Raw genomic sequence first — 144,179 nt, forward strand, 5'->3', positions numbered from 1 at the left:
GGCCTCCGGCTGCCCCCGGGCCGCCCCCGCCCCCGCCCCCGCCCCCGCCCCCACCCCGGAGCGGCGCGAAGACGGAAGGTGCTGGCCGAGGGCGGCGACGGGCGGCTTCCCGGGGGCCGCGCCGCGGGGACCCCGGCGGCCCTGGGGCAGGGGGGAGGGGTGGAGGCGGGCATCCCCTCGGGGTGCGCTGCCGGAGCGCTCTCCCGGCGAAGCCCGCAGGCGGCGGGGAAACCTGCTCCCGCAGAGACGCGGATAAAATCCGCTCTGGTTTCTAAATTAATTATACTGAAGCCGCCGCGCTCGGCCGCAGGGGCTGCGGCGGGTTGGATGGTCTGCACCGAGGGGTGCCTCGGTCCCCGGCGGGGGGGCGGGGGCATCACGTGTCGTTGGCTCAGAGGAAACCCCCTCTCCTAGCCCGAATGTGCCGGGAGTGACGGACACCAGCTGGGCTTTGGGCAGCGGGGACATGAGCTCAGGAACAGGGGACTTTGGGGGAAGCTTTCTCTACCCCCCAGAAAGCAGCCCTGCTGCTAACACCTGATCCAGCCCCCCCCCCCCCAGCCGCCGGCCGCTTCCTGTGGTCCGGTCCTCTACCGTCAGGAATGGGATTTCCAACAAACTGGCCCTGTGGGGCACGCACCGAACGAATGCTTGTCTCCCCGGATCCACTCTGCGTCTCCGCTCTGCCCCGGGGCCACCTTTGTGGGCTCTTGCAGTCACTTGACGCTTCAGGTTAACAGGACGCTTCATGGCTGCCTTTCAGATGTGGCTTCTCAGACTTGGAGACCCAGGCGTTGCCTAAGAAAGGAAGGGCCCAGGCCTTGGAAACTTGGGAATTCGCGGGGAACCCCACAGTGGCTGCATTTGTAGTTGAAGAAACTACACGTGGCTCAGGACAGTCCCCGGGGAAAGTTCCCCCAGTGGCCTCCAAAGTCACTTGGCTTAAAGGGACTGCCACCTCCCAAGGGAAGAGAACACATTGTTTTCCAAAGACTCCTCACCTACAAACCCCACCCCTTTGTGCCAAGCTCCCGGAGAGTGGCCACTTGGGAGCAACCACCCACCCCTTTGTATTTACATTTTCATGGAGATATACAGTGAAGAACACACATCTGACATGCACACCTTGATTACTTTAGCATATGTATATGCCTGCATAATCACCACCCAGGTCAACATAGAGAACATTTCCAGCAGCCCAGAAGGCTCTCCCGTGCGCTCTCTGAGTCAACATTTCCCAACTATTCTGACCCCCATCACCACCCATGAGCTTTGCCTGTTTTCAAGAAGGAATCGTGCAGCCCCTCTGTGTAGGGCTCCTTCTGCCCATTGTCTGCCACATTCATCCACTCTTGCATGAAACAGTGGTCCATCCTTCGTAACTACTGAGTGGTATTCCATCGAATGAACGCACCACAATTTACCTGTTTGTTAACTGGACGCTTGGAATGTCTCCAGCTTGGGGCTGTTGCTGTGAACATTCCTGGGTATGACTTTGGGTGGACAGCAGGACCCGTTTCTGTTGGTCGTGTGTGTACACCCAGAAGTGGAATTGCTGGGTCATTGGGTAGGCACGTGTTTAATTTTATTGCCAATTTTCCAAAGTAGTTGTACCCGGTTAGCTTTTTGAAGCTGCCATCCGGGGCACAGATGCTCTTCAGAGAATTAAATTCCTGGCCCAGCGTAATAATGACCGCAGACATAAATCTAGTGGGCGCTTAGGATGTGCTAGGTACTACTCTGAGGGATTTGCATGTAATTAACATGTACTTAACATGCATTTATATGCAAACGTTCTCCTGGTGCCTGATTTCATCTTTGAATGAGCACTAGATCTCAAGGGCTATGGTATGTTGATCTTTGTGTTGCCAACCCCAATTGCGATCCAGATACAATGTTCTGTTTGTGGAATGAAATCATCTCCATTTTACGGATGAGGAAACCGAGCCCTAGCAAGGCGTTAAGTTGCCAAAGAGGCTAGTGAATGGCAGGGCCAATCCCGCAACTTGGTTTCCAGGCTCCTGGCCCTGCCGGCATTCTTACGAATCTAAGTTGTCCTCCACTCGAAGACTCCTTTGATTTTCTCCTTCTGATCCCCTAGGTTGACACTGGCCTCCCACCAGGGCTCCAGTCCTTTTGGACTCGTGTCTTTTTCTCTTTCTGTTCCATTCTTGTGTTAACAGACAACCCCAAGACTCAGTGACTTAAAACAATATTTATTATTGTCTCTGGGTTCTGGGAGCTGGCTAGACTCAGCTAAATAAAAGGCTCCCACTCGGCTATCTCACGTGGTTGCATCTGCCGTCATCCTGGACATAGACTGAGCTGGTGCACACCCATGGCCGGGGCTTGATGCCGGCAGTCAGCCAGCAGCTCAGCTGGGGCTGACGACTGGAGCATCTCCATGTGGCTTGGGCTTCCCGTAATGTGGCGGCTGGGCTCTGAGAGGAGTGTCCCCAGAGCAAGCGTCTCAAGAAGTGGCAAGAGGAAGCCACCAGGCCAGTTCAGGGCTACAGCCGGAATAGATACAGATTCACTTCGAGCATATTGAATTGATCCAAGAAAGGTATCACAGGGTCTCTCCAGAGTCAAAGGAATGGAGACAAATTTGATGGATGAGTGGCAGGTCACGTTGACAGCTCCAGTTGTAACCATCTCTGTAAAGGATACACCTACCTTGTCTACTTGCCTTGCTTGCCAGCTGTATGTAGGTCCAGGAAGGCCAGAAACATCCCTCCACCTCTTTGGTTCTTGAAGCTTCAAGGTTCCCCGGACTCCTTCCATTTCAGGTCAAAACTACCAGACCTGGGGCACCTAGGTGGCTCAGTGGTTGAGCACTTGCCTTTGGCTCAGGTCATGATCCCGAGGTCCTGGGATAGAGTCCTACATCAGGCTCCCCACAGGGAGCCTGCTTCTCCCTCTGCCTGTGTCTCTGCCTCTCTCTGTGTCTCTCATGAATAAATAAAATCTTAAAAAAAATCACTGGACCCATGGCATGCCCCAATTGTGCCCACACTGCCTAACATCCAGGGGCACCATTCCCTAGAGTGCACAGCGACTCTGGGTCCCCACTCACACTCAATCAGTTCCTCTCCAAGTTCTGAGAACGGTCATCACTCTGGAATGTCCCAACCTGAACCTTGCCACCTTAGCTCCTCAGTCCCAGCTTCCACCTGCCCAGACCTTCCCATTCTGACAGTCCTCTCTTCTCAGGCAAACACAGAGGCTGCTGGGAAACCTGACCAAACCAGGATTTTCCCATACCATCTAAGGTGTTGGCTGCACAGGAGAGGCCCTCTACTCCCCTGCATTACCCATATGAAAGAGCAAATGATCTTTCCAGCTAGAAGACTTGGGTTGGAATCCCTGCTCTGCTGCTCAGTGGCTGTGTCGTCTTGGGCAAGTGGTCAAACCTCTCTGTGTCTTGGTGTTCACATCTACAGAGTGGACATCATTATTGGACCCAGCTCAGAGGGTAGATATGGGGATCAAACCTGGCAACAAGATACAAACGTGGTACAGGGCAAGGGAAAGAGTAGATACTCCCAGAACCAAGACTTCTTTTCCCAGACTACGGAGCTAATTTTTTAAAGTAACCTTTTTCCAGGCAATTCGGTTTTCTATGTGAATTTTCACCACGCACACACCCATGTAATCAGCACCCAGATCAAGATATTTATCAGCACCCCAGAAGTCCCTGTCCCCTTACATAGTTCCTACCCACCCTCCAAGACCATCCAGACTTGTAACACCCTAGATTAATATCTGGCCTCATCTGGGGCAGCCAACTCTCCTGCACAATTGGCAAGTGAGATAGTCATCTATCTGGTGTGATTTGAAAAGAGCCAGCAAATCCAGCTCCCACTGTGCCTAAATATCCCCCATTATGGAGGCATTCTTTTGTGTTAAGCATTGCTCCCACCCACGGTTCTCTTTTAAAATGTAAATCCATCTGTGTTGGGGTAACAGCAATTCCCTAGTCCATAGAAAAAAATATCTGGTCAACCTTTTCACGTTGACTCTCCAGACACTAGAATCTCCTTAACCAGCAAAGAAAGAAATGCAGGAAAAAGAGAAACAAGGATGAAAGAAGACAGACTTTACCTGCTTCATCATTTTGTCCAAGGCTGGTTCACACTTTTAGCATGGGAGGTTTTTTTAAGCATATTTTAAAATCTGGTGTTTGAGGGAGTTATGAACCCATCCCCCCCTCTCCCCGGGCTGCCATCAACCACAGCAATGCCATCAAGCCACCCAACACATAGAAAAAGAGCAGGTGGTGACAAAAAGAAATTCTGTGAGTCGGCCGGGGTACGACCTCACCCTCCCAATATACCTTCTCTAAGCCAGGCCCACGAGAGCTTCTGGTGCTATGACGTCATCAGATGTCAGGCCTTTGACAAATGAGTCCGGCCCGCAGCTGGAGCCTTTGATAAGCCATTTGCAGGCGTCTGGGAGACATCCATGCTGGTCTTGGGAATGCATCCTAGCCCCATCTCAAATTCACATCTTTTCATGTTTTTTTTTTTTTTAAAAAAAGCATGCCATGCATCTGTGAAGATTCATGGCCTAAAATATTTTTTTGCTTTTTTTCTGACATTTCACCTTTTCTCTTTATTTTATTTTATTTTTTTAAGGAAAAGAAAATATTCACTCCAAGGTTCATTTAGTTTCTGGGTAATAACTGTCAGATATTAACGGATAGCCCCATACATCCAGCATAAAATAATAGAATTTGTTGAGTGCATTAGACATCCAATAATGGGCACGGCGGATGGTGTTGTAGAGCTGAAGAAAGGCTTCTCTTAGTAAAAGAGAATGCATGCTATGAAAAGCAAAATATAAAGGACATTTGTCAAAATGCCCTCTTGTGCCTTCATCCATTTGCACACGCAAGTCCCCCTTCCTGGAACATTTTTTTCTTGACTTCTCTCCCATACTCTTTCTCCTCATCCAGCGAGCCTCAAATCAGCCTCATCCCTTCCAGGAAGCTTCCCCCCCACCCCAGCCCCTCTTCTGTACTCCCCACCCTGACACTCTGTCCTGGTAGCATCCTGGGCTTCCTCCCGCCCAGGCACTTGTCATACTACATTATAACCATAAACCACACTTTTGTCCTCTGCAGATCCTGAGCTCCTTGACCGCAGAGCCATGTCTTCTCCCTGTGCACTGCCAGCACCTAAGTCTAGTAGATGGTGCCCATGCCCAGCTGTGCCCCTGACCCTGATCACTTTAGGACAGATTTCTCTGCCCCCAAAGAGCAGCATCCGCATCTCTGCCCCAGCGTTTCCTCTGGCCTCTGGAGCCCAATTTGCTGCCCCTGTGGCAGGTTGGAAGAGCCAAGGAATTAATGCCCTGCCCAACAGTCCTCAAACAAGGCCTGAAAGGAGTTGGCACACTCTTGCCTCTCCCTGGATGGGAAAACTGAGACTTGTGTTTAATATTGGCCTCCAAAGATCCCCGGTGATATTAAATCCCACTTGCCCACAGTGGTAATAGGCTTGAAAACATGCTCTTCACGCCCCACCTGCCTTTCCTCTTCCCTGCCTCACTGGCCCGCTCCTCTACTGATGCTTCCTAGAATCACCTCCCAAATGAATTACTTGCATTCAAACTCTTGTTCCGAGGTCAGCTTCTGAACCACGTACTAGATGTGCAATAAGTCATCTTTGAATGAACAAAGAAATAAATGAAGGAATTTTTATAGCACAAATATCAAAAGGCTCTCTAGGGCTGGATTTTCTGTAGGGTCTGTATTATCCATTTTAAGTGACCATGTTGCGTCAAAGTCAAAGTCCCCTTGAAAAGTTCTTCACTTTGGGCCAGGCAGGTAAGGCCAAGTGCCAAGGAACTGGGAAAATCCATAGTGTAGGGTAAAAGCCATGCATATTTGGTTTTGATTTGGGGCCCCTGGCCACCGTGGTTCCCCCTTCTCCTTCTGTGATCTATCACACTGCAGCTGCAAGGGGGCTGTAGGGTTCTATTTAAGTGAGAAGCTGCCAGCCTGTGTGCGCTACCCCTTTCCCAGGGGCAGATGTCAGCAGCTGAAAGTCTGTCCTCACTGTTGTCCCCAGGTCCCTTTGGCTAACACGAACGACTAGGAAATAAGGAAGTAAGTGAAGGTGGTGTTGAGAGCCCATGGTCTGATTTCACTGATTGCCTTTTTCCTCAATGATTATCTGTCCATTAGACTTGAGCCTGGTTCTAAAAGACGATTTCCTGCCCAGGCTGATGTTTCTGCCACTTACATGGTTCAAAGGCTTTTTCTGGAGGTACTCAAGCTTATTGGAGACAAAGCTGAGCACTGACGTTCTTTTCTACTTCGAAAATTCTTTGAAAATTTTAGAACACTGGGTTTTTATAAAGTAAACTTTTATTTTCTCATCTCCCTGTGTTTCCCTGACAGGATTTGGAAATTGGGGTTTTCTTTGTTAGGTCTTTTTGTAGGCAAAAGACGCTGGATACTCAGGAACCCAGAAAATTAGCTGGTGTGTATTGAGAATTGGAGTGTGCGAAGAGCTCTGTGTATATTACCTCTTTAACCCTCACCCCACCCATAGGACGCTGGGCCCTGGATCGGGTTGCAGGGGGATGGCTGGGTACCCCCGGAATGGGAAGACAGAGGCAGTAGACAACTCTAACATGAGAAATAGAAATCGCAAAATTGAACAGAGAAATGTGATGCGCTATGATAGGGCAGAAACTAACAGAGAAGAAAACAGCAAGAGGGCAATGTTTTAAAATCTTGTGGATTACTCAAAAGCAGCAACAGCAGCAAATGCTCCATGCTCAAAGAACCGTCTCCGGGTTTGAGAAAGAAAAAGGCATTTAGTAAAGGACTTTCCATCGGGGAATTCCCTGCTCTCACACCATATGTGCTCAGGCGCCTTGGCCTAAGCACAGGAAAGGGGAATTGCCTTGCAGGAGAAACCCTCCCTGGAACTGGTGTGACTCCCAAAGCAACGGGGTGCTCAGCAGAATGTTCTAGGGAAACTCCTGGATCCCAAGGAAGAAAGGCCAGTTTGGTTGAGAGAATGGCTCTTGAACTCATCAAAGTTCGAGTCACTTCTTGTATGACTATTCTCCGTGCCATACTGCCAAGTGTGGTAAGCAGAAAATGCCCCCCAAAGATGTCCTTGTCCTGATTCCCAGAACCTGTGGATGGTTCCTCATGCAGCAGGTGGGATTAAGTAAAGCACCTTGAGATGGGGAGATTATCCTGGATTATGTGCTGGGCTTCATGTAGTCACAGAAGTCCTTATAAGTAGAAGAGGGAAGCAAGCTGGGAGGTCAGGAGCTGCCCGTTGCTGGCTTTGAAGATGGAGAAAAGGGGCCAAGAGCCAAGGAATGTGGGAAGCTTCTGGAAAGTAGAAAAAGCAAGTAAGTGGATTCTTCCCTAGGCCTCCAGATGGGAACAGAGCTCTGCCAACACCTTGATATTAGCCCAGTGAGGCCCCTTTCAGACTTCTAACCTTCAGAATCAGATTGTTGTTTCTGTGTTGTTTTAAGTCACTACATTTATGGTAGCTTGTTCCTGCGGCAACACAATGCCAACCCACCGAGGCCCCAGGGGGCTCCCGAACCGCAGGCTGCTCGGGTAGCCCATGAGTGCCATGGGGACAGGGTAACTTTACAATTCCCCCTTTGAGAAGTTCCAGGAAACATTGCAGGGGTTGCCTGAAGGGTCCTCACTTCTTGGGAGACAGACAACAGTGGGTCCCCCCAAAATGTCAGGGTCTAGGAAGATTCCCAGTCCCTGCATCCACCTGGGAACCAAATGCCACAGGATTTAACAAACAGTGTCCTTGCAGGAATTTTCTGAGTTAACTAAAAACTCTACCCCAGCTGTTTCTTATCATTTTCAGATGGCTTTAATCGCATCTAGAATCATAAAGCCGTGGTTCCCCAACCTGGCTGGGCCTCAGAATTACTTACGAGCACTTGCTAAAGAAGCCTGAGGCTGCCCTGTCTCTGCCCTTAGCTGCTTCATCCCAGGTCTCTGACATCAGAATCTCTGAGGGTGGGGGCTGGGTGTCTGTGGGGGGTTTTGTTTGTTGGTTTAAATAGGCTCCATACCCTATATGGGGCTCCAACTCATGACTATAAGATCAACAGTCACACCCTCTACCAACCAAGCCAGCCAGGCCCGCTCCCTCAAGATTCTGAGTTTAACAAGCATCTCCAGGAGATTCTGGAACCTGTCTGTGAACCTGGATATAGGAAACGTGTCCTACATCACTTAGCTTTCAGAGCCTGATGAGATGGCTCAACCAGCCAAAATACTTGGATTCCAAACCCCTCATGAGAGCTGTGTTAATGAAGGAGTTTTGCCAGGAGAATGGAAACTCACAACCTAAGTGGCTTTCACCTAGATGGTCTCTACTTGGAGGTTGTACCCAGAGTTGAAAGTCCAGCATGTCAGCAAACGCCCCAGCATCCAGGCTCTGGCTTCACATTTTCTGAAGCCCTGGCCTCAGCCCTGATGCTCCACTGCTCCAAGACCTCCATTCGCAGAACAATACCCAACACAATGGACACTATAGGTTGACTACTCAATAGCCTCCCCTCCTGGAGTCCCTGCTACCAGAAGCCGGTACTGGCTAGCAGGCAGCAAGTGAACAGGAAAGGTGGATCTTTGCCTCAGCCTCAAAGGACAGTTATTCTACTCCATACATGAGAATCCCAATCCTGTTGGCTCATGACTGGGGAAGAAATGATCCCATGACCCAATTCTGAATAAGAGGTTCTAATTGGAACTCTGCTGGACACTTCCTCGTATTAGAGAAAAAATGTTTCAGGAAAACTTCTTTTCTACTCATTCTGTTCCTTCCTGCTCGGGACTATTATGTGGGGACATAAAGCTTGGTGCTGTAACTGCCATCTTGTGACCATGAGGTGACAGATTTAAGGGTTGAAAGAAACATGCTAAAGATTGCAGAGCAGAAAAACGAAGAAGTGGAGCCCTTGATAAAATTATTGGACAACTTGACCAACCTTGTAAACATCTAGCTCCAGACTTCTTGGTATGGGGGATTAAATAAAAGTCTGTGTTGCTTAGGCCACCATTGGACAGCTATTCTGTATGGCAGTTTTTAAACATGTCCCCCACCCCCATTCTTTGACATCCCCTCCATCAAGAGGTAGGTCTATGTCTCCACTTCTTGAATCTGGTCTCTGTGACTACTTGGTCAATAGGATATGGTGGAAGTCTGCATCTGTTTCTAGGCCCATGTTTGAAGAAATAAGTCATATTCTCCTTCCTGTCTCCTGGGATGTTTGCCCTTAGAAGCCAGACTGGAAGCTATGAGGAACTCTGAGCAACATGTAGAGAGGTCAACATGGACAGGAAATGAGGGCTCTGGTCCCCAGCCTGGCTGTGCTCTCCACTGGCAGCCAGAACCAACTTGCCAGCCATTTGAGTGAGCCATCTTGAAAGTGGCCTATCATTCCCAAGCTGAGCAGTGCCAGCTGATGCCACATGGAGCAGAGATGAGCCTTTCCCACCAAGCTCGGCTCGAATTACAGATTTCCGAGATAAATAAATGATTATTACTATTTTAAGCCACCAAAGTTTGGGGAGTTTTATTAAACATCAATAGATTTGGGGAACATTCTGTCACTTGCAACTGAACTACATTTATTTGGTGCAGAGCCATCCCGTAGACCAGAGGTCTGCAAACTTTTATCTGTAAAGGGCCAGATAGTAATTGTTTGGGGCTTTGCAGGCCATATGCCTTTTGTTCTAACTGATTAACTCCCCCACCTTAGCATGTAGACAGTAAGTAAAGGAATGGGTGTGGCCAGGTTCCAATAACACTTCATCGATAAAAACAGGTGGTGAACAGGATTTGGCCATCAGGCCATAGTTTGCTGACTTCTGCTGTAGATCAAAGCTACACATTGTGCCTGCTCCCCAAGCCTGACTCCTTCTGTCAGTCTTTGTCCTGGTCCTCACATCACCCAAGAAGAGATCACTACACCTATTGTCATCATCCATCATGATGTTTTTACCAGCCAGCGGGGAAGTTGGAAAACTCTACTGTGCATTGAACCTGGGGCCTGACCAAAAAGCCTTCCAAAAGCCTGTGGTTTCTCCCTGGGAGCCCAGACATCAAAACCATAAAGAGTCTTCCCCAGGCAAATCGTTACCCCCACTTGACACTCTATTTAATGGAAAGCCTTTCCCAGAAATAAGTATATTAAAATAAGCTTTGCATTTTTTACATTAACTGAAATTTGATGCAAATTGATAATAAATTACCTTCCCCCTACTCATTCATTTGGGAATCACATAAACTAGTTTACAGTTATGTATTATTACATTTCACATTAATATAGCCATAGGAAGCTAGGCTTTGGAGAAATTTGCTTCCCAGCAAACCAACAGAAATCGAGGTAAAAGTGGAATTTGGTGGGATATCTGACTCTCTTAATGCGTTAGCCACTCAGAGTTGTGAAAAGTAAGGCATCAGTGCACTGCTCGAGGCCCAAATAATTCATCAAGTGATCACCGTTTCTTGTATTTATTTGGCATAATTTTTCCCACTTTGGGATCTTACAGCCTTCCTTTCTTTCTTCCTTCCTCTCTTCCTCCTTCCTTCCTTCCATTAACTTCTACATGAGTACTTTGGGGATCACTAACAATGTACTACTCCTAGATGGCAGTAACTATACCTAGATGGCATAACTATATTATGGAATGAAACAGGTTTACTACCTAATGGAAGTAAGACAGCTAAACAAAGGAAGAAACTAACCAAAGGCATTTACAGTTGAATTTCTTACAGACCTTTGCATCTAAAATCTAAGCTCAATGAAGACTTCTGTTTAAAGATGGTGGACTGAACACACATATTTGCCTTCTTCCTCTGAAACATCACTAAACAATAGGAAATGAATTTTTGAAAGACAAACCCATGGAGGCAGAGGAAATGGGAGAGGCATCAAAGCAACATATTTTAGAAGCAGATGAATTTTTAGTCACTAACTTAACAAACGTGAAAAAGTAAAAGCCTAGCAAGCAGTGGGGTGAGGGGGAGCCTGGAAACTCCAATGCACCATAAAATTGCCCAAATACCCAGAAATGGGTGACAGCAGATGCCTCTAGAATTAGAGGTAAAAGTAGAGCTGAAGATAGATTGGGTTGGAAAGTCTGTTTAGAAGACGACTCCAGGGACCCCCATCAACTTTCTACAGACAGGATCCTGATGTTCCCATGGGATGGGAGCATAAAAATGAAGATCTCTAGGCAAGGGATTACCAGGTAGAGTTGAGATGAAGATTTCATACCATCTAGGAAAGTGGTTAAGTGAAGTCAATGTTCTGAATATTAGGGATAACTGTTCTTTTCCTCACTAACTTTCAGAAAGATGCTAGGCAGACTTATCTTCCCTGCCAGATGAGGAAACTGGAGTTTCCTCAGTCTTAATCTGAGGATTGTGGCCAACCCAAGAAGAAAGATCTGAGACCTACTCTTTTTTTTAAAAATATTTTTTTCTTTATTTATTTATGATAGTCAGAGAGAGAGAGAGAGAGAGAGAGAGAGGCAGAGACACAGGCAGAGGGAGAAGCAGGCTCCATGCACCGGGAGCCCGACGTGGGATTCGATCCCGGGTCTCCAGGATTGCGCCTTGGGCCAAAGGCAGGCGCCAAACCACTGCGCCACCCAGAGATCCCCTGAGACCTACTCTTAAACATAAGCCAATAACCAAGAGTCAGCAGACACTTGTAGAAAGTTTCTAACTTGAAAGAGCCAATCAGTAAAAATCTAGTCAGAACAAAGACAATGTGGGGGGACAGAGGTGGGGGGTAGAGTTGGGGAGGACTTGGAAAAAAAACCATTGCTAATATTGTCAGAGAAATGATACGGTGATAATAGCTAAAATGTATGGAGTCTTGCTGTGTACAGATATTACTCTAACTTCTTCACATTAATGAACCCATTTAATCTTTGCAATAGCCCTCCCTGTAAGGTAGGTATAATAATTATTCCCATTTTAAAGATGAAAACAATAAGTCCCAAAGAGATTAAGGAAATTGCCTAAGTTTATACAATGAGTAGGTTGGATCTAAACCCAAGCGATCTGGTTCAGTCTGTACCCTAACTACCCTATAATTTTGTATTCCTGAAGCAAAACCAGAATGATATTAAACAGGAATCTTTGGAAAACCCCAAAACAAAACAAAAAAAAGTCTTGAGAATTAAAAATCCTATTGAAGAAATTAAAAGTCAATAGGTCTGTTGGAAGATGAATGAGAAAAGTTTCCCAAAGACCTGCTGAAAACACAAAGAGATGGAAATTAGAAGAGAAGGGATAAGAAAACTAAAGGACCCACCCAGGAGGTCCAGCATCTGAATAATAGCCTTTCTAGAAATAGAGGAGAGAAAATGAAGGGGATGATATCTTCAAAGAAAATAATTCAGGAAAATTTCTTAGAACCGAGAAATATAAATTTCCAGATGGAAAGGGGCACCTAAGCGTCCAACCCAATGGAAATGGATCTACACAAAGGCACACACCATTGTTAAACTTTAGAACTTAGAACAAAGAGAAGACCCTAAAGGCTTCCAAAAGAGAAAAAACCTGGATTGCATTAAAAATTGAGGAATCAGAATTGTATAGGAATTCTCAACAGTGACTAGAAGCTAAAAGATGATAAAGAAATGCCTTCAAAATGGTAAGATGATTGGTAAATGATTTCCGACTCAGATTCTATACTCAGAAAAAAATATGAAAACTAAGCATGAGAAAAGTACAAAGACATTCATAACTATGAAGATCCTTAAAAACGTGTATTCTGTGCACCCTTTCTCAAGAAGTTAATGGAGGATGTGCTCCACCAAAAAAAGGGAGTTAACCAAGAAAAAGACATGGGATCTAGGAAATAGGAAATCTACTACAGAGGAGGAAAAGAAAGGATCTCCAGAAGATGGTAAAGAGAAATTCAGGAAGACAGTTGTAAAACAAGAGTAGAGGGGGAAAAAAAACAGTCCAGGCTAGAGGAAGACAGAAGATTCCAAAAGTGATATCTCTAAGAAGATAGAGTTGATGGAAGATTTTATGTGCATGATTATGCTAAAAGGAGATTTAGACAGTGAGTAGAGATTTGGGGGTTGAGTGAGCAATAGGTTAATAGAAAAATGTCATAGTTTTCTATTGCCGTTTAACAAACCATTCAAAAAATTTTGTGGCTTAAAACAACCACCATGTACTTAAGTCACAACTTTGTGGATCAACAACTTGAGCTGGGCTCCTCTGGATGGTTCTATGGGTCTTGCCTATGGTTACTTTCATCTGGTAGCTTAGTTGAGGCTGGATGGCCCAAGATGGCCCCACTCATGAGTCTGTTGGTTGCCAGGCTATTGACTGGGAAGTCTTTGTTTCCCTCCATGTGGCCTCACCAGCAAGATAGCTCACACTCACTCATATCTTGGTCTCACGTTTCAAACTGCATCACATTTGCTAATGTCTGTGGTAGGCTGAATAACAGCCCCCCACCCACCTCCACCAAATGTCGGGGTGTATCCCACAAACCCATGAATGTTACCTCATCTGGCAGAAAGAACTTTGCAGCTGTGATGAAATTAAGGGTCTTGAGAAGCAGGGGCCTTATACAGGCATTTCACCACTTAAAATATATGCATGTATAGTGTGACAAAAAGAGAAACCAGTCTTTGAAAGGAAGGTGCACTACTTCTATCTAACAACACGATCGCTCATTGACGATCCAAAGCCGATGCTAAAAGCTGTGTTTTCCCTTCACTAATAAACAAGTAAAAATGAACTTCAAAGGCAATGTTTTATACAAAACATGTAGATAAAACCAAAAGGCCTCAAATAGAAGTGAAGACTCCAAGCTACATAGCCTGCAGGCTGATGAAAGGCCACTGTAATGTTAACAGGCATTTGCCGCCTGATAGTTATAAAGGTAATTTATATCCAGAACATTCCCACCCATGTGAGAGAATGACCCTCCATTTTACTACATGTTGTATTAATGTCAATCAATATATGTTTGAGGGCTTTATACATTATGGATAATAATGTTGGAGCTTTGCAAACCATTCCTCTTGGGGGAGCTACACAAAATTCTACAGGAGAGAATAAAGCAAAGCAACCAAGCCCTGAACGGCCAAGCTCTCTTTGGGTTCGGCAGATGTTAATCAGTTCAAGTGTGCAAATGAGAGCAGAAGCCGGTCCACTCCCAGGCTGAAAATTGGAAATGCCCATGGGGGTGAATCCATTCTTGAAATGGGAAAACGGGGTCTGGATCTGTTCACGAACAAGGCTCCATGGATAAGGGTCTTACTGCTGGATCATAATGCCATGCTGAGGACAGACAGCCACCCAGATGTGCTGGGGGACTTTGGCCAAGGCACTTAGTTACTTTACACTTCAGTGGTTGCCTTCAAAGTTGCACATACTAGTTAATTAACTCGATGGGGAGAACCCTCTCACAATGTTTCCATCTATCAAATCATCACATTGTGTACTTGAAATATCTTATAATCTTGTTTGCACATTATACCCAAGAACGGTGAAAAATAAAAAATAATAATAGTAAAGTAAAATAGGCCCCACTGAATCACCTGTCCTTGGAGCTGTTGTGAGGATTAGAAAAATCTATACTATAGGGGCGCCTGAGTGGCTCAGCAGGTTAAGCGTGTACCTTCGGCTCAAGTCATGATCTCCGGGTCTTGAGATTGAGCCTTATATCCAGCTCCCTGCTCGTTGGGGAGTCTGCTTCTCTCTCTTCCTCCCTCCTTCTGTCCCTCCCCACGGCTCATTCTCTCTCTCTCTCTCTCCCCTTCTCTCTCTCTCTCTCTCTCAAATAAGTAAATAAAATATAGATTTTTTAAAAAATCTATACTGTATATCCACTTTGGAAATTTTCTTTTTTTTAATTTAAATTCAAGTTAGTTAACATATAGCACTTTAGGGCAGCCCGGGTGGCTCAGTGGTTTAACGCTGCCTTCAGCCCAGAGCCTGATCCTGGAGACCCAGGATCGAGTCCCACGTCAGGCTCCCTGCATGGAGCCTGCTTCTCCCTCTGCATGTGTCTCTGCCTCTCTCTCTCTGTCTCTCATGAATAAATAAATAAAATCTTTAAAAATATATATCTATAGCACTTTATTAGTTTCAGGGGACACTTTGGAAGTTTTCTATTTCCTTTTGTGGGAGACTAAATTACTGGAACCAGTTCTTTCCCTTTCCCTGAATCCACAGCCTTTGTCATGTAACTTCACTGTCCATTCTACTTCCCCTAACCTGACCTTGAGCCACATGACTTGCTTTGATCAAAGGACTCTAGCTGGAAGTAACTGTGTCAGTTCTGAGCCTAAACCTTAAGATGCCTCTCTTGTTTCTGCTTGCTTTCTTGCCTCCACTCTTGCCTTTGGAAGAACATGCCCCCAGATCTTCCAAGGTCCAAGAAACATGTAGAGTAAATATGGACTCAATTTGTAACTTAGAGATCAGCCCAGCTGATCCAGTCTAGATGAAGAGCCACCCCGGCCAACTCACATATGGAAGAGAAAGAAATTCTTATGATTGTGCCACTGAGATTGTGTGGCTGCTTCTTACACAGCAAGAGCTTACTGATACAGGTGACAAAGCCAAGAAACTATAAGGACAAGAAGACCAGGAGTGGTTAAAAAAAAAAAAACAAAAAACAGGAGCTAGATGGGAGGGAAGGCAGGCAGCTCTCCTGTAGGCAGTGACCATCAAGAAAGCACCTAGAGTGATATGACCTTAGAATAAAGAGATACTATATGCTGAGAAGCTCAGAGGTATCCTACTAGAAATCCTGAGATACGAAATTCTTACTCCAGAAGTAGATAGTTTTATGCCTTTTAAAACATTTACATTGTAGGATATCTTTTTTCTTCCTTAGCTTTTGTGGCAGTCTGCCCACTTGACCAATGGGGAAAGAGAAAGATGTGTCCATAGTAGGGCTGGAGAAAAAGAGGAATGGTGAACTCTTGGAGTCCAGGCACTGTCACGGAAATACACATAAACATCTCTGGCAGAAATCCAGGGAGAGGAAATCAGGCACCACGGGTGGCATGTCTTGCCTAGAGTAGCTTCTCCTCTGAGGTCTTCTTTCATGCAATGGAGCACTCAGCAGTGTGTTAAATTTAAGCACGTAATTCCTGTATGCAACCACAATTTACTTGGGTTTGAATTGAAGGCGTAATTCAATGTTGTTCCACTAGACCCTGAACCCTTTGAGTGCAAGAATGTCTTACTCTGCTGTGCATCTCCTGTGGTTTGCTCAGAGTCTGGCCCATGTTACATGGATAAATTGATGGATAGATGGAAAGTTGGTTAAATGGATGGATGGGTGGATGGATGGATGGATGGATGGATGGACAGATGGACAGATGGATGGATGTACAGACAGCTAAATCTTCACTTGTTGGAATACGTGCAAATACAAACCTATCCAGAATAGAGGCATTTTTGCTTGGAAGATAATCCCATTGAATAAGGACTTTGTGTAAAGTTCTTCAAATCACTTCGTATACTGTAAGTGCTCTAATATCGTTGTCATCACTGCTATCACTTAATAATATTTCTGAGCTTCCTTCACTGTTTGGAAACTAACAGAAGTCATTTAAAACAAGTTCTCTGACTTCTAGGAACTGGCTGTATTCATGCAGTCTATAAACTACAATGGTATTCAAAACTCTGGTTGTGTATTTCTCAGACTGCTCCATTTTTATTTTTTGTAGCCTAAATGCTAAGACATCTACTGGTGCAGGTGTATTACAACTGAGGGCCAGGCAAGGGGCGCCTGAGGGGCACAGTCGGTTAAGTGTCCAACTCTTGGTTTCAGCTCGGGTTATGATCTCAGATTCCTGGGATCAAGCCCTGAGTTGGGCTCCCAACTCAACACAGAGTTGGCTTGAGATTCTCTCTCTCTCTCTCTCTCTCTCTCTCTCTCTCTCTGCCCCTCCTGCCCATTCTATCTATCTATCTATCTATCTATCTATCTATCTATCATCATCATCTATCTAAAATAAATAAATAAGGGCAGCCCGGGTGGCTCAGCAGTTTAGTGCCGCCTTCAGCCCGCGGCATGATCCTGGAAACCTGGGATCGAGTCCTGCATCGGGCTCCCTGCATGGAGCCTGCTTCTCCCTCTGCCTGTGTCTCTGCCTCTCTCTCTCTCTCTCTCTCTCTCTGTGTGTGTGTGTGTGTGTGTGTGTGTGTGTCTTGTGGATAAAGAAATAAAATCTTAAAAATAAATAAATAAATAAATAAATAAATAAATAAAATCTTAAGGAAAAAAAAACGAGGGCCAGGTGAGCCACATAATTTTAGAAAACAGTATCTTGGGGCTCCTGGGTGGCTCAATCAGTTAAGTGTCTGCCTTTGGCTCAGGTCATGATCCTGAGGTCCTGGGATTGAGCCCCACTGCTCATGAGGGAGTCTGCTTCTCCCTCTCCCTCTGACTCTCCCCCAACTCATGGTCATGTTCTCTCTCAAGTAAATAAATAAAATCTTAAAAAGAAAACAGCATCCCTACCCCATGATGATAGAGTACACTCGAGCCCAACTCATCTCACATTCACTCAGATTGGAGCCACCAGTCACCTGGAGGATGTAGCTGCTAGAAAACTCACACACTGAGCACATCCGGATGAAGGTGACTGCCCACGGCCAGGAAGACCAGGACAGAATGTTTTCCCAAACATCATTTTCCTCTGAATATCACCTCTTTCTGGCCCTCTTGTCATCACCCTGATCCCCACAACCTGCCTCACCACCTACATCCTGCTTCTGGGCTCTGGACCATCACCTGCCCAGTGAGCCACCTGTCTGCCACCTGTCCTCCTCCTCCCTCTTCTCCCACCTCAGTCCTTAGTCCCAGCACCTGCCCCATCCCGAGGCAGTCTCCTCCTCCCTGGCCCAGGACTCCACCAGCAAATGGAATTTTCAGGAACCACTGATGACAGCATCTTTAACGTGGCTGTGAAGAGTACCTGCAACTGTCCAGGCATTTATTTCTGTTCATTGATTTCAATTTGCTATGCAGTCATTTCCTGGGCTCCCATTGGCCCACACACTCCAAGCTCTCTGCGAGGTGCAGCTGGGAGGAACAGCGGGTTCTGGGGGGGCGGGCTGGTCCTTCCTTGCAGGGCACAACCCAGAGTCGCACGGAAGCAGCTTCGATATGTAGGCCGGGGCCAAACGAACGGGAAAACATTTTCAAGCCGTAGGCTTCTCCTGAATTAAATATTTACTCATTTCGTGCCTCTCCCTCTGTCCACGGAGAATCCGGCTCAAACTAAATAACAAAGGAGGTCAGGCTTGTGATCCCCACAAAAATACTTACCCTGCAATTATAGGAATATTGGGCCTTACAGTTAATGCCAGCTCTGTGGAATTTGGAGAAGGTCCAAAGAAAAGCGGCAGAAGAGATACAGCTGGTGGGGGAAGCTGGAGAGGCAGGACCTGTTTGGAATGGAAGGACCTTGAGGATGCCTTCATTACTGTCCTCTCTCTATTCCCGCGCTGGGACCTGGCAGCGCAGGGGTTCCAGTGCCACCAGGTTGGCCACTTCGGGTGTTTGAACTCTTTGATCTCAGTTCCCTGTTAATAGAAACATGTTGAGCACTCACTCCACAAGTGGGCCAAACATGGTTGACTTTTCATTTCTATCATTGTCCTCACATCATCTTTGCAACAAGACGGGTGTGGAAAGAGAATGTATTAAACAGAGAGACGAACGCCACTTTCAACAGGCACACAGAGCACCTGTTCATACATCAGTGGGTCACCTTGCCATCATGCCCACTTTGGAGTCCACTGTCTGGACTGACAACACACCCAGGCACAAAGTTGGTGTGAAGGCAGGGGCCTTGCCACATCCTTCTTGTCCAGAAGGGAGACCTTTTTTTAAAGATTTTATTTATTTATTTATTTATTTATTTATTTATTTATTTATTTATTTATCAGAGAGAGAGAGCAAGTAGGGGAGCGGCAGGCAGGGGGAGAGGGAGAGGCAGACTCCCCGCTGAGCAGGGAGCCCGATGCGGGACCGATCCTAGGACCCTAGGATCATGACCTGAGCCAAAGGCAGACGCTCCACCGACTGGGCCACCCAGGCATCCTGGGAGACTGTTTTAGACCAAGATCCCCAGAAGCATTTTCTGAGATGAGGCTTCCTGTGCAAGTGACTGGTTAAGGACCCACTCCCAGGGGAGGTCAGAGAGGGGTCGGGGTCAGACAGGAAAGGGAGTTGCCAGTAAGATGTGACTTCTGGCAGAGGATGAGCCAGCCTGCTCCTGCAGGGGTCTGTGGAGCTTGAGGCCCCTCTCAAGGGCACCAGTGGGCAAGGGAGCCGGACTCTCACACTCCCTCACTGCCAGCCATGGGTTAATATAGCCCTTGGGTCTGGGGCAACAGGGGCAATGGGCAGGCAGGGTGGCTCCAGCAAGAGATCCCCCAGTGCTAGCTGACAAAAGCATGCTGTAGGGGTGGTGACATGCCAAAAAAAAAAAAAAAAGGTTGAAATCTACGTACTGACATTGTGCATTATGGTAACTAATTGATGGCACATGCTCAATTAACGTCCGCTGACTGACGGGCTTAAGGGTACCACGTGCACCCCCATGTCAGACTCGAGCCCTCTAGATGAGGCTGAGAAGGGCCAGGCAGCTGGACTCCCCGCCACACCTGGGTTGCACTGCAGGGGGGGAAATTACCTGCCTGTGCAGCTGCCAGAGAAAGAGAGAGAGAGAGAGAGAGAGAGAGAGAGAGAGAGAGAAACACGGAGACCAAGCGGCAGCCTTTGTAAAACCCCGACAAAGACGGAGCAGCGCCCCAGAGGTGGTGACCCGACAGGCTGGAGCAGAGCCTGCTCTCTCCGAAAGCGTGGCCCTGGGCTTGGCAGAGCAGCGGGGGACCTGCTGCCCCCAGAAATTTCGGCCAGCGACCCAACGCCCCTTTGGAGGAGGGCCGCCTTTGCTTCCTCCGGAATTCACCTATAAATATCCTGCTTCTGGAAAAGTCGGAAGCCCTTGGAAGAAGGGGAAATCCAAGTACCCGAAGCTGGGGCTTGATCATCTGAGGCTCGGCTGGACGGGCAGCCACCCACACGGCAGAGTGACTCGAGATGGCTTTGCGGCTGTGTTCCGATGGCCCAGAGCGCATCACGGGGCCGCGTTCACAGAAACGAACCCCCGAGGCTCCGGGCTCCGATGTTACTGCCCTCTGTTCCCTGGCTGCCCCAGCCCAGATATCTGACCATTAACATTTTGCGGCTCCTACAAGCATTCTTTAATGAAGAACTCTGTTTCATCATCTGCAGTGCTGTGGAGTTCAAAGCGTGTGGATGTGGATTCGAAGGCCACTGGATTTCTGACTCACCAGACAATGATCAAATTTATATTTTTCCGCACCATCCGCCTTTGAGATGGTGTTTATGTTTCATGTTAAATATAATTCTCTTTGGCTTCCCCGGCTGCCTGGGGCCTAGTTCTGCTCTGTCCTAGAGCGGCTCACCCGGGAGCTGCCTCTCCATGTGGCCTCTGGGGTCGATTCATTTTTCTCCCAATGCCTTCATGAGTGATGATTTCTAGAGACAATCGGATCGGCTGTGCGGGAGATTCAGCTCCATCATTACGACAGCCGGATACATCACAGGCACCATTTTTCAAACCCATGTTTTTCATCACACAGATATGACTTGATTAAACCTTTGTGATATTACATTGGGATATTTGAAAATAGCCTTTAGTGGCCGGCGTGCAGGTCTTGTTTCTGAGAAATCTGTTACTGCCGCGCGAGGTACTTGGGGTTTGGGGTTTGCAAACAAAGACTGAAGCCCGACTGCCTGGGTCCAGATCCCAACTCTACTATTTACTGCTGTATAACTTTGGTCAAGTTATTCAGCCTCTCTGTGCCTCTGTTCTCTCCTTGATTAACCAGAAATTATGTTAATAACAAGATTCTTACCTCATAGGGCAGTTGTCTGAGTTAGAAGAGATAATACGTGTAAGGCACTTGGCACATAGTAAGAGCTACAGATGTTGGTTATTACTCTTATTATTTGTTATTGTTGATTGTTATTTATCCCTCACTATAGTCCTATGAGGTAGAGCTAACTTATAGATAAGGAAACTGATATTCAAGAAGGATTAAGTAACTTGCGCAAGCAGTTAAAACATGGCACCAAATTTTAGCAGAATTGAGTATCAGTGCTCACTGTTGTTTTGCTTCTCCCTCCAGGGTTGACCTTTATGTGGAGGTAAATAAAGATGCTACGGGGTGGGGGGAGCTCCTGGGTGGCTCAGTCGATTGAGTGTCTGCCTTCAGCTCAGGTCATGATCCCCGGGTTCTGGGATCGAGTCCCATATCAGGCTCCCTGCTCAGCAGGGAGTCTGCTTCTCCCTCTCCCTCTGCCTCCTGCTCCACCTACTTGTGCACATGTGCACTCTCTCTCTCTCTGTCAAATAAATAAATACAGTCTTTTAAAAAAAGATGTTGCAGAGAAGGGGGATCCCACCCCCAGATCTAAGCAACAAGCAAAAGGAGCAACTGAGACACACATTCGGTTTGTCAGTCAGTGGTTGATGAAGCCCAGATAAGCATCTGCAACATGCCAGGCACTGTGCCAGGCTCTTAAGGATCTCTCAGGCTCTCTGGGGAGCTGGACAGAGACACAGCCGACTCCATACACCATGATGAGACACCTGTACCAAGTGTTATGGGAAAACAGTGGACTGAGGCAAGGGAGGGGAAGGAAGGAATCTAGTTAATATCATTGACTCCTGGGCTCATGCCTTGTACTGGTCAGGTTTCCGCCAATACTCCTGCATAACAAACAATCCCTGAGTCTGGCTAGTTTCCAGGAACAATCACTCACTTTTCTTCAGCTGAGCTTGGCTTCAGGAAGCAAGCTGGTTTCAGCACTGCTCCACCAAACTCCGCCTTTTGAGACCAGCAGCTACCCGTGCATGTTCTTATCGCAACAACTAGCAGGAGAGCAAGAAACCAACACAAACCACACACGCATATTTAAAGCCTCTGTTCACATCACTTCTGCTGAGTTCCTATTGGCCAAAAGAAGTCACATAGCAAAGCAACATTAATGGCACAGGACAACATGCTCTGCCTATTGTAACAGGAGGGCCCCGCCAAGTCACACCGGTATGGTTGTATAATCCTATTAACAAGATGCAGTAAAGAATTGGGAGCCAGAATGCAATCTGCCATGAGTGCCATGGGCAAGGCCAAGAGAAGAGAATAATGGAGGCAATACAAGCACTAATAGCTCCCCTGGGGAAGCAGGGTGTGGCTACTATATTTATTTATTTTTTTTTATTATAAATTAATTTTTATTGGTGTTCAATTTACCAACATACAGAATAACACCCAGTGCTCATCCCGTCAAGTGTCCCCCTCCGTGCCCGTCACCCATTCACCCCCACCCCCCGCCCTCCTCCCCTTCCACCACCCCTAGTTCATATATTTATTAAGTGAGAGACCAAAACCCAACTCAAATTCCCTTTTGCTACATAACTAGGAAGTCTGGGATTTCATCGAATTCCAGTTTGACTGTCTCCAAAGGCTCGATGATGTTGTCAGGGCTCTGTCAGTCTCTCTCTCCATCTTTCTTTCCTTGTTTTGTGTGTAGTGGCAAGTTGGACTTGTTGGCCTGGGGGGATTTTGTGGTCTTTACAGCTTGAGATCCCAGCGGGCGAGAAAGTCTCCTATAGCATTCACATAACAAATCTCAGGGAAGCTGCCAATTGGCCCAGTTTACTCCATCTGGGCATCCCTGAACCAATTACTATGACTCTAGAATAGAATGCTCTGGGTGACTGGTTAGGAGGATGGCAGCCTGGGGACATGATGACTGTCAGCCCCACAGAGACCACTTAGAATAGAGGAGGGATTGTTCTCCGAAAGCAATCAGCATGTTATTTCAGGACAAAGAGGGAATGGATGCCAGACACTCCTAAAGAGTCTGACTCAGTAAGTGTTGCTGTTAGATCTGCTGTGTAACAAACCACCCCAGAACTTAGTGGCCTAAAACAATTTAGTATCTCCCATGGCTCATCTGCTGGTTTCACAGGGACTCATTCATGCTGCTGCTGCCACATGATGGGGCCACTGCAACTGAATGATACAAAATGACCTCATCCACATGTCCAGAACTTGGTGCTGGCTGTTGGCTGGAGTGCCCCAGTTCCCCTCCACATGGCCCCTCACCCTCCAGTCGGCTAGACTGGGCTTCTTCACATTGTGGTGGTCTCAGGGGTCCCAGAGAGGGGGAAAGTTCAAGCTGCCTGGTCTAGTGTCAGAAGTCCCCCAGTTCCACATCTACCATATTCCATTAGCCAAAGCAAATCACAAGGGGAAATATACTCTATGTCTCGATGGAAGGAGAGGCAAAGTCACTTTGCAAGGGAGAGCCTGGGAGCCGGAAGGCTTTGATATAGCCATCTTTGCAAATAATCTACTGCAATAGGTTTGGGGAGTGGGGGTACCCGAGACTCTTGGTAGTCAAGTGATATGGACATGGGTGGTCAGCACACTTTGGAACTACATCAGGTTCCTCCCTACTGCGATGCTTCTCTGTCAGGCAGCTCCACTCTCCCCCAACTGTTTCTACCTTTCAAGGCAAACCCCTCCTGCACACCTGACACCTCCTGCAGAGGCCTTGCTTATCCCTCTACCCTCAAGTCTTGCCTTCTTTTCCATCATGGCTCTCTGAGACGAAGGATTCCCCTCCTAGACTACCAGATCTTAAAGCACAGAAGGCACGTCTTGGATGATACCAACAACCCCTACCCGTAGTACTGGGGATAAGGCAAGACCCTTTGACACTTAGAGACTGGTAGATGAATGGAGTTGCCACTCCCAGGAGGACCCTGCCCTTTCTTCATGCCCCTCCTAAGACAAAAATCCTCTGTCTGTAATTTCAACTCTTTGCAGGAAAAAAAAATCCAGAATGAGAGTGAGGGAAGTAAAGGGGAAAAGAATTGAATTATTAAACTCTCCTGATCCAAGGCACTTGGGTGGCTCAGTCGGTTAAGCGTCTGCCTTCAGCTCAGGTCATGATCTCGGGGCCCTGGATTGAGACCCACATCAGGCTCTCTGCTCAGCAAAGAGTCTGTTTCTCCCTCTGCCTCTCCCCCTGCTTGTGTGCACACTCTCTCTCACTTTCTCTCTCAAATAAGTAAAAACAAAAACCAAATAACTTTTCTGATCCAAAATGAGGGAGTAGATCCTAGTACAGTTTAAAAAGAAAAGAATATTGCACCCATCACTACAAACCACAGGCTCACTGAGCTCTGGCTGCCTCACTACCCTGGCTTTGCTCCACAGGGCAATGAGAAGCAAACCCCAGCTACCTTTTTACATTTTTTGTTCGCTCCTTTCTTAAGGAGCTGGAAAAAGTATCATATTAGGACCTGCCAGAAGTAATGTTGCCTACCGTTAAATGTCTCAGCTACCATGTAATGCTCATTAAAGAGGCCAGCCTGATAGTTACATTACATTGTTGGGCTCAGGTGAAAAAGGAACTTGATTTAGGAAGTGTCAGGGGCCACCGCAGTGAGCTCTATGGAGTTCCCCCACTTCTCCCCCTTCCCTCATCCCCCCCAGTTTCTAGAATGTGCAATTGTGAGGTGTGATCCCACAGTTTGGGAGAAACACCAACACTCCCCACCCATGTCATCCAACAAACAACAGGGAGGCGTCCTGTGCTTTTCCAGGGCTTCCATCTTTGGCCAAGGTTCCACAAAGCCTCGAGACCCTCCCGGCAGGCATCCTGTGCACATCTTATCAAAAGCATAAAACTGCCTTATTTCCCTTGGCAGAGGTACCTGTGACATAACTCCAGAACAAATGCCCTGCTGGAATGTGGACTGCCTTCCAAACGCATGCTACGCTTGCTCGCAGGGACCACACTCTCCCTTGCTCGGATCATTTGCGAGGTTTGAAACGCATCCATATGAAACACGGATTGTACCATTTGACTTCCCATCAACATTCCACAGACTCGGTGTGGATATGGCGAGACAACTGGGCCCTTCATACTTAGCTGAAAGGTTGGTGCTCTGACAAGCCATCGCAGGAGAGACATCCCGGGGATGTGGAGAGGTTGGCTGCTGGCAGGTCAGTGCGGTGTGATGTGCGTTGAGAAGGTTGATCGCAGGACGCCTTGGTTCATCCACTCTGCGAGTGTTAATGGACATGGATGGTGTGCCCCAGGGAGAGGTAGGGCGCCCAGCCAAGGGGTGGACTCTGCCCCGGGGGGAGTTCGCAGTCTGGTTAGGGAGCAAGTTCCTTCCCCACACCCTCTGAAGAATAACACACAGGCCAGAAGTGGTAAAGCACTAGACAGGAAACAGAAGGAACTGGAAGCAGTGACGTCAGAGCCCTGAACATCGTGTCAACAAAGTCAGATCCAGCACGTAGCAGCTACTGGGTGAGAAATGGGTTCCTCTGGGTTGATCACATCAGAGTACGTTGGAGATATCTAGAAGGAGTCCAAGGCCAAGGAGATGGTGAGATAAGCTGGCAAGGCAGAGGGATTCAGAACAGCCTCAAAACTCATTCAAAGTTTTCTCTCTCTGGACATCTGTCTTCATGCATCTATTTTATTTTGTCTTTTTCTACATTTTTCTCTCTCTCTTCCCTCTCTTTCCCCACCTCTTCATTTCTACTCCTCCCTCTCACTGTCTCTGGTTCCTTCCCTAATCGTCATCTCTTTCCCTTTCTGAATTTCTCTTTTAGACTTTTCTGGTTTTTCCTTTCCATCCTTTTAATCTATCTCTCCATCCTTCAACTTCTCTTTCCTCTCCTCCTGTCTCTGACAGAAGTAGACAAGGAACTGAAAGTACACTGTTTTTTTGGCTCATTTGCTTCAAAACCATTCTGCTTGATTTTTTTTTTTTTACTGTAAAAGTAAGAAGTGAACCAGACTTTTAAGGAGAGAACATAAACAATATTCAAGTTACAGATTGTCATAAGTGGCCTTCGTGTGTGGTCTCCTTTAAGGTATTTGTCTGTGTTTGCTGTTACCAAAACACATAAGAAACTCTTAGATGATATCTTCAAAAAATAAAACAAGGAAAAGCAGTGGAGGGAAAAAAGGTCAAATGTAAGCAATTCATAGATAGGGAGCCCCTAATGAAGATGAAGAGATAACCAAACCCCATGATTTATTAGAGAAATACAAAGTCCTACAGCATCTCTTCACACCTAAGACGTTGGCAAAACTTACAAATGTGGATAAAATCCAGTGCTGTAGAAGATGTGGGGAAATGAGGACTCTCGTGCACTGCTGGTAGGACTGCCAAGTGATACTGCCATTCTGGAGGAGTATCTGGTGAGGCTTAGAGGAGTGAAATCTCTGCAAACTTTATGACCTAGAAACCCCCCGGGATCTTCACCCCAAAGAAACTCTTGTATAGCTCATGAGTGGGCATTTACTGAGGCTGTCCATCATAGCTGCTTTTGCAGTGCCAGAGAATAGAGGACAACCTGGGCATCACTCATGAGGGCAAAGGAGAAGTAAGATGGTGGTAGGTGCAGACGGCATGGATACATATGTGGGTGGTGCCCACACCTGGCTTCTTCCTCTGGCTCCACTTAGCAAACTTCCAGCCGGACCACACAAATCAGAAACCTGAAATGGCCAATCAAGAGAAATGACAGAGATGCTCAGGCAACGCCCAATGTTCATTCACCTGTTGATGCCGGAACCCAAGGCAGGGTTTCCAAAAGGAGGGGGCCAGGTCCTTCTCTTCCTCCCTCTGACCTCAGTGGGAGCTACGCACTTCTAATGGCCAATGGCGTGGAGAGGCATAGAGCGGCGCAGAGCAGCGCGGGTCACAGCGGTTAAGTGTTGTCATAATTCTCTCCCCTGGAGCACTGAACTCCATCTCCCTCCAGTTTGTGTGGGAGGAATGTAATCCAGTTCTCCTTGGAACTCAGAGCACATAGTGATTCCTTTCTCCTTTTGTGGTCAGGAAATGAGTTTTGCTGTTTTTCACTTGGGGGCTTATTATGCAATTGCTTAAAATATGCAATGGGATGCAGATATTTATATGAGGATGTTGAAATGATGACTTTTTAATGGAAGCAATCTAATTATGCCATATCTGCGCCCTTTTCATTTTTAAAAAAATTATTTTTATGGTGTTTGAAAGAAGCAGCGATTTTTGTGTGTGTGTCTGGGTTGTGTTTTTGTTTTTGTTTAGGGTATGTGGTTCTATTTCATCTCCCAGACTGTTTAAATGGATTGCAAAGGAAAAAAAAAATCCAAAAAGTATATGGCTGTGATTTAACAAGATAATTAGCAGCTGCACTTTATAACAAAATCTAAGGCAATTATCACTTCAGGAGGACCCAGAGGAATCCCAGCTGCCAACATCCTGCTTCTCTGCCAGAGGGAATGACATCATAACTGCTCCAGACAAAGGGGAGGTGGTTTCTGGTCACTGTGATGTCACTTGCTCCAGCAGACAGTCCCAGACAGCTGGAAGACAGGTGGCTGCTTCCTAGGACATGAGGGAGGAGGATGGGCACCAGAAGGATATCAGTTATTTACAGGCCCAAACTCCGCCCCCAGCCCCCCCAATCCCTCTGGGCCACGGAGAGAGAAACATGTTTACTTAGGCTTCTCCTCCTCCCTAAGACCTTGTAGTCTTTTCGAGAAGTCGAATTGTTCCTCTCTGGAGTCTCATTTCTGAATTTTTATCCCAACTAATCAAACTTCACTGGCTTATTGGGTTCTTGCTCATGGTCAAGTTTACGACTTAGCCAAGATGTGTCCCTTCGAAGATGAGAACTGCCAAGTTACGATGGACAGCAAGCCAAAACAAGCTTAAGAAGAAGATTTGTGTTTTCGTGTCTGGGTTGTGATCTTTCACCCTGTGGCAAACGGTCCATCACTACAGGCTCCTGAGCACTTTGGGGATCAAAAAACAGAGCATGCTATGGTCAGGTACCAGGTCCAAATGGGAATTTGTCATCGACTGAGCTTTATATGTAAAATTGAGCCAGACTATCCCTTTGCATGATGATAAAATCCAACAACTGTTTAGATGCATCCGAGGTGGGTGCCTGGGTGGCCCAGTCAGTTGAACATCTGCCTTCAGCTCCAGTTATGATCCCAGGGTCCTGGGATCGAGCCCCCCAGTTGGGCTTTCTGCTCCGCCTCTCCACCGACTTGTGTTCTCTCTCTCTCTCTCTCTCTCAAATAAATAAATAAAATCTTAAAAAGTAATAATAATAAATAAATGCATCATGGCATAGCCCATGATGCACTTAAATATTGAATGCATGTCAGTCTTCTGAGAGTCCCAAAGGATGGAGAGAATAGGTCTGATTGCCTTGTAAATTGCAGGAGGCGATGCGCCGCAGGTTGATTCTGGCTATGGGCAGCCAAGTGCCACCACCCCCACCCCTTCATGAAACTATGGAGTGGCAGCCAGGGATTGTCCATCACAGTGCCAGATGACATTCTTGGTGCCCGGGCGGGAATTTGTCCTCTGTCCTCTGATAGATAAACCACAAAAAAGATGTGTGTTTGCTCTCACTCTCGTGTGTTCACATTCTCTTGTTTCCTCTTCTGCCCGAGAGCCATCCTCCTTAGGCCCAAGTTACAAAGCCAGGGAGAATAAGAGGGCCAGGACAACTTCCATACTTCCTTCCAACGTCTGCCAGAAGGCTGCTGGACCACATAGGGAATAATATGAGACTTGAAGAGCCCCCAGGAAAGTCACAGACTCTCGGGTCTCACTCAAACATGGATGCTAACCTGGAGGTAACAATGCCAGGCCTGCCTCTGGAACTGGGCATAATTCTGCAGCCGGGGGTGCAGCCCACACAACAGATTCTTTGGCCCAGTGCCATTCCCAGGCTTCTAGAAAACCTCCTGCTTCCTTTATGGAAAACAGGTGTCCATGTCTTCATGCATTAGGCTGAACGTCAGGCAGGACCCTGGGCTGAGGGCTGTTCCTGTTATCTCTTTCTGTTTAACAAACCACCCAACCTTTGAGGTATAAACAACAAACGTTTTGGTATGCCCCTGGATTAAGTGGGTCAGAAATCCAGACAGGGCCAGCCTGGGTGCCTTAACTGTGCTCCATAAAGTCTAGGATCTCATTCAGGGAGAACTGAATGGCCAAGAGGTAACCCAATAGCTGAGGGCTAGAATCATCCAGAAGCTCCTTCACTTATGTGCCTGATGCTTGGACTAAAATGACTTGAAGGCCGGGCTCTGCCAGGACCGTGGATTATTCCATCAGTGTGTAGCTGCTCTGTGTGGACAGGGTTTCCTCCCAACATGGCAGCCACCAGTCAGGCTTCTCACATAGCTTGGAGTGCCAAGAGCAGGTATTCCAGCAAAGAAGACAGAACTTGTGTGGTCTTTTTGGATCTAGTCTTAGATGTCACATGGTATCACTCTTGTGGTATGCTTTGGGCTGAAACAGTCACAAACCCGCCCAGATTCAAGGGGAGGGGCCTCAGAACCCACCCCTGGATTGGAAAAGTATCAAAGAATTTGCTGCCAAGTTTCAAAACCACTACAGGGCTGACGTTCAGATGGCCCCCACCTCGACCCTCAGGGTTCAGTGCTACTTGAACACTGGGGCAACCTTTTTCCGTCAGGATCAGCGGCCTTAGAGTGATGCTTGGGATTGTGGGCAGGTGTGGGGGGTGGGAGAGGAGGCACCTGATTGTGGTTTGTTTTCGGTGCCTAACTCCTTTCTCTCATTTCTGGGAGTCTGTGAGGATCTCTCAGACCCTCTCCCTGACATTTTCTTCCAAAGCAGATGTAAAAGGATGAGCCACACGACAGCCGCATCCTGGGTGCAGATAACATGGCTGTCGTTGTACAGAGTGTGGGGAGAGAGAGAGGTGGGGGGCCCACCTCGAGAAAGCAGATTTCTCCATGGGCCAGGGGTTGGGGGGTGCAGGCCTGGTCACTGGGAGGCACAAAGCCATTTCACTTCCTTCTTCTCTTCCCACCCTCAAAGCCTGAATGCAGGTTGGGTTAGGCCATGACTCCATACCCGGGCTTCTGTCCTGAGAAAGGAGATGTTGAAATAGGAAGCCATAGCAGAGCTGAGATGATGGCTCGAGTTCTTGGCCAGAGATGGGTCTGAGGTGCCTGTTTTCCATTGCAGCCCCTGGGATGCACCTGGGAGCTTGCCCGGTCCTCTGAAAAAGCACTGGACGTTTACATGGTGTTGACATGGGTAGCAGGAGAGGGATCCCCATTCTGGGCTAGCAGGGAGATTCTGACCCAGGGAATCTATCCCTCACCCAGCCCTGTCCTTTCTGGGGCTGAGGGAATCAAGGCCAGAAGGGCCATGACTGGCCCAGGGTCACCAATGTATGACCAGGGGGGCTTTCTTCCCAGCCCGCTGACCGCCAGGGCTTGCGCTCAGTGGAGGGCTGCTCATCACCAGCATCCAGCCGGCTCTGCCAGGCGCCCTGGGCCTCTGGGCAGCTCTGGGCCACTGGGAGGGTCATGCCCACCTGAAGACCTCCAATCAGGCCCCCCACCGGGCTTCCAGGGCCTCCTCTCAACATCTCCACAGCCTGCGGCCTGCCGAGCTAAGGCTCACAGTGACAGCTGCAAGGGGAGCAAAGCACGGGAACAGCGGCCTCAACGACTCACAAATGGATCTGCAGGGATGACATTGGGAGCACTCGACCTGGCACAGCTGCCTCCGGAGAGGTCACGGGGAGGAGGCCAGGACGGAGGCCAGGGGCCAGGAGACAGACCGGCTCTGTCTCACTGCATCCCCTGCCACCCCCCTGGCTCCCAGCCGGGGCCAGGATGACAATGCCAGGATTCACGGGGCCCCGCGCCCCGGCCGCATGGGCCACCCGGCCCATGTGTGTCAGCGAAGATAACAGATGTCTTTCACGGGGAAGTAATTGCTCAGAAATACAACTGGACAGCATCCCCCCACCACCCGGGGGATGCAGGGGGTGGGGAGACGGGGAAGGCACCCCCTTCCTCGATTCCCATGATCCCCTGACACCCTAATGAGCTGTGCTAGGCTGCGTGGGGGATCACCATGACGTCAGCGATGCCCACCTGCCCCCCTGGCAAGCCTGCCTGGGGACAGGGACCCGGGGGCGGGGCCTTCTGAGGGGCCTTGTGGCCGGAGGACTTCCCCCAGGGACCTGGGTGGGGGTGCTGAGGAGACAGAAATGCTAAGAAGGGCCAGGCCTGGGTCAGGGATCGTCTCCCGAAGCCTGAGAAATCGGTTCAAAGCGGAAAGACTGCTTTCGGCCGGACTGGCACCGGTAGGTGTCACTGTAAGGAAAGGAGGGGCCCCGGGGGCTGTCTGCGGCCTGTGCCGGTAAAAATAGAGCTGGCCTGTGTTCCCACTGCCAAGTCGCCAAGCCTGGTGATTTATAAGGCTGGGAGCAGACGTGTGTATAAATGTTTTTGCGTGCGAGATGTGTAGCCAACCGCGGGCTGGCTTTTTCAAACTTACAAGGAGAGAGGGAGGGAGGGAGGGGAGGGGGGAGAGCCAAGGCAGCCAGGGTGGGAAGCACATGGGCCACTTTTATGTAACACTCCTCTGATACACGCCGCAGTGGGGATTTATGCTCTCTTTGAAGTAAATTGCATCCCGGTGCACCATAGCATGAAAGTTAAGATTTACCATGGCTGGGACCTCCGAGACCCTGCTGGAAGCTAGAATAATTAGCACAGCATTTGGCTGCCTCTCCTCCCGCTCTGCGGGCGGTGACAGGAGTGCCACTAATAGATCTTCCAGGCCTGGGCCCCGTGTGTTTGTTATGGGGTCCACAGTGACTGTGAGCAAAGAGGACTCTGGTCAACCGGAGACGTGGAGGCAGGGGAAGGGCCCGGGACCAACCTCTTCGCTGGGAACAGTGGGCCCTGCTCCTCCTGGAGGTGGCCTTCTGTCAAAGGGGGGAGGGGGCTCGGCCTCAACGAGCATTTTGGGGACCCAGGGAGCTCATTTATAAGCAGAGTCCAGGGCGAGACTCGTGGCTGGTCACAGGTGGGCAGGCCGGGGCCCTTGCCAGTTTGGGGAGCCCCCAGATTCTATCAGCTCCAATATCCAGTGGTTTCTGGAAGAGAGTGCCCGGACCTCCCCTCCTCCCCAAGCCCTCCTGACCTTTCTGCCTCCCCTACCCCAGGTCCTTCCCAGGTCCTGTGCCAGGGCCTTGAGCTGCCGTGCTGGAGAAGCTGAGAAGTGAACTCGATCGACAGATCTTGAGCCCCAAGGCGAGAGTCCTAAGAGCTCCCTGGACACCCCAGCTCTGTCACCAATCAGCTGTGTGATCTTGAGCCAGTTCCTGTCCCTCTCTGGGCCTCAGTTTCCACTTGGGTATCACAATGGGGTTGGATTTTCACTGGATCGTCCTGAAGGGCCTCCTTGAACGTTCCGTGATCCATCTGAGTCTCCTCCTCCGCAGGAGACCAGTATGAAGCTCTAAGGAATCAAAGCCCAGAAGTGACGGCCAGTTGTAGGGTCCCAGGCTCATGGGAGGATGCCGGAGTGGGGAGGAGCCCGGCCGGCACGGCTTGCTGCAAAGATTACAAGGGCCTCCTCCGGCTTTCCTGAGGTTACAGTAAGGTCATATGATCACTTCTCAGTCCGCAGAGCAGAGTAGTTTCCTGGGACCCCTAGAGACTTCCCACTTCATAATCACAACCATAAAAAACAACACCGGGAAGCATTTTCCAAAGCCCTCACCTAATTCTCACAACATGTATCTAAGATAGCCAAAAAATCGTTCCTGTTTCACATCTGGAGAAGCTGAGGCTCTGAGAAATCGGCTGGCCCAAGCGAGTCTGCAGAATGTCGTAGAAATACGGATGTTGAAATCCAGCCCCCGTGGGTGCACATCTCAACTCTGCCAGGCTGGCTGCGTGAACTAGGATAAACGGGAAAGTCTTACGGCCTCGATTTTGTCATCTGTAAAATGGGTGCTAACTCAACCTAAACGAGGCCTTGGTAAGGGCTGCCTGAGTGAGCCCACGGGAAAGGGATGCACCAAGGGCAGCACCCCATAGGTGAGGTCAATGAGCAGAAGTTCCCTGGGCCACAGCTGCTCAGCCAGTAATGAGAGACTCAGGCTTCAGACCCAGGCCGCTGGCTGCAAGCCACTTTTGCCTCCCAGATCTCAAGTGGTGCCTGGCACGGTCGGGCCCAGTAAATATTTGCTGAACCGAATTATACCGGCTGCCACCACAGAGGCCTCACTATCGAGCAGTGTTGGAGAAGTAGCAGATGAAGCCATGAGGACTGAAGATTCTCCAAGGGAATTGGGGGCCGACAGCAAAGAGAGTTTAGGAAAGGGGCAGATCCAAATTCAAAAGGCTCACACTGCAGGGTCCAGAGCATCGTGCAGGGTGGGACTACAATCAGAAGTGGGCAGAGGTTTGTGGGCAGATTCTGCAAGGATGAATCCCCAAAATGCGCTGAGCGGTCTTTCAGATCGATCATCTGAGGCCGGTGATTTGGGGAAATACTAATCAATGAAGTGGAACCAGCAACCACAAAAGCCAAGTGTGATTCTCAAATGAACTGTCTTCCCGTTCCTCCTCCTCCTCACCCCCGCCACCCCTAAATTCCCCCCTGCCACACAGACATGAGTGTGGGAGGGAGAGATGAAGTGGGGGCTCCTACCCGTGTGAATCTAGGTCCAAGAGGGTGAGGGATCTCAGAGTCACCCCAACAAATTCCCAGCCCTTCCCCCCAATCCAGGTTCTCTGGCCTCACATCTCTTCTTGAGCTGAAAGTGTCCCGACAATCCAGGCCCTAGAGTGTTCGGTGAGACCTGCCTCCTGCCCTGTGGAGGAGAGGAAACAGTGATGAGAACCTCCCGTACTGATGGAGACAAGTTCCCCTGTGGAACTACACCTTGCTCTCAGAGGCACCACCCTTTCCCCGAGGTCACACCCAGGACAGGTGACACAGACTTACCGAGCAGAGAGGCCAGAAGAACACCCCAAAGCTCTTGATCTTTTCTCAAAGAACAGGGATGAATGGATGGTTGGATGGATGGATGGATGGATGGATGGATGATGGATGGATGGACAAACGAACCAAGTTCCTTAGCCCCTCCTGGCGTCTTGCTCTCGAGCCTTAGAGCTACTATAATTGAGAGATGATGCCAAGTGTCTTGCTTGCTTTCTCTCAACCATGGCTTTAAAACATTCCCTTTTCTCTGCTTGTCAGGAGACAACAAACAGCCAGGGACCTCCTCTAGAAAAGTGTTGCGCTGAGTCAACTACTCCACATGTCTGACATCGAGGAAAGAGGGAGGGCTTGGAGGTACACAGACCCAGGTTGGAGAACCAGACCCAACCAACACCACTAAGCTATGGGACCTTGAACAACCTACAAAAGCTTTCTGAACCTATTTTATCATCTGTAAAATTGGGATCAGGGCCATGACATCTCAGGGGTGTTTCAGGAAGAGATGATTCCCAAGAAGCATCTGGCATGCATAGATAGTTCTCTTCAAGAAAGTGAGCTAGAGACGAAAAATAGCCCCAGCTTTGGCGTCTAAACGGGTCTGGTTGGAACCTGCTCAACCGCTGGCTATGTGGCCTTTCGCCAAGGTAGTGGATTCGGAGCCTCAGACTCCTCATCTTTAAAAGGAACTAATAAGACATACCTTTCTGGGTTGCCAGGAAGAGTAGACGTATTTTCTGGAGAGCGCCCAGCACATAGCAGGTGCCTACCGAATGGTAGCCCATATTATCGCTAGTAAAAGGATAGGGGGACACTGAGGCACAAAGTGATCTGCTAGAGCAGGGGAAGAGTGATGGGGTCTGGGCTTCTCTGTGGCCCATGAGCCATGCCACACCACCCGGGGTGCCATTAACCATGTCTGGTCCCCATGCAGCAAGCCCCAAGGAAACAGAAACCTTCAGGCTCCCTGGTGATTAGAATTTGGCCTGACCTGACTGGTGGCTGCTTGCAGGGTGGGTGGGGTGCCCAGAACTAATTTTGTTGGGTTTCTTGGGCTTCTGGCCCTGGGCTTTCCTCACACCTTCATGAAGGGGCTCAGCCAAGTGATTGAGAACACTGGAGCCCCGCCACCTCCGTTTCTAATCCTGGTGCCACCACCTCGGGCTGGGTGACCAGCGGCCACGGCCTGGTCCCTCTGTGCCTCCATAATGGCAATGATGACAGTGCCTAACTCCAAGAGGTGTTGTGATGGTGAGACAGTGCCTGGCACATGCAAAGCCCCCAATCAATGTTAGCGACAATTATTATTCGCTCTTTGCCACATAGAGCTTTGATCTCTCAAAGACCCATTAATCGCTCAGCCCCTTCTTCAAGGGATTAAAAAAAAAAACAGCAAATGAAATTCTACATGAAATCATCGCTGTAATATTTCTGCTGCCAGGACAAATCATTAGGGGCGGTTGGGGGGGGGGGAACCTGGCAGTGATACCACTGGCCTGCTCAGAATGAAGAAGGGACATTAATATAGCAGCCTCCCGTCTAACAGCCCGGGAAGACAGAGGAGGAGCAGAGGGCTGCCCAAGGAGCAGGCTCTGGAAGGAAGGGGTCCTGTCAGTCCAGAGCCCCCAGGAAGTGGAGGGGGTCTCTATGGCTGGTGGGGAGAGGCACAGAGAGTGGTCCCCGGGGACCACTGCCCAGCATCCCCCCGGCCATGCAGCCAGCCCACCTCCAACTCCACTTCTTCAGGACCACGGGCCTCCTTGGGCTCAAGAAACCCAACCTGCCTTTATTCTGCACAGGGCACTGGGCGGAGAGCTTTGCCCTCCCCAAGGCTGGCTCCAAGAGGCAGTTGTGTCGGATTCCTGCTACTTCTGCCTCTCTGTGGTCTCCTCCAGCCCTGGACGGGCATCAGCTTTCTCAACTGAAGAGTTAGGGGTTTGGCTGAGGCTGTGGTTTTGAAAGGTGGGTTGGGGGTACCCGAGGGAGCCCGGTGGAGGCCAAGGCTGGGTGTGGGCCTTCACCTGGCTTCTCCCAGAGTTGGCACCCCATTCGCCAATTTGAGGACTGCAGTTGCAGATAAATACGACTCGATTTAGCAAAAAGCTTCTGCTACTTCAAACGAGACTGTATGAATGCCCTAAGCAGAGGGTCTCTAGCCAGCCCTCCCCCTGCCATGTGTCCCCTGCCCTGGGAGGCTCCAAGGACGGGCAGGGGAGCTGGCCTGGCCCTGGCTCAGAGTCCAGAGGATTTGCTGGTCCTCCTTCCTGAGTGGTCACTGGGCTTTGCATGTCACCGTTTAACCTCCGGCAAGGGCTGGCTGGACACAATGCCTTGGCCCAAAGCCCACCTGCGGGAGCCAAACCCAACAGTCTCCTCGGCTTCCTGGCTTGTGCCAGCACACTCCTTGGCAGAAGTGACCAAGTGGGCACAAGGAGCGCGGGTCTGCCTGGGCTCAGAAGTACCTCCGACAAGGGTGTCTTGCTGGTTCCTGTGGGGCAACTGAGAGTCACATTCTGGGCTCAGGCCTAGAGTGTGTCAATGGGCAACTCGTCCTGCTGGGGTGGGTGGGCAGGAAATGGTGGTAAAGGTGTGGGGCGTGCCCGAGCCCACCCGGGAGTTTTCAGGAAGTGGTATAAGCAACTAGGCACCCCCAGGCTGAGGCACCCCCCACACTGCTTCTAAATCCCATCTTGCCTTCCGGTCAGGGACCCCTGGCTGAGTCACAGGGTACATCTCAGATAGTTTCCTAGGAGCACGCCTTGTCGAGGGCGAGGAAGAGTTGTCAGCACGTGAGGCACACTAAAGCTAGTAGGGGTGGGGTTACCTTGAAGGAGGAAGAAAAAAAAAAAAAGAAGGAGGAAGAAAGGCCCAGAAAAGATGGCCTGGGGACCCACTGCCTCTTTTATAGTTTTGCTGGGGCATGAAACAGCCCCTTGGTGTGGTGGTCAAGACTCTCTGGGTCAGTTCCCTACCCACTCTCCCAACCCAGCAGCAGTACGTGTACAGTCAGGACACCTTTGTGCCTTTGTGCATGCGATTCCCCCACAAGAGAATGGCCATACCTTTCCTGCGGCCTACTCCTAGCCTTATCTGCCTGGCGGGCTCCTGCTCGGCCTTCAAAGCCCATTTTTCCTTCCTCTGTAAGGCCTTCTCTGGTTCCCTCTGGAGAGATTCTTGCCCCGTCCTCCATTTCCCCGAAATATCTTATACACATGGGCAGCCCCAGTGGCGCAGCGGTTTGGTACTGCCTGCAGCCAGGGGTGTGATCCTGGAGATCTGGGATCGAGTCCTATGTCGGGTTCCCTGCGTGGAGCCTGATTCTCCCTCTGCCTGTGTCTCTGCCCCCCCCCTCTCTCAATAAATAAGTAAAATCTTTTTTAAAAAATTTAAAAAATATATCTTACACACACACACACACACACACATCACTTGTGACAATATTGTATTTATTGGAAGAACACCTCTTTGGCCTGTATTACTGGACTGTGAGCTCCTTGATATAAACTGTAACTTTTTGTGCACACAGACACTTGCACAGCTGTATGTATTTTTGCCTCCCACACCAAAAGCATTATTTGAAATCACATCAGGAATAATGACAACCCACATTTATCAGCGGCCTGGTGAGTGCCTGATTCCCAACAGGTACTCCCCACAGCACAGTGGGCACAATTACTCCATGTCACAAGTGGGGAAACTGAGGCTCAGGGGGCTGAGGTATCCTGCTCAAGGTCACACAACTAGTAACGCTAAGCCAGGGCGAGATCACTGTTCTTTTTGATTCCAGGGCCCAGTGTTTGCCCTGTTTTCTCGTCACCATTATCAGGCTGCTGGAAAGTCTTCCTCCATTTCTCTATCCCTCTGTGCCTGCCAGCAGATGTGCAGACATTCTGACCACAAGCAGCCTGACAGCGATCCCTGGGATGGTGGCCCTTGCTACTCAAAGTGGGGTCCTGGGACTAGCAGCATCCACATCACTTGGGAACTTGCACAGAATCACAGATTCCACCATGACCTCTGGAACCAGTAGCTGAAATTGAACAAGATCCCCAGGGGGTTCATGCGCATGGTCAAATCTGTGCCTTAGGCACCTGTTTCCACCAGGAAGAGCCGGCGAAGTTTTTGACAGAGGGAGTTTGCAGGTTACTCAAAATTTCCCCTTCTCAGTGCCACTTTGCTAATTTCCTCCACAACAGTTTCTTTGATTATGTTCAGCCTTAGGTTTCTTTTTTTTTCCTTTTTGAAAGAGAGAGAGAGCAGGCAGGGGTGAGGAGAGAGAGAGAGAGAGAGAATCTGAAGCAGGCTGCATGCAACAGTGCTGACCCGGTGCGGGTCTCGATCTCACAACCCCAAGATCATGACCTGAGCCAAAACCAAGAGTCGGACATTCAACCAACTGAGCTGCCCAGACGCCGAGATATGTTCAACTTTAGGAATGATGTCATGAAAAACCTCATTTGGTCCCATCAACTCCCCACAGTAGATGTTACAAGAATCCACCAGGAGCCATGCTCCAGAATGTCTACAGCAAGGCAGACCTACCCGGAGCTCATCCACCGTGGGATGGATCAGTAAACGGTGCAAGGCCACACAATGGAACGCTAACAGCAATGAGGACCAAAAGCCACAAGCACTTGCTGCGAGTGGATACATCTCAACATCTTACTGCTGAGCAAGAGGCCAGACCCAAAAGTATGTTTGATTCCATTTATGTAAGCTTCACGGATAAGCAAAGATGCTGGTGTAGTCAGGGGAGCTCCCCGGAGGAAGCAGTGCCTGGGAGAGGGCATGAGCAGGGGGCTCCCTTGGGGGCTGGCGACGTTCCGTGTCCTGACCCAGGTGCTCCTCCGCGGGTGCTTTCTTCTTGTAAGAATTTATCAAGCATACACCTAGGATATGTGCGCTTCTCTGAATGTAGGTTATACTTCAATAAAAAGTTAAAAAAAAAACTCATGTCGCCTAATGGCCTAAATTCTATGAATATGCAATAAACTTGCAGCATAAGAATTTTGTCCTGCAATTTGCTGCTGACTCGAAGTTCGGGAGGGGTCAGGGTAACAAAGCACCCCAGGGTGAGCATTTGACAGGAAGCATTAGCTGCCCCCCAGGAGCCTCAAATACCTGATGGGTTTTCTCCTGCTTAAAATTAAAAACCTGCCCGCAAAGATGCCGAGGAAGGGAGAATGTATCCACAGCCCTCATCCTGCAGCGTTATTAACTGTGGGAGTTGAACACAGTGGGTAGTGAGATTCGTTCTCCAACTGCTGGCTGAACACCAGGTGCCCTGGAGGGCGGGGCTGGAGCCTTCTTTCTTTGCCTATACGTGCCATGCACACATGCTCACCTGCACACGTGCCCACCACACCCTTACACACAAAGGCCCAAAGGTGCCTCTTACCTACTAATGTTTGTCTATGAACCATAGCACTGTGGCCCTAGCAAGAGCACTAATAAGAACAGCTCCCTTTCATTTTGCACATGCTTGTGTGCCCGTCACTAAAGTGCTTTGTATGCATGATCTCACTTAACCCTCGTGGCCAGCCTGTGAGGGCATGGCCGTTATTATTCCCATTTTACAGATGAGCCTTGGAGCTTACCCAAGCAGAGCTGGGCTCACACCCAGGGTGGGCGTGCATCCAGAGCCTGCTTGGCCTCGAGGCGTGGCTGCCTGGGAGGCCCGGCTAAGCCCTCAGTTCTACAAATGTGGCCACTGGGTAAGGTTGTTGGATTTAGCAGATAAAAATACAGGCTGCCAAGCTAAAGTTGAATTGCAGATATATAATGCATACTTTTGCAGTGTAAGTATGTCCCATGGGATATTTGGGACATACTTAAAATAAAAATTACTCATTTGTTGATCTGAAATTTAACTTTAACTGGGATGCTTGTATTTTATCCAGCACCCCTACCATGGGGGCCCAAGGAAGCATAGCAATATATGAAGTCACACTGATGATTTGTCAGAGTCGGGGGTCTGGACCCAGGGAACCCCCCTCCCTGCCACAACCTCCTCATGCCATACTATTGGCACTGGCTGTTGCCCTTCTGTGAACCTCCTCACACTCTGTGTACTTACCACCAAACCCATCACTTTCCCTGGGAACTGCTTCTCCTATTCCTTGTATACTTTTAAGCCGGGCTTTCTGTGCTGAGCACCACCCTCCCCGCCTCACCGCAGTGTTCACAGCTGGGGTTCACTGCAACTCCACCCTCAGGCTCGGTCCAGCCCCAGATTGTGGGGTCACAGGCCCCTCCTCAAGGGAAACCCAGGGCCCTCTAAAGTCTTGCAAGGGGACTCAACCCTGCCACAGCTTCCTTTTCCCCCTGGAACTCAGTTCCAGTAAAGTAGAGGTTCTAGGCATCTCTTGCTGCATGACAAGCCACGCCAAAACCCAGAGGCTTAAAAAACAGGACATTCATTCCTTCAACTCCTGAACCTACTTTGAACTGGTCTCATTAGGAAGACTTGTCTTTGTACCATGAGTTTGCTTGGGGACTGGCACAATTACCTGCCACATGGCTGGTTAATACCACTCTCAAGGCTGGCAAGTTGGGGCTGGTGGTTGGCCTGGAGCTTAGCCAAAGCTGGGGACCAGGGGCCATGGTTCATCTGCACACAAGCCTCTGACCGTAACCTGGGCTTCCTCACAGCATGATGCCAAGGTACCAAGAGTGGGTGTCCCAAGACAGAGCCAGGTGGGAGCTGAGTAGCCCCTTCATGGTGCCAGTTCTCTTTTAGTCAAGGCAGTCACAAAGACTACCCCTGGGTTCAAGGGGAGGGGACATAGACTTTATCTCTTGATCAGAGAGTGCCAAAGTTCTGGAAAAGCATGCAGGACTGGAAATATTATTGAGGGAATACAGGGTTTATTATCTGGGACCATGCTCACACTTTTTAACCAATGCCAAAGGGTTTAGAGACCCCTAACATTGAAAATATTATGGCATGACCTTCCCAGCATTGGCTGGGAGCTCAAGATATTCTTTGCTAAAGAAATAAAATTCAGGGATCCCTGGGTGGCGCAGCGGTTTGGCGCCTGCCTTTGGCCCAGGGCGCGATCCTGGAGACCCGGGATCGAATCCCATATCAGGCTCCCAGTGCATGGAGCCTGCTTCTCCCTCTGCCTATGTCTCTGCCTCTCTCTCTCTCTCTCTGACTATCATAAATAAATAAATTTTTTTAAAAAAAGAAAGAAATAAAATTCAGGGGGGCACCTGGGTAGCTCAATCAGTTAAGCCTCTGACTCTTGATTTCCTCTCAGGTCATGATTTCAGTGTTGGGGGATAAAGCCCCACATTGGGCTTCATGCTCAGCTGGGAATCTGCTTGAAATTCTCTCCCTCTCCCTCTGCCCCTTCCTACTTCCTCTAAAATAAATAAATAAATCTTAAAAAAAAAAAAAGAAAATTCAAGGGAGCCACCGAACAGTATATGCAACATGGTATCACTCACATTAAAACACATACACAAAAATTCTAGGTTTTTTTAAAGTCTTAGAGAAAAAGCATCCAAGAAGGATGAAAGAAAGGCACAAAGGTTTTCAGTTGTCATTAGACTGGGTTATCATACCACCAACTTTTCTCTCTGAGATAGAATCCTACACCCACGCCCTCTGCCATCTGACTATACACCTCCTAGTGGACCAGTCCCCTAACTTAGGCCGTACCACTGGCTTTGATCAGCAGAGTGAACAGAAGCAACAGTGTGCCAGTTCCAAACCTTGGCCTTAAGAGGCATTGCTTCCAATTGCCCTCTCAAGTTTATCCTCAGCTGTGACAAAAGCCTGCCCCAGGTACTTGTTCCTCCTTCTGTCTTGGTCCCAGGATGAGAGAAATGTGAGCCCTGAGCACAACCCAGAGCCAGGAGCCCAGCCTTGGCCTGTAGAGCTGCAGCCAATTGAAAGACCATAAATGATTGATGTCACAAGCCAGAAATAAGTAGGAGCTGTTTGTTAAGCAGCATTATCATGGCAGAAACCTGACTGGTATAGTCTCTGAGACTCTAAGTAACCTGGCCCTTGACAACTATTCCAGCCCCATCTCGCTTTTCACTGCTTCTTTGTTCACAAAGTCTAGCCCCCTGGCCTTTTTTAGCGCCTCCTAAGTTAATCACCTTCTCATGAGAGACTCATTCTATTTAGACTATTTTCTACCCTTATTCTAGCAAATTCCTACTCATACCTCATGTCTCAGAAGGTCTCATCTGAACACCCACCACCTCCCATCTAAATTAGCTTCCACTTTGTTGGGCTTTCTGATAACTTGTCCACTCATTGCCCTTAGGTGATTTATAATTTCCGTATTTCTGTAATTATTTGATTTTTGTCTTCTCCCCCACTGTCCTGTGAGCTCCAAGAGAGCAAGGCCATGCTTATTTTATTCATCAGTATTTACTCAGTGGTATCAAGCATGGTGCCTGGGACATGGTGCTTTACTGAACAAATGAGTCTGGCTGACTATTTCCAATCATGCTTCAAGAACCAGAGGGGGGCCTCCTTCCCAATGGGTCCAGGCTACAGCGAACGAAGTGGGATGTAACTTAAACCCTAAGGTATGGGTAGAATTTAATATGAGCAAAGACATAGCCAGGGTAAGCTGCAGTGACTCTAGGGAGCAGCAAAGGATGGAGAAGTTGGGTCATTAATACTGAGATGAGGAGGTTCAGGTCTTTCCTTACCCAGCTATGTTGCTCCAACTTTATTCTGCAGCCAGCGGGAAGTGGTAGATGGGTTTTGAGCAAAGACAGGGAGAGATGAAGAGTCATTAGAAGTCCCTTCTGGAAGATATCAGCGGGGAAGTGGGTAGCCTGGTGTGAGGTGAGAAGGGCATGAGGAATGAGAGAAGAAATACCACTAAAGTAAAGACACTTCTGGCCAGGATGTCCACACAGAGTAGCTCTCCCACTAACGGAGCTCAATAAATATTTGTTAGTGACGATGACTGGATATGGTGAAATAGCGTTCGCATTTCTGCCTTGAATGGGGGAAATGGTGCAACTACTGAGACATATGGGGGAGACAGGAAATGGGCTCATTTGACGGAGAGGAGAGTAGATATAATTTTATATGTGTCGGCGTCAATGTGAGCACAGATTGTCCAGAAGGCAATTTGGAGATGAGTATCAGAATTGGGGAGAACAGCTAGAGAAAATGCCCTTACTTGGGTTTTTCCAGAAGCAGACTCTAAGACAAGGATTTGGGTGCTGGTGGTATATGGGATGGACTCCAGAAACACTGAGAGATAGAAGTGAGATAGGGAAAAGAAAAAACAAAGAAAGGTTGAGTTTTCAAGCAAGTTAGTACAGCGGGCAACTGGAGCTTAATCCTACTGGGACTTCTGGGGGGGAGGACAGCACCAAGCACCCACCTCAGAGTCCTCCCACCTGAGAGCAGGGAACAGGGTCCTTACACAGCGAGTCCTATCAGTCCTTGTTTGTGGGCTGTCCCAGGAACCTCTTATTCCTTGGCACTTCCAGGTCCTTCACACAACCAGAGGAAACTCTGGTGACAGAAGAAAGCTCTCAGAGTGGGAGCTGCAGATTTTGGCAGTTGAAAGTGGGTCGCCACGCATGGAAATGGTATGTTTTGAGTTCCTGTGATACACCAGTCACTCCCCTAGATACTTACAAGTATTATCAGCTCCATCTGCACAAGAATATCTTTAAAGATGAGGAAACAGAGCCCCTGAGTAACTAGCACCTCTAAGTGGCAGATCACTGAGACCCACCTTGCCAGATGGACCAGCCAACACATGGGACTGTGGTGTGTGCAGGGCATTGGTGGGACTCAAACATTCAGCCCCAAGAGCGCACTTCCAGCCCACTGTAGCAAGGGGAAATGAAGACAGCCAGAGAGGACTCTTAGGAGAGCCATAGTAATGGCAGCCATGTTGAACAACCCAATTAACAACTGTCTCAAAAGACAAAGTTAGTAAAGAACGTGGAAACCCCACTGTTGTAGGTGGACAGGACTGAGTGATAGTCATTCTAAGATTCTGAAGGAAAAGAAGCATTTAAATGGCACCGATGTAGACAGAGATGCAAAGCCTTTTCAACAGTGCCTGCTCCTGAAGATGAGAACGTCATCCGAGTCAGCTCACTTTGTGGGGGTTCATCTAGGGCTGTCCCACTGAGTGCCAGCCCACACAATTTATCTCCCTCCTGGGAAGGCAAGAGAAATACCAAAGGGCCAAGTATTGCAAACGAAACACAGGGCCTCCTCAGCCACGTCAAGGACAAAAATAAAGGAAATTAATTTATTGACGTTGTGTGAAGGCGAAGAATTGGTCTTGAAGAATCGTAGTGAATGGCTGGGAAAATATGGAGCAAAACAATTGGAAAGCTCAGTTAATGCTAAACAAATTATTAATCATTAACGATAGTTGGAAAACAGGCCTGTGCAGGCAGATGAAAGGAAATAGGAGCGAGAAGCCTATAGGAAGCGGAGACATTCAACTGTCTCTAAGTCTGTCAGAGGTTATTAGTTATTTTCCTGCCATTTGGCAATTGTTATTGAGGCAGTGTGGGAGGTGGGGCTGGGTAAAGAGGAAGGGATGATTATATCAGAATTAACCCCGGGGAGCTTTTTCAAAATGCAAGTGACCCGTACTACCGCTAACGTCAGCACATTTCTCAGGACGTCCATCTCGTGCTCACTTGGGTATCTGACGTCTGTTGTCCTATAGTCTTATCAAAACCTCTATTTGCATAACTTGAGAGTGGGCCTCACCCTATCTTCCCATCTGTGGGCTTCCACAAAAAACAAAGGGCTGGCAGAAATTTCTTCTTCTCCTATGGTTCCTCTGACCAGCACCCAGGCAAGATCATCGAGCCCCCAAGAACAAGACCTGGACAGCTTCACACACTGGGGTCCTTCCTGCCCCCTCCACAGTGGCCAGCACGTAGTCAGACACATGGTCTTTCAGTGAAGGACACGGGCACTTCACCAACCCAACCAGAATGACCACTTCTGGGCATTTCTTCAAAAACAGGTAGATTATTGATGGCACCATGGGTAGAAATGGTAGGAGGAGAAATACCCACCCAGGGGTGACAAAAGACCAGGGCAATGACCTCTTCAGGAAAGTGTTAGTCCTCTCAGCCACAAGCAGCAGCAGCAGCAGCAACAGCAGCAGCAGCAGCAGGGAGCCTGAGCTGGGGCCAGTCTCTGCTGCCACAGGTGTCCTGCGGGTTCCATGGCTGCCCTAGCTCCTGTGGCTCTCCTGGCTACTTGTGGCTCTCGGTGGCTGTGGCTATCTCAGCCCCCTCCAGAAGGGCTGCTTAGGAAGATCCCAGCCAGACTGCCCTTGTCCTGGGCCCTGGGTGATTTATGGCCACATACACACACGCACACTCACTCATCCTGTCCACAGACTGAATCTGGGCGAAGGCCCATAAAATAGGCAACAGCTATTGGCAAATTCATTAATTAGGATTCTGTTTGTACTTTTATTGTGAAGGAAAATCATTTGTCAGCTTAAAGTCAGACCCGGTGCCTGATGAGAACTGTTATTCTAAGAAGGTATCGACTGATGGTTCTACGTGGCATTCGCGCTCTCTCCCCAGCTGCCACGTGCCACCCCACCTCTACCTGGTCACAGAAAGCCTCTTGTCCTTCCACTTGATTCGGGGCTTGTGTGGTGGATTTTGTGAGCTGTTTACCCAGGAGGTTTACTCCCTTCTTTCCTGCCAACATAACCCCCGATTTTGCTTAAGGAAAGGGCAGTCAATGTGCATTGAGAACAACTGGGACCCTCCCGACTCTAGAGGGTAATGCTTGATAACTCAAAGCTCACCATGCCAACTCCATTTCCTCTCCCAGTGACATAATTCTGACCAATGACATGTGAGAGGAAGTTTGTGGGGACTCTTTTGAAGGAACTCGAGGCATTCTCTTGGCAGGCCTTTGGATTCATGTTGGAGCGTGACACCTAGAACCAGGAGAGCCCTTCCGTGAACAAAGGCAGGCAAGACAGAGGACCAGCGTCAACATGCAGAGGATGCACAAGCAAAAAGGTGGGAGGGACCCAGGTGTTGGATGAAATCAGTGAGAGTTGGGTTAGCCAACCCAGGAGTCGTCTTGCCTCTGAGCTTCTGGATCACAGGAGATAATAATCTCCCTGTTGTCTACATCCTATTGAGTGGGCTTTTGGTTATGGGAACCGAAAGCACTGAATACAGCTGCAAACATCCTGCTACATTATAACCAACTCAGCCTCAAACTACCTCCAAATAGATGTTTATTCCAATAGACGGCAATGTCTCTGCTCTAGCTATTGCATATGGTTGTCTAATTTCAGATTCGCCCTAGACTCTAGTTATACCATCTTTGCTGGGAAAGGACCAAAGTCCTTCATATGAACCACTTTCCCATCAACCATCTTGCTATCACTAGTAGAAACCATTCTCCTCACCTCCAAAAAAAAGCAAATCAGGAAGCTTTCAGCCAGAGTGTATGACAATACACACACAGACACAAACACACAATCGTCCTGCATGTGGATGTCTTTGTTATGGGTGAAATTGTGTCCCCCGAAATTCATACATTGAAGTCTTGATCCCTAGTACCTCAGAATAGGACTGCATCTGGAAATAAGGTGATTGTCAATGTCATTAATTGAGATCAGGTCACATTGGACTAAGGTGGACTCCACTCCAATATGACTAGTATCCCAGTAAAAAGGGAAAATTTGGACACAGACATGCATGTAGAGAATGTGCCGTTCAAAGATTGGAATGATGCTACCACAAGCCAAGGAAGTAGCGGGAGTTAGAGAGAGCGGGGCCCCACCGACACCTTGATGGCCTACTACTAAACCCCCCAGAGCTGTGAAACAGCGCACTCCCGTTGTTGAAGCCGCTCTGTTTATGGTACTTCATTAACAGCGGCCACAGAAAATTAATCAAGTCTCTTAGATGAAGGCCAGGGTAGGTGCAGTAAGTGGAGGCAGTTCCCATATTGAGAACCATAAGGCCAAGGCTATACGTTTCAGGCAGAGCCCACGTCCTCTCTAAGTTGCGAAGTCACTCTTAGCGTCCTCAGACACTGAGCTAGCTGGGCCCAGCTGGGCAGCTTCCCAGGGCACCAGTCTGTTAGAGGGTCCAAAATACTGCCGAAATAAATAGAAATACCCCTGCCAGTTGACGCAAGTTTCCACAAGCTTCTACCAAAGTAAACAGCAGCCTTATATGGAAATTTAAAAAACACCCCTGGCTGGCACTGACCCCTCTCTTTGGGTATTTCTGTGATACACACATACAGTTGCAATCAGCTGAAAATCTGAAACCAAATAAAGCGCGGTGTAACTTTCTTACTTACCACAAACAGTGATTCATTTTATTAGATAATTTGTAAGCCCTTCCAATATGCTTCCCCCACCAAATTGTCTGACTTGGGAAATTGCCAAAGAAAACCGAGGTGAGGAAAAAAGAACCACAAAAAGTGTAAGACATTTTGCCACTTTTGTAGGCCATTAATTTTTCTACAGCCAGGGGAGGTAAATTAGTGAGTAAATCTGTCTGTGCATAAAATGTTTTAATTAATAAGTTTGGCAGAGCCTGTTTCTTTACCTAAAGTGTCCTTTCTCCCCCCTTTCCCTGCTAAGAGACTCCGCGGCTGTGGCGGGGCACGTGGCCACCCGGAATAAAGACTCCATGTCCCAGCCCCTCACGGCCCGGAGTGACCATGTGGGAAAGCTTGGGCCAGTCAGATGAAATCAGAAGCATCATAATTCGGTTCTGGGAACCGTCTACTGCTCCTTCTTGATCCTTTTCTCCTCTCTGCTGGCCAGAATGTCACTGCAGCAGTCAGCTTGGATCATGACATGACCTGGGGATGGGAGGCTATGCCTGGCAGAGCAGTAGGATAGAAAGAGCCTGGGTCCCTAAGGACTTCATAAAGCAGAGCTCCCATGTCAGGCACAGTCTGCTGGTGAGAGAGGAATATACCTCTGTCTTGTTTTACACCTCTCTGTGACTTGAAGCCAAATGCTGATCTGGTCGGAAATCCATTTTTTCCCCTGTGTGAAGGGGCACCAAATTATTCCCCTGTGCCGAGTCTTGGTCTGGCCTCAGTCGGAGAAAGCATGGTTCTCTCTCTGGGTCTGGCTCCCACAAAGGTGGTAGATGGTATGATGGTGACCCTGTGAGGAGAAAGAACAGGCATTGCCAAGGGCGGAGTCCTAGGCCCCAACTCCCGCGTGAATGGGAAAGAAGCCATGAGCCACTGTGGTGATTTTCAAGCACGGCTGCAAAGTCTTTGACCTTCCTCCTATGGAGAGGTGGGTTCCAATCTCTTACCCTTGAATAAGGTTAGCCCTACTGACTGTCTTCTAACAAATAGAATCTGGTGGGAGTGACAGTGGGTGACTACCAAGGCTGGGTGTTAAAAGACGTAAGGCTTCCATTTGGTACTCTCTCATGGGGTGCTCACCCTTGGAACCCAACGCCATGCTATGAGGAAGCCAAGAACTGATTGGAGAGGCCACATACAGGTGTTCGGATAAAGTCCGGTTGCCATCTCAGCCTGCAGCCAGCGTTAACACCAGACGTGCGAGTGAGTGAACCTTCGGATAATCCAGCCCCCAGCTTCAAACCACACCAGCTGGCATCAAGTGGAGCAGAGATGAGCTGTCCCCGCTAAGCCCTGCCCAATTTGTACATTCATGAGCAAAACTGTTGTTGTCATTATTTTAAGCCACTAAGTTTTCGGATGCTTTGTTATACAGCAAGAGATCATTGCAATGGCCACCTACTCTGCCCCCACAAGCCCGCATGCCAGTGTATGTGAATCCCTGGCTATCACAGCAGTTTCTGGAAAGTTCCAACCTCATTTCAATGGGCTCCTGAGAAGAAAGCAGGGGTTCCAGGCCACACCTTTGTGGGAGGACCAAAGGGGGCAGAGGTTGGTGGTTCCAGTGTCCAAAAGAGGGGAGGTCAGGGCAGAGGGAGCCAGTAGCCCCTCCCTGGCCTGGCCACTCTAATCAGAGGGCGTATGCACACTTGTATGCACACATGTACATGTATACACCCAAAGATGGGGGAGAAAATGAATCTCAGGCCAGAACCCTGGCCCTAGCACCCATATGCAGCACCTTCTACTCCCTGTCTTGCTTTCTGAAGTCTCTCCTTCTGGGTCCCAACCAAGAGGCCTCAGGTTTCATTTCATTAAGGCATTTCCTAGGTGCGCCCAAGACACTTCCAGGAAGATTTCTTGAAATGGATCCCTGTGTGCCAGCAGCATTCAGAGAGTGATGAGACGCCTTGCAAGAGACCTAACCTGGTGGGTGAATCCCCATGGTTCTCTGCAAAGAGTCAAAAGCACCTGCCCAAAATGGACCGAACTGTGTCCTCCCCTAACGCCCATGTGCCTACATGTGGAGATAAGCCTTCTGCGAGATAACTAAGGGTACACGAGGTCCTGGACAGAGGGCCCTAGTTCCACAGGACCGGTGTTCTTGCAAGAAGACGCACCAGAGAGCTTGTGCTTTCTGTGTATGCACAGAGGGAAGGCCATGGGAGGACACAGCGAGAGGCGGCAGTGGACAAGCCAAGAAGAGAGGCCTCAGGAGAAACCCACTCTAGTGGCACTTTGATCTGGGACTTCCGGCCTCCAGAACTGTGAGGAAATGAATGCATGTTTTTGAGCCACCTACCGTGTGGTGCTTTGTCACGGCAGCCTGAGCAGACCCATACACTCTCTGAGAGAAACAAAGAGGAGGGGAATGGGGGAGAGACAACACTTCAAGCCATCATGCCTTTGTTGGTGGTGACACAGAGGGAACCTTTGTCCTGTGTCCCATGTCCTGTGAGGACATCTTCGGCAGTGCAGTCCCACGTGGGGACCCCGTGCAGACAGCATGACAGGGGATGTTGGCCCATCATCACATGTCTCCCCTGAAACCGCCCCTGGGGTTAAGCGTTGCCCTTTGGTCAGCCACAAACTCCCAGAGGGCGGCCACCCTCCCTGTGTGTTTAATGGTGGGGCAGCAGGAGTTAGGGGTAGCGACCGGGACCCTCTGGCCAGGGCACACAGGAGACAGCGTTGGTGACAACTGCCTGACTTCCCCTGCATGCTTCCGGGAAACCCGGCAGCATCTGCTCAGCTCGGAACAAGCCCACCCACCTCCCTTCTAGTGGCCTGGCTGTGTTGGCAATTCCTGCTGCTCTGCAGCTGCCAACATCTGTAGGCCTTCCGTCTGGGCCACCTTTGTGCTTTGAATGTAAGTATATTTGTATCTGCTTCCCCCACCCCCTACCCCATGCCCCCAGAACTTAATGGGGAAGGAAGGAAGAAGGAAGGAAGGGCGGGAGGGCTGGGGGGGAGAGGGATGGAAGGATCTGTACTTTGGGGCTCAGAGACCCCTCCACCTTTCTACCCCATCCCAACACACCTTCTTGATGTTTCCTGTAGCTCCCCGTTAAGGGCACCATGCAGGCAGCCCTCGGCTACCCTGTTGCCGTCGTCCCCACTCCTGCCCGAGCCCAGCGGAGCTGCACCGTAGCCAACATAGCCAATCTGGCAGATCTCCAAGACTTCTGGGTTAGAGTCCCAGCTTGCAATGCACTACTGAGCAATACTTTGTCATGCATTCATCCAGCAAATTCTTGATCAATATTCACCCCACTGCTGCGGGCCAGGCTCTGTGCTAGAAGCACAGGCGCGGCACTGAGCAAGGTATGCGGGGGTCCCTGCTTTCTTCTGCTGGGGGAGACAGACAACAAGCCCATGAGCAGATGGCAGACAGTAGTAAGTCCCACGCTAAAACCTCAAACAGGACGCTTTGGTGGAATGACGGAGGAGCAATTTCAGGTGGGCAGGCAGGGGAGGCCAGTCTCAGGGGACCTGGAAGCCAAAATCTGAAAGGCAAAGAAAGAGGCACATATTGACCAGATGGAAAAGCTTGCTAGGCAGAGGGAACAGCTATTAAGAAGGTAGGACGTCGGGAGGCAAGAATGAACTTGATGTGTTCTGACAATAGTAGGAAGGCCAGCATGCCTGGGGTTCCCAGAAAGGTGATAGGAGGTGACATCACAGTGTACAACAGAGGTCAGATCACAGAGGTCCTGGGGACACCAAGTACTCAGGATTCTGGGGTTAGGGATGGGAGGTAACCTAATCAGATTTCCAGTTTTTAAAAGATTGCCAGTGCCTCTTGATTACCATGAGGAAAACAGTAACATGGTAGAGAAAACTGGCAGACGCCACCGTGACCAAGTGATCAAAGTGAACGCCACAGTCACAGATCAAATGGACACTGTGTGCCTCCCAATATGATGCCCTGAGAAGGACACACATGCCCTCGGTGGGGTTGCTGCCAAACATGCAGAATCTGAACCTGGTCACAGGTAACATCAAAAACATCAAACAAAGCCAAATTAAGGGATAGTCTACAAAAAGAGTACTGGCCCGCACTTTTCAGAAGTGTTCATGTCACAAAGGACAAAGACAAAGGGACCATGCCAGATTAAAGGAGATGAAAGAGACACAATAACCGAATATAATGTATGACTCAAGATTAGATCCTGGGCCAGAAAAAATATTTTATTTCTTTTCTTAAGAAGGACATTGGTGGGACGACTAATGAGCAGTTGAATAAGATCTGTCAATCAGGTCATAGGATTGTATCAATGTTCATTTCCTGATTTTGATCAACTATACTGTGGTTATTTTACAAGAATGTCCTTCATTTTGCATTTTCAGGGAATACAATTGAAATATTTAGGGGCAAAGAAGCATCATGTCTGCATCTTGATCTCAAAAGCTTCAGGGAAAAAATCGTGTGTGCATGGGTGCACGCTTGTGTGCATAGAGAGAGTGTGCCCGCTTGCAAATTAGTAAGATACCTGGGGGATCTGGGTAAAGGAATACAGGAACTCTTGGCACTATTTTTGCAGCTTTTCAAGTCTGGATCACTTTAAAATTAACAGTTTATAAGATAAAAATGTAAAAGTGCACTCCAGCTACTGAGTGGATTGTGAAAATGGGGAAGAGGGGGTAGTAGCGGGCAGAGGGGAAGAGCAAGGCCAAGGTTGAAGGCCCCTGCTAGGAGGGGACAAGGCCTGAGGCTTTCAGACCTGATTTAGAAATCAGGACCTCGGGAAAGCCACTCAGTCCCCCACGGTTCGGCTAACAAGGGCCCCAGCCAGGGCCCGCCAAATGGCTCCAGCGACTTCCCTTCACAGCCATGCTGCAGAGCAATCAGACGTGAAAGCCCAGGGCAACGGGAACACTGTGGCCGGCACTCAGCTCCGGGATCTGTCGGGGAAGGTGGCAGACTGGCTGAGGCCCCTGCTGCCTTGTCACCTGCGTCCCCAGGTGTCCCCCCCTTGGCCGGCCTCAACACCTCAGGAGCATAAGGCTCTCTGGGGCCCCACTAGGCCTTTGCCGAGATCCTTTTGACCTCAGCGCAGGCAGGCCAGGGCTCGGTTCTAAAAGAATAAAGGATGGGGCTTCCTCTGGGGTGGGGGTGGGGGCTCCCCTTCCTGGCCCAGTGCAGGCGACTCGTGGCGCAGCCAGCGAGGCTGTCTAAACAAGCAGGGGTTTAGCGGCGCACCAGGCGCCACACTCGCATTAAATAGGGGCCAGCCGTGGGGCTAATCTGACAAGGCCGCCTCCAGACGCCGGGTGCCTGCAGGTGGACGGGTGCGCCCGGGGCCCCTGAGCACGTCTCGGGGAGCCGGGTGGTCTGATGATCCCGGACAAATGTGCCGGCGGCCGCCAGGGAACAGAAAAGCCTGCCTCTCCCACCCTCCCTTATCGCGCCCGCAAACAAACGGCGCTGTCGGCAGGACAAGGACGGCGGGGCGGGGGGAGGGGGGGGCTCCCACACCCCGCATGTGATGGACCTCCTTCCCCTGCTTAGCAGTTCACAATTTGACACCCACAGCCTGCGTCGCCGGATTAGAGGCATTCATGGCTCGCAGAAAAAGGAGGTCCAAAGGCAGACGTGGTGATAGATTGCGATCAGCGGCCCCGAGGAGAGCCTGTTGCTCTATTCTTCTGGAAGGCTTTCACCGAGGCAGCCGAGGCGCAGTGACTCAGACGCTCCGGAATCGGGAACAGCCTGGGCCATGGGTCTGGGTGGTGATGTGGGCCCCTGGCGCCAGGCCAGCTGGGAGGGCGGGAGGCCGGGAGGCTGGAGGTTTGCAGGCTCATAAAAAGAAAGCGTTTGTTCCTTGGCCAGCCCAGAATGCTCCAGGTTCCGTGAGGGGGGGCGGGGGGGGGGCACTGCCGGGGCTGGCACGTTCACCCGCAGGACCTTGTCATCCTGCAGATGGGGAGGCCAGGCAAAGATCTGCTGCTTCTTCAGGGCAGGTGGCAGGTGTGGCGGGGAGGGACGTCGAGGCTGACCCACTTTCACGTGACCCAGTGCCAGATGAGGAAACTAGAGGCCGGGACACAGAATTGACTTAGCCCCAGACCCACCCAGCCCCCCCCCACTCCGGCTGCTATTACCTACCCACTGCTTCCCCCCCACTAGTGAGGCCTCTGAGAAACTCGGAAACAGAAAGCAAGTATGACCCACACCTTCCAGGTTAGAGCCTGCCCGCCTCCCCAGCCTTGAGTGTGCATGTTTTTCACCCAGGCCCCGGGTGGGGGTGGGGCGGTGGGAGCCTCTAACTTGCCCGGTCGGATTTTTCTGCATCTCCCCTCCTGGCTTGAAATGGCTCGGCATCCTGCAGGGATTCTCAAACTATCTGCGGATGGATGTAGGACCAGTCGCGTTTGTGTTTGTTTATTAATTAATTTCAATCTGTCATGGATGGATACTTTTGCTCAGTACAATAAGCATGATTGGCTAGAAAAATGAAATATGAAACACAAGTTACAAAACACAAGCCCAAACTTTTATCATTGGCTTTTCTAGGCAGACACAAACATACTCTGTCGAGTTCCTAAATGCTGGCTCCTGATTTCTGGACTTAGCTCACCGTGGACGGGTGCCAGCATGTGGACTGGCGCTGGCCTGGGGAGCACACTTTGAGTCACGGCAGGGAAAAATCAAGGTCAAAGCCCATGGGTCCTAATACCACTTCTGACAATTGGTGAATTGGCTGCGCGGCTTCCCACTCGGAGCCACCACCTTCACGTGCCCACAGTAGACTCACCAAAGCAACTCACGCCGTGGTCTGCTGAGCGAAGGAAGATGCTTGTCCTTTTCTTTGCCTCTTGGTGACACCTTCTTTCTCAGCAGAGCAAGAAGGTGGGCCGGTGAGATCTGCGTCCTACAGAGTAGATGGAGGGCAGCACAGTGGTGTAAGTGGCCCCTTTAGGCAAATGCCCAGGTGCTCTTAGATGTCCACCCCCCTGCATTGCTCTCCTACATGATGGTGTCGGGCCGTGGGGGGGAGGAGAACTGAGCTGAGGCCACCACTTCTCAGGCTTTATCGTGCACACAAATCCCCTGGGGAGGATGTTCGAGCTGACTGGGCACAGTTGCGGTGGGGCCTGAGACTCTGCATTCCTACCAAGCTTCCAGGTAATGCAGGAGCTGCTGGTCCTGAAACTGCACTTCTGAGTAACTTCTGAAGGATGAAGGGCTTACGGGGCCTCATGCAGAGAAAGGAGCCAGGTCCTAGGGTATCCCTGCACAGGACACCCACCCCGACCCTGCCAGAAGCTTCCAGGTCTCTGCGGTGGACTGTCTGGTCTTGGCTGCCCCTGAAAGGGTGATTGTTGAGATGCAGAGGCTTCCTCCCCACCTCCCTGACTTGAGTGTGAGCCCAGGGAACTCCCGGTCTGACCATCTGGGTGCAGTGAGAGACCTGTCCCCCTAGCCATCTCTGCCTCCCCTCAGCAATCTCTGGTGCCGTGGAACCCTTGAAGACTCTGTGACATCCCCCATCTGAACCTTAGCCTAGGCCAGAGCCCTGGCCCTCAATACAGCTGCCTTCCACTGAACCTCCAGTACCATCGCCAGACCCCAAGCAACAAGGAAGGGCAGCTCTGCTCAATACACAGTGCCACACCTCCAAGTTCTTCATATGGAGTCCACCAGATGAGAGTATGGAGCGCGGCCTCCAAACTGCCCACCCGGAGCCCCCAACACAACCAGAGGCTAATATGCTGCCGCCGCCAGAGACATGCCTTTCATTTCTCAAATATCCCTCCCTCCAGCAAGATCCTCAAGGGGGTGACCAGAACCCCTTCAGAATATTTCCCTAGCTCCAGGCCATCTTCCCGCCGTCCACCCAAAGCAGAAGGAACAGCCTCTCCCTCTTCCTCTTCCCATCTGGTTGGGACTTCCTCCCAAAAAAAGGAGAAACTGAAGGGATGTAGGAAATCCTTTTCTCTCTGGACAATGCCTCACTTCCTTCCTGATTTCCATCTGTGGGTTGAAACACAGTCTAATTTGATCAGAGCTGAGCAATGGCTTCCATAGTGAGCAAGACCTGCTGCTCCCGGGTGCACTGGGAACACCGTGTCCCACTGAAAACCCACCTGAAAAAAACCCACCTGAAAATACTGCCCCCAAACCATCCCTGCTCCATGGGGAATGAAGGCATCTCTTTCGTTAGCCCCAAGAATTCGCAAAAGGGCCATCCTCTTGGCGACTTAGAAATGGAGCACGCTTCTTATGGGGGCCTTCAAGTGGGGCCTCAAATGTATCAACACTCCACAGGTAATTAGCACCTACTGGGTGCCAGGCACTTGTGGGGGACTGGGGAGATAGCTGGTCAAGAGTTTGCTCTCAGGGGCACCCAGGTGGCTCATTCACTTAAGCATCTGACTCTTGATTTCGGCTCAGGTCATGATCTCATGGTCATGGGATCAACCTCCTTTTGGGCTTCCCGCTCAGCAGTGAGTCTGCTGGGATCATCTCTCTCCCTCTCCCTCTGCCCCTCCCCCACCTATGTGCACAAGTGTGCATGCTCTCTCAAATAAATAAATGAATCTTTTTTTAAATAAATAAATCTTTTTTAAAAAGCGATCATCCCCAAACAACTGCTTTAGAAAAAAAATTAAAATAAAATAAATAAATCTTGAAGAAAAAAAAAAGAGAGTCTGCTTTCAAAGCACTTATAAATGACATCACCATCCCCCATGGTGGGCACTGTGACACACCATCCAGTTCCCTTTCCAGGGTCTGACTCAGCTACTGAAAGGCCCCTGGCCATGCCCATTGCTTTGTGAGGTAGCCCACATCCACTGACTGATGGTTGCAGGGCTATCACCTGGGGACCACTGTGACAGCCCATCGGCCTATGGAGCTCCCTGTGGGCTGAGGGGAGGCTGTTGATCTGGATGCAGCTTGGCTTCCCCCTCTGCCCACCCCTAATTCCATCCTCACCCTTCCTCAGGTGTGGCTCCCAAGGGCCCTCCTTAGTAAACATCCTGCAGCTAAACTCCATCTCAGAGTCTGTTTTGCAGAGAACCCTCATCACCCCCAGTGACTACAAGACCGGCAGACGTGGGGAGGGGGTGGGGGGGAGGGGAAACAACAAGGAGATTTCTCCAGGCCTGTTCTGAGAGAAAGAAAGTGGTTGGACCTGGGACAGACGCCTCTTCCACCGCAGCTGCCAGCGAAAGTGGAATTGGCCCCTCCAGGAAGGCAGGCCCCTGCTCCCCCACTTCTCGGAGGAAAGCTGTGGGAGTAGCATCTGCTAGGCCACAACCTGGGGAAGCCAGATTGGAGAAACTGCGGGAGAGATTAGAAGCGGGGAGGGAGACAGACCTGCAGGCAGGAGTGGGAAGTAGAGACTCAGTGGGGGAGAGGTGGTGAGGTGCAGGGAAGGGACACTGGCCCGGCCACCGGGTGATGCAAGTTCCCTCCCATCCAAGCTGGGCTGGGTGACACTGGGAAGATCCCTCCTCTCTCTGGGCCCGACCCCTCGCCTGTCAAATGCGGGGTGTGCATCCGTGGATCAGGTGGCCTGTGAGACCTTTTGGCTCTGAGCACCTGGCATTCTGGCCTCGTGCTCTGCGGTGCCCGTGGCCCTGGGCCCTCACAGATGTAGCCCAGATTGCTGAGAAAGCAGAGCAGAATTCAGCAGGGGGACATCCCCTCTCTCCTCTTCAGATGGCTCAGGGGGAGTCTGGTTGTTATGGGCTGAACTATGTCCCCCTAAAAACCATAGATTGCAGCCCCACCTCCAAGGACTTCAGAATGTGACTGTATTTGAAATAGGGCCTTTACAGAGGTGATGTAGGTAAAACGAGGTCATTGGGGGTAGGCCCCAATCCAATCTGAGTGGTCTGCTTATACAAGAGGAGATTAGGGGGCACCTGAGTGGCTCAGAGGTTGAGTGTCTGCCTTATGCTCAGGGCATGATCCCGGGGTTCTGGGATGCAGTCCCACATCGGGTTCCCGGCAGGGACCCTGCTTCTCCCTCTGCTCATGTCTCTGCCTCTCTCTGTGTGTCTCTCATGAATAAACACATAAAATCTTTTAAATAAATAAGTAAAAGAGGAGATTAGGACCCAGACACCCACAGAGAGAAGACGATGTGAGGACACAAGGAGAAGACGGCCATCTACAAGCCAAGGAGAGAGGCCTCAGAAGGAATCAACGCTGCTGACACCTTGAGCCTGGACTTCCAGCCTCCAGAAGTGTGGGACAGTACATTTCTGTTGTCTGTTGTCTTAGCCCCCCGGGGTTTTGGTCTTGTTGGGATAGCCCAAGTGGAATAACATGCTGGTCAATTAAATGTATAGACAACCCCAAACCTAGCACTGGAAGGCTTTGCTCTGTGTCGGGAAGCCCAGACGTTTCTGAAGGATTCCTGGCTGAGCAAGCATGGCTGGCATGCTTGGGCTTTGGGCTTTGGGCTGGGCAGGGCTCCCGCTTACCACACGCTAGGCTCCAGGGGAGCTGCATGGGGCAGGAAGCTGCACGCTGATTGCAGAGCTGAGAGCTATCGGGTGGGGCCTTGACCATGTGGTTGACACCCCCATGCTGTGTACACCCAGGCCTGAGTGTTCCCCACCAGGAAAGGAAAGGAGAGAATGTTCTGAGAGGCCGTAGACCACCACCGCTGTCTGGGTCTGTTTCCTTACCTCTGAGGAGACTTTCCCAGTTCCAGTAAGCATGTGGCTCCTCACTCACTGCGAGGCAGCCTCAGAGACATGGTGAGCTGTCCTCACGGCCCACGGCCTCAGGGAGGGCCCACGACCCCGCCATGGCCCGCTTCGCCGACTCAGGGCACCCCAGGGTGTCTCAGAAGGCAGGCCCAGGACTGCTCCCAAGGTTCCAAGAGCCGATTCTGCTGAAGATCGGCCTTTCTCTAAATATTTTCTCTCCAGGTTTGGCTGGAGACAGTCACAGCCCGTCAGGGGGCTGGGAGAACAGACCGAGCCTGCCAAGAGCCGTCTGAGGACCGCCTTTGTAAAGAAAACCCAGGGAGCGGGGCTGGCCCACACCCAGGCAGCAAAGGGACAGGCCCACCCTCCCCTCCCTGGGTTCAAGCCAGGGCACCCACTGCGGCCGGGAGCTCTAGCCCAGGCGGACCCCAGAAAACAGCCCACAGCCCTCCAGTCAGCTGCCGTGTGTTTGTTTTTACAGCTGCTCCTCCCGCTCGGCTGTTCCAGTGAGCGAAGGAATCTGTTTGTCTGAGAAAAAGAATGTGGCAGAGAGGCAGGAGGCAGCCCCAGGCAGCCCGGGCAGCCTTAGCAGCTAGAGAGCTCGCCAAACGCAGCCAGACACCCAGGAGAGTCACCCAAAGGCCTAGGGGACAACGCCACGGACCCAGAGACAGCCTCCACCGGCACCCTGCAGGCAGCCGCGCTCCTCGGGGGGCCGGGGCTTTGCCCAGAGTCCTCAGGGCAGGTGCCAGGCGGGCAGCCTAAGCACACAGAGCAGGGACCCACCCTCGGGAGGTATTTTATTTGCCTCTCTCTCATTTACACACAACCCCCACCACACCATGTAGACACACGCACGCGCGCGCACACACGCACCCACGAGAAGGTCAGTCAGCTATGTGTACGAATAGCAAGCATACAGGATTGAAAGCAAACAAGCCCACGGCCGAGCCCGCAGTGGGCCTGGAGATGAAGAAAGACCTGACGAGAACCCCCCACCCAAACCCAGGGCCAGTTTGGTGCCAGCCCAGCCGAGGGAGGCCATCTGCCACACTGGACCTCAGAGCCCCCAGACCTGACATCTTTGTTCTGGAGCATTCAGGGCAGCCCAGCAGGAACCCACGCAAGGATCAGTCCAAAGCCACCCTCATTTGGGTGGTCTTCGTCAGAGGGACACTTGGGATCCCCACAGGCACACTTGATACCCACATCTACCCAGAGCCCCTCACCCACCCCCTGGACTGACCAAGATGTTGCTCTGGGGTCTGGGATGATGGTAGAAGGGAGACACAGCTTCCAGGTAAATTTTCTAGACTACAGCAGGCTCCCCCCCACCCTTGGGTGGTCAGATGTGGGTTAGAACATTTCCCATTGCTATTGTGGTCTGGCTTGCATTAAATCCCTCAGCGGTGTAGGAATAGAAGGCATAACAATTAATCCTCCCCCACCCTAAATCTTTCCTGGTCAGATTAACAATCTAGATGTAACTGAGCTCCTCCCCCAGGTCGGCCTGTTCACCCCTGAAGGGGCCTGAGAGGTTGAAGGATTGCTCGAGGTCACACAGCAAGAGTGACCAAGGGAAGGTATCTTAACCTGGGCTCTTCCAGAAACAGCACCTTGAGATAAGGATTTGGGGCCAAGCGATTGATTTGGGAGTGGAATTTTAAGGTAGGGAAGGGATGCAGCCAGTAAGAGGTATTATGGAGCAAGTCACCAGAGTGAGACTGGGGGTCAATCCCAAGGGTTTCTCTGAGACATCAGTGTTACCTGACCTAGGGAGTGGGAAAGTGAGATATTTACCCTGGAAGGTGCTCCCAAGGGCATTTCTGTGAAGCCCTCAGGTGAGGGTCTCATGCCCTTGGAGAATGTTCTGGACTGGTGAGTGCCAAGAGAATTGGAATAGGACACTGGAGCATTTGCTGCAGAAGTTGGCCACAGATCTTTGTGAATCCAGAGTCTTCCTGAGTCCCCTATCCTGACTGTTCCTTACCTGGTCTCTGAGGCTGGAATCTTCAAGGCTCCCCAGTTGGTCTGTGATGAAGTCAGCCTGTCAAGGCTTGGAAGGGTCGGAGGAGACATTGGCATAGAAATAGCCACCCCAGTGCACCTGCACACACATGTACCAGTCTGTGCCACATAATGGGGCTGGGCTCCTATGCTGGTTTCAGGATGAGGTGCCCTTGGGAATCCCCAATGCTACACAGAACAGAGAGATGGGAACCCCTCAGAAGGGCCCCACAGGGGGCGCCTGGGTGGCACAGTCGGTTAAGTGTCCGACTCTTGCTTTCAGCTCAGGTTGTGATCTCAAGATCATGAGATCAAACTCCACATCAGTCTCCGTGCTCAGCACTGAGTCTGCTTAAGACTCTCTCACCCTCTGCCCCTCCCCCTTCAAAAAATAAATGAATCTTTTTAAAAAATAAAGAAGGAAGAGCCCCACACCTTGGGAGTAAAGATTTGGATCCAATATCCAAATTTATCACCGTGTGACCTGGGGCAGGGCCCAGGTTACCGGCTGCCTTGGTGCATATGAAATGAGGATTTTAATATCCACCTCCATCCCCAAGGGCTTGGTTCAAGCATTAGAAGTAATTAGGGGGGCCTTCCTACCCCCTAATCCATAACCAGGGTTGTTAGCCCTATTGTTTTTCATCGAGGTAAAATCCACACAACATAAAATTGACCATTTGAAGCATTTCGAAACATATAATTTCATGGCATTAGGTATATTTACAGTGTTGTACAAGCATTGGCACTGCCTGGTGCTGGAACATTTTATCTCCCCGAAAGAAATCCTGTACCCATCAAGCAGCCGCTCCCTAGACTCCCCTCCCCGCCCCCCCAGCCCCCGACAACCACTAAGCTACTTGGCTGTCTCTGTAGATGTGCCTATTGTGGACATTTCATACAAATGGAATCGTACAATACGTGGCCTTGTGTGTCTGGCTTCTTTCACTCAGCATCATGTTTTCAAGGTCCATCAAGGATGGACCTTGAAAGCATGTGCCCCTCCTTCCTTCCCTTTGATGGCGGGACGCTATTACACTGTGTGGATAGACTTCGTTCTGTTTATCCATTCATTTGGGTCATTTCCATTGGGGGGAGGGGCTGTTACGATTAGCGCAGCTAGCAATATTCGTGTCCCTGGTTTGGTGCGGAGGTATGTCTCCAATTCCCTTGGATATGTGCCTGGCGTGAAATTGCCAATCACATGGCAATTCTCTGTTTAACTTTTTGAGGGCCTGCCACTCTTCTGCACCAGCTACCCCAGTTGCATTCCCACAAACCCAATTTCTCCCCCATCCTTGCCAGTACTTGTGATTTTCCTCTATTTTCCCCCTTAAATTAGAGCCATCCTGTGGGTGTGAAGAGGTACAGCATTGTGGTTTTCCATTGCATCTCCCTTTTGACCAACGATGATGAGCATCTCTTCGTGTGCTTGTCGGCCTGTGTACTTTTTGTAAGATCACTCCATCACTCTCAGTTAATAATTACCCTGGGTTTAAACCAATACACAAGAGTGGATGGAGTTCAATAAGAGAGGGGACCCCAGGGGCACCTGGGTGGCTCAGTCCATTGAGCATTTGCCTTCTGCTAAGATTGTGATCCCAGGGTCCTGGGGTTGAGCCCCGGTCCAGTCAGCCTTCCTGCTCAGCAGGGAGTCTGCTTCTCTCTCTTCCTCTGTCCTTCCCCTGCTCATGCAATCTCATGCACGCTCGCTCTCTCTCAAATAAACAAAATTGTAAAAAGAGAGAGAGGACTCCGGAATGCCCTGAGGCTCCATCCCCTTGGTCCAGACGTCAGAGCCACTGGAGTATGGGGACAGCACCGTATCTGGAAACAGCGGCTTCTTGTAGGCAGCCCACAGTCAGAAGAGGAGGGGCATAACCTATCAGCTGTTTACCTACTTTTTTCCTTCTTTTGGATAAATTCCAGGATGAAGATCACCCACACAAAGGGGCCAGAATTTATCGTCGTACCTTTTTATTAATTTTTTTCATTGTACCTTTTTAAACCACCACAAGCTACATGCCTATGGAGTTTTACTATCTTGACCTCTCAAGCACTGGCTATTGGCACAGCATTTTAAATGTTTTTGGTAACTGCACATAAAACTGTATTATATTTTTATATTATGTCCACATAATAGAAATATATAAATTAAATTTATATCTTATATTTCCTTTTCTTAGTTACCTGTGTGCACATTTATCAGTATTTTCTTATCAATTCACAGGTACTCTTTCATAAAATAACTACATCAATCATATATTTTGTCCTCGATCTGGTTTCTCTTTATAATTTGATTGGAATGTGCTTTAGTGTTTTTTCTTTGTGTTTTCTATTTTCTGATTCCTTCTATCACATCTAAACTTAAAAAGGCCTTCCCTGGAGGCAGAACATCGCTTTAGGATAGATTCTTCAGAGGAAGATGTCCCAGCTCCTAGGAAATTGCAAAATCCCTCAGCTTAGATGGCATTGGTGTCCTCCTGTCCCTAAGGTCCTTCCAGGGAGGGGGGGATCGTTTAGCATCATAGTTAAGAGCATGGGCTCTGGAGCCAGACAGCTAGGTGTGAATCGCACTCTGTCACGTGGGCATGTTACATAATTCTCTGTGCCTCAACTTCCTCGTCTGGAAAATGGGAATAATGATGGCACCTGCTTCATAGGGTTGTTGAGAAGATTAACTGGTATACTGAGTTCATCTAAGGAAAGCCTGGATCTGGCCGGGATCTCAGACCTGCCACGGTAAGTGCAGTAGAAGGATGACACTGGTACTCTTGCTGGTCCTGCCCAAAGAGAGGGTTACCGACAGGTCCAAGCCTGGTTCAGTAGGGAGGACGGCTGCTGGGCTCTCCTGGCTTCTCTGCCAACTCTTCCCTCTCCTGCCTTCTGTTTGGTTTCATCTGAGGTTGACAGACCACCTGGCCTGCTAAACTGGGACAGTAAACTCATCCCCATCTGCCACTTACCTGCCCAGAGCCTGCCTGCCATCTTTTTTTTTAATATCCTGAGTGGGGGGCAGCTGCAGATGAGACCAGCCCCGCTCCTTTGGTCCCTGGGTCACCACTGCCAGAGATCCTGCCCTGTCTTCCTCCTGCTCTCCCCTCCCCTGCTCCGGGTGGCTCAGGCCCCGGAATTTTAATTGGCCTGAAACCTTGTTAACAAGAGTAGCTGGAGAGAGGCCTGGGGGGGGATTCAAATGCCTGTGACTTTCAGGTGGAGGACTCAGGTCCCCAGGAAGCCCATCAGTGGGGGGATGGTGACCCGGCCTCAGCCAGGCAAAACATGAGGGGTGGGGGGTGGCGGTGGGAAGGGGGAATGCAGTGGTGCTGCTGCTGAGCCCCGAGTCTCTGCAGTGGAAAACAATGATCCCATGTTCTTTCAACCTGGGTAGACTAGAAGTCCCTCAGCTTAAAATTCCTAACCTTCCCCCACCACTCGCAAACAAGCTGCGGTGGAGTGGCTAATAAAAACACTGGGCCTTGCCTTGGCTTTGCAAATGGTTCTCACATTCACTGTTTGAGTCGTTCCTCTGGTGAGCCAAGAGAGGTGAGCATTGTTGCTCCCATTTTACAGAAGAGGTGACCGAGGCCCCCCAAAAAGTAAACATTGAGGTCCAGGTGCTGTCAAGATGGCTCTCAATCCAAAAGCTCTAAATCCTAGCCTAAAGCAGTGGTTCTCCATCCTTAGCACATCAAAGCCCCCTGGGGAACCCCAGGCGCCCACTCTTTCCCACTATCATGGAAAAGAAATGAAATCAGTGCCTCGAAGAGAATTCGCTTTTCTAACAGGCTCCCAGGTGACACTGAGGCCATGGGCTGGTGTCCACACTTGGAGAATCACTGCCTAAAACTTGGATCACTGCATCATACCTCCTCATTGTGTTAACGAAGATGTGCTTCCAGCAGTTGCAGAGGGACAAGTTTGGGTGTCCCCCAAAGAATCCGTTCCGGGCAGCACATCTGAAACGTAAGGCAGGGGCAGCAGACCTGCAGCTGTGGGGTGGTACCCCCCATCAGAGAAGGATCCCGGGTGGAAAGGCTGGGGTAGTCCGGGCGGGCGGCCTGAGCACAGGGGGTTAAATCTCAGTTCCTGCCTGGGAGTCCGAGTGAGTGGGAAGGAAGCAGGCGGAATGATTGCTTATATACAGAACCATCAAGGTCTTGGCTGTGTAAAACCCAATCATTACTTCCAGGTAGTAATGCGTTTTAGGCAATGTCTTCTGCTTATGCTCAGCAATGCATGAGTCTCAGAGCGGTGGCCAGAGAAATGGCGAGTTGTCGGATATTGAGCGGGTGATAATGGAATCCAGGAGGTGGAAATTACAAGTCGAAAAGTAAAATCGATGCCCTGCCTGTGAAATGACGGAATGCCTGGTGAGGAACTGTGTAGAGATGTCCCCCCCTTCCTGCCCCCTCGCTCGCCACCGACCTCTAAGATGCTTGCCGGTTCAGAAGTTCCTTGAGGGCAGGGACCACATTTTAATCATGGGTAATCATATCACGCCAGGGCAGAAACGGACCTCAGACGGCTTCCAGCCCTGAAACGGCACATTGGTTTCATTTTGGTGCCAAGACGGATCTTTTAGTGACAGCTGCCTGAGGTCTCTTGGCTCTGTGGGGAGCCATTCTTATCACGGGGATCTGGGGTGGGGGGGGTGACACTGCGTGACACACGACAGCACTTTGCTCAGATTAGTCAATCCAATCTAGCCTTACCTGCCCTGCTGACAGGCGAGGAGAGAACTGTCCCACCACCTGTCTGTGTCCCCAGCCATACCTTCAGTGCACCCCTGTCCCCTAGCAGCCACTGCCTACCAGGCCAATAGGTTTGTGCAGATGATTCGAGGATCCAGCAGCTGGGATAGGAGAAAAAAAAATGACATCTTCGTTTTTACTAAGCTCTAACTGAAATCGAGCATTTCCTTCCATCCTGAACGTAGGCAGCAAACCAGAGGAGCATCAGCAGCGTCTACGACTACCACTCGTAGAAACCACAGCTATCTCTACAGCACATCAGAGTCCCCACAGATATCTCTCCAGATCGCTTACGCGCCTCGCCAGGATGAAATGACAGCAGTTATTAGATCTGCCGCTAAACCTTGTTGTTGAATGCATCTATAAAGAAGCACGTATATTACCGCATCACGAAGTTGTTTTCAAATATTTAAGTAACTGCATCTCCATAGGACTGGTTCCTCCGGAATCCTATCTGATACAGTTGAACTCGTTATTCTGAGAAGGGGTCTGCGGGCTTCACCAGATGCCAAGGGTGGTGCATGGACAAAAAAAAAAAAAAAAGCTTAAAAGCCCCTGCCAGCATTTGCTGACGGTAAGTCCTGTGCGCCGGGGCTCCTCCTGGCCTCAACATCAGCCGGAGGAGTGAATGTGGGCAACACGGGCTGTCTTTGGTACCTTGTATTCTTTGCTGTGACTTGGCAGCAACTGGCAGCTGAGACAGTGTGAATTGGCTGCTCTCCACTCTGGGGAGACAGCTGACCTCGGGGGCTCACTGGGCCCAGATGCCCAGACGGTGACAGCTCTGGCCCCGTGCCAGGGCCTCCCCGGCTTGGCCTTCCACAGCGATGGTCAGTCTGGGTCACAGACGCGGCTGCTTGATGGTTGGCTCTGGCCTCCTTCTTTCTCCTGTGGCAACCCTTCCCTTCTGTGACGCTGTCCCCCAGGAGTTTGAAGGGCAGGCTTCGTGGATCGCTTACTGCTGGGTGTAGATGCCTGTTTCTCAGCCTCGGTTGGGGTGCGGGGGAGACAACCTGGAGATTTCGATCAGGGATCACAGGCCCCATCACTATTTGCATTTCATCTTCAAAATACATCTATCCTCCTTCCTTCAGACATGCAGATGCTCAACTCTAGGCTATTAGCCCTGGATGGGACCTCACAAAACTGTTCTACACATCTTCCCTCCCTTCACTTTACAAACCAGGACACAGGCTGGGAAAGGCAGGGTGACCTGTCCGAGTGGCACAGTCCTGGAACCGCCAGGCCAGTCCTTTCTCCACCACTGCACAGCCTCGTAAATAATGTAAGATTTTGGCACCATCACCACCTGCCTTAGGCCAGTGAAAAATAAAACCGCAAATCCGTTTCTACTCAAAATCGCTGTTTGGTTAAGCCCGGGGTATGGGGAAAACCCGGGCCGCTGCCGCTGCCCACTTACAAGGGGGTGCTCGGTTTGCAGTGGCTTCTCTATAACTGGCACAGTTCGGGGCGGAGCGGTCTGTGCAGAATTCTTGTTTGTTTTTATCTTCAGAGACACTCCTGGGGAATTCTAGAAGTGTGAGGTGAAGAGTAAAGGCCTCCCATTTTCCAGCAATAGCAGAGATAATGCCTCCAAGATGTTTCAGGTTTGGAGGCTGCTCCTTCATCCAAGGATACGGTCCTTCCATTAGTGAAGAACAGGTGAGCCGCTGTGAGGAATATCCCGCCAATCTCCGTGGCCTACCAAAATGTATAAAAGGCTTATTTCTTCCTCAGGTCACATTCCAATCAGGTGTTCCAAGGTCAGTGTCGTACATGGTGACTCAGGACTCCAGCTTCATCCACCTGGTGGAAAGCAGGGGAATCAACTTTGATATATGTGGCTTCCGAGGTCAAAGTCGGCTAGGATCCTGAATGGGAGATTTTTATGGCTTATGCCCATCACTTCTAGCCACCTTCCGGAGGCTATGACTCAGTCCCATGGCCCCCACCTCACTTCTGGGAAAGCCAGGCCATGTAGTCCAGCTGTGGACTCAAGAAGATGAGCAAATGGATGTGGTGGAAACAGGGTCATTGCCAGGGTCATTAATGTCATGCTGCTATCTTAGTAAAAGTCCTTTTGGTTGCATGTGACAAATCAGCTTAAGTGAAGTGGGAAAAATGTTGGATTAAAGTGATCAAAAGTGCTGGATACTTCAGAGACTCCAAGAGAACATTTGGATGGAAACAAAGAGATTTGGGGTGGAAAGAATGAGGCAGATATGTCCCCACTCTCATGGAGCTGACATTGTGTTCAATTCTCTCTGCAAATATTTTCTCTCTTCTTCATGCCCGTGTTCCCAAGGACCACTGTGGTCCTTGTATGGGATGTAATGGTTCTGGCACTGCCAGCTCTCCTCTAGCAGGACTATGGAGGGGCCATGTTGGCTGATGACTCTCCCTCACTGCTCTTTCTGGTCCTGTGCCCAGCTACTGTCCCCCACCTTCTGCCTACAAGATGTTTGGAACACTGGTTTGGGCAGTCACTTGTGAGAGAGGAACACTCTGATGGGGACTTCTGCTTATCATGCAGACCAGCTATCCTAATTCGGGTTTCCCTGAAAGGAAAGCCTAAGATAAGGATTTGAGTGGCAGTGTTTTATTTAGGAGGTGAGCCCAGGAAGCATCAGCAGGGACATGAGGAAATGGGATGGAGAGAGAAGGAAAGGTAATCAAAAGGGATTCATGAGTGATTTCCACCAGACACAACTGGGGCTCAGTCCTGGTGGTTACCTGGGACAGATCTTGAGGAACACACCTCTAAATTGGCCCACAGGGGGCCAAGGGGCAGCTCAGTCTTCATCCATCAACTCTCTGATGGCCATTGGTTGGAGGGATTAACTTCTCCCACTTCAGGTGGCCAGTCAGAATGCCCTCAAGCAGGAAGACCCAGGAAGCTATGGGCAGGAGACTAGCTGCCTGGGTCCACCAGGAATCAGAGCTAAAAGCTATGCTTTTCAAAGTGGGGTCTGGGACCCTCCACTTTGGAATCATCCATATGGCTTGTTCTGCCTCCCCCACTCCCACGCTCCAGATCTTTGACTTCTGAGTAACAAGAAGGGCTGCAATGGGCACTTTCTACACACCCTTTCGGTAAGTAATGCCCACCAAAAATTGTGACCTACTACTCAAGAAAACCATTCAAACTCCTCACCATGGCCCATAAGACCCTCCCGGTTTGGCCCTGCCTCCCCATCAGGTTCCACTTCTTCCTCTGTCCACACCCGGTGCTCTCTGTTTTAGCCATGCTGGCCCTTTTGCTGAACCTTCTAATCCTGCCACTGGGCTCTTGCACTTGCTTTTCCCACCGCCTGACTGCTCTGCCCTGTCCCCATCTGCCTCACTTTGTCTGGGTCTCTACTCCAAAGCCCTTCCCCGGCTACTTTGTCTGAAATAGCCTCCCACACCCTCTCCTTACTTGACTTGACTCCTCTCCACATAAGCTATGTGAGACATTCATTTACTCGTTTGTTGCTTAGCTTCCCACTCAGATGGAAGCCTCCTGAGAACAGGGACCTTCACTGCTTTGTTTGTCTCTCAACCCCCATGCCCAGAACTGAGCCTGGAACATAATAGGTGCCAGGAAATACTGGTTAAGTGAATAGACCTGGACACTTCCACCTGCCTCATGGTGGAATTTTAGGAGTAGTCACCTCTTCATACAAAGCAGAGGAAATTGGAAGTGGGTCTGGTGGAGGTAGGGGGTGGTAGGTCTTCTAAGGCAATAGGTTCAGACTCTAAAAAGGAAAGCTTTTAAAACTGCTTCCTTCCCTCTCCCACATTCCCTGTCAATGCCCCCCCATGAGCCCCTCACCTATCCAGCCACTAACCTCTGGGACTCTCAGGCCAGGGCCCCTAAGAAAATCAGGAATTCAGAATAATGAGTTGGGGAAGAAAGAGATAATCTCTGTGCTCCCAGTCCAAAGAACACACAATCGGAAATCCATAAATTAGAAGGAATTCATTCTAACCCCACCTGGGCCTCTGTTTCCCACACTGTATAATGGATGTAATGCTTACCTGAAAGCATGCTTGTGAGCATTAAGGAAGCTAATCAAATTTACCTATAAACACTTAGCATGGTACACAGTGCCTGGTAGCGTCCAATAAATGCTAGCTTAGTATATTATTTTTCCATCTATCAGGAAGCATGTGGCACAATGCTTGGCACACAGGATGCCCTGGGGATGGATAGGTGGTCTTGACCTGGTCCCTGGGCCCTCCCAGGTTTTGAAGAACCCAACAGGAATGAAGTAATTGCCACCCACAGCAATGGAACAGGGGATGCCTGGCCCCAGAACCCCAGAGAAAGAATCTGGAGAGATGATCAGGAGTCAGCTGAGCTGCTGCTCCGTCTTTTTCGCTCTGCAGTTCCCAGCGGTGGGGCTTGGAGAGGCTCGATCACAATCACTGTCACCCAGCGGGGCCGCTCCTTCCATGTCCTTCACCGAGTCCCCCAGTGAGGAACCCAAAGAAAAGGAAAGAAAATTCTCACAACCTCCACCATTTCCATCTCCAGCCTCTCTACCTTGTCCTTAGTTATTTTTGTGAAAGGGTACTTTCTGACCCAGATCCCTTGACTTAAGATGTGGGGCCCAGAGGTGGGCCAACTTTACCGTGTTTCTATCTGCCCTCCTTCTGGAACCCGCCACCTCCATCGTAGCGGTCAAGCTAAGAGTGGGGTGTGGCAAGATCTCGCCAGCGGAAAGATGATGAGATTTCAGTTGCTTCTTGTGTTTCAAGCTCCTTTCTGATCTAGGAGGGGGAAAGGAGGCAGCCCACGTGGGCGACTCGGGAAGCGAGCCGAGATAAGAGCTTCTTGACAGGCCTGGCTAGCAGGGCCCTCATTCACACCGCTTCAAAGACAAACACTTTGCGTTTGTCGATTTGTTTTAGGCCTTGCCGAATCTGCAACTCTGTGGCCTTGACTCTAAAAATAAATCTCTTGCAATAATGACGGGGCTGTTGCAAGGAGGAAGGCGTGCGAAGGAGAGCGGGAGAGAGAGGCGAGCGAGAGCAGGAGGGCGAGAAACCGAATACCCAAACAGGAAGGAGGGATGTGGGGGAAATTGCCCTGGCTCCTTCCTCCCCACCGGGGAAGCGGGGGCTGGGCCGAGGCTCATTAGAACCTGACCTTGGAAGGGGAAACCGTCCTACCTAGCCACTGTGACCCAGCTACCTGGTCCCCCTGCACCAGCGGTGTCAGCATCACCTGCGCACCATTCCGATATGCAAACTCTCGGGCCCCAGCCCGACCCTGCTGAATCCGAATGTGAATCTGCATTTTAACCAGCTCCCAGTGTGATCCATGTGCACCAAAGTGTGTAGTGTTGGGGTATCGGGCAGAGGCCCTGGTGTTTCATCGCATGTGACACAGGGGAGTCAGGCCCTGGAGTCTTCTCCTTCCCAACAAACCAGAAGTGAGACCCTGGGGGGTTCTTCCGAGGGGTTTCCTCCGGGAACCTTCCCCTGGAGAAAGGAATCTAGGGGCATCCAACTAGGCTCCTCGTTGACTAAGCTCATTTTAGTAGAATGTCACACTTCTTCACGAGTCCCCAAGATGATTAGGAATGTTGGTGACCCATCCTGTGATCATTCAGCGTTCCCTCGGATGTAGGACGCAGACAGGCTTAGTTACTCCCAGGGGTCTCTGTGGGATTTGTCATTTGAATCCCTTGCCTCCTAGGCTTTTGCTTTGTTTCTCCTTCCCCAGCTCCTGGCCTGAAATGTTTCCCTGTCTCCTCATCTTTATGAAACTCTATTTCATGGCCTCCGTGCAAGATTTTGATACACGTTGACACCCCGCCCCCCTTCATTCTCCCCTCCCTTTAGGGCTCACGGACATATTTCAACGCTCCTTACTGTTCTCATCAGTTCTCCAAAGAGACCGTCCTCTCCTCCTTTCTGCCTTGGCGGTCATAAACTCGGTTATTTAGTGTGGACTCTGGTTCCCCTTGCTCCCGTCCAGGCTGGGCAGGTGAGCAGCCAGGCCATTGTTTAGATGCTGAGCAGGTGACAAACAGTTATGGTTGCTCTTTGCTGGAATTCTAAATAGTGGCTGTCACTCTTCATTGACTATAAAATGTACAAATGTGAATGATAAGAAAGAACATAACTGTGCCCCATCTTATCAAATTTATTTTAGCTCTGCTTTAAAATCAATTTAATTTGTAAATTATTCATGGCATGTAGCAACTATTACAGACTTGCACTACCAAAACCTATGCTTTAAAGATTGTACTAACTTTTTCGAGACATTTTGTGGATGCTTTTTATCATTTTTTATTACAAAGGTAATGTGTATCTATTTTGCAAAATGTGGATACTACAGATAAGCAAAAATAATTATTTTATTATTATCTCCTCTAATCCCATGACCAAGAAGTAATCACTGTTCACATTTCAGTATATATCCTTTCAGGTTTTTTTTTATTCTACACACACACACACACACACACACACACACACACATACTATATGTATAACTCTCTTTTTAGGGTCATTGTATATGTACTAGCTTTTCTCCAAAGATGGTCACCAACAACTCCTTCCCCTCTGTTCTGGAGCACCTGTTTTCTGGAGCCAGGTCATACCAATATTTCAGAGCCAGTCTTGCACACCTCTTTCCAACTCTACATTCAGTGACATCATGTTGATAGCTTGAAATCAGCCATGATGGTAAATGCTACCAGTCAGGGACTTTTTTTAATTTTTTAGACATCCAACTGTTAAACAGTTACCAGCATACCCCATGCATATATATGCCTGGGGCCAACATCATGGACATGCAACTTGAGCAGGTGTGCAGGGCCCTGTGATCAGAATGGCCTCGTGTTTGGCTTAAGGTTCTACTGTCACCACCTTGAAATTCTTAGTAATTTTATGTGTGAACTTGAAATTTGTTACTAAAGTCTGATGAGACAATGGAGCATGTGCATGAGTAGAAGAGATACATATAATATGTGTGTCCACCATTCCTTGTTGTCCCATTAGCATTGGTATTCATGATGCCCACAGAATTCTGGCAAGCCTGTGATGCATGGAACTCAGCAAGACCCAAAGCAGATACAGGGTAAGTGTGTGTTGTCTACAGTTGAGTAGGGGATCTGGGGCCCTAAGAGGCTTTGCTTTCCATTTGAAACAGTACTTGCTCCAGATGCAGGAAGAAAGCAATGATGTTGGAGGAAACATGGACAACCAAGGAACCTTATCATAGTCTTTCTTGCGTTATGTCCCCATACTAGCCAACGACTTGTACTGAAAGTAGGGACAGAGGAAAAATGGGAAAGATAGGGCACTCGTAAATCCTTTCCTTTTTGGGTCTTTCTTACTCATCAGTAAACAGAAGGTTGACAGAATGTGCTCACATCAAGAAGTCAAATAAAACAGTGGAGTTAATTTTGTGCAGCATTTCCACTGTGCTGGTAAGAACAAAATATACATGTATGTGTGAGTGAGCTACAAAACATGAATTGTGTAAGTTTAGTGATTCTGCATAGGAATTAAGTGCCCCTGGGACACCTGGATGGCTCAGTCAGTTAAGCATCTGACTCTTGATTTTGGCTCAGGTTATGATCTCAGGGTCCTGGGATCAAGCCTAAAGTTGGGCTCTGTGCTCAGCAAGGAGTCTGCTTGTCCCTGTGTCCCTCCCCATGCTCATGCTCATGCTCTCCCCTTCCTCTCCCTCTCTCAAGTAAATAAAGAAAATATTTTTTAAAAGAGAGATAATTGGCCCTATGTTTGCATTTAAAACTGACGTCGCACAATATATAGATGAATGGTAAATTCATGTTAGTAATTTAAAATTTTAATTTTCTTTACTTAGAACCACATTGAATAGCAAACCAGAAAACACTATGACAAGTCAAGAGACAGACCATGAAAGGAAGGGGAAAAGCTTTATGTTTCAGCATCTTCAATGACAGTTTTTTCCTGGCTTTTTGAACAAGGGTTCCTGCATTTTCATTTTCTGCTGGATCCCACAAATTGTGAAGCCAGACCTGTGCATGCCACCTCCTTAATCTAGTCTGGCCTGTGGCTGCTTTGACTAGTACTACTCTGTAGAAGTGAGCTTTCTGGCTGCATGCTTCACCTGTAGGAGGACTGGAGGTTTCTGCCTCCTGCCTCTTGCAGCCCTGAGCTACAGTGAAAAAAGTCCAGGATATCCTGTTGGAGGGACAGAGGCCATGTGCAGGAACAAGGGCTGCCAGACACAGGAGTGAAGAAGCCACCTTGAAGGTCTGGCCCAGTCGAGCCTTTGGATGACTCCCAACACCAGTTGCCCTTCTAACTGCAATCACATGAGAGACCCCAGGCAAACCACCCAGTTGAGCTCTGTCAACCCACTGAACCATGAGTGATAGTAAGGATAGTAAGCTATTGTCTAATGCCACTAAGTTTTGGGATGGTTTGTTCAGTAGCAAGAAATAACTACAACAGTATCCTTCCCCTTTTATAGCCCCTTTTATAGATTTTAAGAAGAAAATTCTAGATTTGTTCCTTCCAGGAATTGGAATGCCAAGTAGCAAATATTAAGGTGAGATCCAAGCTGCCATGAGGCACAAGAGTAGATCTCAAAGTGCCTGTGGTTCACTAGGTGGGGTGGGGGGTGGGGGTGTATTGAGAACATATTAAAAATGCAGCTTTTCAGACCTCAGCCTCCCAGATTTTAATTCGATAAATCTGGGGTGTGGCCAAGGCATCTATACATTTCCAAGTCCCCACATGATTTAGAGCAGGCTTTTGGTGTAACCGAAGTATGCAGCACCCAATGTCATTGGAATATTACTCTGTAGTGGCAACAGGCTATTATTTTCAGAGTCAGAAGAGTCCCACAACCAACCCAGCCCTGGATTACAGAGTTCAATGATGGCCCAGGAGGGTTAACTGGAATAAGGATAGCCTTGTCCATCACAGAACTTCCCTCATTATACATTTGAAAAACAACAGAACACATAAACTATTCTTCTTACATGTTAAGCAGAACTTTCAGGAAAGGCATCCAACCCTTATTGATTACTCATAGTACCATGCATGAGAGTTGAGGGAGAGCAAATGCCCATCTTTTGTCTGCCTGAGACTCTTCCCTTTGTCATCATTCCCAAAAGAGACATGGGTGCCCCAAAATGCCACTTGATTTTAGTTCTTCAGAGGGAATATTTTAGGTAGCCATACCAAAAGAACAATGATAATACTAAAATTCAAATTCAAATTTCAGTCAGATTGTAACTTATGCATCTGTGTTCCCAGCTCCTAACATGGTGCCTGCCTCAAAGTGGGTCTTCATTTAAGTCCTCAACAAATTTGAAGCATCCAACAAAGCTACAAGCTTGATGTCATACAGACATCACTGGATGTGATTAGCCGTCTGTAAACCTGATCTGATCCTTGTAGGAAATGTCCTAAAATAGATGAGCATACCCTGGTGAAATAAATTCACTCAGAGGTTCCCAGAAATGTCCGAATCCCTGGGAAGCAGTTTCAATCTGGCAGCTTTCTGGGAGACTTTAATGGAGCCGGGTTTGGTGAGTATCCCCCAGCCACAGAGGGTGAGGGATGTAAGGTGCTCCCTGGTTCTTAGGGCATGGTCCCAGACAATGAGCATGACCACAGACCTGGACCAAGGGACAAATGGGCATCTGACTGGTGAGCAGAGAGGAGAGCTTATGATCTTCGAGGTGATGAGTTTAATGCTGCTCAACCTCATCTTCATCACCTGTAAAAAATCAAAAACAGTATAGAGCTCGCAAGGTTTTCATGACCATTCAGAAGGTAGCACACACAAGGCCTCTTGCTCCGTGCCTGGCACATAATAGCTCCTCAAGAAAATGTCATCTCCTCTTTCCTTTCCTGAACTCTCACCACCCTGGGTGATTCTCTCACGCTTCAGCTTTCCCGAGGATATACTACTGTTGGTTAGAAAGGAAGCTGGGAATGGATGGTGTATCCGTCAGCTTTTGCCATGTAACAAGCCACCTCAAACTTAGTAGCTTAAAACATTACTCATTTCAGTTGAGCTCCACCGGGCAGCACCGCTTCTGACTGCTATCTACTTGGCCATGGCTTCCTCACTGCAAATCGGGGTCAAGTTTGACCCTGAGTTCTATGTGGAGGGCCAGGCTACCAGAGGAAAGTGCTTCTCCTGGCAACGAGAGAGGTACAAAAGGGCAAGCCCAACCATGCAACCACATTCCCAGTTAGAAGGACGAAAGGAGAAGATGGTAGAAGCACAGCCCAGAAGCTAAGGCCATCTGGCAAAAGCCCCAAGCACAATCTGCCGGAGGTGACTGAAGCTGTGGAAGAGACCCAGCCACTGCAGAGATGCTGTCCAACACAGAGAATGGGGAAGAAATGTCCTGACTTCTTCCCTCGTCCTGCCTTGGGACTTCCATCAGTTTGTCCCATTGGCCAAACCTACCAGGAAGCCAGAGCACAAGGGAGCAGGAAAGTGCAGTTCTCTGTGAGACAGAACCATGGAGAACAGGCAAGGATGGATCTGAGAGCAAACAGGTGAACGAGACAGCATTTACTTCATCAGATGAGTACACACACCCGGGCGACACCCAGCCCAAGCACGGTAGCAGTCACCTCCAGTGCCCCACCCATACCCCTTGGCACTGACCAATCCCACACCACCAGTGGCTTTACTGGAGATGTCTCGAGTTCTGCCTGAGCAGAGCATGCTTGGGCTTCATGCTCTGCTGGATGAGCTTGAAGGGCTGCAGGGTTGGTGTTCCTGGGAGTGGCCCTCAACCAATGACAGGAGTTGGTGGCTAATATCCCAGCTTCTTCACCCCATGAGCATGCTCTACCTTGTTTCTTAGAGGTCCTGCGTGAGACTGAGCCCTGACGACACACAGTGCTAATCTGCCTATTAGCCATTAGGTGTTGACTTCCTGTCCTTCCTTCTCATACCTCCTCCTGTCCCAAATCAACTCCTTCTGCCAGCCTAAGACAGACACCCCAACGTAACTCACAGCCAGCATTTGTGCTTTCTCCCCACCATGCCTTAGTGGCAGAGCAAGAAGGAGCCCTGGAGCCAGGGGACAGGCCCAGGACTGGGCACTGCTGTATTCGTGCCTAGGACTTATAAACCACCACCACCACCACCCCAGAGCCATATTTGGCTCCTCACTCCCGCTGCAGGACAGCTTCCTTTCCATTCCTTTCATGGGAGGAAGAGCAGAACAAGAGAAGCTCAGAGACCCTCTCCAGGAAGTCAGGGGCAGACTGGGGTGTAGAACCTTCTCCCAGAATCTCTACCCTATTGCCACTCCCATGCTCCCTCATCTGCCCCCAGCACCCCCCGAAAAGGCCATCCCTCCTCAGAAGAAGTGAGTTAAGTGCTGCGTTACCAAGGAACTGCCACACTAGCCACCAAAGTGACTGCTCGTTATTTGAACACTTTCTTCTATTTGACTGAATACAGGAAAAATGTCACAAATAGAATATTCATCATCCCCCTCGTGCGCCTTTTCTTTCCTGCTTATCTCCCTGCTGTCATGTACGAATCCCGGCTTCAGGTTCATTTGGTATGTTGAGTGCGTGCCCGGGGAGAGGATGCCGCTGAAAGCCTTGCCCACACGCTCTGTGCCATGACAGCCCTCCCTCCCCACTGGTGACACCCCACCAGACAAACGCCACTCACACTGACCCCTCGAGGGTAGGACAACGTCTGCTTGAGCGGAGGGGCCTTCTGCTCCACGCAGAGGGAACATAAAGGACCCGAGGAGCCTTCACAGCCAGTTAGTGATTCTCGGCATGTCACTTTTACAGACACCTCAGCTTCCAGAGCTTTTATCCTCAGGTGCTTCTTAGAAGACGCAGGATGGCATCCCCACCCCACTTCAAACACCGTCTGTTTCGAGATTCTCAGAGGGGCTAACGCCGCCTGCCAATTTCTCAGCTACAGAGTCATCAGCGCGGAGCGTCTCTCTCTGCCTCTTTTCCATCAGTGCCAGAGACAGTTTCCCCAGCCTGGTCCTCCTCCAGCCAGGCCCCACCCTACAGATTGCCCTGTCAGGCTACAGGCAACACGTTTCTAGGACCGGAAAACCAAAGTACTTATTGCACTGACAATTAGATATTATGTTCAACTGGAGTAACACAAGCTGGAAAACTGGTGGCTTAAACAAAAGAAGGATTTCTCTTTCTCTCCTATAATATCAGTCCAGAGGCAAGACATCCAGGGCTGGTATGGCCAGTCCACATGGACACCAAGGATACAGCCCCTTTCTCCTTCTTCTTCTTCTTCTTCTTCTTCTTCTTCTTCTTCTTCGGGGGTTGACCATCTCCCCATGCTCTTAAGATGGCCACTGAAACTCCAGCCATCACACCAGGATTCCAGGCAGGATAAAGAGGAAAGGCGGGGGGGGGGGTTCCCAAGCTGATTCAGCCTCTCTTCTAAGGAACTTTCCAGAAATCCCACCCAAGAATTCCACCTTATATCTTGTTGACCAGTAGCTGCAAGGGAGGCTGGGAAAGCCAAGTTTTTAGTTGCGTACATTTCCATTATGCATAAAATTAGAGTTCTGTTAGCGTCATGGGCTTAACTGTATCTCCTTATAATTCATATGTTGACATCCTACAGCTAGTATCTTAAAATGGGACTGTATTTGGAGATGGGATCTTTAAAAAAGTAATTCAGTTAAAATAAGGTCATTAGAATGGGCCCTAATCCAGTATGACTGGTGTCCTTATAAGAAGAGGACATTAGGACACAGACACGCACAGAGGGAAGACCATGTAAGGACATAAGGAGAAGGCAGCCATCTACAAGCCGAGGAAAGAGGCCTCCAGAGAAACCAACCCTGCTTAGGTGCCACCTTGATCTGGACTTCCAGCCTCCAGAAGTGTGGGAAAACAAATTCCTGCTGCTCAAGCCCCCTGGCCTGTGCTACTTTGTTATGGCAGCCAGAGGAGACTATGAGGAGGGCTAGTAAGGAAGAAGAGAAGAATAGCCATGGGTAGACAATGAGCAACACCTGGTGCATTTGGAAAACCTTGTCTTTTTTTTAAGATTTTATTGATTTAGAGAGAGAGAGAGAGAGCATGAGCAGGGAGAGGGGGGAGGGAGAGAGAGAGAATCCCAAGAAGACTCCATGCTGAGAGAGGAGCCTGACAGGGGCTAGTCTCATGACCCCAAGATCGCAACCTGAGTTGAAATCAAGAGTCGGACGTTCAACTGACTAAGCCACCCAGGCACCACTGGGAAAACCCTGTCTTTATTACCTGGGCCTTTTAAGATCTTTTTTTTTTTTAAGTATCTTATACTTTTTAAGAGACCCTTTTTAAGATACTTTTCATCACGTGGTATCCATCAAGGGCGCTATCCTCAGCCTCCCCTGGCCAGCTCTTCTCCAACCTCCATTGCGCTATTGTCTTTGATTCTTCTCCCTGGAAATGCTTGTGTAAAAGCTGTAGCCTCTCTGTGATGATTTGAGAAGTCCGGAAAGGGGCCCTCCTCCCTTCCCCTGGCCATAAATAGCCTGTCTAAAGTCGGTGTTTCGTCCCTCTGGTTAGTCCATTATATCCCAGGAAAGCACCAATTAAATGGTAAATGATCACCATCCAGTCCACCCAGGTTGCCATGAGGGAGGGGCAGGGCCTGGGAGGATGGCCGGGAGGGCAGGACCAAAGAGTCAGGGACCAGAGCAAAGGCCTCCGGTGGGCTGCTACCAGCAGAGGGGTCCCTCAAACACTGCTGGGCCCATGCATCTTTGCTAACCGGAGATCTGGAAGGCCCCTGGGATTAGGATCCAAATTTGGGGGGCATCTGGGTGGCTCAGTCTGTGAAGCTACTGCCTTCAGCACCGGTCATGATCCTGGGGTCCTGGGATCAAGCCCCCACATTGGGCTCCCTGCCCAGCAGGGACTCTGCTTCTCCCTCTCCTTCTGCCTGCTGCTCCCCCTTCTTGTGCTCTCTCTCTGCATTTATTCAAATGAATAAATAACATCTTTTTAAAAGGATCCAAATTTGCCCCAGGGAATACCCTATCTGCCTCATCTCAATTTTGGATAAAACCACACTCAGATACCAGCTTCCCACACGTTCCCTCTCCCTTTCTCCCTCCCCTGCCCAATGCTCCACAGGAAGCAAACAGGCAGTTGAACTGGAATGTTCTGCTTCCCCCATGTGCCATGACACCGGTTCCCTTAAAGGGGACACCACACACATGGGGCATCCGTCTCTTGTCTTTGCTGAGTTTGAAGCTTCACCACCTTCCTCTTTTGTCAATTAGTTCGCTTTGTGCTCTAAGGAAGAACACGTCGAATAATTCTTCCAGAAAGTGTGAAACTTCTCAAGTCCCTTTCATATCCAATACTATCTTTAATTTACCCTCACACTTGAGTATGAATTGGCCGGTGTGCAGCATTTATTCATTGTCTCAGCGCTATACCCATCCTGTTAAACTCAGCTCTATACCACCGGGGGTGGAAGACTGCAAATGTTTCCCAGGTGCCTTTCTGGTACGTTCTGCTGACAGGAGGCACTGGTAGGAGGTCAAAGGCAGGAGAAAGGGAAAAACTTCCTCCTCCTGGCTCCCAGGGGATGTAGCTACTGGTTTCTCTTTTCCTGATTGAACCCTGACTGCTGCAGGTACAGAATTCAAATCTCAAAGTCATCTTCCCTCAGAATTTTGAAGGCACCACACCGTTGTCTCCTGGCTTTCCAGCTGATGTGTTTAACATCATATTTCCATTTTGTATCTTTCTCAAAGATTTGGACCTTTTTTAAAATTACCTTTGGAGTTCAAGATGGTGATGCCCTTAGAGATGAGTCTTTTATGATTTTTTCCTCTTTGGCACTCGATCTGCTCTCTAAATCTGAAGATTGAAGTTTCCCTCCAGCTTGGGGAAACTGCTTATTCTGGTATTACTTTGATAATTTCCTCTCCTACAGGCTCTCTGTTCTTTGCTTCTGAAAACTCCTATTAGATCGATATTTCAATTTCAGTTCCTGATCCATGTCTCTTAATTTTGCTCTTGTGCTTTAAAAAAAAAAATCTGGTCTCCTTGCACTTTTCGAATGCCTCCTTTGGCCCGTCACCAATGCGGTCTTCAGGCATGGTGGTCAACTACTCCATCCAAGGGTCTGATTACGTTAGCAATGGCACTTTTTTTCATTCCAAGAACTCTGACATATTCTTTTGACAGCAGTCAGCTCTTGATTTATGGATACCACTTCTACTTAATTTAAATATCTCTCTATACCCTGGGAGAATTCTGTGGGGATTAGTTCTCTTGTTTGTTTAGTTTGGGGCCTCTCCTTCACAATGTTGGTTTTCCTCGAATGTTTGATAATTCTTTACTCTCTGTTCCTTTTAGAGATGAAGAAGGTCCAGGCTCGTCTACGGTGGGGGCTGGTGTGCATTTCTTCAACTCCAGTGAAAAATGTCTGGTCTCTTGACAGTGGAAGCCAGTTCTGCTTGCAGAAAGCCTTGGGTTACCTTTCTCTGTTGACGTTTGCTAGCTCGTTCTCCAAGCATGGGGACTCCCTTCCCTAATGACCACCACTATGGGGCCATGTACTTTTTTCTTTCCCATATGAAAGTCTCTCACATAGGAAAGTTGTTCTTGTGCCTGTAGCCTGGAGACAAGTATCAGGAGCCAGCCTCCCCAGAGCTGGGATCAGGGGCAGAGCCCGGAACTTAAAATCTCACCAACAGCCCTACATCCCATCCTCCCTCCTCCAGCCCTCACTGCCTCTGGTCTTGGGACCCTTCCAGAGTTCTCCAGAAAACTCTCCTTTGAGAGAGAGAGCTCAGGGGCACCTGGGTAGCTCAGTCGGTTAAGCATACGCCTTCAGCTTGGGTAGTGATCTCAGGGTCCTGGGGTCTAGCCCCATGTGTCGTCCCCACTCAGCAGGGAGGTCCACTTCTTCCTCTCTCTCTGTCCGTCCCCCTGCTTATGCTCTCTCACCCTCATTCTCTCCCTGTATGTTAAATAAATGAATAAAATCTTTAAAAAGAAAGGGAGAGAGAGAAAGAGAGCTCTTTTCCCTGTATAGAATTTGGGGATCTTCAGCACTGCTGTGAGGATCCTATCTCCCGTACTTTTTCCAAAAATTTCTGGACGACTGATGACAATTTTCCCAGCTTCCCAGCTAAGCTTTTGGTTTCACTTAAAATCTCAGTATGGAAAATTACATTTATATAAAAGTAGATAAAATGTTACAATGAACGTGATGCTGAATGAAACAATCCAGCCACAAAAAAGAAATACTGTATGATTCTACCAATGTGAGATATATAATCGACATCATAGAGACAGAAAGTAGAAAGGTGGTGGTTGTCAGGGGCTGGGGAGGGGAGGAACGAATGAAGAGCTGGTGTTTAATGGGTAGAGAGATGCAAGATGAAAAGTTTCAAATTTTGCAAAATGAAAAGAATTCCGCAGATTGGTTGTACAACATTGTGAATATACTTAACACTGCAGAGCTGCCCATTCAAAAATGGTTCAGCTGGTAAATTTCATGTTATGTGTATTTTACCACAATTAAAATTTTTCTATTATAATGAATCCCCCTGAACCCATCACCCCACTTTAACAAGTAACAACGGATTGATCAGCTCTCATGCTCATTCTCCACCACGCACCCCCATCAACACGTTTATTATTTATTTTTCCCTTTCTATCACTTCAGTAGAGTCTGAAGAAGGACCACAAATGATAAATCAGCAACCTTGAAACACAAAGTCATTTCTTCATAAATGCTTGAGGAGATCACTGAAACTGGCTACTGGATACATGAGTGTTCGTTACCTTCTTTCTATGTTTGAATAATTCAGAAAATTCCATAATTAAAAGTTAAAAAAATCAAAATTATGAGTCAAGACATCACCAAGGCGAAAGAAGAAAGAAAGAAAGAAAGAAAGAAAGAAAGAAAGAAAGAAAGAAAAAGATCAATGCACTTGGGTGGCTCAGTCAGTCAAGCATCTGCCTTCAGCTCATGTCATGATCCCAGGGTCCTGAGATCAAGCCCTGAGTCTGGCTCCCTGCTCAGAGGGAAGTCTGCTTTTCCCTCTCCCTCTGCCCCTCTCTGCCCTGTTCATGTTCTCTTTCTCAAATAAATAAATAAAACCTTTTTTTAAAAAGTCAATGTTTGGAGAAGGGAGGCTACTGAATGAAATATTTTCTCTGAGCTGTTTCTACAGCTGTCTTCTAGGCAGGTGATTGTCAGACAGCAGAGCAGAGAGAAGAGCACCTTCCACCTTCTGTTTGAGTCTTCGAGAATCATGATGTCGGCTGAGACAATTCAGAGAGGAGTGCCTTGGCCAGGGGGAGAGAGCCAACACAAAGATTAGGAGAGAGCTCTGCACTCCAGCCTCCCATGGTGGTTAAGGGTCCAAGGCCACACTCCTTTGACAAAAAGCTTACCTGCAAGCAAAGCTGAGATCATTGAAAGTCCCTCATTAGTAATCATTTTTGGGTGCTCGTTCCTCTAATGTATTTATTCCAAGGCCTTTTTTAAAAAAGATTTATTTATTTATTCATGAGAGACACACAGAGAGAGGCAGAGACAGGCAGAGGGAAAAGCAGGCTCCTTGCAGGGAGCCCGATGCAGGATTCCATCCCAGATCCTGGGATCAGGCCCTGAGCCAAAGGTAGATGCTCAACCGCTGAGCCACCCAGGTGCCCTTGTTCCAAGGTCTTAATAGCAACCTTACAATTGGAAATTTAAACCTTGACCAGATATTTGTATTAAGGAATTCTTAAGTTTTATTATTGATTTTTAGGTATTTATCACCTACACTGTCAGTCACTTAAAGACTACTGTGGTTACATCATCTTTTAGAGACACTGAAAAAAATGTGTGAGATGCCATGGTGCTTGGGATTGGCTTCAGAACAACCAAAAAGGCTGGACACTCCCCTGTATGTTAACTCAAAGATGCGTACTAGAATAATCATAGTAGCTATTTATAATGGCCTCAAACTGGCACTCGCCAAAGACCAAATAAACTATGCCACATCCATACAAGGGAATACCACTCACCAGTGAAAAGAAATGAACTACTGGTAGATGAATCTCACATAATACTGAGCATCAGAAGCCAGACTCAAGGGGTGCCTGGGTAACTCAGTGGGTTGAACATCCACATCTTGATCTCAGTTCAGGTCTTGATCTCAGGGTTGTGGGTTCAAGCCCTGCGTTGGGCTCCATGCTGAGCATGGAGCCTACTGAAAAATAAATAAATAAATAAATAAATAAATAAATAAGTTTTTTTAATAAGAATAAAAAATTAGAAGCCAGACTCAAGAGTCCATACTGTCCAACTCCATTTACATAAAGGTTGAAACCAGGCAAAACTCATCTGTGACATTAAAAGTCAGGAGAGTGGTCTTTCTGGAGGGAGGAAGAAGGAACAGGGGGAGGTTTGCAGGGGAAGAAAGCTGGTGGTCATATTCAGTTTCTTGGTTTTTGTGCTGGCTATACAGGTATGTCCAATGTATGAAAATGTGTTCAGAGTTTACTTCTGATATGCCTGTTTTTATGTATATATATTATACTTGGACTAAAAAATTAAAAATCATAGTCACACAAGAAATACAGACAGATAGGGCAAGATTGGCCATGAGTTGATGGTTATTGGGGCTGGGTGAGGGGTACATAGGGGCTCATCATTATTGTTTAATCTAGTCCCAGGTATATTCAAAACTTTCCATAATAAAATAATCCTTTGAAGTGACCTTATTTTTTTAAAATACATATTTTCGCCTATAGGGGTGGGAGAGGGTTGTGATTATTGTTTTTAGTTGGATGATAAGAAAAAATACATCCCAATTCAACGCCCTGTACTTCTTTCTGCTCCAGTAAGGGTAGATTTCCTAGTCATGCCAGCTTCCCTACTTAAAGACCTCAATCCTTCTCTCACCACCACCCCCCTCAGTTGCCCTCTGCATCCCCATGAAATGAGCCTATATATTCAGGGACAGTTGTTTTCACAAGAAGAAAGCTGTCCAGAGCTTCCATTAGCCACTATGCATTTTTATTGACTTATATCTGCCTTGTTCCAAAGATGTATTTAAGGTTTGCAAAGATGCATATGATAGAGCAGCATAAAATACATTACAAGTAAATAAGAACAAATGAAATAAAGGGAAAACAAGTACAGGAAAGCAAGAGGGAGCCAAGAATGAAATGGCCACACAAAATACCCGCCATGAAACCCACTCCACCTGCTGGAAATGCAGCACAGGTTTGAGGCTGAGTTCCCCAGCCACCCCCATGAAAAAGGAAGCCAGATCACACTGGGATTTACAGGCCTGATGATAGTAAAACAAAGCCAACAGTCTGGAGAAGCACAACTATTCCTAACATACAGATCAAGAAGGCAGGTTTTTACCATGGGTTATCATATGATTAATATCCTCACCTTACACATGACCACAGAAGATGACTTTCTTAGTCACATGCACACTACGATAAGGCAATGAGGTGAATAATGCACACCCCTACACAACCATAGGGACTTTCTCATAACTTCCTTTGAAATAGACTTAATGAAGAACCTCTAGATGCCTTTCAAGCAAGTTTATTCTGTTGCCACCAAAAAAGGCCTTGAACCTTGGGTGACTCTCAGCAAGACAGACTTCGGAGTATCCCAGGCAAAGATCCGGACCCGAGAGCCATACCCCAGGATTCCAAGGGACCCGGATTCCTTGGCACCGGAGGGCAAAAGTGTGTGCATTTTTCCAAGGAATGGGTCTGTAGCTTTCATTAGATTCTCAAAGGTGTCAATGAATCCAAGGAAAGTGAAGAACATGCAACTGGAAGAGAGGAGGTAGCACAGGCTGGTCCACAACCACTGCTTCTCTCAGGCTCCTGGCACAGAGCTTCTCGGGTTGCCAGTGAGGGTTGGAAATACAGGTTTCCCACTGAATGGAATTCGGGGACGAGCCTGGCATCCTCCCGGGAAACTGAGCTGATCAGAACCAGGTCCAAGAGCTAGAGGCCACCCCTACCCCTGGCAGAGACTCCCTGGGGGATCCCAGAGGGGCAGGGCAACTTCGAGATGAGGGAGTGATTCACATGCCACGCTGGTTCCGGGCCATCAAGCAGGGTTGCAATCATCTCTACCAGGAGAATTTTTTCTAATTTAAGACAATTATAAACTAAACACCTACTTAAATCATTTTTTTTAAAAAAAGTCATTAATCTTTGATCATATGGCTTCCTAATGAATCCTCCAAGTTCAACTGGTGCCAAATGTGCTCCAAGGTGACCCAGGTGATTAGCGCCCGAGGTTATAAGCCAAGCACCAGGTACAAGCTAGGGAATCCCTACCACAAATAGTGACTTTGGACCTGGGACAATTAAACTAGAGTTCTTTCTGCCAATAATTAGATGGAAGTTGTTTATGAAAACCAGTGCTGGAAGTCATTACTGATAATAAGAATAGCTAACTAAACATTTATTAAATTCCAAGCACTGTCTTTTCTCATGTGATCCCCGCAGCGGCACTCTGCTTGGGGGGCTGGCTTGTCATTCTCATTTACAGATGGGCAATTCCAGTTTTAAAGGGGTTGAGTAATTGGCACAAAGTCAAACCATAAGCCAAGATTCGTCTGACTTATCTACCTTGGCCTTCAACCACTACGCTGCCACGTTGGTCAAGATGAAACAGCTTACCCACAGGGGTATGGAATGGTTAAAAAGTGAGCTCCAAAGGGTGGGATGGGCAAGGGGGGGTTGGGTAGGAAATGACCTCTGAAAACTCAGAGTTGGGAAGGGATGTGCACAATTGGCTCTCGCAAGTTGGCACAAACCAATCCAGCCCACCTCCGCTAACAAATCTTATCCAATGTATGGCAGGGAAAGTAGGGAGACAGCATGGAGGTGAGGGAAGGATTCAAGGTGCCAGTTTGCGCTAATAAAAGCAGACTCCCTGTTCTGATCCAAAATTACCCTGTTAATTGGCTTCCTTCCTACTTCACCCACAGGCTCTGCCGGCTTCTTTCTCAATGAAAAGAATCTGATCCGTGTGGACTGTAGCTCTGAATGAAGGAAGGAACACAGCCAGTGAAATTAGAGCTTCCCCACAGAAGGGAGACCATCTCCAAGGCTGTGCCTCTGTGGCCCTGGCAGATTAGGTTCCATCATTCACCATTTTGATCTGGAACATTCACAAGATGGCAACATGGCAGAAATGGAGGACTCCAAGTGACAAAGCCAATAAGGAGGAGGCCATTTGCTGACCAGTTCAAAGAATCTTGACCAGAAGGGACAATCTTCTGGGTCTTTTTTTTTTTTTGTGGATGGGGAGTTTTTATTTTATATTTAGTTGGAGAAAAGTCCTCAAGCCCAACCACTGTGAATTACTGAACCAAAAAAAAGAACCGCCAAAAGAACCGCCTTCAAGAAGGAGCATGAAAGGCACTGGGAGGGGCATCTGGCAGGCTTAGTCAGTGGAGCCTGTGACTCTTGATCTCAGGGCTGTGAGTTCGAGCCCCGCATTGGATGTCGAGATCACTTTAAAAAGAAAAGAAAGGCACTGGGAAAAAGAAAAAAACTGACAATAAAAAAAATAGATCTTAATTTAAATCAGACCCTCGAATATAAAGAAAGGAGGAGGATTTATTTATATTTTATTGAGGTATAGTTGACACCCAGTGTTATGTTAATTTTAGGCTCTGGGCAGACTTATTTTTTAACTGGAAACACAAACCCTTTGTGGCTGGAAACACGAGTTCACAGGAGAGCGGAATGGACCTCTCTGGAGCTTCCCAGAGTGGCAGAGGAAAGGCGGCAGTTTTTTCTCTCTCTCTCTTTTTTTCTAATTGGCTTAAGCCAACGGCGGTGTGGGAACCCAAATGGGGGGGGGTGCCATATATAAAAAGTTACAGGACAGTTCATCTACCTCAAGTGTCTTACAGCGCACACCTCTTGAATTTTAACGACCAGAGTTACGACTGGGCAATTAACCTCACGTGCAGTAGCCCTCCACCCAAGACAGCTTACAGACAAAAGGCAGAGATGGCTAGCCTCTCTGCTGTCAACAGTCAGGCCCCCACCCTCCTCCTTGTCCTCCTCCTCCTCTTCCTCAGCAGAAGTAAATGCCTTTTTTTTTTCACACCAGGATCTCCAAAAATAAAAAAATAAAAAAAGGAAGCATGCAAAGGGAACCACTGTATAACCTCTTGCTTAAAAAAAAAAAAAAAAGGCAAAGCATCCTGTTTCATTCAAAGATACTGCCATTTTAAATGTTTAAAGGACAAGTGGTAAAAATTCCTTTAAAAATCCCAAAGGCCCAAAGCAGGTCTTAAGCTGTTTTAAGAGCGTTGGCTACTTCACGACAATAATCAGCTACTCGATGCAAAAATCACTTTTCTCTCCAAGCTGGCACAACAGTGAGGAGTGTGTCACTGAGGGAAGTTAAGAGCATAGTTCCTAAGGAAATCCTTCTGCTGTCTGGACCGCAGCTTTCATGGGGGGTGAGCTTGCAACGTTTTGGAGAAGGGTAGCATTTTGCCAATGGTCCCTTACCCTACCCCACCCCCACCTCTTCTGACCAAAGGAGAAAAAAAGGGAGTGGAGACTGCAGCAAGCAGAGTACAGCTGTTGCCCTTTAAAACAAGGGTGACAAGGGTATGAGATGGTCTCATTTTATTTAATTTTTTAAAGATTGTATTTATTTATTTGAGAGAGCACATGAGCCCAGGGGGGAAGGGCAGAGGGAGGGGAGAAGCAGACTCCCCACTGAGCAGGGAGCCCGATGCCCATGATGCAGATGATGCCGATGATGACGATGCCAATGATGATGATGATGATGATGCTGGGCTTGATCCCAGGACCCCAGGATCATAACCTGAGCGGAAGGCAGACACTTCACTGACTGAGCCACCCAGGCAGCCCCAAGATGGCCTCATTTTAAATATAGTGGCTCCTGTTGCCCAGGCTGTAGTGAAAGCAGTTGCAGAGACAGAAGGGACAGGACCATGTGTGATTCCAGTGCCCTAGAGGGAAAAAGAAAAGATTTATTAAGTTAGGTAGTGACCCCAACCCCCTCAAGTCATGTTCCACAAGCTCTGAGTCCTTTTGCAAGGCCTTGCTTGATGCTGTCCCTCTCGGTGATATGCTACCAGAGACTGCTAGGTGGGGGTTACTTAAATCATTTATGTGATTGTTTTAATGAAAAGTTCACTGTCTATAAGAAAATCAATAGTGGCTACATCGTGTCCTCTTCTTGTCTAGGCAGGAGTTGCATCTGTGCTCTTGGACCCCTTGTCGCCCATGGTGGGTGTCCAGCTGGCGGGGTTGGCACTCTTGTTGGAGGACAGACCTAAGGAAGAATAGGCAACCCCTCGAGGAGCAAGGCTTGCATTGCAAAATTCAACCTGTCGAACATTGGTCATATCACCACACAGAACAGGCTCCGAGGGCATGCGGCCAGTGTGGTCACTTGGGGCCCCAGGCTCAGAAGGTTCTGGTGTTCGGGCTATCATGCTCTTGGCAGCCATCTTAAAAGTCCCAATAACTCTGTCTTTAGATTCGAGTTGTGTTAAGTGAAGTCTAACAGAACCAAAGCATGAGTTGAGGGCTTGGAGCCTCAGCTCACACACAGTCCGACCCCGTGCCCACCAGGCCACTGCTACTTGACACCCTCTGTGGGAGGGTCAGGGTGAGATGGGCGTTCCCAGGCTGAGAGCAACACAGGACATCCAGCAGGCCAACTAGGCCAGGGCAAGCCCTTCACCCACCGTCACCCAGGTGCCTAGTGTATCCTGGCAGGAAGGTGGAAATCCCTTTAGTATTCCCGTGGGAAGGGGACGCTGGCTTCCCTTGCCTGCAACAAGGTCCCAGCACCTAGGTCTGGCTGGGAACCTGGCAGCTGGTATCCCTAGAGTGCAGAATCCTGAAGTGGGCCACCTAGGCATTTCTGAGGGTCTACCCACACCCCAGGAGCATCCCTGTACCCAAGGCAACAGGATATTGAGTAGCAAACAACATGACTGCAGAAAAAAGAGGAAAGTTTTATATTTTAGGACCGCTTTTTACAAAAAAAAAAAAAAAGGATTTTATTTTTAAGTAATCTCTATACCCAACATGGGACTCGAACTCACAACCCCAAGATCAAGAGTCCTGTGCTCTTCCAACTGAACCAGCCAGGCGCCCCAATATTTTAGTACCTTTTTAATGAGACTTTTTTCTTGCTTTTTGAACAAAAAGCTCTGAGTTTTCATTTTGCCCTGCATCCCCCAAATTCTGGAGCTAGCCCTGTCACCATGTTTTACCCATAGTTTGACCCCAAGGGGTAATAAAGATTCTAGGTTGCACCACCACCGACACCCCCCACCGTGACTTCTATCATTTGCATTGGCCCTCTGGCCTGGGCAAGTGAGTCTTGCTCAACCAGAGCCCTGACCTTCCTTCCCCATCCAGAGCCAGGGCTGGGTGCCCCAAGCAGGGTACCTGCCCAACAGTAAGCTGCTAACAATCAACAAAGGTTCTCTGGGCCTGATAGCCTCGATCTGTATGAAGCATTTGCCGATTTCTGTGGTGTAAACGCTCTGACCATACATGATTTCAAGCCGCCAATGTGACTTCACTGAAGGCAAAACCCAAAGTAGATTCACACAATCTGCTCTGTGTGCAGGTAGGATCTGGCCCCAGCCCAAACACTGCAGAATCTTCAAGGCATTAAGCCAGGGCCCCAGGAAGCAGAGGGAGATAATAGAACAAAAGAGCTTTCTCCTAGATGCAAGGTTTTCCATGTTGGCGGCAGGTTGGAATCACCCGGGGAAGCTTAAAAATGCATAAACCCAGACTACATCCCAGACCAATTACATCGGCATCCCTAGAGGTAGACCAGAAAGCATATTCTTAAATCTCCAGGTGATTCCAGCATGCAGCTAAGGTTATAAACCGGGTGGACCAGTGGTTCTCAAACCTCAGGGGTCAGCACAATCTCCCAGAAGGTTTGTTTAAAACAGGCATTCCAGGGACCCATCCCAGGAGCTTCTGACTCTGAGGTCTGGGGCAGGGCCCAGGAATTGGCATTTCTAACAGGTTCCCTGCTGCTGGTCCAGGGACCACACTTTGAGATCCACAGTGTTAGAAAAAACCTGCCTGGCATCAACCACCTGGGGTTCACCATGATTAGGAGGGTGCTCGGTGCAAAGCTGTGACTTAATTGGAGGCCCCAGAGATGGGGTTTACAGAAAATCTCCCTCCCGTGAAGAAGCTATTTTGTTAAGACCAAGAGACAGGAGCCTGGTAGTAAAAGGCGACTGAGCTGTGACATGCCACCTGCTTAATTAAAAATGCATAAGAGGAGACAGAGGCCAGGTTGACCAGCCCTAGGTGGTCACTTGAGGGATTTGCTGGCCAGCAGGGCTGCCTGAGGAGGGAGCAGAGAGCAGGAGCCTCTCTCTCCTCTGGAGACTGGAGACAGCAGGTCACTTGGGCTCAATCTAATCTACCCCAAGAGCACATCAGCAGCCCACCCCTGGCTTCTGAACTCCCTTGGTAAGTTCTTTCCTGTGTTTATCTTCTGATTCCCCCTCATCCACTTCTGTACCGCAACCCCTTCCTCAGACTAAACTAGGGAGCCACGCTTGGCAAACACACCCTGGTTGTCAATAACAGTAATGTCAACCCTTTTAAAACTTTGGTACTGCAAAAAAAAAAAAAAAACTTTTTTAAATAAATAAAACTTTAGTACTGAAATTCCTGCTGCCTTGTGTCTGGAAAACTGTTGGGTGGGAAGACAAGTGTGGGGAAACCTCTGTTCACAGGGCAGCTGTCCCACCTACTACACTACCTAAGCCCAATTCTTATAGAATACATCTCTCAAAAAGTAAATTGGAGCTAAAAGTAAGCACACGCAAATATTCCGAGCCAGGAATTCCACTCCTAGAAATACCCAGGAGAAATGAGTTCGTATGCCCACACAAAGACACACATACGAACATTTGTGGCAACTTTATTCAAAAGAGCCCCAAACTGGAAACAACCCAAATTGCCATCCACAGGAGAATGGATAAGTAAGTTGTGGTGTATTTTCACAATGGAATCCTACCTAGCAATGGGAAAAAATAGAGCTACCGATCCATGCCACAACACAGACAGACCTCACAGACGTTCAGAAGGCAAAAAGCCAGGCGTGGAAGAGTACCTCCGTTCTGGTTCAATGCACGTAAAGTTTCAGAACAGGTAAAACTCATCGATGGTGATAGAACTCAGGATAGAAGTTAAAGATGTAGGGCAGTGTTGACTGAGAATGGGCAAACAGGAACCTTCCGAAATGCTGGGTATGTTTTATATCTTGATCTGGGTGATGATTACACCTATCTATGCATATGTAAAAAATATATTGAGTTGCACACTTAAGGTTAGCGTGCTTTGTGATATAGAGGTTAAGCTTTGAGTTTATACACACACACACACATATTAGGCCTTGTAGCCTCAGGCAATAATTTCTGATACCTGGGAACTGAGGTTTGGGGAAAAAAATGACAAATAAGCAAAAGGTTTTTTTTTTTTTTTTGAATCTTCTTCTCAAATTGGCCAAGAAATGGTTCTGGCCAACCCAAGACCCTGAGGGCACACTGAGATCTGACCACTACCACTAGCATGCATCAAATGCAGACCCTGGGCCAAGACACATCCAACATCATACAAGTGTTCTCACCTCAGAACAGCCCTAAAACGTGGGGACAATTATTATCCCTGTTTCATGGACAAAGAAACTGAAAATCAGAGAACTTAACAACTGAGAAGGGACCCTAGCCCTGCTGTCAGCAAGGCCAAGCACTGACCCTCCCATCAAACTGAGTCCACAGCAGGAGATGTCTTGTGTGTCTCATGGAGAGCAGTCCTTAAGACACGCTCCTAATCTTTTTGGTGTCATGGACGCCTTTGGCATCCATAGGCTGATGAAGCCTATGGGCCCTTCTCAGAATAACGCTTTAAATGCATATAATGAGGGGTACTTGGGTGGCTCAGTTGGTTAAATGATCAGGTCACATTCTCAGGGTTGTAAGATTGAGCCCTGCGTCAGGCTCCACGCTGAGTGTGGAGCCTGCTTAAGATTATCTCTCTCCCTCTCCCTCTGCCCCTCCCTGCTTATAAATAAATAAATCAATCAATCTATCAATCAATCAATCAATCATATAATGAAATACCACAGAATTGCAAAGCAAACCAATTTTATTGAAATAAACATCAAAATGTTTGGCGATGTAGTCATATGGGTGCTCATTTAATGCATTCAATAACAAGGTAAGCTCACTGCAGTAATTTCAAACTAATGATGACTGTAAATGATATTGGGAACTATCTGCAATCATTGCAATGTGACATGAAGATCTCGGTGATTTCTGTTGGCGACAAAGTTACGGCCATTGCCAGTATCCCTGTGGTTTCTTGCTTACATCCATTAAAGGAAATAATAGTTAGAAGTTACTGGAAAGAAAGAAGTCATTTTTTCCCCATCCAAGTTCACGGACTCCCTGGCGTCTATCAGTTTAATAATCCTGCCTTCCAGGAAGCAGCCAGAGGTCCCAACAGGAGAGGGGGCAGCTGTATCAGGACTTCACCAGGTGGCCTTCCAGAGCTCACCCCCTCCCTCTGGCCCCGGTGCACTGTAGAAGAAAGGAGGTCATTCCTAGGTACGCTTCACAGTCTCTGGCTGCATGTTGGCCCCCAGAAGTTCTATGACCGCCTCCTGGGCTGTCTTCAACCAAGCAACTCCTGTTTCATGCAGGCCTACCCTGTACTAGGAGCCTGGAAACACCTGAGGAGCCCCTGTGCTTCCCAAATGCAACTGGGCCCCTCCCTTCCCAAACCTGGAGGGCCAGCGACAGGTCTCAAATGCATGACTTCCTTCCTGACTGGCTCCCCTTCAGAGAACGCTTATTGCTGCCTGCCTGGCATTCAAATGATCTACAGGCAGCTCTGTCCTCCCCCAGCCCAGCCGACCTGGGAAGACCAGGAATGTCTTCCTCCCCTCTCACCCTCTCAACCCCTTTCATTCCAAAGCGGGGCGGGGGGGGGGGGGGGCGCTTGCTGTCGGAAATTCTTTGTTGTGTTGAGCCAAGTCTATAAGTCTATAACCCGGGTTCCAGTCCAGGCAGCAGGCAGTAAATACCAGGGAAGATAAATAACAATGCAAGGTCAGATCAGGCGCAGGAAAGAGTGATTAATTACCAAACACCCACTTTCAAAACCAAGATGCTGCGTGTGCATGGGTGAGAAAGAGAGAGACAGAGTCAGAGAGACAGAGAGACAGAGACAGCAACAGAGAAACCACAAGCAGATGAGCAAGTGCTCAGTGAGATTGGACCCCGAGTCCAGAGGCTTTGCAAATGAAAGAGCTGGAGGTTGAGTCTGGAAAGCTGGCAAGATGTGAACAGGCCAAGGGGAGGGAGTCCAATGCAAAGGTCAGTAGGTCAAGTTCCAAGGACACATGTGTCAAACTCTTCCACCGTTTCCACTGCCAGCCTCAGATGAGCCTCAGATGCGCTTGCACAGCAGGATCATCTGGGGGCTTTTATAAAGGCAGCTGCCTGGGTCCCTTCCTCAGAGACTAGGAGTTAATTTGAGTGAGGTGAGGCCCAGGCAGGGGCATTTCTTTTTTTAAGGCTCCCCCATGACTGGAGAGCGGGGCCAGGTCTGTGGACCAGGCTGGCAGTGAGGCAACTTTCCTCCTCCACCCACTTCTGAGGCAAGAAGGCTCTCTGAAAGAAGAAACTTGCAGGGCAGCGGGGAGGGCTCTGGGAGATGGGGAGCAAGTTCTAGGAACTCCCTGAGGTCTCACGGCCCATCCTGCTTTCACTAGTATTGGCCAGGGTTAGACACCTGCTGCTGTGTCTTTTTCCCTTTCACTCAATGAAAGCCCAGCAGAAACATCTGTGAGGGCCAGAGCACCTAGCCTAGGGCCTGCGGTGGACATAAAAGGGTCCACTTACCTCTAGCCTTACCTGCCAGGGTGCAGAAGCAAAATCGCCTCAGCAGCAATAGCAAAATGCTGTTGTCATCACCGCACCCCCAACCCCCCCCCCCCCCCCCGCAGCTGGGTGCTAGCCAAAGTTCCCCCGGTTATTTCCTGAAACCCCGAGAAGGCCTCTGCTCTGCTCTGCTTCTGCTCAGGGGCCCTCCAGCCCTGGCGGGGAGGGAGGTGGCCTTCCTGACACCACTGTTCACAGGACTTCCTGGGCAGCCAGGGCAAGACAGGGCTTTGGGCAGAGACAGAACAGGCGCAGGAGGGGATGGGGTCAGGGACCGGGGCGTAGGGAGAGAAGCCTTCTTCCTCCCCGCTCCTCTCTCACCCTGCTTTATTACCCAGGCCTGAGCCCCGCATTTGCCCCCAGTCCCACACATCCATGTATCCGACAAACACGGGCAAGCCCACCATGTGCCAGGCACTGAACTAGAAGCTAAAAATACCATGAGAAACAACACAGATATTTTTTAAATCTCTGCCCTCGCAGAGGCTGTCATTCTGTCTAGTAAGAAAGGCCAGAAATAAGATAACCAAGTCAACTATATGGTGGGTCCCAGGGTAGCAGTGCCATGGGGTACAAGAAACAGGGAGGGAGGAATAGGGTCTGCATGGGGCCTTTGTGGAGAGGAAACTCTCACTCTGAAGCTGACGTCTGCATAAAGACCTGAAGGGAGGGAGAGGTCAGCTTGTATTAACTGGGTGGGGAGAGCATTCCCGGCAGAGGGAAGAGGAAGTGCAAGGGCCCTGAGGCCAGAGCAGACCTGGCTGGGCCTATGGCTCTGGGCTGTGTGGTGGGAGCAGAGGAATCAAAGAGTGAGAGGAGGGGGTCAAGCAGGTTGACACCACTAAGGGACAATAGAGTTGCCATTAGTGTTGCTTTCACTCTGAGTGAGCTGGGAAACTTTGGACAGCTTTGAGCAGCAGAGTGATGTGACCTGACAGGGGCATGCTGGCTTTGTCACTGAAACTTGACTGCAGGGGGCAGGGGTGACACAGCAAGGAGTCACAGCAGAGAATCAGGGCGGGGCCCAGCCTGTTGGCAGCCACCCATGAAAACAGTCTGGGGGTGTTTTGACGGGAAGGCCAAAAAGGTTTACTAAGCAAGCAGACGCGGAGCAGGAAAAGAAAGAGGAGACAGAGGACTCCCAGGGCTTGGGAGGAAGGGGTAGCTGCTTACTGAGATGACAGGTGGGGGGATGAGAAGAGGAGGCACTGGTGAGGGGGGCGTATCAGGCGACATTTGAGGAGCCTTTCTGATACCTTGCTGGTGATGCCAAGTAAGTTGAGCCAGGCAGTTGACTGGGCTTCCACACCCTGTTTCTGAGCATCAGACCCTAAAAGTCTCCCCCCATCCTGGGTCGGGGCAGAGGCAGCCCACAGCCCTCCATCGCCCCTCCAGAGCCTTCTGGAAAAACAAAGCCCCCGGGGCCCCTCAGCTGCCAGAAATGCCAGAGACCTTGCCACCTCAGGTCAGCCAACCCAGGGAAAGTCCACTCAGAGTGAAACCACTTCAAATAGAGACGAACGTTCCGGAGTAAATAGTGAGAAAAAAATTTTTGAACTGGCACTTGATCTCGAAAATGACCCTCGAATCATAAAAGTAAGTTGTTTTATCTGGAACAACACGGAGCTTCTAAACGCAACTGTGCACCAATTCTCAGCAGCAACAAAGTGCTAACAAGTTTGGTTGGAAGTTCAAAGCTCCCCCCCCCCCCGCCCCCGCCCCTCCCCCCCACCAAACCGGCTAGAGGCCCAACGGCCTCCTATTCACCCTTGACTTTCACACACCATCTTAAAGAGGGTCATTTTAGCAAAAAGATTCAAGGCCTTCATCAGTTATCCCAAGGGTCCCTCCTGACTCTTTGTTCTTCAAAGGGCCCTGTTTTAGAAACTCCCATCATGCCTCCTGCTCAGGGGCCGCCTCTCAGGCAGGAGAACGGGGCTAACTCGGCCAGGCCCTCTGAGCAGTGGCTCCTGGTACAACGATTTGCCATTTGCGCAGACTTGAGGAAATCCGGCAGCTCCCAACTTCACTCTGCAGTTGCCCTGCCCTGTGCCCGTCTTGAGGTCCGGAGGCAGGGAGGCCGCGCAGCTCGTCAGCCAACGAGCCATGTCTGGGTAGGGACAAACTTCATGTGGTCAGTTCATTCCTGAATATTTCTCCAACGTGACAACTTCTGCTTTTCTACACAACCACAGAGCTGCAGCCACCCAGGCAGCAAACTTTTGGAGCATGAGGAGCCCTCCTCGTATGTGGCCAAGGGCATTCTAGAATACCTGAATCTGTCCCACCACCACCAGCCCACCCCACCCCAGCCCCGCCGCCGGCCGCTCTGCTAGGGCCGCTGTCATCTAAGATGCCAGAAAGTTCCCCCATCCTGCAGTTCTGCAACCCCGGAGTCTTTCTAAATGGAGGGCTTGCATTTTCTCCTTTGTTTGGCTGCGTTTTTTCTTCACGGGCCCAGCTCCAGAGGCAGGGTATTACCCCCGCAGAGCTCTGCCCCCACAAAGCTACATTTATGTAATCATTCCAAAACTCACAACCCCTGAAAACTTTGAGGAATGTTATTAGGCCCTGTAGGCCAGAGGGGCCGTTTCCAGGGTAACAGCAGCTCCACACTAAGGAAGCAAGGCCTTTCCTGTCCTGCAGGCCTCTCGGAGTCCAGGCCGCTGCAGGGAAACACATGCCCGGAGCCTGAGGGACACCCCGGGGCCCTTACCCGAGGGGCCTAGCGCCCACGACAAGGACACACCGCCCGCCTCAGATAGCCCATCCTGTGGTCTGGTAATAAACCCCCCCTCCCCCCCGTATTCATCCGTCCCCACGTCCCAGTTTGTGGTCTGGAAAAACCGGCGTAAATGTGAGACAGCCTCCCGCACAGAGTTGGTTTTGCCACGGTGTAGCTTGAGGCCAGCCTAGCTTCTGTTGGGAGCAAGGTGGACGTGAAAACCCCATCTCTACGGGAAAGAATGCCCCTTCCAGCTGCTCGGGGCAACTCCAGGCCCAGAGAGTTTGACTGTGCCCCTTTGACCTTGGCCTAAAGATAAAACACCAAGGTCCTTGGCACCTGAACAAGATCCATGTCCTCCATCTCATAGGGAGGGTTGGAAATGAGGAGGATGGCCCTTGGGGGAGCGGTGTGGAATCACTGTCCATGTGAGGCCTTCTCCCCTGTTTGTTGGCTTCCTATGTTGCCTGACAGGCCCAGCTCTGGCAGGACTGCCAAAGGGGAGCTGCGTTCAGCCGGGTAAGAGACACCCCAGCACCCCACCCCCACCAGAGGATTCATGGCATCTCTCTCAAGTCCAAGAAATGGGCTGCAGAGCTGATGCAGCCAAGGCCGGTCATGGCCGCTAGGTCACTCAACCCCTTCCTCCTTCCCTTTCTCTGTGCACCCCACCCCCCGTGGCCCCGGCAACAACAAGCTTGGCCTTGGCCTTGAGTTTACTTACAAGTTTCTTACACAGGAAAATTCTGAGCTCCGGCTGGAAAAACAGATGTTTCTGCCAATGACACTGAACTTCCCCTGACTCACGTGGGGTCAGACCTTCTGAAAACTCCTGGACGGAGAAGGGATGAAGAACCCAGGGAGCCCTTGGGATCTGTGGGCCTTTCCCTTGAGAATGAGAGAGCTCAAAGGAGAGAGAAAATTAACACATGGGACAAAGGGGCAAGGGCAAAGCTGAGTGGCACTATTAAAATTCAATAGCAATCCACAGAAGGAAGCTTTCAGGGTAGGCCAACTTGAAGCTCAGGGGACAGTTAGAGGGAATCTTGGCTAAAGTAGAAGATTTCCACAGAAGGAGACGATGGCCAGGTTGGGGGGGTGGGAGCGGGCAGCAGAGTCAAAGCCCAGAGGCGGGAATGCCCTGGTCTGTGCAGGCAGAGAGAAAAATCCATAGAAAAATGAGGTCTGTTTACTTCATTTAGAGGACTTTCTAATACAGATGGTTACCTACTATGGGATACTACTGTGGGCCAGGCACCACGTTGGGATCTGCAGGGGGTCTAAGGCTGGTTCAGCAGGACCAGGATAGACCAAACCAGGACAAAGGACCAGAACAAACAAAGCAGCATTGTCCTGTAAGGTGGGCTTCCCCCAGAAGCTGTCGCTGGGACAAGGATGTAAGTGTAGGTGGTTTATCTGGGAGGGGTCAGGGAAGGGAAGGCAGCCAATAAGCAGCTGACCGCTGTGGGCTAATGAGACTCAGTCCAGCTGGGGAACTTCTGAGAGCCTGCACAGAACAATAATTCCAGAATGTTCTACCACAGGGTGAGGGAGCCAGGGTGTTCATCCACCAGCTTCCAGCAGTCATCAGTTGAGGGCTGCTCCCAGGGAGAATTAGTCCCCTGGCACTTCCAGCCTGTTGGGTGGCCAGAGACAGCCCCCGGGCATGGGGACGCAGGTGTTGGCAGCTGCATGCACAGAAACAAGGAATACAAGGGGGTGTGGGTGGGGCATTGGTAGCATCTGCTGCCCATGTGGTTGAAGGGGACGGGGAGGAGAGGACGTGGACTTGTGGCCTTAGTAAAGACACCAGGACTGAGATGGCCACCCAAAAGAAGCCTTGAAAGATCCTCGGTGCCGAGCAAGGGGGGGTGGGGAAGTGGTGCATTATCTCCTGTAGAAGCAACGTGAACAAAGGCAATGAAACAAGGGACATGTCTAAGGGCGACTGAAAGGTGCAGCTTGGCCGAGAAGATCAGAAGGGGCCCCGGGTCACCTCACAGAGGATGCAAGGCCTCGACGCCAGGCCACAGCTTCCTTCCTCATCTCCTGAGCCATGGGCAGCCACTGAAGGCGTTTGAGCAGGGGTGGCATGGAGTGGTGGTTGAGGGACATAAAACCTGCCAAATAACAAGGGCAAAACTCAGAGTTGGGGAGACTAGGTAAAAAGTCCCCATGCGAACCCTTTATTGGCCTTGGCGGTGATCACATGGCCAGGAAGGGAGATGAAGGGGGCTCCCCGGGGCTCAGGTCCCCAGAGCAAGGCCTTGTAAAGAACCACATGGGAGTTGCTAACAGGGGCACCCAGCCCCTCGGCTGCCAGTCCTGATTGTTCCTTCCGGCAGAGATGTAGGCCCACTCATTTCTCTCCTATTTTCTTTCTTCCAAAAAAACCGCTTTTGGCCTCTGCTTTCCGAAAGCTTTGCTCAGTGAGTTTAAACAGCATCTCACAGCATGGCCAAGCAATAACAAATGGCGCCTGGTGGCTCGCCTGCTGGTGGCTTAAAAAACAATTGATGACTTTTAATCAGCTGAATGAGCATGGGACAAATGACAGCATGGCCTGAATGGGGCCCAGACGTCATCGGCTGACATCAGTGGGGAGGAAGGAGGTGCCCTTCTGGCGAGCCTAGGGACAAACAGAAGCAGTCCCTGGGCCGCTCAGGGCTCCAGGAGGCAGCCCAGCCCACACCCCAAAGCTGCAGTCTCCTTCCACACCTCTTGGGGAGACCAGGAGAACCAGCTGCAGGAGCAGCCAGGGAAAGCTTCCAGAAATTACAGCTGCCCCTGGTCACCTGGCCAAGTCAATTTCGCTCCACACCTCAGCTGTCCCCTCTGGCAAATGGGGGCAATGAAGACAAGCTCGCTTCCTCGGTTAGGTTGCCCCACGCGTGGGATAACTTTAGGAGAGGCTGAATCGCTCAAGAACTCGAGCGAAGGGTCCCTTTGTCTATGTATCCTGCCCCCAGCACGACCACCACCACTGCCGGCCCCCTGCCCTCTGCCACACACACACCAAATGGATACTCGTCAAGCATTTCTGATGGAGAAGCGCACGTTAGAGCCAATGAAGCAAAAATGGCTCGAAAATGAAGCCATCTACCCAGTGCTTCCTATGGGACCGGGCCCTGTGCTAAGTGTTTATGTGCATTACCTCAAGAGCCCCATCTTACAGACTCCACGGGGTTAAGGACTGACTCTGCCCTTAGTTCTGCTACCACAACAGTGTGAGGGATCTGATCCCATGCCTACCTGGTGGCACAGCTCTGCTCTTGCTCACTTGTCCAGCTCAAACTGGGCACAGCAGCAACGTCAAGAAGTTAGGAGGCTGGGAGGGGGACATGTGGCCCAGTGCAGGAACCTATAAATTCTATTAAAGAAGTGCCAAAAGTCTGGGGCATCTGGGTGGCTCAGACTGTTAAGTGTCTGCCTTTGGCTCAGGTCATGGTCTCAGGGTCCGGGAATAGAGCCCCACATCGGGCTTCCCGCTGAGTGGGAACCCTGCTTCTCCCTCTCCCTCTGCCCCTCCCCCCTGCTCGGGCTCTCTCTTTCTCTTTCTCTCGCTCTCGCTCTGCTCTCTCTCAAAAAAATAAATAAAATCTTAAAAAGAAAGAGAAAGAGCCAGAAGTCTGACCAGGCAGAGCTAAAAGTACCACTCCTAGGCCATGCCTCGGTCAGAACCATAGCAACATGAGACCTTTACACCCTGAATCCTCGCTGATCATCACAAATGATGGACCAAGAATCTGCTTTCCAGGATTCTTCTTTGGCTTCAGACTATCTGGACTGCAGACTTTCCCAATACCTTCGGTGTCCACAGGGCCCCTTCTCAGTTTTCCTTACACTGGATGTAGCCACCTTCTCCCTCCTCTGAACTTCCTGGTAGGAAGTGGCCCCTCTCTGCTCCCAGCCTATCACTGGGTCCATATCACAGACCTGGTTCCCAGGCACAGGAGGAAATGCAGACTCTTCAGCGTCTGCAGATAACACCTGCCTGCCTGCCCATCCCCCATGTGATCTGCTCCCGGATTCTCTCCCTGACAAGGACCACCCCTCCCTCCCTCCCTCCCTGGAGTCTGTTGGGTTGCCTGGGACATGGGCCCCGAGATAGAGACCAGTGTACAGCAGCTTGACTGGAGGGAACAGCTCCTGCGAGGAGGTGAGGGCAGCAGGACGGAGCAGAGAAGCTGAACTACCATGCAGCTGCAACAGACGCTCAACCAACTCCATGGAAAGTTCTGGAGCTAGGATGGCCTTTCAAAGATGTCCCAGATTGAGGCAAGAGGGTAAACCCTTGCATCTGCCCCCCAACAGACCAGCCATTGAATACAAGTTGGCCCCCAGGGAGGGGGGCGTTACCCTGAGTAAGGCAGCTCAGCACCCATGAGCTAAGGGCAACCCTTGAGTGGGCAGCCATCCCCCTGCTCCTAAAGGGGGGGATCTGGGTGGCACACTACAGCACCCACTACCCCTTCCAATAAAACTCCTGCTCACGCTTCAATTGGCAGCCCCAGCCTGATCCATCCTTGCCAGACTCCTAAGCACTACCAGAGCACCTGGGACTCCCCACTCTTCAGTACTAATGGCTCTGCTTCAGAAATGTCAGATAACACCTAATCCTCCATCTCCAGACGGTGCGAAGCAGGGATCACCTCCACCCCCTGAGTCCAGAGCACTGTTCCTGGCACACAGAAGTCCCTCCCTAAGTGCTGAGTAGATGGATGTTGCACGAGAGGTGCCGGCAGGCCCATGGGAATGTTCCAGCTTCCACGATTTCCACTCTGTCAGTGCCTCAAAGTGTCTACGTGGCTTATGCCGATGACAGGCAGGCACAGAGAAAGCTTGCTTCTACAGCCAACCTGGCAACCTCTCTTGGGCTCAGGCCAAGAAAGTCCTGTCCTTGTTCCCTTCCCTGTCCAGTGTTCCGCTGCAAGTCCAGTTCCTAGCTAAGAGGGCCAAGTGCATTTAGAGACCTCCGTGCCAGGGAAAGCCCAATGCCACTGCCAACAGCGCTATGTCGCCGTTCTTCTGAAGGAAATTACTATTGATCCCACAGCTCTCCTCCCCATGCTGTTTGCCGGGGACAGCCAAGGATTCCCGTGCCAGCTGGGCTCCCACACGGCTCGACTGTTCCTGCACCAGATGGCCAGACCAACACCCTCTGGCTGCCGCACGCCCCCGGGAGACTAGGCTCTGACGTCTATCCGCCTGGCTTTTTATGCGCGGAGGACAGCGGGGTCAGAGATTACAGGGCCAACCACATTACAATAAAAATCTCTGCGCAACGAAAAGATTTCCAAATCCCAGTCGTTATCAACGTAACCAACGAGGCAGGAACGCTTCTTCGGTAGCCTTGACTTTCACTGCTCATCCAACAGACAGCGGCTGCACGCCTACGCGGCCAGGGGGATACAGTGGCAAAACGAGACAGTCCCTACCCTCAGGGAAGTTCTAGTCTAGTGGGGTGTGGGTAGGGCCACTGAGTCATCGGTTGTTGAAGCGCAGGACACTTTGGACAACGCAAAGGGGTGCGATTGAGAGCTAAACCAGGGCAATGGGCATACACCAGGACTTGTCCCGGGCAAACGGGGACACTTGGTCATCCCAGATACAGATACAACACGACCAAAATGGGGGAGTTCCGATAATGGGGGGTGAGGCAGTGTTAGGTCGTGCCACAAGGTGGCGCAATTGAAATACTCGTAACCTTTCTTTGTTTTTGTTTTCTATCTTGATGAAAACTAATTTTTCTTTCCGTTGCCACAGAGCAAATAGAACCCTTCCATGGCGCGCTGGAGCCAGATAGAGCTGGTTTTGTGAAAGCCCGTCACTGAGCGTTCACTGAGTTTAGCCAGCCAATTGTTAAAGACACCCATTAATACAAATTAAATTAAAATAATGTCAACTTCATTTAAATTTAAATAATTAAAAACATAAAATTGAATCAACCACATTAAAAACAAAGGTAATAAATACTCAAAACTCACGCTTTCCTAATGACTTCGCTACAGTTCACGATTGCCTCCGTTTCTGAGGTTACTCTGTCGTATCCGCGTGGGAGAAATGCTATTTAATTGTGTGCTACTGCACACCTCTTCCCAGCTCCACGGTCGGAGCCGTTGCATGAGACTGGCCTTGGTGAGTATTTACATCATGGAAATCAGCAGATGCTACAAATCAGGGCTTTGGGGAAGGGGGGGCGGTTGGGACAGCCAGTTGCTAAGCATTTACCAGCACACTGCTGAAACCGGCACTTCAGCTTCATAATTTATGTGGCCAATTTTCATGTACTTTGGGCAGTTCTATCGCATTCCCCCAAATTACAATGTCCTCCCACCTCAAAAAAACAAACAAGTTGGGGAAAGGAGGGGGTCCTGTTCCTCCCAAGAGCTCATCTGGACTCTTGGGAAGGGGGAGCCCCGTAAAGATCATCCAGTTCAGTGCTAAATGCAAGGGCAGTGGGGGGGGGGTCCACAGTCAGGCTCTGGGTTGCTGTGGAAAGCTAACCCCCACGTAATCGGCACCTAACATTTGCATGTTGGAGGTGACCCTGCGGGGAACTCAAGATGTCTTGCCTGTGATTGGTGAGATGACTTGGGGACTGCCCAGGGCACCACCACTCCTGCGGTCTGTGTGAGTCAGAGCCTCAGCAGGAACGGATGGCACGCTCAACAAGAGGGTTAATTGGAAAGAGTTTAGCAAAGGGACTATTTACAGAGGTGTGGGCAGACTGCAGAAACCACAAGGGATCGGGAAGTGCCCTAGGACGAGCGACAGTGGCAAGCTGCTCCCAGGCCCTGGGTTGAAGGAGCAAGAGTGGGGGCTCTTAGCAGAACAGATGAGCACACGCTGCCCCCACCAAACTGCAGCCCAGCCGGGCGGTGGGGGGGGGGGGAAATTCCCCCAGTTCTTGACTCCCCCTGCCAGTCAGATTGCCGGTTGCCACATCTCATTGCCCAGACCCAAGTGGAAGCCAGTAGCCAAGGCCACCTGAGTGATCAAGTCCCCGAGTCCCCGAGGGCCAGCCTCCTGGGATCCACAGGAAGCAGATCTGGGGGAGGAGGGCAAACAGATCTGCCCACCACATATGGTACTGTTCTCCCCAGTCTACAGGTCCCAAAAGCACATGCCAAGGACTCTCACCTGCGTGAGGCCTGGCCCAGCAGAAGAAACTGCAGGCTGGCTGTGGGCCTGGAGGCAGACAGGCCCGTGGCCTGGCAGAGCCATACCAAAGAGCCAGAGAGGAGCCATCCAAAACCATCCTGCTGACCCACGCTTCAAATATAGGGGTGTCTTAACTACACAGATGCCCATAAGTAAGCCTCTGCACAGGTGCAGATCTTACCTTCGTGCTGATAAAGCTTATGGGCCAAGACCCTTCACTGGCGCAGACCTTTTCCAAGGCCCTGCTAGGGTCCTGGCAGTTAAAATTTGGATCTCTGGACTGATTTTCTTAAAGAAGCCCCTAAAACTCATACATACTTTTTGGGCCCCCCCAAAACTGGGATCTGACCCTGCCAGTGTGACAAGAAAGGGACTGGGCTGGTTACTCCGGTTTCTCTGGCCCGGGGTAAACCCACTCACAGTGGCCAGGCAGGCAGAAGTCAAGGCCACAGGATGAGGACTCTACTGCCTCCCCATCTTGTGGAGAAAGAGGGGTCTCTGGGCTGCTACCCAGAAAGCAGGACCGAGGAGAGAAAGCCGCCCCCCACCCCACCCCACCCCACCCCCGCAGCGTCTCTCAGAGAAGCATTTCCCTAAACCCCCTTCACCCAGTTCTGGAAAAGGGTTAACAGACATGGGGGTAGGCAGAGGCCCTTTGTGGCCAAACACTCTGGAAAAGATTGGCACCCTCTCATACACCCAAGATTCACAACGTACATTAGCATCATGAAGGCTCCAGAGAAAGAAAACATTTGGCTATGTTTACTCTGGGGTTGCCCAAACTTCCTGGAGCTTCAGCGGAAAGCGAAAGGATGGGTAGAAGTGAGATAAGAGCGTTCCAGGCTGAGGGCATGGTCCCAAGTCAAGGCCCAGACTAGGCTGGAGAACCTCAGGGGAGCAGCTGTGGTGGCAGAGTGGGGGGTAGGTGGGAGAGACTGCTCAAGCAGGCCCCTGATCCTCAGGGAACCCCAAAGATGCACTTGGAGTTAGCTCGCCCAATCCAAGATAGCTCTCCCAGTGCCCCACAGGCTTGGCTCACTAGCCCCTTGCAATGTCCCATCCGTAACCAGTGTCTGGGGCAGGAATGGAGGTAGAGCTCGGAATGAGCACATTGTCATGGAGCCTCTGCTCCAGAAAGCCTGGCTCTCCTCACCGCAGAACTGGGGAGAACCACAGTGCCCAGGGGCCCCTGGCAGCAGACAGCCCTGCTGGCCACTCAGAGGGGGTGTGCACTTCACACTGGCTTCCCAGGAACCCAGGGGGTTTGGAGATACTCCTTACCCCCTTCTGACCAAAGGCACTGTCCCCATGGGGCTGCAGCCTGGTGCCACCAAATGAAATTGGCTCCAGAAAAAAAAAAAAAAAGAGCCTATAGTGGTGGCACTGGCTGTTTCTGAGGCTCTACAGCTTGGGGCCCTGAGAGCCACTCAGTCCTGTGAGCCCTCAGAGCCACCAGTGATGGAAGAAGTGACAGTTCACAGATTTAGCCTCTCTACAAAGGTCATGGAATGAACAGAAGTGGTGTTGGAACAGCCAGCAGGACATCGGACCTTTGAGCCGCATCCCTCCCTGCCACTCCTCTCCTAGTTGAGAACCTGTCCTTTCTCCCCAGCAAATAGTATCTGAGGATCACATCCCCCAGGCCAGCCTCAAATTACCACCCTCCTTATGTCATATATGACACATTCTCCAAGCTAATGACCTCTGCCCCCTCCTTAATAAAACAACCCTCCACTTACCTTGAGCAGGCAAAGGCTCTAGGAAAAAAAAAAAAAAAAAACCAGACTCTAGGAAAAAAAAAAAAAAAAAACTTTTGTTTTCCAATGAATTGCTCTTTCTCCTTGATTCCCCTCCTTTCCCTATGATTCCTGTCTGTGTCTCCTCTAGCAGAGCAGGGCTTCCCCAGCCCCACCCCACCCCACCCCCGGGCTCACTTTGGCCTCGGGCAGAAGCCAGCCTGGGGGATATCTGAGTCAATGTACAGATTGGCAGGGTTGGCATTGGGCTTTCAGACTCATGCTCAGAGTGACCATTCAGAAAGAGTTCTGGGTCAGAGTATGGGTCTGGCCTTGGGAATGACTTTCCAAGAGCAACCGAGCAAACTGGTGGGTAGAGCCAGCCTTTTTGGTAGCAGGGGCCCCAGGCAGAGATGGGCCGGACTATACCCAGGAGCAAATGGGACAATAAATAAAAGTCACAAGCAGCGAGTCGGCCAGAGTGTGGCAGCTGGCCACCTAGCCCTAGAGGGGCACAGGAGAGCATCTGGTGCCTATGGAGCAAAAGGGTGGCCAAAAGCTCCCTCCCAGCTTCACCCTCAACTGTACATGGTCCTATGCGCACGCGCGCGCGCGCGCGCGCGCACACACACACACACACACACACACAGGTCCTACCTAAAATGATGGAGAGCCTGGGAATCTGAGTATTGGTCCCTGTGGCAGTTCGGACCCTCCTGGTAGCAGACACCAATATGGAATTAGAAGTTCAAGAGATTTGGGGTGGGGGAGGGAGATGCCTGTGAAGGACAAGGGGGGAGGGGCAGGAGTAGGAGGGGAGAGCCTTCAGACCCTGATGCAAAGACTGACCATCAGGTAAATCCTGCGCCAGGCAGAGTGGCCTGGCGCTGCCCCTCCCCCCATCATCCTGCTCAGTCATCGGGTGGGAACAGTCTGGGCAACGTGTGGCCTCAGCAGGAAGGCTACAGTGGATCCCAAAGGGAAGATGCAGCAGCTGGGGGCTGTCAGCTAACAGCCACTCCTTCCAAAACATTTTTCACTGAAGGGAAGCCTGGGTGGTGCCCTCCCATGGCTGCCACCATCTTTTTGTGCCAAGGCAAGAGAAGGTGTCAGGGAGGGGTGTTGGCCCTAACCCCGGTCTCATGACTTCAGATAAACTTTCCCCCCTGCTAGTTTCTTAGTATGTGGATGAAGAGAATTACCCATCACCTCACCCATCCCAATCTCTATGAGGATGCTAAACATCTTGGACTCCGGTGTTCTTAATCTTTGAGCTCCTTGAAGACAGATACAGGATCAGAAAGGATCCAAAGGATCTGGGGACTGAGAGGCCTCCACCCCTAGAGATGAATTCCTACATTCAAGTAGGAAATGGTCCACTGCCCTCTTGCATTTGCAAGTACAGAAGGGAGGTGGGGCTGGCCCAAGACCATTCAGATGCTGGGTCATTGATCTGATTATTCCACAAAAGTGTACGGAGCGGAGCACCTACTCTGTGCAGATGACGACTATACTACATGCCCATCGAAGGCGGTGTCTCCTGAGGACAAGAGGGGCTTAAGCAGAAAGACCCTGCTTCTCACTCTCCCCATCGAGCTGCTCCCGCACCCCCCTGCAGGCTTCCTGTTTTCAAAGGAGACAGGCAACATTGCAGATCAGTCCCACTTGGTTCTAAGGTAGAGAGATGAGGGGGTTCAGAAGTTCCCTAAAAATGGAGAGTCTAATCGCAATGCCCCCCCACACTTCCCCCACACTACCAATTCACAAATATACGTGAGCACGCACACACACGCAGACACACAGAGCCATCTCTTGCATCATTAATAATTTACCTTTGTAGAACCCTGTACAGTTTACAAATATTAAAGCATTATCTCATTGTTTTAATCACAACAACCGCTTTGGGGTGGCCTCATTCCTCCGGATCATGAGGTCAGGCTCACACCGAAGACCTGAGCAGGGTCACATGGCTGGCCAAGGGTTCTTAACCTTTGCCGGCTAGCTCAGACTACCCTGAAGAACCCTCCCCTCAGGAAAAAAAAAAAATGCATACCTTCTCAAAAATTTGCCCACAGTTTCAGGGCGTTGCAGTTCCCTGTTCCAAGTACTTACAGGGCTGCCTGGTGGTTCACCCTCCTCCTTTTCCCCCTTCAGCGGTGGGAGGCCAGTCTCAAGCTTTGGCCCTGGTGGGAATGAGGTAGCTAGACCCGGGATGTCCTTGACTGAAGTCAAGAAAAGCATCTGTGACACCACAGCAGGATTAAGAAATCTCCCGGGCCAGGACAGGCACGGAAGGGTTAAGGGGGTGTAGGGTTTTGTTTTTCACCTCTGAGGACTCTGTTATGGGTCATTAAGAACACACAAGGCCGAGGGGGCATTCCATTCACTAGGCCTGCCTCCACCAAGCTGCGCTGCTTGCTGCTCGGCTTCCTGAGCAGATAAGTCCTGTGCGGGAGGACAATCCAGCCTCCCGGAGAGGCAGATGGGAAATCGCCCCAGATAAGGGCTGTTGCTCGCAGTGCGGGAGCCACGCGAGGCCTTTCTGCTGCAGGAATGGCACAACCGAGAGGCTGCATTTCTTGTCAGCTAGAGAGGGGGAAGCCTTTCCGAGGAGGCCCCTGCACACTGCTGTTCTAGGCTGCTCCGGGGAGATCGTCCCCGGGGTGCGGCACGGTGCCAGGTGCCAGGCAAAAGCGGGGCGCGCCGTTGGGGGGTGGGGGTGGGCTCCAGCGAGGCCCAGGCCACCCCCGACCACCCCCTGCCGGGCCCAGGTACAGCTTCCCACCCGCCGCACACCCGGGCCTTCCTGCACCCCCCCTCCTCCCCACCCACCACCCAGGTGGTACCTGTGCCCCGCGCAGGTGAGGAGAAAGGCCTGTGGAAAACACCATTACTGATAAGTAACAGCCCCTTTCAGGTTTAATGACACGTTGCATCCATCCTAAAGCTCTAAAAAAAAAAAAAAAAGAAAGAAAGAAAAGAAAAGAAAAGAAAAAGAAAGAAAGGAAGGGAAAAAAGCCCTCTCGAGGGACGGCGCCTCGCGCCTGTAAATAGGAACGACAGGCCGGGGCGCGCGCGGGGGAGGGCGCACGGCGGGGCGCGGGTGTGTAAATTAACTGGGGGCAGCAGAGTAGATACATTACACACGGTATTTATTATGCGCGCGGACCTCGGAGGGGCTCCCCAGCTCCCGGACGTGGCCAATCTCGTCCCGAGCGCCGCAGGCCGCGCCGCGGAGCGGGCTGGGGGCGGCGGGGGGGGGGTGCGGAGGCGGGGGGCGGCTCTCCGTCCCGCGCCCCGGAGCCCCCACGCGGGGCGGCCCCCTCCCCGCGGCCGGCGGTGGGGGCGCGGGCGGGCGGGCGGGCGGGGAGACGTGGCCCCGGGCGCCGCGCGGGCGAGGGGCCGGGCGGGGAGGGCGGCGGGGCGGGAACGGGCGGCGCGCCCGGCCCCTTAGCATTCCGCCGGCGCGCCCGCCATCGCCGCGTGCGCCCCCGCGCCCCGCTGTAATTACCCCGATTACCAAATGAATCTCGCGCTTTTGTGCTCGCCGGGCGGTGGGTGCGGGGAGGCAGTTCTAATAGTTGTCATTAGGGCCGGGGGAGGCGGGGCGCCGGGGGCTGGGGGTGGGGAGCGCGGGAGTGGGGGAGGCCCGCCGTTCCCTCGCTCGCTCGCTCGCTCGCAGGCGGTCCCGGGCGGCGCGCAGGCCGCTGCCGGCTGCTGAGTAATGATTTTTTTTCTAATTGGAGGCGAACAGCGGCCCTAATGGATGGAGCCGCTCTCGGCGCGCTCGCTGCGCCCGCCCCTCAATCAATACTGCTCGCTACGACCGCCGGGCGAGCTCCCCCGCCCTTTGTGGTCAGAGACGCGGCTGGGGCCCCCAGATCTCCACCACCGCCCCCCGCACCGCGCCCCCCACCGCGCCCCCCACGCCGCCTCGGCCCCGCCCCCTCTGTCCCCACACCACGCCCAGGCGCCGGGCCCGGAGGCTATTCCGCCCCGGGCAGGTTGCGAGGGAGGCGCAGGGGGGCGGAGGGGGGCGGGGGGGGGCGGGGGGGGCAGGGGGGAGGACGGCCCCAGGACTGTCCCCTGGCCCTCCCTCCGCGACCAGGCTCCAGCCGAGCGCCCCAGGCCAGGAGCAGAACCGGGCGGGGGCGGCCGCCTCAGAGGCTTTGCACCGGCTGGTCCGGGAAGGGCTCGCTGAGTCCAATGAACCCCCCACGTTCTTTCCTCCCTGGGCCCCCACCAGCCCCAAACCGCTCCTCCTCGGCCCCTTCCTCTATCTGTTGGAATAGATCCACGGTGCATTGACACACACCCCGGGGTACCTCTCTCCAAGAGCCCCCCCCCCCCACGGGGTCTGTTGAGCTTGGAAACTGCACGGGAAGAAGAGTCCTTGGGGATAAGGGATCAAAACCGTGCCCCCTGTTTTGCTGGCCCGGTTCCTACAAGGATACCAACTACCTGGTCACCTCGGGCAAAGACTTGGCACCTGAGGGCCCGTACACCTTGCGGACGTTTTTCCAGCCCCATAAGCTGGGCGCCTTGGATACAGCATTCAAAGGACTGACCAGGCTTTCCCACTCCTCTCTGCAGCTTGCAGATCCTCCCGCCTCCACCCTGGCCAGAAAATCCGAAAAGCTGGTCTTCTGGAAAGCCCAAACAGCTGCACCTTCCACCCTCCTCCATTCTGAGCACTTTCTGTTGCCCATGGTCATTCATGCATAGCATTTAACGCTGCCTGACAAAATAAACACCTGTTTGTTCACTGCCAGTCTTGCCCACTACCAGGTAATCTCCATAAGAACTGGCATTTTTGTGCTTGTGTATCCTCAGTACCTAAAACAGAGCTTGGAACACAGTAAGTGATCAATAAATATTATTTGTGTGAATGAATTGAAGGAATTTGAACTTGGCCTGGCTTCTTCATCTCTTCTCACTCCTTGAGCTCTGTAGCCCACTGTATTTTCCAGAAATGGCCACAGCAACATGTCTGCTCCCACACTGCTCTGGTCTTCCAGAACCTTGCCACTAGCCCCCTTCGGCAGATGGAGTCTGTTCCTCCTTCACTTGAAGCTGACCCAGCCGTTGCGACTTCCTCCATGAACAGTACGGGGCCCAAGTGACGATGCTTACTTCCTCGTCTAGATCATCAGAAGTGATAACGGCATCCATGTGACTCTTTCTCTCAGTCACGCTTAGAACCCAGCCACCATGTTATAAGGAAGCCCAGGCCACATGAAGACGCCAAGGTAGGTGTTCAGCCAACAGCCCCAGTTAATGTCCTGGCGAACAGCCAGCACCAGCCACCAGACAGGCGAACGAAAAAGGCTTCAAATGATTCCAACCCCCTGCCTTTGAGCCACCCTAGTCAGTGCCAAGTGGCATCACTGCAAGCTGCCCAGCTGACGCTGAGTGGAGTAGACAAACTATCCCTGCCAAGCACTGCCCAAGTAGCGATTCATGAGCAAAGTAAATGCTGGTGTGGTAAGTCGCTGCACTGTGTGAGTTTGCTGCCCAGCTGTAGATCGCTGTAGATAGCTGTATCTCCCACTCCAGTGACTTCTCCTGGCCCCTCAACTTCCTGGGCACACCATGGGTCTCCTTGTCACCAGATACAGAGCCACCCCTCTCTTGAGGCCCTCAGCTCTGGGCTCCATCCATTCAGCCAGCCACTTTTTTGAGGGTCTTCAGTCCCCCTATCCCATTGCCATGGCTGCCTCGATAAACGTCAGTCCACTAGGAATCCAAGCTGGCCCTTCTCTGGGTCTGCTCCCGAGAGGCCCAGCTCAGCAGAAAGAAATCACTCTGCCTTGCTGACTGCCACCACCTCCACCATACCTGCTAATCATGTTACATCTTCCCAGTCGGCTGTCCCCCAGCCTACACTACCCCCTACAGCAACACCCCACATTTTCCACTCGGTGTGGATTTCAGCCCCCACCTACCTCTCCCCTCCTCCTTCAGAGACCATGGGAGTCACAGACTAGAACCCCCACCCTGGCATCTTGCCACCACATATCTGTCCACACCACCCTGTCCACCTGCCCTTGGGCTCAAATGGAAGAGTATCTCTTTGCCCATCTCGCAGCCAGTCCCACTCTTGAACTCTGGGTCCCTGATGCACAAGCTCTAGGGCATGCTGTGCAATTGATCTCTTTGGGATGATGGAGCTGTTCTATATCTGTGCTTTCCTAGCCACTAGCCACATGTGGCTACTGAGCACTTAAAATGGGGCTAATATGGCCAAAGAACTGACTTACTTTATTTTATGGTTTTATCTTATTTTATTTTAATTAACTGAAAGAGTTGAACGTGGCTAGTGGTTTCTGTATTATACAGTGAAACTCTGGAGATTTGTCCCTTCCTCCCCCACAGCCCCAGCCTCACCCTGCCCATCAGCAATTAATATGTCCTTCATCAGCAAAGTTCATGATGGATTTGTCTCTGCAGCAACTTCTCCCACTCACGTGTCAGCCCAGGACCCTCCAGTCCCCACATCCGCCCCCTCCTGGATCCCCCAGGTCTACTTATGCTCCTGACTCCCTCCCTCTCAACTCCTCCCCCATCTAGTGAATCCTGCTCCTCCAAGAAGCCTCAAATGAAAAGTCACTTCTTCCAGGAAGCCTTACTTGATACTCCCATCCCCAGAGAGTGGGTGTCCCTGCTGCGTGCTGCCGGGGTACCCAGTTCCCTGGGACCACGCATATCCCCATTTATCACAATTGCCTGTGTAACTGTCAGGCTTCCCTGCAGACTGGTTGCCCCATGAGGGTAGAAGCCAAGCCCCCTCACTCACCATCACACCCCTGCACCTGTACCAGGCACATAATGAGTGCTCAGGAAATATTTGTTTTTTTTTTAAATTTTATTTATTTATTTATTCATGAGAGAGAGAGAGAAGCAGGTTCCATGCAGGGAGCCCAACGTGGGACTCGATCCCGGGTCTCCAGGATCCCGCCCTGGACCGAAGGCGGCGCCAAACCGCTGAGCCACCGGGGCTCAGGAAATATTTGTTGGGTGAATGCCTTGGGAAGAGAGAGACCAGAAATCACAACCTGGGAGTGGAGGGAGACAATAGCTCCACAAGCAAGTGACAGCTGCTAAAGTGGAGGACCCAGTGGGTAGGTAGGAGACCTGGGGAAGTAGTGGGGGATTGGGTGGAGCTGGGGGTTCTCAAAGGCTTCCCAAGAAGGTGACACCTCCCACGGAATTGAAAGGACAGAAAGTATTTACCAAGTGGGCAGGGCAGGAAATTATTCCAGGGAGAGGAATGTTGTGAGGAGATACGCAGACATAAAATGGCAAGGAACAGAGAGAAAGCGAGTGTTGGCATGAGGGGTGAGAGAAGGGAGGTTCTGGTTTGATGCCCCTGTCTGCCACAGCCTTGCTTCCTGTCCCAGCCGCTGATCCAAGAGGCCCAAAGAAAAAGTTTTTCTCTGGCTTTCAAGGTGATCCATGCCCTGGGCTCAAGAGCCTTGAAAGCTGGTGTTTGTAGCCAGGGGGTCAAAATACCGGAGAAAGGCTTAGGTAAACAGCCAGGGCGGGCTGCGTCTGGAGAAGAGCCCACCCAAGGCCTGCTGGAGCCTGCACCTGGCCCTGCCCATGTTCACAATGGAGGTGTCCTTGAGGACAGGGTGCGGTGGTTGGTCGTGCCCGCTTTGGGGGTCTAACCCGAGGTGTGCTGCTGAACGTTTAATAGCCGACTCTGAGGGGTGGAGTCTGGATTTCTAGCATTTGCCAATTTCCATAGAATAGATCCATCCTCCTACCATCGACTTGTCCCTGAAAGCAAAGGTGGAAAGAAATGCACACAAAGCTGCCTTGGCTCCCAGGAGCCAGAGCCGGCTCCAACACAGCAGTGGATCTAGCCCATTGACTGAATGAGCAACAGCTCCCTGTTTATGGCCGGAGACTCCTAAGTACAGGGGCCAGGCTGGGGAGCTGAGCAATCAACGGAAAGGGGCGGGGTAGGAGTCTCCACCATGGGGTAGGGGGAGGTTGGGGGAGCCCATTAGCTAGGCTGAGGTCCTAGGAGAAGAGGTGGCCCCAGATGCCAGATCCCAGCCAAGGGGCATTGCTGGATGGTCTGGCCCAGCATTTGTTCATGCCTTTGCTCTCTGTCTTTCAGGTGACTCTCTAGAACTCAGGCCTTACACAGGCCGGACGCTTGCTACATTTCTAATTGAGAAGCATGTGTGAGTGCTGATCTGGACCTTTCTCCCCCACGTGTCCAGGGAGAGCAGCTATAGTAGGCTCACCACAGGCTTGGCTGCCCTGGGCAGTGCGGGGAGCCGCAGGGTCAGCCTGGTGTGAGAGAATCACTCACAGAAGACAAGACTCCGAGGGCATCAGACCAGAGGCTCCTGAACCAAAAGTGGCTAGAAGGCTCCTCTTCGACAGAGGGACCCCCTTGGAGCAGGCCTGCGGCCCTGGAAACTGAAGGCCATCCACATCCCACCCTCGTCTGAGGGTACCCTCTGACCACCCTCCCCCACTCCCATCCCCACCCCTGCCCCCACAGATCTGAGATCCTTTTTATTTTCTTCCTTTTTACAGAAAGGGGAAGGCAAGTCCTGCTCAAACCTGCTATTCTCCCGGAATTGGTGAGAAGGAGCCTGGATGACATGGCACATGCAGCGGAGGACAGGCCAGTCCCCAAAGCCCCGTATGGTCCCTCTGATAACCACCCGGTGGCTGTTCTTCATGCCGACGGCTCATTAGGGTTCCTGGGGCCAGGCCAAGAAATTGCCAAGGACAAGACATGCAGCCTTCGCCTGCAAACTCTGCGGAGCCCACTCCCCTCTGAGGCCCTTCCTTCAGTGTGAGCGAGGGGGTGAGTTCCGCTGAGCTAGAACCGCGCCTGACAAGTGACACTTTGACGAGAGACGCATTGACGAGTCCCTGGGGAAGCTGTGGAGTCTGGTTCCTGCAGACAGTGTCTCCCCTGAGGCAGTCTCTGTGCTTGAGTGCTGAGTGTGTGTGTGTGTGCGTGCCTGCGCGCGTGTGTACACATCCTGCTTCTCGGAGGAAGATTCGCGGAGCTCCACACGCAAGCCTGACAGAGGCCCCCCTGAATACTCGTGGGATCCGCGGGTGCTGCGAACAGATGGGGAAGACCGGCCACTGGCGTTGGAGTTGAGGCGATCCCTCCTGGGGTTGCCCCCTCCTCACCCTCTTGCTCTAAGCTGGTCTCCTCCGGAGCTACAGATCCCATCTGCGTATGGCAAGGGAAGGAAGATCCAGCCTCCGGGCAGGTAGAGAAACAGAGGAAACACGGTCCCTCTCTTTAGAGAGCTTGAAATCTAGATGCCGTATAAGATGGTAGGGGTCATGTGTTCCAAAGAAGCAAGGTCACCTGAAAATCTTTCTGAAAGAGGTGGCTTGTGAACTTGGAAAGTGCATAGGCCGCCAGAAACCCAGAGGTGGAACAGGAAGGAGGGCCAGTTCTGTGTCCCAGCAGGGGCCTGGAGTCCCTTCTAGGGGGAGCCAATGCAGAGAATGTGGAGAAAAGCAAAGGATCAAAGAAGCCCCGGGGGGGGGGGGGGGGGGGGGGGGAGAGACAGTGTGCCAGCCATCTGGTCCCCCTCCCCCGAGTCCCCTTCCAGATACTGACAAGCAGCCTCAGCATTTCCATGGTGTCTCACAGGGAGTGCGCCAAGGTCACACGCGGTCCCCTTATCAGATGGCTCCGTGTCTCCAAGTGCCCAGCTATACTGAGCCAAAAGATGTGGCTCCCTCTCTATTCTCCCTGGGGTCCCGTGAAGGCACGGGCTCCTCTTCCATGGATAGCCTTTCAAATATTTGAAACGGCCTGGTTTTGGTTATGGACCACTGCCTAAAAAGCACCCCCAAACTCTGTGGCTTAAAACAACAATTGACGTTTTTCTCGAGACCACTGGGCCAGCTTGGCTCAGCGGGTGGTTCTTCTGGAGCACGTGGCAGCAGCTGGAGCCACTCCTACAACCGCACTCGGCTGGGAGTCTGGCTGGGCCGGGGACACCCCAGATGGCCTCATTCACATCTTTGACAGTTGGTGCTAGCTGTTGGCGGAGGTGCCTCTGTTCTCCTGCACTGGGCCCCTCGCCAGCAGGATAGCTCAGAATTAGCTGGCGTTGTGTTCGAGGGAGCCGAAGCAGACGCTGCCAGACCTCTTAAGGCCCCGGCTCAGAAGCCACGTGGCAACACTTCTCCTGCATTCTTTTTTTTTTTTTAAGATTGTATTTATTTATTCATGAGAGACACAGAGAGAAGCAGAGACATAGGCAGAGGGAGAAGCAGGTTCCATGCAGGGAGTCCAATGCAGGACTTGATCCCGGGACTCTGGCATCACGCCCTGAGCCGAAGGCAGATGCTCAACTACTGAGCCACCCAGATGCCCCTCTCCTGCATTCTTGTTGGCCCAAGCAAGTCACAAGGCCAGATTCAAGGGGAAGGGAAGTAGAGTCACTCTTTCTTCTTTTTGACCAGAGGAGCATCCTGCACACACAGAGGGCTGGGAGGAATGGCCAATTTTGTAGACAGGCTGCCAGAAACTGCCCCCACAAGAAACAACAGAAGGCACCGAGGCACAACTCCTTCAGCATACATAGCCCACATGCTTCCAGAAGCTCTTGACAGGCCCAAAGTTCTTTCTTCAAAGCTGTCCCTCCCTCTCTGAACCCACTCTCGGCTGGACACATCCCTTCTAGGCCTGCCCATGGACCTCCTTCAGTGGGGGAGGCAGGCGCCATCTGAGCAGCATGGAATATTGATGGCTTTCAGAGGAGATGGAGGAGAAGATGGGCTGAGAGCAGAGCAGGCTCTAACCTCTAAGGCAGCCACCCGATTAACCAGGGCCAGAGGATGGGGGAGGGAGAGGGACCTCCTAACTGAGAATATTTAGGGCTCCCCTCATCAGAAAGGCCCTTAGGAAAGAAAGCTTCCTGGCTGGTAAGGGCTCCGGAAAACCTGTCACACAGCAGAACAAAGCGTTCTTTAAAAACCCTTTCCATGTCCCAGCTGGTCCCTTGGAGCAAACACTGCTGGTTAGGAAATTCGTAGTGCTTAGTTGGCAATTAATCACTTAAAGGGCTGTGACGTCCTGCATATTGTCCCGGGTTGTTATTTAACTCTGCCAGGCGCTGGGCGGAGCCTCCAAGACAGACTGCAGACTGGCCCAGAACACCTTCTTCCTTTTTTTTTTCCTATCACAACTATACTTTCAGACCAAGGTAAAAATGGTATAATCACATTCAAGGAGCCCCTGACAAAGATGTTCACTGCAGTATTATTTATATTAACAGAAACATGAGAAGAGCATCAGTGTCCAGCCACAAGAAAGTAGCTAAATATAAATAAACTATGACAAATTCAAATCATGACAAATTTGAATCATGACGAACTCCACGGGGTGCCAATGCTGAAGCCACTCAAAACGATGCCATATTTGAGTTTTTCATGATAGAGGAAAATGCTCATAATAAAACACGAGACGAGAAAGCACACAGCCTACCAAAATTTTAAAGGGTTGGATCTAATTGCAATACATGGAAATCTGCCAGTAAGAGCTAGCATTTATTAAGCACCTACTGTATGCCAGCACTTAGGGGAGTCACTTCATTCCATCCTGGTAACATCCCTATAAGGTAAGTACTATTCATATTCCTATTTCATTTTTTTTTCAAGATTGTGTGTTTTTAGGTAATCTCTATGCCCCACTTGGGGCTAGAGCTCACCACCTCGATCATGAGCCACACACTCTACCCACTGAGCCAGCCAGGCGCTCCTCATATCCTCATCTTAAAGATGACAGGGGCGCCCGAGTGGCTCAGTCGGTGGAGTGTCCAATTCTTGATTTCGACTCAGGTCCTGATCTCAGGGTCATGAGATCAAGCCCCACCTCCGGCTCCACGCACAGTGAGGAGTCAGCTTGAGATTCTCTCTCTCCCTCTCCCTTTGTCCCTCCCCTCCCTGACTGGGGCACTCTCTCTCTCTCTTTCAAATAAATAAATAAAATCTTAAAAAAAAAAAAGATGAGAAAGCTATGGCACAGAGAAGTTAAATGACACATCTAAAATGCTCATATTAAAGGGCATGGATTTGAACCCAGAGAGCAAGATTCCCCTCCAACACTCTTAACCACTACACTGCGTACACACTTGTAACAGGCTGGAAGGAGATGTGTTAAAATGTTAACAGCGCTAATGTCTAGCTAGGGAATTACAGGTAGTTTTTACGGTCTTTGTTACACTTTTCTGTATGTTCTAAATTTTCCACAATAGGGCATGATTTACTTTGATCACTGGGAAGAAATAATAATTATTTTAAAATAAGAATAAAAACAAATGGGATCCCTCGCCAGCCAAACACTACCCACAGGACTGAAAGCTTGCAGCCTTTCTTTGATGTTCAGACCGGCCGCCCTGGCTCCCGCTGGTTCCCTCGTCTTGGCTCTCCTCCTTGGGAAGCAGAGGCATAAGGCCCCCACTCTGTTCTTGGCAGCTCTTCCCCAGCATTTGACCGGACTCCTCAGGTCCTAAATGAGTGCAGAGAGGCAGCTGCTTCCCCCACGCAGTGTGCACCCCTATCCTCCCTCCACCCCACCCCCACCCATGCAGCCCCCTGGTTTCACGGCCCGGCATCTGGCGGACACGTGTGTCTTATCCCCACTCCTCCCCGTGTGGACCGCGCCTTGCACACATCCTGCCATCACCCATGGCAGCGGACTTCTGAAAACACATCCATACACTGGCTGCCCAACACAGGGAAGCCCAGAAACACTTGGGCAGTGCAGACAGCTCGGGAGGTGACGGCGGGACGGAGCATCCTGCCAGACCCGCACATCCCATGGGGAGCGGAGCATGGGCCAGCATTGAGGCTGTGGGGTTGGGGGGCGGGGAGGAGCAAGAATGAGCGCCAGCAACTCTGTTCCTGAGATAGAACCTGGAGGTGGGGTCTCGCCATTACTCACAGCCAGGAGGTCATCTTCAGATTCATTGACATTCAGCCCAAGCCCCAGTGGGATTCGCTTTGTCCCTGTGAATGTCAGCCTGTGTTTATCAGTCAGTCAACAAATATTTATTGAGTCCAAGGCAGCAAGTTACAAGATACTTGGGTTCGTGGGGGGTGGGGAGGTACAGCGGGCCCCTCATCCGCCCCACTCTCTCCCCCCCACACGTGCACATGCACACACATTTTGTCACTGCTGACATAGGGACTTAGGAGATTGGTTTTGGTAGGTTTCATATGGTTTGAACGGATGGTCTATGGGCTGCTGGATAGAGCAATAGCTGGATCTCTGTTTCCCAATTCTTCTCCCCTCTCCACATTAGAATGATCCCACCCGCACCCGTGGACATGGGATTTTGCAGTTTCTCTCACTAGAAGTGGATGGAGTATATTTCCTCACCCCTTGACTTTGGCATGAGCGATGAGATGTGGGTAGGCGTGATACAAGCAGAGGCTTGCATTGTGCTTGCAAAGAGGGGCTAGCCTCCTGGTGCTTCTGCCAACATCTCAGAACAGAGCCCAGGTACCAGGAGGGCCCAAGGAACCAACCCAGTCCGCCCTCCACCTCCCCCCTTGGATCTAGCACTGTCACGGCTAAGACACCAGGCTATGCATGTGAAAACTCACTGTCTCACGAAGTCTCTCAACAGGGCGTTTTTTACAGACAAGGTAGCTAGGGCATGGTGAAGTCACCTAACCAAGGTCACACAGCTAGGGAGTACCAAGTGAGGATTTGAACTCAGCAGTCCAGCTCCAGAACCCTCCACGTGAGTCACTGTGGTGAAACATTCCTCTCGCTCACTCCTGACTCCCTAGGAACTCCATCAGCCAGTAGATTCTGAGTTCCTGGATCAAGTCCAGGCCAAAAGGAACATTCCTCACCTGTGATGACCTGGTAGCTGTGTTTCATCTCAGCCTCTGCCTGAAAAAGACTCTGGAACATTCCTGCGCACTACCACCACCACCACCACCACACTCATGTGCTTCTCAGGCCTGGGACACCTGATCTTCAGACCTGGGCCACCAACACCGGTCTGTGGCCCTAAACGTGCCTCTGGCCCCAGGACACCCCAGGAGGTGCTGGGTGGGGATTGGCCTCCTGATGAGCCCTACCTTCTCCCATACTGGGCAAGGAATACAATGCCCACTTTCTTCAACCTCCCACCAGGGCCACAGGGTTCCTCGGTTACAGCCACCAGGGGCAGGCCCTGGACATTTATCTCCAAACCCCCAGGCCTATCACAGGAATAAGGTTGTCAGAGTAAGACTGCCACAGCCTGAGAAGTGCCAGCACAGTGTCTTGGATTTATACCAGGAGAGGTCCCTCTCCATCCTATAGCTCTCGAAATGTCCCTATGGTTCTCTGACACGCCTGTGGGCATGCAGCTAATATAGACAGAGATGTCATCTTCATTTTGATCTCCAGGTCTTGAAAGGAAGTTGGGGAGGGGTGGGGTGGAAGTGCTATCCATCACTATTAGAAACGGAGATTTATTTTAGCCTAACACTAATGCATACCTAGTTCAGAAAATGGCTATAGTCATTCACTCTTCTTGACTCCCTTCAAGTTCATGGGGAGCAAATCTCCATGAGTTAGCAGAGGATTTGGCTCTGAGTGACAAAGATCAAAAATAAGAATGCCTCAGGGGCACCTGGGTGGCTCAGTGGTTGAGCACCTGCCTTTGGCTCAGGTTGTGATCCCGAGGTCCTGGAATCAAGTCCCGCATCGGGCTCCCCTCAGGGAGCCTGCTTCTCCCTCTGCCTGTGTCTCTGCCTCTCTGTGTGTGTCTCTCATGAATAAATAAATAAAATCTTAAAAAAAAATAAGAATGCCTCAAATGAGTCAAAAGTGTATTTCTCCTCAAATTCCAAGCTAGGTATAGTGGCTCTGCTCCCTGAGCTCCCAGGGACTGTGGCAGGTCCTATTTTCCAGAACTGGCCACAGTGGTATCTCTCATCCCTCGTCTTCTTATGCAATGTGACCTTGACATTCCTCCCCTGAAAGGGGTGGAGTCTAATTCCACCCCCACCCCCCAATAGGAGGGCTGTTTTGGCCAAGGGAGTTGGCAAAAGTGGTGCTAAGAGACTTTTAGGAGTGGATCATTAAAGGTCGTGCAGTTTCCTCCTTGTTCCCTGGAACATTCCTGCTTGGGGTGCATGGAAAAGATCCAACTACCCTGAGGCCACCATGCTGTGAGGACACCAAGCACATGAAAAGGCCATGCCAGGCCCTCTGGTTGGCAGTCCTAATCTTTAGTTGTCCCCCAGTCCCCAGCCATGCAAGCAAAGCTGTCTTGGGTCTTCCACACCAGCCCTTCAGCCAGCTGAGCACCACTGAGTGACCTCAATCACCACCACCCAGAGCGAAAGAATTGCCCAGTCAAGCCCTGCCCGAATTCCTGACCCACATAATCTACAAACACAATAAAATGGCTATTTTAAGCCACAAAATCCAGGGTGGTTTGTGACACACCAAAAGTACTGGAACAGGGATTGGGGTTCCATCCAGCTAAGAGCTCTGCCATCCTTCGGAGGTGGGGGTGAGGGGGCCCTTGTCCTCGTTGTTCAAAATGTTGTCTAGAGCTCCAGCCATCACATCTGCGTTCCAGACAGAACGTTGGGAGTGACGAAGAAGGGCAAAAGGCACGACCCAGCCGTCTGTTAAGGAAGCTCCTGGAAGATGGCTCAGGACATGACATCATCCCAGCTAGAATTTGGTCATGTGGCCATAGCTCACAGTAAGAAAGGGTCGGACACACTGTCTTTATTCCAGACGATCCTGTGCCTAACTAAAGACCAGGCGTCCTATTATCTAAGAAGATGACAAAAATTAATATCATAGCAGTCTGACACAGCATCCAGAAGTTCCTTCGGCCCTTCCTTCTACCCTCCCCTCTCCTCCCTGCCACTATTTATTCCCACACTTTCAGCCCACCGCAGGGTCCTAACCTGAACATCAAGGCTGAAGAAAACCATAGATCTTCACAGCGAACATGCAAAACACAAAGGAGTGTTTCCCTGGCTAGTACTGAAGGCGTCTCTCAAGGCATAATTTTTGATACTAACAGAGTCCCTGGGCTCTTTTCTTTCTAAAGACCCCTTCCCACAAAGGGTGACGTAAGACGCAGATGGGGACCGGGCAGAGCATCTGGCCTGCCCCGTATGTTAATTAACATCTGTAAGGATGTCCAGCAACCAGCTCATCTAATCCTTGCCCTAAGACAGGGCACTACTCTTATCTTCATTTAACAGATGAGAGGAATCCGAAGCCCAGAAAGCTGAAGTGACTCATTCAAAGTCATACAACTAAGGAAGTGGCAAGGACAGAAGGGCTGCCCGCAGCTGCTGTCACAGCTCATCTCCAAGCACGAGGTCAGGTGCCAGGCCCTAGGCCATGGCTCTGTAAACACCACATTCAGGCGTGTCCCTCCTCTGAGCTCGGCAGAGGTTCCGCATGTCCTACCGTGGATCACTAGTGAGTATGCCCAAGAGCAGGAGGCCAGGGCTCTGTGGCCACCTGTGCCAAAAGCAGCTCCCTTGACTCCTATGAAACAGGAGGGTTCCACAGTGGGACTGAGAGCTGGGGGGGTGGTGGGCGGGGAGAGGGGGTGTGGTAGGCAGTGGCCACAGCTGACGCACTCGGAGGAGCTCTTCTTACAGCTCAGGCTGGGTGGCACTCTGGAGCTCCACACCGCAGCCTGAGCCTCCCACCTGGCCCCCCTCAGAGGCAGGCTCCTCATGGTGAGTCAGGCAGGTGGGGGCAAGCCCCACAGGTTGTAAATCAGTGAGCCTTGCTATGTAAAGAACCATCGCAAATGATGAAAAAGTTCCAGAGACAGTCGGTGGTGCTGGTTGCCCAATGATGCGAACAAACTTAATGCCTGCCACTCAACTGTACACTTAAAAACAGCAAGTTTTATGTAGTATATATTTTACCACAATAAGAAAATACCCCAAAATTCAGTGGCTTAAAACAGCAACCATTTATAGGCTCACGGGCCTAGAGGTTGGGCTGCTGGACTCACCTGGGCTCATTCACGTAGCTGTGGTCAGCTGGCAGGTCACCTGGCACTGATTGGACTACGAAGGCCTTATTCATGTCTTGTGGTCAGTGCTGGCCATCAGCTGGCTGTCAGCTGTGTGCGCCACATACCCCCACCTGCCTCATCCAGGCACATGTTGTTGTAGGTGTATTCACGTGCTGACAGGTGCAAGGGTCTGCAGAACACCAAGAAAGGACAAGCCCCCGGTGCACAAGTGCTTGTCAAACCTGTGCTCATCATAGCCCTTAGTGTCCTGTGGCCAAAGCAAGTCACACCACCAAGCCCAGAGTCAGCATGGGAGGGGACTCTATCCAGCGCAGGGAGACGAGGAGGTGGGAGAAATACAAGGACCGCTCCCGCCATGCAGCTTATCCATGTACAACGTATGTGTGTGATTGCATCGACGCACACTTTTTCAAAACAGAAGAGAAAGCTGGTTGACCATGGGACGCCTGGGTGGCTCAGCAGTTGAGATCTGTGTTTGGCTCAGGTTGTGATCCCAGGGTCCTGGGATCGAGTCCCACAACGGGCCCCCCACAGGGAGCCTGCTTCTCTCTCTATGTCTCTGCCTCTCTCTGTGTGTCTCTCATGAATAAATAAACAAAATCTTAGGAAGAAAGAAAGTAAGCAAGAAAGAAAGCTGGTTGCCCAAACTAGCAGCTACTTTAGCCGTTGAAGACATGAGATGCTCCCAGGCAGAAGTACCGTTTCCAAAACAGAAGACTAGAGTGAACGTTCTAGCATGAGGTCTTCCCACAGAGAGCTAGAATGGAGCCCACATTGTCAGCATGGGGATCTCCACAAAGTCTGACACGATGTAGGGGGCAGGCAGGGTGTCCCCAGCTCTTTCCCAGCCTGGATGGGGAAGTGCCAGCCTCTCCCAGCCCATTCACCCCTTATGGGGCAATTGGGATTCCTGGATCCTGCTCCCCATTGGCACTGCTAAGAAAAGCAGGGCTTGAAGGGGGTATGGATGGTGAGAAGCAGGCAGGAAATGACTCTTTCCACAGTTTTCCTTGCTGCCCTGTCCCCGGAAAGAGTGGCCTGAGCCAGAATCGCTGACTGCGCTTCCCTTTTACTGGTGAACCAGCAGTCTTCTGGGAGGAAGCCAAGGGAGTCATCCTGTCCCGGGTTACCTGGGGAGGCCTGGCCACCAAAGCTACCTGGGTGACAGGAAAGCGGCCCCACGCAAGCAAAAGTCTGCACAGGGGGGTGGAGAGCCGGGGTCAGCCCGCCAACCACCGCTGAGGGACCCAGGTACTTAGCCTGGTGAGGTCCTGTGGTCAGTTTCTCTGTATAAGTAAAATGACTAGATGAAGCCCTTTGCAGGGCCGGTCCTGGGGATCCTAAGCCCCCACAGAGAAGATGCTTAACAACCATGGCTGCCCTTGCAAAGTGGCTCCCTCCCAAGCCTCAGGACAAGCTAGCTTCTGTGACCTGGGTTTGCTGTTCCTCAGAGGACTTTTCTGGCAGCGGCGCTCCCAGGCCCCTGATTCCAGAGATCCTCCTTCCTCTCCTCTGCCCAGGGGCCACCCTAAAGTCTCCACTGAACATTGTTGTCCCAGCTGTCCCTTGGAACCCTACTTCCCATTTGCTGGGGCAGGGTAGGGGAAGTAGCCCTGACCTGAAGAAGGTATGGCCTCCGGGGGTCAGGGGAAGGGGTTGCAAGTCATGGTTGCTGGCAGGTTCAAGGAAGCAGGCCCAATGGGGGCCCCTAAGCACTGCCTCTCCAGAGTGGGGAAACCACACTGTGGAAAAATTTTGATTTTTGTCTTCTCTGGACCTCCCCGCCACCCAAAATGCCAGCCAGGAGGAAACAGAGACAAGAGAGCATTTTTAATGACTTCATGTAGCAGCAGTCCTGCAGGACAGAGCATCCTTTGGGGGGAAAAAACAGAATTAGGATTCTCATAGACTGGAGAAAGAATGTGAGGCCAGGAGATGATGCTCTCTCGTCTCTATGTCTCTATTCCATGAGGCAGACCACCCCCAAACCACCACACACACACCTCATTCCACACCCCCTTGGTTTCACCGGATTTCGGCACTCCACCTGTTCAGTGGTTCTGGGCTGACCCGCCTTGCACCTCAGATCACCAGGGTGCTCGAACCTGGGCTTGTTTGGCATGTTGACTTGGCAAACACTGCCCCCACCTGGTTCGGTTGGTTTATTGCAAGTTCATTGATCCCCACCCCCACCCCTACCCTCACCCTACCCCCACCCCCAGGCTGGATTCTTTCTTTCTATATGTCACTTACGTGATGTGATGTCTTTTAGGAGATAACGAAAATGTTCTCTGCCTCCCAATTTTTACTTAGGGCTGAAGGAAGGGAGACAAGCCATGGGCAGGAGTCTGCATGTCACCCTAGCGCTGGGGGACACTGGGAGGCTCCCACACTTGGGCTCTTCCCCAGAGGCTGGAAAGGATGAACTGCCACGTTTTCCTTATGGGTGGGGCTGGGAAAGCTGTAGGCCTCCTGCTGTCCCCCCTCCCCAGGCGGACTCCCCGACTCCTCTGGGCTAGGGGGGATATGGCCACCTTTACACTGGGGAAGGGGCACCTAGGCCTGGGGAGGAGAGGCAGGAGAAGACCCGATAGACCTGTCCTGGCTCTGGAGCTCTAGAGAGGAGCTATCCTGGCGGCCTCCTTTCTCCAGGTTCAGAAACCTGTTCAAATGCCCCCCCCCGGGGGGGTTGATGCCCAGATCCGGAGGGAGGGGGAGGAAAGAGCAGGCTGCGGGCGGGGGAGATGGGGGTGGCAGTGCCGCCGCCGCCGCCGCCCCCTGTGTATAAAACTCCCTTTGTACGCAGGTCGCCGGCTGCTCGCCATGCCAGGTGCAGCTGCCAGGATTCTCGATGCGGTTTGAACACAATTTGCCAGTGTTGGTTCAGCTCCGCTGGCTTCCAGTTGGGGGGCCATATGCTGCCTTTAATCTGCCCGTACGATTCTCACCGATGTCAATAGGCGCGGGCGGGTGGGTGGCTGAAATGGCCCGAAAGCCCGGGCCGGGGCGGCGCTCCCACTGCCACCGGGCGGCCCCCGCCCCGCACCCCACCGGGGACCACCAGCGGGTCCTCGCGGGAGGCCGCGGCCGGGGCTGGCGGGGGCTGGAGGGGGCTGGCGGGCCGGCCGCTGGCAGCTGCCGCGGCGTTTGGCTGTGGCGCGTGGGAGCCGCTCCGGTCGGCCGTCCCCATCACCGGCATTGGGCCTTCCCCTCCGCAGAGATGCCTGCCAAGGAAGCCGGCCGGGGAGGTGCCAGCGCTCGGCCCAGACTTCGCATTTCCCTCATTCTTTCTTTAATTGGATTTTTGGTCCTGCTGGGCAAAATAAGCTTTCCACTGGCAAAGCGCTCTTGCCTCTTCTGAACGCACGATGGTGCCTGGCGGCTCTGGGCCGCTCTAGGCAGAACGTCCCCTTCCTCCCCCGCCAAAACATCCATTCCTTCTCTCCAGGGACACAAGAGCATGGTGTGCGTGCGTGCGCGCACACACACACACATCACACACCACAGCACACACCCACCAGCACCATATGCACACATGCACACACACCCACTACCGCCGTCTGCACACACACACACACCACGTAGCACATGCACACATGTACACACCACCACCAGATGGGCACACACATACCGCACATGGCATATACACACACCACACATAGGCTGTGCCAGGTGAACCTGGCCTCCCTCTGAGAACTTGACTTTGAGGCCTTCCCTGAACTAAGCAGGTGAAGATCCTGGCTGGGAATGGCCGAGCATCTGGCACCACGGCCTGAGCTGGGGCCCCGGGGGCAGGCTGTGCCCTCAGCAGCTGGGCTGCCCCCGCCCCGGTACTCAGAGGCTTCCTCCCTGAAGCCCAGCAAGTCCTGGTTTTGTGACCCAGCCACAGATGAAAGTGCCAAGAAGTCATCTCCCCTTCTTCCTTGCCGGGCAGGCAAGCCAGCTTCGCTTACTGTGTGTCCAGGGGGCAGGAGAAGCAGGTGGGCAAGCTGCAGTCTAAAAAGGGGCATCTTGCTAGCAACACACAGAGGACATTCAGGTCCTCTGAAACCTTGGACTGAGCATTAGGAAAGAAAGGGAGAGGAGGAGGAGGAGAAAGGAAGGGGAGGAAGGAGGGAGGAAGAGGAGGAGAAAGGGAGAAAGGAGAGGAGAGAATGAGAGGGAAGGAGAGAGAAAGGCACAAGGGGAAAGGATGGAGGAAGAAGAGTGGAAAGGAAGGGAGGGGTGGGAGGGGAGGAGAGAGGCAAGGGAAGGAGGGAGGGACAGGAAGGGGAGGGAAAGGTTGGGGAAAAGGGGGGAGGGGTAGGGGAGAAGGGGAGGGGAAGGGGAGAAGGAGGAGGGGAAGGGGAGGGAGAGAAAGGGGGAAGGAGGGGAGAGAAGAGGGAGGGAGGAGGGAAAGGAGGGATGGAGTAGGGGAAGAGGAGGGTTAGAGAAAGAAAAGAGGGCAAGGGGAGAGAGGAGGGGAAAGGGGTGGAGGAAGAAAAGAGGTTGGGGAGGAAAAGAAAAATGAGCTAAGGAAGGAGGGAAAGGAAAAAGAGGGAAGCGACAGAGAGGAGCCACCTCCCACCCCCACCCCCACTGTCTTTAAAGGAGATGAGTTTCCCCGGGCAGCAGCTCGGAGGAGTGGCAGAGCTGAACCCTAAGCTCTCCGGGGTTTAGCCTATGGGACCCTCATTGGCAGCATCCCCCCAAGCTGAGAGCTATCACTGGCAGTCCCCAGTGTCTGCTCCGAGGGCCCGGGCCCTTATCTCCCGGCAGCTGGGGCGTGGGTTAGAGCCCTCCCAGGAAGTCCTCAGCCCCAACAGCAGGCAGAAAGCTGCTGATGGTCAAATACATCACAATATTTCAGAGTCCTTGTTAACAAGCACCCATTAAAATTTGACAACCAGGTAGTGGCGCAGAAAGCACTCGTTCTGAAAAAAACTTGCGCGCGTTCTGCTGGTTCAGCAAGACAAAGCCAGTTTACCTGTCCCTTGCATTTTAAGCCCAGAGCTCGAGGCCTTAGCTCCTGGGTGCTGCCTGGTTAATGGAACACGAGGTGTTTATTTGCCAGGCCACATCTGAACCTGGCTTGTTAATGAGCCTGCCGTTGTAAGCTCCCTGCCAGTCAGCCTGCCTTTTTTTAATCAAAAGATAAAACAGTCGGTTATCAAGGATTAATGACTCTTACAGCATCCATATGAGGCTCGTATTTATCTTTTAAAAGAAAACGGAAGGAAGAAAAATGACCAGATTTTGTTTCAGTAAGCAGTTTAAAGCTGCTCTGGTAAGTTGAATTCATTCATTCATTCATTCGGTCACGTGTGTGGGAGAAGCCAGCAGGAGCCCCTTCCATCATAAGAACCTCTGACTGTGAGATAAACCCCCGAGTAACCAGATTAACTATGAAGTATGTCTCCGTCAGGTTTTAGGCATTAGTTCAAGTGTACTTTCTGGGCGTTCCAGCTTATTGTAGCGGAGTTGTCGATTCCGGTATTCCAGGCAGCACTTCGTTTTGGGGGAAGGCGGGAGAGGAAGAGTTTCTGTTTCCCCTCTCCGGCTTCAAAATAGAGCTCCTGTGCCGTGTTGACTTAACTGAGAATATCAATATTTTAAATAGGTTCCCATATGATTCATATACTTGCGCATAGCACCGAGTGTATAAATATCTCTCCGTGTCTGAACACACAGAGGCATACGTGCGTGGTCACGCGCACGGGCACAGACACATACAAGCACCTGTATCACACATACATGTATAGGACCATGTCTACCAGAATACTCAATTGAAACTGTTTGGAGGCTTGCAACAGATAGTATGAGACTGGGATCTTTTGTTTAGCCACCCAAAGTACAGTCTGGCAAAAAAAAAAAAAAAAAAACTCTTGGCCTGCTCTCATCCAAAGTGGGTCCTACTGTTTCCTACGTTGACTGTCTTCATGCTGGCCTCTTTCTTTATATTCCCTACCCTCTTTCTGAGTGTCTGTGTGCTCCAGGGGATGAAAGCTATAACTATTGCATGAGTATACTTGAAATCACAGCCAGAAATGTCAAGGTGCTCCTTCCCACACCATCAGCAGTGAGACACACTCAGGTTACGGCACCGTCCATTTTGGAAATAAAATGCAGCACATCACTGTGTGGCTTCAAAGAAAGGCAAATACTGGTTCTGAAGTGGGCTGGGGAGTACAGACAAAGAATCCCAGTGTTATCGCTCAACCTCTCCAGGTCTCAGACTGCTCGGTACCCTGGTGATGTTCACAATACCTGATCCACCAGTCAGTGGGGGAGCCAGAATTAGGCAAGAGAATAGAATTTAAAGGAAATGTGCCTACAGGGGATTATTTCCAGTCAGGGTAACCAACACCTCAGTTCTGGTGGGAAGGGGGTCACCTGGAAGACCAAGAACCCCTGCTGCTTTGCAGCTCACTGTTCCCACCTCTGGGTTGGGAAGAGAGGCTGTTGGGGGTGGTGTGGAGAAGGAGTCCTGGTGGAAGTTTCCAAAAGCCCTGTCGTTACTAATAAAACCACAAAGTCTTGAAAAAGCTTCCGGTCAAGCTCATCTAGAAAGAATTGGAAATGCAGGCAAGGGGTTATTTTGCCTGCACTGTGCCAGCCATTCCTCCTGGTGACCCAAACCCTCAAAATAGTAAAGGGCTTTGCCATAGATACCTATTAATTACAAAGTGAAAAGTCATCGCTTTACATTGGAGAAACCCAGTAGACAGTCCAAATGATGAACTGCCATCACGTGCCTCTTGATACAAAGCACTGAGAAGGACATAGCATCACTTCTGTGTATTGTTGCCAAACATGCAGAACCTGAATCAAATTTTGAAAAAACATCCAACAAACCCAAGTTGAAGGATTATTTTGCAAAACAACTAACCTATGATGCTTTAAAAATGTCAATGTCAACATCACAGGGCACTGGGGTGGCTCAGTCCATTAAGCATCTGACTTAGGCTCAGGTCATGATCTCAGGGTCCCAGGATGGAGACCGGAGTTGGGCTCTGCACTCAGCGGGGAGTCTGCTTGTCTCCCTCTCACTCTGCTCCTCCATGTCTCATGCTTTCTCTGCCTGTCTGTCTCTCTGTCTCTCTCTCTCAAATAAATAGTCTTAAAAAATTATCAAGGTCAGGAAACTCAACTAAAGACTGAGGGACTGTCCCAGATTAAAGGAAACTAGGAACCCATGGCAATGGAATGCAATCTATGACTCTGGATTGGCTCTTGGAACAGAAAAAAAATTTTTTTTTTCTTTTGCTATGAAGGGCAGTAGCGGGACAATTGAAGAAATGTGAATGTAGATCAGATAATTGTATTCTAGCAATGTTAATTTTCTGATTTTGATAATTGCATTGTGGTTATATAAGAGAATATCCTTGTTTCTTAAGAAATCTATACCAAAATATCAGAGGTAAAGGGTCATTATGTCTGCAACTTATTCTCAAATAGCCCAGAAATATCTATATCTATAGCTAGCTGGCCAGCTAGCTATGTACTGTGTATCTGTCGACAGAGAGAGAATAAAGGAAATTAGTAAAATGCCAACCTTTGGAGAATCTGGGTGAAGGGTATATCAGCATTCTTTGTACTATTTCTGAAACTTTTCTGTGAGTCTGAAATTTATTTTAAGCTTAAGATGAATACATACATAAAGGACTTCGGGTTTCTCTTTGGAGCAGCAAGGAACAAGGGAGATGGGGAATGGGCTGGAGCCAAACCTGGTGAACATGAGGATCCCCCAAGGGTCGGTGGACAGGGTGGCCATGACCCAATAGAGAGAAAATGGGACAGAGCCCAGCACTAGTGCTGACCTCAGCAGAAAGTGGCTTCTAGAACTTTCCACAATATGTATATACGCTGAGGCAGACTGGGAAAGTGTTCTTTATGGCCCAGTGCCCAGGATGGGGCTCAGCATTGAGTAGGTGGTCGGTTGGTATGGTTTCCAGTGAATGAATGAATGAATGAATGAATGAATGAATATGCTCCTCCTTCCACATCACACACTACAGGGCAGCAGGCTCTACAGGTCTGACCAGGGTGGGGCACCTGTTTACAGGGCCCAGTTGGGTGAGAAAGCTTGAGCGACAGTGGGAGTCAGAGCTCCCTGTATTCATCCTAAAGCTTCTGTAAGATTCATTATTTAAGCGACTGCACATCCCCCAAATAAACACGTGCGTCTTCGCAGCCTGCAGCCCGGGAGCACTATTAAACCCACAGCGGCAAAAGGCTCAGGCCTTCTCTGCTGCGTGCAATTTCCAGCCGGCTCGCTATTCTTTTGTCACCGCCTTTTTATTGGTTTTCTCAAAGTGGTTACAATGCTGTTATTGTAAAACCCTCACACCAGAAGAGTGAGAGAGGCGGCGGTGCCCGAGAATAGAGCAATTTCTGCCGGGAGAGCCTGCACACCTGGTGGGGGAGGCTACGTAGCAAAAGTGGTGGTGATGGGGGGGAAACAGAGCCCTTCATTTGCTCAGGTCCACCTGACCCACTTGTAAATCCACTGACGGCCAGGGCAGCCCTTGAATTCCCTGGAAGGTAAATGGCCTTGGTGCTTTCTGCCACGGGGTGGGGGTGGGGGGCCCACCTGGAGACTCTCAGCAGCCCCTCCCCTTCACAGGCCCACCCAGTTTCTGGATGCATGGGCAGGCCTGGCCCCACGTGGGGGTCAGCCTGGAGGGCGGCAGGGGTTCTGTGGCTTCACCAGCATCTCCACTCCTCACCTGCAGCAAAGACTTTTCTCACCCCACTGAGTTCTGTGTTTTGAGGCCTAATTTGCATGCCAGAACCCGTGCACATTTTAAGCGTCCATATACCTTTTGCACCACCCAGCTCAAGAAATAGAGCATCACTGTCCGGTACAGCTTCCTGCAAAGATGAAAATGTTCTATGTGCATCACACGCAGCTACCGAGGCTCTCGGAATGTGGCTAGTGGCTACTATATTAGACAGCACAGAGAGAGAACATTTCCAACAAGTTCCCTGGTGCTCCTTCCAATCAGCACTTCCCAAGACGTGATCGCTTTGCTGACTTGAACAACGGCCGATTGGGGTTTCTCCACCTCGGCCTGATTAATGTTTGGAGCCAGATCATTATGAGCACGGAGTGGTGCACCAGAAGATATTTAGCAGATCCCCAGGCCTCCACCTCCTAGAAGCCATAGCACCCACCCCCGATTGTGACAACCAAAAATGTCTATAGACGGAGCCAAATGTCCCGGGCTGGTAGGGTGGAGATGTACCGCTGGTTGAGAACCACTGCCCTAGATTTGGTTCTGCCTCTTATTAAACTTCGAATACACAAAATCATACTGTGGTGTACATCGTATGCAGATGATAGATAGATAGATAGATAGATAGATAGATAGATAGATAGATAGATGATAGATAATAGATAGATAGATAGATATAGATAGATGATAGATAGATAGATAGATAGATAGATGATAGATATAGATAGATGATAGATAGATATAGATAGATAGATAGATGATAGATAGATATAGATAAATGATAGATAGATAGATAGATAGATAGATAGATAGATAGATAGATGATAGATAGATAGATAGATAGATAGATAGATAGATAGATAGATAGATGATAGATAGATAGATCAACACACAGTAGGAATGTATTGCTCACACTTCCGAAGGCTGAAAGTCTGGATCAGGGTGCCAGTGTGGTAGGGTGAGGGTTCTCTTCCAGGGGGCAGACTAATCTCGTTGTAGCCTCCCTTGGACTTGGTGGGAGGCTGTGTGCAGCTTCTTTTGTTCAACACGGTGTCTGTGAGATCCAGCTAGACCGCGGCGAACATGGGTGCCTCGTTCCTTTGTACTGCGGGGTTGTATTCCACTGCCTGGACGTAGCAGTTTGTGTTTCCCCTTGTCTGTTGATAAACTTCTGGGTTGTTCCTGCTTTGGGGCTAGTGTGCGCTAAGTGGCTGTGGACATTGATGAACAGAGCTCTGGGTGGACAGAGGTTGCCATTTCTCTTGGCGGAATGCCCTGGAGTGAAAGTGCAGAATCACAGCAGGGTATGTGTTTAGCATCATCAGGAACTCTTCCATTCTACACCATGCCGTTCCGCACACCCACCAGCAACGGATGAGACTTCCAGTTTCTCCATACCCACACCCGCCAAGTGACATCATCTGTCTTTGTCATTTTAGCCGTTCCAGGGGGTGACAGGGTGGCAGGGTGGCCTCCCACCCAACGGAGCCAGATTCAACGGGCAGCTACTAACAAAAGCATGAGCATTGAGAGGGGTCTTGGAGCCCTCCTCCCTCAGCCTTGGTGAGCTCCGAGTCCAGGAGCTGAGTGGGCCTGTGGAGCCTCCACAGTGGGGGTGTGGCAGGTTTCTCCCTTGCCTCCCTTCCATTTCTCTTTCCACTCCTTGGCTGGTAGGAGGGGAGATGTGCCATGGGGAGAGAAATCCCAGACAAGAAGGCAATTCCTGGAAAACAGAGTTTGCATCACAAATGAGAATAGCAGGTAAAATGTGTTCTATGGGAAACCCTCAAGCCCTGCCCTACCCCACTTCCAACACACCCGTGCACACACAGCCCTCCACGAGAGACGTGAAAGCAACCTGTTCTTTATAAGCGGAGCAGTGATGTCAATGAGGAGAGAGAAGAAGACAAGAGGAACTGCTGGGCTGCCACCTGGGGAGTTCAAAACAGGTTGACCAAGCGCTTGCCAACTTCTGGAAGCCACGGCCTGTAAAGATTCTAAATTAGACACTGGAGGATGGGACACACACCAAAGAAGTCAACTCCAACTCCCACCTCAGTGCAGCTGCTGGTCAAATTTTCCACAGAAAATAAACAGTGCAGCTCAGAAATTGGAGATGATATAATGCCACCAGGACCTGGACACAGAGAGCTGCCTGTGTTGGGACTGACAGGGTGTGACAGGTGAATCCAGAGGAGCTTAGCAGAGAAGTCCAAAATCTGCAGGAAAGGAGAGCCTGGGATTAACCACAAGACAGAAGAAGCACCCCACCATCTGAATAACAGTATGTGTCTTTTTTTTAAAACATCTTATTTATTCACTTATTAGAGAGAGAGAGAGCACAAACAAGGGATAGAGGGAGAGGCAGAGGGAGAAGCAGACTCCCCACTGAGCAGAGACTCCCCCCAATGCAAAGCTCAATCCCAGGACGCCAAGATCACCACCCAAGCCGAAGGCAGACGCCTGACTGAACCACCCAGCACCCCAAGAATATGTGTGTTAACATGCTCTTTTGTTTGGTGCTGTTTCTAAAGGCCTCTTTAACTGCAATACTCCTCTAGGACTTTACCTTGGGGAAATGTTTCTCCTCCCCACCCCCCACAAAAAAAACTATTATTTTGAGATTCATAAGGAAACTCTTGGGAATGAAGCATGCTATGTCTGCTACTGTAGTGTGTGGTCTCTGGTGGGCCACGCAGGTCTCTGACAACATTATCCTGTAGTCAGGTCAAGGGCACAGGGGGTTGTGGGACAGGGGTAAGGGATCAGGGATCCCCTGGAGATAGCATCACGTGTTCTGTCAGTGGCTCAGGAAAGAAATGGCTAGAACTGGGAAGTGGCTTTTCTGACATTCAGAATGTGGACCTTAGTTGACCAGACAGGGACATTAGATCTAGCTCTCTTCCTCCTAGATATCTTAGGGCTGAAACATTCTTACCCCAGCAGTGGCAAGACTTGAAGTTGGCATCTGCTTAGGGAGAAGCGATGCTAGCCAGCCAGGAAATCACTGTCGGATGGACTTCAAGCTGAAGATTGTACACCAAATACTCCAGGTTCAGGATTTTCTTGATATTTTCTCTTCACCCGTCTTTACAATATCTACTAAAATGCAAGCTCTGAGAGGGCAGGGGATCATCTGCTTTGCTCAGAGCTGCATGAGTGACTACAGATGTACCTGGCACAGAGCTCACTAGATCTTCGCTGAACAGCTGAATAGAGAAGCCCTGACAGGCCTTGAGTTAGCTGAGCTACTCCGCCATTGGGAAGGCAAGGTATTTGCGATCTACGAAGGCCAGCTTAGGATGCAGCAGAGAAACACGAAGCTGTGAGCCTGGCACGAGAGTTTCAGGGGTGAGCAACGCAAAAAGCCCAAGGGGAAGGCGACTTCTCTGAGGGTTCCGGGTCCAGCCACCTTCTCAGCCCCTTGGTGCTGATTTGACCTCCGTTACCAGTTTCTGGGGGGGGGGGTGCTGGGCCTTATGCTCAATGGGGCCCTTAGGACCCCAAACTTCAAGGCGTGATCACAAGCAAGCTTCCAGGAAGGACAAGCTCTAGGCAGACCAGGGGAGGCCAGACCCCCAAACTTCCTTCCCGGAACATCCCGCCTCCTGCAATTTGCATCTAAAAGCTGTGGGCCACCCCCAGGAAAAACATTCTTTATGACCGGTCCCACGAAGGACAGAGTCCTTTCTTTTGTCTTCATTTCAGCAGAGTCAAGACAGGTAGACATTTCCAAATGTTTGAAAGAGGAACAGAAACATTTGCAGCATAAAATCACACTCATTTCCCAAGTCCAGACTCGCAGAGGTAAGTATGCCTGGACACACAGGAGCACCACTGGGTCCCAAGCTATGCCCTGGAGTCAGACGAGGGAGCTGGAGTGCCAGCCAGTGGCGCCAGCTTGGCCAAGATCTCCTTACTCCCGGCCTGCGAGGGAGCCAAGGCCACTGCCTCTGTCCCAGGGCCTGCAGGGAGTCGCTTTCCCGTCCTTCTGCCTCGGAGATGGCACCTCCCTGGTCCTTCTTGGTCTCTTCTCCACGGTATGAGGGCGCAGCTAGCCTGGGGATGATTTGCAGGACAGCCGTGGTTGACAGCCAGCAAATAATAGAGCTCTCTGGGTCTCTGTTATCTAATCCACCTACCTCTGGAGCTTCCCTTGGCAACTCACTCAGGAAGCACCCCACCCCCACCCCCCGCACCATCTGGAAGTGGTTTTTGAAAAATCTACTCATTATTGTTAAAAAGCAACACGTAGGCTTTTGCAAGACACAGTTACAACAGCAGCCCCTAAACTGTAAGTTCCTAAAAGATAGAGATGTCTACTCTGTGGCCCACTATGTAACCATCACCTGGCACACAGTAGGAGTTTGGGATATGATGGTGGAACAGATGAAGAATTAATACGTTTGTAATAAAGGTGCTCCAGTTATTTCTGCATAACAAATAGTCCCCAAATATAGCAGCTTAATAATGGTTATTTTAGTATGCTCTTGGTTTCCATGGGCTGGGAATTTGGACTGGACAGAGCCGGGATGCCACGTGTCTCTGCTCCACGATATCTGAGGTCTCAGCGGAAAAGATGTGAAGGTTTTGGGGGGCCAGAGTCATCATTCTCAACTCATGGGCCTGGCACTCGCGTGGAAGTGACTAGAAGTCTGGGCTTGCTGAGACCGTCCATCTGAGCAACCCCATGTGGCCTCTGTGAGAGTTGTAGGACCCAGCCATGTCATCCTTTTGTTTGAAGCTGTCACCAGCCCATCCAGATTCAAGGCGAGGAGAAACAGACCCCATCTCTCATTAGAAGGAGTTTAAGATCACTTGGCATCAGGGAAATACAAGTCAAAACCACAATGAGATACCACCTTACACGGATGAGAATGGTTAAAATTAACATGTCAGGAAACAACAAACGTGGAGAAAGGGGAACCCTCTTGTACCGTTGGTGGGAATACAAGCTGGTGCGGCCACTCTGGAAAACAGTGTGTAGGTTCCTCAAGAAGTTAAAAATAGATCTGCCCTATGACCCAGCAATTGCACTACTGGGGATTTACCCCAAAGATACTGATGCAGGGAAACGCCAGGACACCTGCGCCCCAATGTTTATAGCAGCAATGTCCACAATAGCCAAACTGTGGAAGGAGCCATGATGCCCTTCGACAGATAAATGGATAAAGAAGATGTGGTCTATATGTATACAATGGAATATTCTTCAGCCATCAGAAAAGACGAATACCACCATTTACTTCGATGTGGATGGAACTGGAAGCTATTACGCTGAGTGAAATAAGTCAGTGGGAGAAGGACAAACATTATATGGTTTCACTCATGTGTGGAATATAAGAAATATATAAGAAATATAAGAAATAGTGAAAGGGATTATAAGGGAAGGGGGAAAACTGAGTGGGGAAGAATTAGAAAGGAAGACAAACCATGAGAGACTCCTAACTCTGGGAAACAAAGGGTTGCAGAAGGTGATGGGCATTAAGGAGAGCATGTGATGCGATGAGCACTGGGTGTTGTACTATATGTTGGCAAATTGAATTTAAATAAATTTTTTTTAATTTTTAAAAAAGAAGGAGTGTCATATTTTAATACCACCCCTAAGGGTAGTTAAAAAGCAATCACCCTTGCCTCCCTTACGGATTTTGCATTCATTCCTTTCACAGAATTTATCTTACACATCTTGCGCATGATCTCTCAAGCCCGAGGTTGGGTCATGTGTAAGAATTTAGCAGGTGGACAAAATAGACATGGTGTGTGCCCTCACGTAGCCTGCACTCCACTCAAGGAGGTAGGCATTACACATTTAGACATGCAAACAAATGCAGTTACAGTCATGATAAGCACTGTGGGGGTGGGGGGAATGCCCTGAAAAAGACCAGGAAGACTCGATCTAGATGGGAAATATCTTGCTTCTCTGGGAGCAAAATCTGATGCAAGGGTTTTTTTTTTTATGTTTTATTTTGTTAAGATTTTATTTATTTATTCATGAGAGATGCAGAGAGGCAGAGATACAGGCAGAGGGAGAAGCAGGCTCCATGCAGGGAGCCTGATGTGGGACTCGATCCCGGGTCTCCAGGATCAGGTCCCGGGCCGAAGGCGGCGCTAAACCGCTGAGCCACCAGGGCTGCCCTGATGCAAGGTTTTGAGCACAAGCAGTTGCTTCAGAGGGGATTCCTGGGGGCGCCAGTATAGCCATGAGGACCTGAGAGTGCAGGTAGGGAAGGTGGAGGATATGTTAATAAGTAGGCTACCTGGGGGGGGGGGGGCACCGGGGTGGCTCAGTGGGTGAAGCGTCTGCCTTCAGCTCAGGACATTATCTCCGGGTCCTGGGATCCAGCCCCGCATCAGGCTCCCTGCTCAGCAGGGTGACTGCTTCTTCTTCCCCCTCTGTCTTTCCCATGCTTGTGCTCTTTCTCTCTCTCTCTCTCTGTCAAATAAATAAAAATCTTAAAAAAATAAAAACAAGTAGGCTACCACAAGGGGTAAATAACACCCAGTGCTATGGGACACTTCTCTGGCTGACAGTGTGGAACACACTTCGGATTGGCCCACCCGAAGGACAAGAAAGCTGGGACATCCACCCATGAAAATCCTAACAGTCACAGTGCAGGGTGCCAGTGCGGGCTGTCCTCCTTGTGGGGCCAGCCCACTCTGGTAACCAGGGAGAAGCTCCGGACGCCAAAGGGCCCTAAATGCCGGTGGAAAGAGCTCTCCCTTGGCTCTGGAGGTACTTACCCCAGGAGTAAAGGTGGCCCTTCTTGGGCAAGCAATATTCTCAAAGGAGGTCAAGTTTCAAGAACATAGGATTTATAGATGGTCCATCTACTTGAACGATATGTAGGGTGCCAGCAAACACCACCCCGATGCCAGCATTGAGCAGGGGGCCTCAGTTGGCAATGCATTTTGGGTTTTCTGCCTCTGGGTTTGTGACGGTAACTGTCAGCACTGAATTCCCTGTCCCCAACCTCCCCTCCCCTTTGTGACTAATGGAAAACAGTGACCAAATTGCCCATGGGCAGGCAAGGTGGGACTGTTTGAGCCCAGGAGAGCATTTTCCCTTTGTGTGAGGTTCACTGCCAGGAATAGTGGGTGCCACACCCCCACAACTGAACTTAGTGGAGCTTAGCAGCAGAGAGGCTGGTCTGCCCTAAGTTACCAAGACACCACTCATGGGGGGCTTGGTCTGCCTTGCCAGCTCCCCGGGAGGGAAGCACTTACTCCTAGGGAAAATTGCTAAGTGTCACCCTTGTCAAATGGTGGCTACATTAGCCTGAGACCATGCCCTTGACATGGGCACAATTGCTGTTAAGACTGGCAGGTGACTCTTGGGCTCTGTACCCCTTAGTGAGATTCCAAAAGAACACACATGGCTCCTCTGCAAAGCTTTACCACTCCAGGCTCCACTGAATTGAGGGGCTGCAGCAAACTGGAGGTAATGCTACAAAACCGCCGTTTAATAAGCTAGAGCAACAGGAGGGAAAATAAGGGAGCAACTGAAAGAAAATGTATTTTTATTTTTAAATAGCTAAATCGAATTTCTGTAGAATTTTCAAGCAGCGTTTGTCTTAATGACCCTTTTCCAATTCCACTCTTACCAAATATCAAGTATATGCCAAGCCTTGAGTTAAGCAACATTTTTAAGTAAAAAAAAAAAAAAAGAAAAAAGTAATAATAATAATGACCATCATGGCAATGGAAGTGCTTGGCAGGGTAGTTAACTGAAGCCAGGAACGATGATGCCCTGGGCCTGCTGTCTGCCTGCTGTGTGCTCCCCACCCGTGCTGCTCACCTGCGGGCTCTGGAGTGCTTTCCCACACAGGGACCCATCCTTCAGTCTTGCCAGGGTCACTGCTACCCTGAGGACAGCCAAGCCCTGTGCACGTGTGTGTGTGTGTGTGTGTGTGTGTGTGTGTGTGTATGAGAGAGTGAGAGAGAGAGAGAAAAGGGGAGGAGGGACAGACCCAGGGGAGGGGATAGGAGAGGGGAGAGAAGAAGGGAGAGGAGAGGAGGAAGAGAGGGAAGAGGGGAGGAGGGGACAGAAGTCCATTGGGATGGAAAAGCCAGGAAGTCAAATTCCTAACCCAGGGATAAATAGAATCCCAGCTGCACGGAGCACAGAGCGGTGGTAAAATCATTCAAACTCAGAACTGCTGACAATGGAAAATAAACTCTCATCATTGCTGGTGAATGGAAACTTCAAGAAGGTGGTGTCCCGGACTCCAGACCCCATGTCCCCTGTCCTGGGTATAGGGCGCGGAAGGTTTGATGGGTTGAAAAGGAGGGAGAGAGGGCCTTGGGGGCTGCAGGATGAGGCATCCATGGAAGCCTCCAGGCCAAGCTGCTACATAGTCCTGAGAGGCAGAAAAAAGGGGGCAGGAGGATGTGAGGAGGAAGCCAGAAGTGGGAGGACGGAGAAGGGAGCAGGCGGCCTGGGGCAGGGAGGGCGGGAACTGGACGCAGAACCCCAAGGGCCGGGGTGGGTGCACGTGGCCTGAGGCAGAGATCCTGCACTTCTTCGGAGGAGGAGGAGACTGGGAGGGACACGCTGGAGTCCTGGGGCGGAGCCTGCCCCCCATGCCTGCTGTCTGGTGCCCCCAGAGCTCCGGCTTGACCAGAAGCAGCAGCAACCCTGCCTCCAGATGCCCCAGGGAAAGGGCTGGGCGCCACAACTCCTCCCGACCCCAACCACCTTCCCCCTCCCTGACCCCATCCCGGCTGTGCAGGGGTTGCAGGGGTGCTGACTGCTGATGGGAGGAGAGGGACAGAGCCCTCAGGTCCCTTTTACTGATGACGAGTGCCCCTCCCCCACCTTCTGACAGTGGGCACCTGTGACTCGTTGGAGGTCCGCCCTGGAGCAACTCACCAGCATTGAACCAGAAGGATCTGGGCGTTTCTAGCCCTGCTCCAGAGTAGCTCCAGCCAGGGAGCCTGACAGTGCAGCTCCCTTGCGGAGGGCAGGACAGCCTCTGAGGCGGGACTCAGCTTCCAGAGCACCCCCCACCCCCGCCCCCGCCCCCTGCCATCCCTCTGAGCAGTGACACTTGCCCTGAAATTGACACCTCCACCCCCTTCCGGGTATTTCCGGTATTTCCGGGGAGCCCGGCCCTAAGAAATCACTCCCCTGGAAATCCTCATCTCAGGGTCTGCTTCTGGGGAAATGTAAGTCACGGGGCCCGCGGCTGAGCAAGAAGAGCAGTTAGTGTGGGTGCGCACGTTACACACGGTTCTCAGCTGGCCCTGCGGAGCGCAGCACACGCAGGAGGAAGCGGAAGCCCGCGGCGCTGGAAGGGACTTACCCCGGTGGCAGGGCGAGCGAGCAGAGCAGCCTAGATGGAACCCAACTGTCGCTGGCTCCGCAGCCAACGTTTAGCCCCCGCCCTGAGGTGGGGCTGCAGGCTCTCCCGTGGGGATCTCTGGGCCCCGCTGCCAGGAGCCATCTAGGGCCTAGCACGTTGACCCGGGAGAGAGCGAAAGCTCCGTTTAAAGCCTCATTGTAGGGGATGATGCCTCTGTGTTCCCAGGCCCATGGGGAACCAGTTCCCCAAAGCCCTGCTGGATTTGCCCAGCACCCAGAGGACTTCAGCTGGGGGCCCGCTGGTTAATCGAATTCCCCAATCTTCGTGTGTGTGTGTGTGTGTGTGTGTGTGTGTGTGTGTGTGTTTTCAGACAGCCTCCAAGAACCCGCACTTACTAGGAGATGCTCGGAGGCTGCCAAAAATGCCCTGTGAATAAATGTTCAGGGTTCCAATCAGGAGACGCCCACAGTGACTGATGAGTCATCAGATGACCAGCTGTCACCACAGCGCACTAAATATAGAAGGGGAAGGCCAGAGGGGTGCCTGGGACCTAATGCAAGGAGGGGGAGCATGCATCTAGAAGGTGAGGCCCCAACTGGGGGGGGGGGGCTAGAACACCTGGAGACTGCATGCTCTGCTCATCCAAATAATGGAATGTGGGACAGCAATGCTCCAACACAGAGTGCCGCTTGAATTGGAAGCTGTGCCAGCACAGTGGTGATGATGACGGCTAGTGAAGGTCATAGAAGAAAAATTGTTCCAAGAATTTCCCGGGCACCACCTCACGTTCTTCCCTTGTGTATCGGGCCAGAGGGCCAATTACCATCCTGGTGGTTCAGGCAGACCAAACCAAGGCTCCAGACCCCAGGCTTGGTTTGGCCAGGCAGGTGCCCCCCAACACGGTAGCCACTACCACGTGAGGCTCTTGAGTCCCTGAAATGTGGCCAGGCCCAAACTGAGATGTACCAGAAGCATGACATAAAATGCACACTGGATTTCAAAGACTTAGTTCCCAAAAAAAGAATGTAGAGTGTCTCATTGATTTTTTTTTCTCGGTGACATATTGAAATGATAATATTTTGGATGAACCGGGTTAAATAGGATATATTGTTAACATTCATTTCACCTGTTCCTTTTTACCTTTTTAATGTGGCTACTAGAACATTCCAAATGACAGATGTGGCTCACATTTGTGGCTTGCATTATATTTCTATTGGACAGCACTGGGTTACAGGCTAGAGGCCAGAAGCTTCAGGAAATCCTGGCTATGCCCTCTCCCGACAAATAAAGCCTGCTTCCTGGTTCAAGGCTGAGGGAGGCCAAGGCTGCTCTCCAGACAATGCCAGTGGCCAGCCACAGCTCCACATATGGGTCACAGAAGGCCCAGGTGACACATAAAAGCCCCCTGAGGGTCTGTGAACCTCAAACTTGCCCATCCCATCTTAGGAAAATTCACAGCCTCTTAGAGGAAAAATGATGAACGCAGTCGGCCTATCTCGGCCTGTCTTCTCCCTTCCTGCACTTACCCCCCAAGAGTGTTCAATGCTACACGATGGCAAAAAGAGCTGGAGAGGGGCACCTGGGTGGCTCAGTGGTTGCACATCTGCCTTTGGCTCAGGTCATCACCCCGGGAGCCTGCTTCTCCCTCTGCCTATGTCTCTGCCCCTCTCTCTCTCTCTCTCTCTTTCTGTGTGTGTGTGTGTGTGTGTGTGTATGTGTCATGAATAAGTAAAGAAAATCTTTAAAAAAAAAAAGAGCTGGGGAGAACAACTTCACAAACTAAGCGGCCCTTTCCCTCACATATGCAAACAGCAGAGTCAATCAAAGGAAAGAAGGGAAATGAGAAACAATGAGAAACAGAGAAATGCAGATGAGACAATTCACACCAAGAGGGAGAAACTGCATCCCAGACGAATGTCACACACTCTGCCCACTGAGACCCCAGCAGGGGTGGCGGGGTGGGGGGGTGCGCTTGTGGGCATGCTCGAACACCTTACCCGTCCAGGCTGAGCATGAGAGGGAACCCTAGAGGAAGGTTCAAGAACGGAACAGACAGAAACACGAGGCAGAGACATACGGGAGGGAAAACCAAACAAAGGTACAGGAGCCGAGCGTGTGTGTGTGTGTGTGTGTGTGTGTGTGTGTGTGTAGGGGAGGGACAGCCTCCCTCGTGTAGCAAGGGCTGCCCTTTCTTTCTGTGTCACTTTAAATTATTCATGTCGGGACAATGGAAAGAATATAGCAAAATAAAAAATGCATCGGGGCCAGGCGCACCCTGGCTTCATGTGTGGTGGAAACAGCCCTGGGAGGAAGATGGGCTGCCTGCCCTGTGCCCAGGAGTGGGATGGGCTTCAGGTGGCTTTGGGGAAGAGGGGTGCGTTTCTGCTAATTCCAGACTTCCAGGGCTGGCACAGCCAGGGCTGATCCGTACACCCCCAGGGGCCAGGCCAGGCTACTTAGGGAGCTATGTGAGGAGACAGGTTCTCCCATTAGGAGGCCTGTTGGGCACCAGCAGCCCACCACCCCTCTCGGGCCAGGTAGGGGCTGCCCTGCTACCTGCTGCTTCCTCCCTCCCACCTCCAGACTGGGTGCCTCAGCCTCCCGCCTACCCCGAGCTGACCCCTCACTGGCAAGGGCAGTGTCCCCGGGCGGCCACCAGCTAATCCAATCAAAGCAGCTTTATGTGCAACCAGGACAGGCTGGGGACAAGCAGCTGCCCCCACCCCAGGGCTCCCACGCCTGCCAGTTAGTAACATCCTGGCAGAGGCCTTCTGGAAGCCTGTGCCCACCTTGAGAATGTCACCGGAAGAAGGCTTCCCTAAGGGGGCTGCAGGACGAATGTATTGGTCTACACAGGCTGGCATAACAGCACACCACACGATATTTAAGACTGGGTGGCTTAAGGAACAAAGATGTGTCCTCCCAGGGCCTTTCTTTCCTGGGTGAGCATCCCTGGGATCTCTCCATGTGCCAACATCTCCTCTTCTTATAAGGACATCAGTCAGAGGGGATTAGGGTGCTCGATTTGACCTTATTCACCTTCTTTAACGGTCCTGCTTCCCAATGCAGTCACTTTCTCAGTACTTAGGAGTTGAGACTTTAAGATAGGAGTTCGGGGGGGGGGGCACAGTTCAGCCCGTAAGAACAAAGAACAGAGAAAAGTCGAGGCCAAGCCTACACAAGGTCCTGCCGGTGGGGGTAGGGGTAGGGATAGGGAGTTCAGGGTGGATGAGGTTCTCAGCACCCGACAAACACCTCTGTCTTCCTGCTTAGGGCTGCCTCCAAGTATGTTTATAAAAACCGAAGGCGGGGATCCCTGGGTGGCGCAGCGGTTTGGCGCCTGCCTTTGGCCCAGGGCGCGATCCTGGAGACCCGGGATCGAATCCCACGTTGGGCTCCTGGTGCATGGAGCCTGCTTCTCCCTCTGCCTGTGTCTCTGCCTCTCTCTCTCTCTCTCTCTGTGTGACTATCATAAATAAATAAAAATTTAAAAAAAAAAAAAAAAAAAAAAAAAAAAACCGAAGGCGACAGTTCTTTGGGACAAGGGTTTGGGGGGATCTTCTCCTGGCGGCTGATAGTGGCTGCCTTCCAGGGACCAGGGATTTTGTAATCCCATTTCCAGTTCAAAACCTGGCTCCTAGCTGGGAAGCTACGAGGGAAGCAGAACAGAGGCGTTGAGGAGAGGCTCTGAGTCCCTACTCATTTAGCATCTTGTCACCGATGGAAGTGACTCCAGAGTGAATTTGGGCTTAACTCACAGAGGCTCTTTCAAGGTAAAAAAAATAATAATAATTAATTAATTAATTAAAAATAAAGAAAAA

The sequence above is a fragment of the Nyctereutes procyonoides genome, unplaced genomic scaffold, assembly GCF_905146905.1.
Source record: "Nyctereutes procyonoides isolate TBG_1078 unplaced genomic scaffold, NYPRO_anot_genome, whole genome shotgun sequence".
NCBI lineage: Eukaryota > Metazoa > Chordata > Mammalia > Carnivora > Canidae > Nyctereutes > Nyctereutes procyonoides.